Source organism: Rhinolophus ferrumequinum, chromosome 9 (assembly GCF_004115265.2).
Source record: "Rhinolophus ferrumequinum isolate MPI-CBG mRhiFer1 chromosome 9, mRhiFer1_v1.p, whole genome shotgun sequence".
NCBI lineage: Eukaryota > Metazoa > Chordata > Mammalia > Chiroptera > Rhinolophidae > Rhinolophus > Rhinolophus ferrumequinum.
The window spans coordinates 14,445,900-14,579,491 of NC_046292.1; the positions used below are offsets into that span (position 1 = coordinate 14,445,900).

Below are 133,592 nucleotides of genomic sequence, written 5' to 3' on the forward strand. Positions count from 1 at the left end.
CTGTTGCCTTGGACAAATCATCTGCCTTTTCTAGGCCTTCTCTTTAAAAAGGAAGCAGACGTTCAAATCCTGACTCTACCTTTAACTAGCTGTGTGATCTTGGGCAAATCACTTAACTTCTCTGACCATCTATTTCCTCATCTGTAAAATGGGTCTATTAATGCTACCTATAGCTGATAAGAATAAATAAAAGTATATAGATTAAGCACTTAGCACATACCAGGCCCTCGATATTATTAGCTGGTATTAACATTAACATACTTTTTAGCATTTGCAAAGGGTGGGTGTGAGAAGAGCAAGCTGTACTGGAGGAATTGTGATTGTTTGGCTGAAGCAGAGAGGACAGGGTGGGGAAAGGCCAGAGAAGAGTCTGGAGAAGTGGGCAGGGACTAAATTGTGAAATACCGTAGAATTCCTATTGAGTCTGACTTGCTCCCAGGGTAATGCGGAGCCATGGAAGGGTTTTATGCAGGACAGTGACAGGGCTAGACACGTGTTTCAGGAAGATGGGTGAGGCTGCAGTGAGGAAGGGTGAGGCTGGAGACAGGAAGGGCAGGGAAGAGGCTTTGCCTTGCTCCAGGAGAGAGGGTAGCTGATAGAGGCCAGCGAGGGCGAGGGGTGGAGAGAAGTGGAAGGGAGGCAGAATATTGATAGAACTTGGTCGAGGAGGAGTCTGGGTGCTATCTTGAATTCCATTCAGGCAACTCTGCACAGGAGTGCTGCTGACAGAGGTAAGCAGGACAGGTCAAGTGCAGGTTTAGGAGGTAGGAGGGTGGCTGCAGAGCTGGCCTTCACCAGAAAAGGGCAGCAATGAGTAAAAGAGAGGACGGCTAGAGGAATAGGCGAGAGCCTTGGGGACCCCTCCAACATGCAGCTGACACAGGAAAGCTTCACAAACAGGCCTCAGGACAAACCCGAACTGAAGGTCATTCTGCAAAACCTCTGCCCTGAGAAACTGTCACAGACCGACGGAGGTCAAGGAGACACGATGCCTAAATGTAATATGGTGTCCTGGATGGGACTGTGGAAGAGAAAAAGGACATTAGTGCAGAAACTAGTGAACTCGGAATAGAGTGTGGAGTTTGCTTAACTGTAACATACCAATGTGGGCCTCTTAGTTCTGACAAATGTCCCATGGTCTTGTACTATGTCACCCTTAGGGAAACCTGGGTGAGGGGTATACAAGAACTCTGGGTCATCTATGCAACTTTTCTGTAAACCCAAAATTATTCCAAAATAAAATGCTTATTAAAAAAAAAAAAAAAAAAAGGTTGCAGGATTCCTGGTCTCAGGACTGACTTTCCTAAGAAAAAGAAATGGTGGTGGTGGTGTGTGGGGGGAGGGAAGGGGGGTTGGGAGTGGAGGTGGTCAAGAAGGGGAGTGGGCCGGGCACAGGATGAGATGTGCTTGAATCGGTACCCTGGTGGAAACGTGCATGTTTCCTGAAATCCCTGATGGGGGCTCAGGAGGGCGGGCAGGCCCTGGGGCACTTAGACTGGGGTCATTTCCAAAACCAAGGCTCCTCAAAGTTTCCCAAAGGATCCGAGAGAGTGAACCAGTACCCAGGGATGTCTGAGGACATAGCTCAAAGCCTCCACTGAAGCCTCATTTGTTTTTATCTTAAAAAGTCATGCCAATTCTGCATTCTATTCCAAAACAGTACCTTTTAAACTTTCATTTATTTAAGTGTGTTTTTCCAGGACCCATCAGCAGCAAGTGAAGTACCGTGTTTCCCCAAAAATAGCCAGACCATCAGCTCTAGTGCGTCTTTTGAAGCAAAAATTAATATAAGACCCAGTATTATGTTATGTTATGTTATATTATATTAGACTGGGTCTTATATTATAATAAAATAAGACTGGGTCTTATATTGATTTTTGCTCCAAAAAACGCTTTAGAGCTGATGGTCCAGCTAGGTCTCATTTTTCGGGAAACACAGTAGTTGTTTCACTCTAGTTGTGGGGGGCGCAGCTCACAGTGGCCCATGTGGGGATCGAACCGGCGACCTTGTTGTTAAGAGCACCATGCTCTGACCAACTGAGCTAACCAGTCGCCCCCAAAACAGTACCTTTTAATTTTGCAATAAAGTACCCCAAGACATCCCCAGGGCAAGCTCGCGCACTAGTATGAAATAGCCAAATGTAAAAATTAAGCATGAAACCTTAAGAGAAGAAGAGAGGATAAGATGACCTCAAGGGAGTGGGGAGGAGAAAGGACTGAATCCTCCAAAATCACAGCTGGAGAGGAGAGAGAACAGAACCCAAACATCCCTGGCCCCCACAATGGCCTGGGCACCGTGCCAGGAGCCCACATTCAGTCATTCATTTTTTTTCATTTAATTCATTCTTTTTACAAATGTTTACCTTCCTACTATGTGCCAGCACTGTTCTAGGTGGAAACACCAGGGAACAAGACAGGCAGAAATCTTTCTATGTGAGTGGGAGGAGACAGAGTAAATAAACAAGTGAAATGGGGAGTATGTTACATTGTGGTAAGTGCTAAGGAGAAAAATCAATCCAGGGTGCAGAGGGGTAATTTTTAATAGGATGGCCAGAAGCCTCCTGGAGAAGGTGACATCAGACTAAAGACTTAAAGGAAATGAGCCTGCTTTACAGACCTTTCCTCATTCATTTTTCACAGCTACAGGTGGTAATCATTTGCCCTGTTTTACAGGTGGGAAAAGTGAGTCTGGAAGAGGTAAACCCATTTACTTAAGATCACTTAGAAAATGACAGGGAAATTGGGGGACAGCATAAGACTGAACCCAGGCCATCAGTTCCTCTCTAGGGAAGGTGATTAGGAGTCTCTCTGCCCCCTGCACCCGTCCCCAGGCCCTCGTAGACATCACTAATTAATAGAATCCATCACACCTCTCTTCCTTGCTGAAAAGCTACGCCCAGCCCTGCTTAAAAGCTAGATTTCAGACTAGCTAATCAAGAGGGCTGGCATAAACTTCTTGGAAGTGGTTGAAAAGAAGGCCACAGGAAACTTAGGAGCATGGGTACATCTTCCAGGGAATCAGGACTTGGGGGGTGGGCACATCTTCCAGAGAATCAGGAGCACTTCGCTACTCAGCTCCCACTCCCCCCACAAGAATGCAGGACATGGTGAGGCCAAAAAGGAACACCAACGGAGCCATAGATAGAGGGGTCATACCACTATATTCTTGCTGGCGGCTGGTCAAGACACAAAGCAAACATCCAACAGTACCCCAACAGGGGGTCTTCCCGCACCCCAGTCTCGCTGGAGGCCAGGCGAGACACAGGAAGTAGGATCCGCAATCCTCCATTGACATTTGCTAACCCCACTTGCTACTGCAATCCACCGTCCACTTCTTTGCCAACCAACCAACCCCCTAGCGTAGCCACGGCAGTTATATTAATGGCTAATGGCTAACCGGTTACAGCGGATGGCCATCTACTACCCGAGCCAGCACCTCTCCACGTGAGGCCGAGAGCCTGGAAACTGCTCTCCTGGCTCAGTCCCCACGGCTACGGGACACCGTGCCCCCTATACCTTCTTACCTTGATCGAGTTTCAGAGAGGTCAAGGGATGGAATGGACCTGCACGCCCCCCTGAGGAAGAGGGGAGGGTATCCGCATTGGTTAAAGGCACGCTCCACCACTCAGGCCAGCACAGTTCTGTTCCGGGAGACCCTCACTGCTGTCAGAGCTGCGGCTAATGACGTATCCAAGTCTGGCTGCTACATCCAACAGTCGCCCTGGAATCCTCTCCATGGCCAAAGTGCTCTTCATAGCTGAGAAATAAGTCTGGAGGGGGCCAAAGGGGGCTCTCCCACCCCCACTCCTTTCTCTCTTCTTTCCACATAAAGAGAAACATTCAGGGTTGAAGAAATGACTCATTTTCCCTAGAGAGAGCCAGGGCTGGGCTGAGTCACGCTGAAGGAGCCTGTGGGTCACTACTCCGCCTGCCTGTGCTGGCTGAGATGGCTCTGGGCCCCAGGAAGGCAGGGGACAAATGGAAGTAGAGGTGGCAGAGACAAGTGGCTGGTGGAGAGTACCTGCCTCTCCTTACCCACCCTGGAGCGTGTCACTGGGTGTCACCCAGCACTGCTCAAATGGAACCCGATGGAGAAAAACCCCTCTGGACTATCCTGAATGGTCTTCGGGGCTGACTCACTGCCACGTGGGGACAGCAAGAAAACTCACATGTCACCAAAGAAGGAAAAAAATGGGGCCTATGAAGCAATCTCTTCAATGGAAGAGGGATCAGCGATTGCCAGCAGACATGCTCACTTATATTTTGTTCTGGGTTTTATTCTTTAAAGAAACACAATGCACAATAAATAGGGGTCAGAACTGGTTGCAATGTGCAGTTTTACATATTAAATTCTACATCTCCATTAGCTGGCACTAAATGCAAAGAGATGTCCCTAGTGACAAAATGAACAATAAACCAGGACTATCCACCCGACACAGGAACGTTTGTTCTCTACCCCAAATCCTTCCTGATTTTAGCCCTGGAGGCTACGCCCTCCCTCTACTCATCTTTCACTGGGCGTCTGCTGAGCACAGGTATGCCAAGACAGCCAGGGTCTGCCCTCCAGGACTTCTCCTCCGGGAGAGAGAAGTGACAGTTACAACCAAAGGGCGTGAGCACCCAGAGGACAGAATAGTGCCAGTTCCTCATGCAGCTCAAACCTTGATTCCAGCTGCCTGACCCCTCCCCAAAGGGTACCACCTGCTCCCCTCCGGAAAGCCACCAAGAGGGGTTCCAGAACAACCTTGTTCTCATCCTCCTTTGCTGGCCTCCTCTCTCTTGGGGGTCAACAGACTGCCTTTCTGAGCCACAAACACACCCACCCTCCACCCTGAAGTCAGACACTCCCGCCACAGGACCCTGCAAAAAACAGACTCTGGAGTCAGCCAGAGTACTGGCTCGAAGCTGCGTGGTCTTGGCCAAGCCGTCTTGCCTCAGCAAGCCAAAGCTTCCTCATCTGTTAAAAGGGGACACAATAGGACCCGTCTCTTTTGAGGTGACTCTAAAGAGTCAATGCACGTGACGCTTGCCACAGGGCCTGGCTCAAAGTTAGTGTTCACTAACCTGTGGTTCCCACCTCCTGCTCCACGGAGCACGCAGGTAAGAGGATGTAAGGACGGGTGTTAAAAAGAGCTACACAAGTACAAGGGGTCCTGGGACTGTCCTCCCATCATCAGCCAGAGGCTCAAGGAGATCCAGGCTGTTCTGTGAAGCCATTAGTGGCTGTTTCACCAGCCTATCTCATTTCCAACCTAAATGCCCATTTCCCACCGGTGCAATGAGTTCCAGACACTAACACTGAGTGTTTTTCCTGCTCCTTCTCAGCCCTCATCTTTCTGCCACCCAATGTTCTCAGCCAACAATAACTGCTTCCCAGGCTTGCTTGCCACACAGCACTTGGCTCCCTAAGCAAAAATACCCATGCAGGAGATGACAGGAAGCTCAGGAGGGGCCATGAAGCGGAGGGTGTGGCAAGAGGAAGAGAACACATTTCCTGAGTGCCTACTGTGTGTCTGGGTGAGAAGGGCTCCGTCTGGGGCGGGGGGGATACAGAACCCCAGGAGAATGTTGTGTTGGTGGGGGAGGAGGTGCCTGGTCTCCAGGAGAGCAGGGGACCACATCCCCAGAGAGAGGTCAGGCCAAGGTCCAAGGTCCCGGGGCAATTTCCAGGGAGAAGGGTCCTGAGGGGAGAGCAGGCTCTGGAACCTGGTGAGAAAAGGGGGGGAGGGTGGCGTGAACCCGAAAAAGGACAATGTGGGGTCAGAAACAGAGGGAATGAGGTTCACGACAGGGAGCACTGGCTACCTTGGATCCCAGGAGGGGATGGCTTAGACCAGGGTGGGAAGTGGGGAGAGGCCTACCCAGCAAGAAATTCATTTAATTAAACATCTATCTCACAGGTCTTATTTGCCAGGCAGGGTTAACTGGGGGAAGAAAAAGACAACCTTAAGTGGTAGCCCCCAGTTTCCGGTTCAAGAGGTTTGGAGGAGCGGGGAGTCTCCCTACTTCTGGGGAGTGCCCCATGGCAGAGGCCCAGGCTTTGGCCCTGTGCGTCCCTGTTTTCCGCAGCAGGACATCTCCTCAGATCCTTGGGCCTCTCTACACCCCTGCCCAGTCAGAGGCTGTTTGTGCACACTGGCTCCAGCCCCCCACGCCCCAGCCCCACTTCTGTGGACTCCTTCAAAGCCTGGGGAGGCCCTGGAGGCCCAGAGGTCACAGGGAAAGAATCTGGAGGTCACGGCGCAGCCCCTCCCTCGGTGGATGCTTCAAAGACAGAATGTGTGCCTGTAAAGCCTCTCCTCCCCTGAAGTCACCAGACTCTGCTGAGAGCTGGGGGACTGGAGGTGGGGGAGCGAGGTGGGGAGGCGCAGGGAGGGGGTGCAGCCACCAGAAGGCCTGGAAGAAGGACTTTACAAAAGCAGTTAGCAGGAATCTGGGGCCCTGAGTCAGAGCTTTGCTTGAGGGTCCCGGGGCATCAGGGTCCCTGTGCCAGCTGCTAACCAGCGGTGTGGGCGGGACCCACAGCAGCTCGCACACCTTTCCAGGCTCTGTTCTCACCGTTCAGAGCCGTAGACTGGATCCCCTGCCCCACCCCAATCAATCACCAAGCCCTGTCAATTCTACCCTTCAAGACCTCCATCTCCCTGGTCACTGCCACTGGCCTGGGCTGAACAACCATCTGGCACCTCTACTGCCGCCCCCTCCCCATGTCCATCTCTACTCAGCAGCCAGAGTGAGTTCAATAAACCACAGGTCAGAGCACGTCATCTCCCTGCTGGCATCCCTTCTAGGGCCAGGTGAACCCTCCACCCTGCCAGTCATAAATATTTGCCTTTTCTTTCTTTGCGGGCTTAAATGGGGCCTTCTGGTGCAGAAGAAAATGAAGCCTAAAGTTAATTGCGCGCACACACACACAGCTTTCCACTGCTCTTGGGATGAAGTCCAAATATCTCACCTGGTCTATATGGCCCCCTGGGGCCCAGCCCCTAGTGACCCCTCAGCTTCACCTTGGGTCGCTCTTGCCCTTGCTTTCTATTCCAGCTGCACTGTACTAGTAAAATCTAGTACTATATAGGTTACCCACCTCAAGGCCTTTGCACATGCTATTCCCTTCGCCTACAATCTTTTTCTCTTTGTCCTTTTACCTGGTTAACACTTAACCCAGCCTCAGTGCTAATCCCTAGAGACCCCAGATCCCTTTCAATTCCATCCTTGCTGGGCACTGGGAATGTAGAGGTGAAAAGGCAGGGGCTCTGCTCCAGCAGAACTCCACCTAGTACCGTGTTTCCCCGAAAATAAGACCTAGCCGGACAATCAGCTCCAATGCGTCTTTTGGAGCAAAAATTAATATAAGACCTGGTCTTATTTTACAACAATATAAGACTGGGTCTTATCTAACACAATATAACATAAGACCAGGTGTTATATTAATTTTTGCTCCAAAAGACGCACTGGAGCAGATTGTCCGGCTAGGTCTTATTTTCGGGGAAACACAGTAGTAAAATCTAGTACTAGGCAGTTACTGCATGATAGGCACAAATCCCAGCACTTGACACGAATCACATTGCTTGTTTAACCCACTCTATGAGTTTGGTACTATTATTCTTCCTATTTTACTTACGCAGAATCAGAGGCTAAGAATTTAGGAATTTGCCTAAAGCTGCTCAAGTAAACAGCAGAGCTGGGATTCAAACCCAGGCAGGCTGGCCCCAGAGCTCAAGCTCTTGGTCTATGTCACTGCAGGGAGACACAAGAGGGAAAGTTTGTCCAGGGTGACTAGTGCCTGACAGAAGGCAATCTGGGGTGGGGACGCACAATGGATGGGCTAGGGTGGTCACAAAAGTTTCTGACAACAGCTATGGAAAGAGGAACAGGCCTAACGGGTTTGGGACATACGTCAGTGTTGTTATTAGTAACACCTACGTCTTTGAGTGGGGCACTGAATATGCACCACGTGTGCTCTGAACGGATCTGCTCTCATTTAATGTTTGCAACCACCCCAGGGAAGGGGTTGTTATCCCCACTTCACAGATGGGCAACCAAAGGCTCAGAGAGGAAAGTTTACTGGCTAAAAAGGCCTTTACAACAAATAAGTGGTGGGTCCAGGGTTCAAGTTTAAGTCGATCCCACAGATCCTGCACTTAACCCCGAAGCCATACCGCACAAAGAAGGATCGGTGTGTGTGGTAGGCATCTGATAAAAGGTGGGGGAGCAACCCAGTTCTCCATTCTCGGCCTGTGTGCATTTAGTGCCTGTGTGCCTCCATTCAGGCTGGAGGCAGGCAGGGTATCTCCAGCTCATCTAAGCTTTGCATGAGTGTGTGTGTGTGTGTGTGTGTGTGTGTGTGTGTGTGTGTGTGTGTGTGTGTGTGTGTGTTGCGGTGGTGGTGCTAATTAAGGGCCTTGTTAAAGGGTCTGCCAACTATAATGAGGAAGTAAAATAAACAAGCAGCAGTGGGACAGGCCTAACTGCATTCACCGGAACTAGAAAACAGTGTTTGTTAAGTGAAAGCTGACACACAGCCATTCTTTCCAGGTCTTCGCAAGGACAGAACTGCATTAGTAATAACGTTAATAACAGTTCCCATTTGCGGAGGACCTACCATGTGCACCAGCCTATGAGCTTTACAGGTATATGTGAATCATTTCAACCACTCTTCATAACCCCATGAGAAAGGTGTTGCTATCATCCCATTTCTCGGAGAGAAAACCGAGGCTCAGAGATGGTCATTAGCCCAAGGTGACCCATCTGGGACTAAGTGGCAGAGCTGGGACCAGAACCCAGGTCTGTCTGGCTCCAAACCCCATATTTTAATCACAAGGAGCACTGGATTAGGAGTCCTGGAGATCAGGGTCTCAGTGCTGCTGCTAACTCCCTGTGTGGCCGTAGGCAAGTCTCCTTCCCTTTCTGAACCTTTGTCTCCCCATGGGGAAGTTTGTCTCGATGATAATCTAAGACCCACTTCCACTCAGACCTTCTGTGGCCCTGTGAACTCCCATGCCCTCCCCTTCACCCCAGCCACCATGCCCGGAGGCCCAGCAGGATGCTGAGTAACCACCCACTCAACATGACACTCGGGCACAGAAAGATGAAAACCCTCCTTATCGTGGTGGCCGCCTCCTGCCCCAGATCAGCCGGGGACACCCAGAAACCACAAAACCACAGGTTTCACTTGAACAGGGTGGTGGGAGCAGCAGCCCAGAGTCCAGAGGCGCTGAGCATCCCCTTTCCGCCATCACTTCCTCTGCCCTCACTTCTCACAGGGTATGCGGAAGTAGGGGAGGCAGGCTCTGGCTCTGTGCCCTTCTGGCCCCATTTCTCTGGGTTGCAGGGCTTGGGGTGGTGGGAACATAACTTAGAGCAATTCATGAGCTCACCCTGGGAGGCTGAGTTCAAGCGGAAGTTTTGAGACAAGTCTGATTGGCTCCAAAGGCAACTTGTGCCCCATACTCCGCTGCCAAACGTCTTGCAGCATCTGGGGTCTCCTGTCCCCCTCTCTTCCATCCTCTGAAGTAGCTGCTAAAATCCCAGACCCTGGAGTAATATAAGCCTCCTTGCGCTGATATATGTGGAGCCCACTCTCACCTCTCACCCGACACGGGCCTCCCTGCCTCACTCCTGCACACAGCAGCCAGGGCCTTTGTAAAACAAACCAATCCCAGGCATGCCCCTACTTAGAGCCCTGAGGCGGCTTCCCATCACAAGGGAACAGCATGAAATGCCAACTTCCCCCATGCTTCACAAGGCCCTGAATGACCTGGCCCCTCCACGCCCACTTCTTCCAGCCCCTTGTCCCCTTGCTCCCTCTACCCGGCCACACTGGCCTTCTTGCCAAATCCCTCACCCCGGCCTCAGGCCCTTTGCACTTGCGGGTCCTCTGCTCAGAACTCTCCTCTCCCACATCTTTGCCTAACTGCCACCTCCTCAGCCTTCAGGTCCAGCTCAGATGTCACCTCCTTCCTGGCCCGCCCATCTTGTAGCTCCCTCCCCACCTTGCAGCCACTCTCCACCACATCGCGCTTTTATTTTCTTTCCTTTCTCTGAAGTGATACATATTTCTGGTTGGTTGATTTCGCCTGCATTCTAGGGGAGGCTTCCTCCCCTAGAATGCATTTCCTCAAGGGCAGGGATTTTGCTGCCCCATCCACGTCCGTCCCCACAATGAGGCAGGACCTCATTTCATCCTTACAACCCTGCAGATGAGGAGAGGTGGAGTAACTTGCACAAGGTCACAGAGCCAGGATGTGGAAGAATGTGTGATGTCAAGGCCAGCTCTGTGAGGCCTCCTCCTTGGGTGGACGCCCACAGCCAGGGGCCCAGGCTGGAGGGTTCTCACCAGGGAGGACTGACGCACAATGAGGCTCTTGGGGAAGGTACCAAGACTGAAGAGCCTCTCCTAACTTTCCCACATGGTCCTTCCTCGGAGATATGGGACAGCTGGGGCTCACCTGTGAGGCAGGCATCACCCTGGAGATGGAAAAGCACAGAGCAAATGGCTCCCAAATGAGGGCAGACTACCAGAAACTAGGGAAACCATCACCCCACCCAATGTTCTGCAGGAGGGGAAACAGGATTAGGGAGGGGAAGGCCTCACAGCCTTGTAACCTGGGGTCTCCACGGCCAGGACCTCCTCCCTGCCTTGGCAAATGCCAGGGGAGACCCAAAGCCCAGGGTCTAGGTAGAGGACCTGCCCAGAGCTGTCAGGCCCTGAGGGCAGGGCCAGGGCCTAACAGAATGGATTTGAAGCATTAAAGCAACGACAGGACTCACATTCCTTCTTCTTTCAAAAAATATTCAAGAGCCTCTTCTAGGCATGGGCCAGTGGGCAAAGAGGTGAACAGTACACTCTGAAAATGGAGCACCGTCTGTGTAGAACCTTGTGGCAGTTTCTGTGAAGGTTAAAACACACATTGACCCTCTGACCCAGCAGCTCCACTCCTAGGTACCTGCTTGAGAGAAATGGGAGCTCAAGTCAACAAACAGACACGTGAGTGTCACAGCAGCCCAGACTGGAATCCACTCAAATGTCATCCATGGACACTGACACATACCTCAGCCCGGTGGGAGACAGAGCAGCTTAAGAAAGGAGCAGATAGATACTGGTCCAGGCAGCAACCTGGATGAACTAAAAAATATCAGTGTTGACTGAAGCTAAAGGAAACCAGGCCAAAAGTACAAGAATCCATGCAGATCAAGTTCAAAACCAGGCAAAACTAGAGGGACCGAAAAAAGGCCAGCGGCCGCCTGGGAGGGGGGTTACTGGAAGGGGCACGTAGAACTCCGGGGAGGTGGAAATGTTCTCTGTTTTTTGATCTAGGTGGTGGTTACACAGGTGTGTAAAAACCGAGCTGTACAAGATACGTGTGTCTTACATAAGTAAACCACACCACAATTTGAAAAAAACATACAGTCTTACTCTCAAAAAGCTCAGAGAGTAGCAGAACCAGAATGCTGTCATGCTGATAAGAGAGGCTGATATTCATGGAACCCCCTGGGTGTGCCAGGATGGAGTGGGTTTCTTCTGAAACTGCCCCTGGTTAAATTCTTCCAACTACTGTACAAAATAGGTCTCAATAGCTTCAGATTAGAGATGCAAAAAACAAAGCTCAGAGAGGTGGCGATATACTGTCCAAAGTGACACAGCAGAACATGATGGAGCCAGGTTTGAACCTGGGCCCACTGGTCTCCCAGGACCATTTGTGCTGCATGGGCTGCCCCACCTCCCTGGCCTGCCCACACCTGGAGGTTGCCAGTCCCCGCCCCACACCCACTCCTCTGCCAGTGACAGGGAAGAGCTCATGACCTGGAGTCTGGTGCTTCTGTGAAAGAGCTGCTTAGGAAATGCGTCCTTCCTTTCCTGTCCTCCTCCTCCCCGCTCCCTCACCCCTCTCATTGCCACACATCTGTGAGGTCATTTCAGCCCTGGACCTCTGCCCAGTAAGAAGGAACACCAGAGGCCGGGCAGCTGTGTGTGGGTCTGCGTGTGTGTACGGTATTGACCAAGGGGTTTTCTCAAACCCCGGACTCCCCCAGCCCAGTCTGTGACCCTCAAGTACCAGGAGGGTGATGTTACAGTCCCCACCCTTGGCTCCAGTTCCCAAGTGACGCAACCCAGGGTCTGGATTCAGGGAATCATAAAATGTTTATTTGGAATAACCCCCACGGCCATTTATTCCGTTCTTATCTTGTGCCAAGAGCTTTGTCAAGAGTTATCTCATTAATCCTTACCAAAGACCCTCCAAAACAGGTACCATTAGGATCTCACGTTATAAACGAGAAAAACAGAGCTCAAAAGGGTCAAGGGACTTGCCCACAGTCCTACAGTGAGGAAGTGGTAGCGCTGGGATTCAAACACAGGTCTGCCCAATTTCCAGTCTGAGCTCTGAGCCAGAGAATTATGTTTGTCCTCCTACATGTCATTGCAGGAAAAGGTCCCTTGAATCAGTCTGTTCCAGCCATGTCATTTTACAGATGGGACAACTGAGGTCCAGGAAGGAAGAATGCCTTACTCAGGCCCACATGAAACGTTAACGGCAGGGCTTGGGCTGAAAGCTAGATCCCCACCGGCGGCCTTGCGTTCAATGACCACCAGATCAGAGCGCCGGAGCAGGCCACGTGCGCCTGGATGGGGAACGTGTGGGAGGCAGGCGGGCAGGCAGGGAGGCGGGAGGCTCTGGTTCCAGGCAGAGGTAAATATTGACATGTCGGTGTTTACACTGTAACTCTACTCCTTCTGGCTGTGGCCCCAGGCCTGCCCTCCTGCCTTCCCCTCCCAGGAGGAGAGGAGTGCCTGGGAGGAGGATGGGGAGAGGAGGCTTCTGGGCCAGGGGCTGCTCCTCCTGCTCACGGGGCCATGCGGTCAGGAAGCCTGCGACATATCCAGTCAGAGGGCCCCTGGAGACTTGGGCCAGGGCCTGCATGCAGCGCCAGGAGCTGGGGAGCTGGGAATTTGGGTTGAGAGTCACAGGCCTGGGTTTAAATCCTAGCTCTGCCACTAACTGGCATGGGGACCTAAGAACAGTTGGTGAAAGGAAAGAAAAGGGCTTTACTAACTGTCAAGTGCTATGCAAAGATGAAAGACAGAAAAAAATCAGTATTTCAGTCTGGCCAACCTCCAGCCCCAAACAGCAACCCAGGCCTCTAGCCACTGCCTAATAGTTTCATTCCCGTTCCCCGGGGGCCTTTCCCAGGAAGGCAGGTCCTGCTAAACTGAGTGGCAGCTTGGGACTGAAGCCAGCATATTAAAGAATCAGGAGGCCACTGCCTAGTTCTAGTCCCTAATTCTCTGATTTTTGAGCCTCAGCTTTCACAACTCTATAATGGGGATAAACCTACTTCTTGGGGTTGGTGTGAAGATCAAAGGGATTATATTTAAGTGCCGGGCAATTGCTACATGCTCATTTCGTCCCTTAGTCTTCCCATCTGTTTAAAATGGGGGATTTGAATTAGATGGTTATGAATCCCCTTTTAATATAAGCACGCTATGGTTTTAAGATCTAGCAGCCAGGCCCACCTCCCTGTCTCTGGACCCTGAAGTTAGATCCTCTGTCAGCTAATTTCCTGAATGTTCTCCAGAAACTTGTTCCCTTGTTTATATCTCCCCTTTAGAAAACCCAAAAGCCCTGTGGGGAAGGAGCCACTTCAAGGCTTGTCAGTGAGCCAAGACAGGCCTGTGGATATCCCAGCCACCCCTGCCCTCAGGGCAACCCCCAAAGGGCAGAAGCCCCAGTGCCACTCCCTGACAATCAGCATTGGTTGTGCATTAAACTTTGCCCCCCAGACTATAAGTCTTTAAAGAACAAAAGAGTATCTCCTTATTTCAATCTCTCCAAAGCTTGGCTCCTAGAAAGCATTTCATTCCACTAACTGTTGCCTTAGGAAGCTCAAATACCACCTCTTCTGGGAAGCCTTCCCTGATACACACCCATGTCCGTGGTGACTCTGCAGCTGCCTCCCCAGGTTGGTACTTATAATTTTCTACCCTGTTTCAGAGGCAGTTGGGAACTTGGCCTTTCTCCTTTACTAGATACAAGTTCCTTGAGGCCCAGAGCCCTGCTGGTTATTTGCATAAAAGGATGATGAAAGGATGTGGGAAGGAAAGTCAGTGTCCACAGGGAAAAAGGCTTTGTGGGACCTCTGGGGCCACAGTGTCCTCTTCTCTTCATGCCCATTCTGGGCAGCATGATGGAGGTGTGGTGTGGGGAGGAGGGGGCGGTGACTAGTGTCCCGACCATCCTCGTCTCTCACAGGCCCACTCGAGCAGCCTAACTGTTTTCCCAGCCTCCAGCCTCACCGCCCCCACCATTCTCCACAAAGCAGCCAGTGTGATCACCTCAAAATGCAGATCTGCCATGTCACTCCCCTCACTCTGAACCCCACTGCCCTGAGGACGGAGCCCCAAATCTCTAACACAACCTTCCTCGCACGCGCCTGCCCCTGTCCACCTCCTAAGCATTGTCTTCCGAGCCTCCAGATGAATTAATTCCCGAACGCACCATGTTTTGTCCCATCTTACACAGAAGTGATCCCTATGCCTGCAATGTTCTTCCTGGTCCCTTCATTCTTTAGGCCACAGCTTTAATGTCATGTCCTCAGAGAGCCTTTTCTGATCCTCAGGCCAGGTTCCCCTATCCGCTCCATAGCACCCTGCACGTCTCCTTGGTAACAGCAATTGCGCTCGTAATTTCCTGCTCCATATCTGCCTGTCCACCAGACTGGAAGAGAGACATATCAGTCTCGTTCATACTGATAGCAGCCCTAAAGCCTTATATTGGTGAACGAAGGGATGAATGAATGAAGCACTCTGACTATGGCAGGGGTGCTTACCTAGTTAACTAAAAAGAAAAAATTGAGAGAAAACACAAAAAGTCATAAACGGTTCTCTCCTCACCGGAGGCATCAAAGTGTGGACTTTAGCCAAGCTGGTTATATTGGGTAATGCCTGAAACTCTCTGCTGAACCCACCTTACCCCCTTCTTGCCCCTCAAATCCTATGCCTCCCCTGACAGGACCTGGTCTCTCCATTTTTTTCTGGGAAACAATGTATTTATTCTTTAACAAACGTGAACAATATGCCTGTTTACCAAACATCGTGTCAATGCAAGGGAACACGAGTAACCCAGTTACTAGGACAGACACTGGCTCCGCTGGCTCAGCCGGCTCAGGAAGAAAAGGCACTCTGGGAAGCCCATACAGACCGGTTCAGGGGGCATGTGGCTGGCCTCACATCTTCAAATCACACTTCCCCTCCAGTTCTTAACAGTCTGCATGTCTGCACTGCATCCTAGATTGCATGCTCACGATACCCTGAGAAAGGAGCAAATCTGCCTCACTTAGTAGGAAAGCAAGTGCCAAGGGGAGAAATGGCTCACCCAAGGCCACACAGATGTAGGTGGTACATCCAGTATTCAAGTCTAGGCACTGGATTCTGTCCTCAACTCAGCTACTTACAGTAAAGATGATCCCACCCCTCAGCCGTGGCTCTAAGCTCCGTCCCTAGCTTGGAATGTGAAGGAACACCCTCCAGGTGCCCCAACAGCAGACTGGGAACACTGGGTGCTCCTCCTTCTCCTCAACCTGTCTGCCTGGTAACCCTCCAAACATCCACGAGGTTTGTGGCTGCTCTGGCACCATCTTGTTGTGTGGCCCTGGGAAATCTCCTTTACCGCTCTGTGCCTTCTGCTGGGTGGCATGAGGACAACTGGAGACAGAAGAAATTAAAAAAAGCCTCCTCAGAACCCTCACCCCAAGCTTGCACTGGAGGGTCCATTTGAGGTCTTTAAGAACAGCGCTGACTCCCTGCCAAGGGGTTAGAGACCTGGGTGGGGAGCTGGGGACCGTCAGGGAGATTCAGCCAGGACAACAGGAAACAGCGCACACACTCTCCAACCGAGCCCCTGTTAGGAACCCAGGGGCCAGGGGAAACTTGGCCACGCCAGAGAGGAGGGAATGCTGGATTTGTTTAAAACCCATGGAGCAGGAGATCCAAGGCATAAACACTTTAGCAGCCCTGAATCACCCCCACCTCAGGAATGAGCACAGGCACTAGTGTTTCGGGGAAACCAAAATGGGGGGGGTGGGTGGGGGGAGGCCTGACGTCAGCCCGTACCCCACCCACACGTGGTGGGCCAACAATCCACAGCGCAGCTCCTACTACACAGCCAGACTAAGTCTTTGACTATTTGGCCCCAGCAACGTGCCTTGCCCACTTCCCCTCCTCTTTCCTGGCTCTCTCATGCCCAGGTGCCAGGCAAGCCCCATTCTGGCCTTTCGGAGAGCATTTCCTGAGCTCTCACACCTCTGGCCCTCTGCTCTCACAGGTCTCCCCACCTCCATGTTCGTTCCAATTCCGATGCCATCTGCTTAGTGACGCTTTCTCCCATATCTCCAGCCAGGAGGGAGCCCTGGCCTGGCAATGACACTTCTGCTTTCCCAAAGATATGCCACCTGGCCTGAGGGTCCATGCAGACATCTATGGACTGGCAGAAGCTTCCTTCACATGTTTATGACAGGTTTTTTCTCCCTAGTAGAGGGCTTGGCATATTGTAAGGGGTCCATAAACCTTTGTTGAATGATGAACACAGGAATGATTCTGTAAGTCTCTTTCCTCTCCCCACAACATGATAGATGTTGATTCTTCTTCCAGACTAACAAATAGGTGAGATGTCAGGCAGAACTTCTCAACTTGAGCTTAAGGCTGTACAGAAAAGACAACTGAGCTGTATTTGGACAAAGCACTCTCACTGGGTTATCTCGCCCAATCCCACATCATCCCTGCAAGATAACCCTTATCTCATTTCACAGATGAGGAAACTAATACTCAGAGGTGAGGATGCAACTTGACCAAAGTCCCTGTGGGGAAATAAACTGGAATTCGAACCTGAATCTGTTTGATGTCGAACCTGAATCTGTTTTGATGTCTTCCTGACAGGCTGGATAGCTTCTCAGATTGTAAGGCTCTGAAAAGTGTCACCAAGGCAAGGCGACCTCTCTTTGGTGGTTTTTAAGGAGGAAAAAGTTCTTTTTTTCAAGGTGGGCTTGGGGGCAGAGTGGATAATATGACCTCACGGTCATCCCCTTTTATTGTCCATATTCTGAGAACTTAAATCAAGTGCGGGTTCACAGGAAGGGAGGTTCCTGCCACCGAAACTGTCCAAGCAGAGCATTCCAGGGGAGAGGTTCCTGACCAAGAAGGTAGGTTCGATCCAAGATGGTTTCTAAGCACCTTTGGGTATGTAGTCAAGCCATAATTTTGTTATTACTGACTCTGGAGAGGCAAGTGGTGGTGGAGGGGAAAGCAGATACTAGTGGGACGAGGAGAGAGGAAAGGGATGTTGTAAGAGGATCCTAGCTCTGGGCAGAGCAGGAGTGGGTCCTGTGGAGTCACTGGGGGACTCTTCATGTCTACAGGGGGATCCCATCCTGCTCCCACCTGGGCTCCCTCAGGCTTGGCAGCATTGTCACAGAGAAGAAGTGGTGGCTGTATCCCTGGGACTGGCAGCCACCGTCACTGGCACATACATGCCCTCCTCTGGCCCTGCATGGTGACTGGCAACCACGTAAGAGGGCACAGAGCAGGACTAGGAGAGAATTAGAGGGGCCAGTCCATGGGAAGAGAAACAATAGAGAAGCAAGTGGCTTTGGCCTCCATGATGGAGAAGCGTTCATCCTAGTGAGGTGATTGAAAAGTCTGGCTTCGCTTCCAGGGATACGACCCCTCCCTAAAACAGTTCCCAGCCTGGACCAAATGGGTTTCTCTCCTGGGGCTTCAGAAACCCCCATGAAATCTCCCTCCCCAGCTCCCTTCTCCTTGATGTCATTGCCTACCACCTCCTTTAAGGACCCATTACTGGGTGATGCTGAGGAGACCAGATCGCTGGGCACAGGGTCCCCAAGTGTCCCTTGGTCTCTGACAGCAACCAACCTGGCTGCCCATCCCCTCCACTCTCCACCCCCTTAAGCCATAGCGGGATCGATAGTCCCATACAAAGTGTCCCGACCTAGCCCTCGGCTAAGCACGGCCACCCACGATGCCCCAGGCAGAGCCTCAGTCCCGAACCGACCTGGCATCCCGGATACTCAGGTCCAACAGGATCCCGCTGTGGAACTGTCCCCGACGGCCGCCCCAGACCCAGCCCTGATAACCAGGGTCTCCAAGCCCAGTCGGGTCCAGGGACTTCCGGACGCCCCAGACCAGAACCGCACCAATTGCCCCCAACCCGATTCGGCCACCCCGAACTCTGCACACCACACCCAGTTTTGGGTCCAGCTGCCCAAAACCAAGTTCGGCGCCGCCACCCTCGACGGAGCAGAGTGTGGCGCTGCCGGGCGAGTCAAGCCCTGCCTCCGCGCCCCCCGACTCCACGCCTTCCGAGAACTGCAGCCGGCGCCCAGCCCCCCGCGAGCCAGCCAGCCCCGGGTCCCACGCCGGCGTTGCTGCCGGGGACCGTCACGGCCGGCCCGGCGCAGCACTCACCATAGCTCCCGCGCACCGCTCTGTCCGGCTCTCAGCTCCCGGCCGCGCTCCTCGGACTACGCGGCTGTCTAGCCCCGGCGGCGCGCTCGGTCCCCCGCGGGCGAGCGCGGCTTCGGCGCCGAGTCCCGGGGGGGCGGGCCCGCCGCGGGGCCAATCGCGGGGCGCGGGGCCGGGGCTGCGCAGCCAATCACACCCGGAGGCCTGCCTCCTCCCCACCGCGGACCCCCTCCCGCCCGCCGGCTCCTTAACCCTTGGCGCGTCCGCGCCGGAGCCTCGGCGGCGTGCGGACCCTGCCGCGCGGGCACTGGCGTGGTCTCCGGCTTCGGGGTGTGGGGTCCAGACCTCGTCCAGACTGGCTTTGGGGATAGGCGGGGCCCGGGGAGAGGCTCGGCTGCGTCTGGTGCGCAGCTCCGGGAGCCTCGGCGACCTTTGTCTCTTGCCCGACGCCTGCACGGGAGTGTGGCCCAAGGCGCTGCAACTGCGTGTGCGTTTGTGGGGTGTGTGTGTGTGTAAGAGAGAAGGGAGGAGAGGAGGAGACAGAAAAAGCGGGGGAGGGATGGAACCCGCGTGCCTGTGTGTTTATGTGTGACGGACAGACAGAGACTGACTATATTTGGGGTTTGTTACTGGGTGCTTCCGTGTGTGTGTGTGTGTGTGTGTGTGTGTGTGTGTGTGTGTGAGAGAGAGAGAGAGAGAGAGAGAGAGAGAGAGAGAGAGAGACACGAAGAAGGGGTGGGGTGGAAGCAGAGAAGGACCGATGGCTCTCCTGCCTGTGCGTTTGTATGTCCAGCGGAGAAACTGTCTCTACCCGTATGTCGGTGATGTAAGATGGTGAGTGAAGGGGGAGGGCACAGAAAAGGTGTATGTCGATGTATTTGTGTGATGTGTGAGCTGTACATTTGGGGCCTGTTGAATATTCATGTTGATGTGGTAGAGGGAGACTTTCTGTCCCTGTTGTAAACACATAGAGACCAAATCCCTGTGGTTGCAAGTTGCAGCGTGTGCGTATGTAGGTGTGCGCATAGGAGGGGGCATGGCTGTGACTCCATGCACTGTGTATACCGTCAAGAAAGAGCGAGTAAAACATGGTGTGTGTGTTTTGTTTGTGTGACTTTGTGGGCCTCTATATTCACGTTATGTTGAGAAAGATAAACTAAAGTGTAGGGGATGTCATGAGTGTATGTTCAGGAAAGACAGAGACATCTTGGAGGAGGTGGGTTTGGGCCTTGAAGGATGTATAAGAAAGAGTTCATGAGGCCCAGAGGAAAGAGTTGGGAATCTTGCCTACCAGTCAAGGGGTTGGGGGTAAGAGGGAGTTGAATTGGTGGGTTCTAGGAGAGAGGGTTCCTGCTGCCAGGAGGGGAGTAGGAGAAGCTGGCAGCAACCCTTGCTCAGGAGCTGGTGCAGGATGACTGGTCATGCAGAGAGAAGATCTAGGCACCCAGCACCAGGTCCCACAAGGGGCCATCTGCTCCTGGGCAGTGTGTGTGGCAACCTGGAGGGCAGGGCAGGGGCTCTGTGGAAACAACTCTTACCCTTCCATCCAATAGCACTCCGAATTCTTCAATGTGGAGGGAAAGACACAGGGAGGAGGTCGCCTGCTGAAATTCACAAAGCATGTTGAGGGCAGCACACAGGAAGCATGGTGGAGAGGGCAAGGTGGGGCCATGCCCTGAAGGTGCCCAGGTCTTCTCTGGCCCAGACACTCTCTCCATCCTGGAGGATGGGTGACTTATGCCATCAGTTGCCCAGGCCTGGTGTGGTTTCAGATTCCTGACCATGCTTCAAATGTCTTCCTGGGAATCACAGCCTGATGCCTGGAGGGACATTCTGAGATCCAGGGAGACATGAAAATGAAACGCAGTCACCCTAGCTCTCCACTTGCCAGCAATGTCATTGTGGGGGATTCCCTTCTCCTCTCTGGGACTTGGTTTTCTCCTCTGTAAAATGGGATTTGTAATTCCTACTCACCTCCCTGTACCGATGTGAAGATTTAATGAGTTATAAGGTACGTGTGGGCCCTGGGTAAGCTGCAAAACACTGGAAAATGTTAAGCATGGATCCATTTATGTAGTTCAAAAATAAGCAAAACTAATCTATGCTGTTAGAAGTCAGGCTATTAACTTTGAGGCGGGAATGACTGGAAAGGGGGCAGCAGGGGGACTTCTGGGTGCTGGTAAGATTGTTTCAGGATGGAGGTGCTGGATACAGGACTGTGCTTAGTGTGTGAAGCCTCCTTAGGACCTCGTGAGTGTTTTTATGTTACACTCCAACGTGTTCCAAAAAGGAAAAAGAATGGTCACGTATCCTGACATTTTATTCACTCAAGGGGCATTATGAAACGCTCTATCAGCGAGGCAGGAACTGGACTGAGTATTGGGGACACAGCAGGGAACAAGATGTGATTCTGGCTCTGAAGGAAATGGAGGAGAGACATGTGGCTTTCCCACTTCTGAAAGGGTCCTGTTGGTGGGGGGTGGGCCTTGCCCAAAGCTGCTCCCCTGGATGGGCAACAGCACCAGGACTAGAGCTGAAGCCTCCCGATGTTGTGGCTGAGTCTTTTCCATTCCACCAGGCTGCCCCAGGAGAGGCAATGCCTGGTCTTACACTATCCAGGGGGGGAAAGTGAGGTTTGCTGCCAACTTTGACTCCAACCCCCAATGCTTTGGGGATCCTCAGAGCTTACCTCCTCCAAACAGCCTTCTGGGAACAATTCTATGCAGTAGATACTATGATTCTCACCCCCCCCCCCATTGCAAGTGAGAAAAAATAATATTCAGAGAGGGAAAGTGACTTTCCTAAGGAGGCACAGTTCATCTAAAGGGATTCACTCCTATGCTGGCCTCATGCTGCTTCTGATGGCATTTGTGGGCTCACTGTGCTCTCTGACAGAGGCATGGTGGTGGTGAGGCAAGAGAACATGTTTCCCTTGTCAGAGCCCCATAGTTGGGGTGGTGAGGGGTGGCTTCCTCAAAATACTCAGGTCTCTGGGCACAGTGATCGCTCCATTGGAGCATCAGCGCTCAAACTGGCAGAAAATGCAACTTATAATGGGAACGTCCAGGGCTAGAGCTAGCTTTAGGCATGGCTGCCTTGAGGAGCTCAGCTGATGTCGCCAGGATTCAATGTCATGCTCTTTGTTTCCCTCTCTGCTGGCCTCTTTTCTCTGCCCGGCTCTCTCCTCATGATCACAAGATAGCTGCCAGCAGCACCAGGCATGCATCCTTGTCTCTCGGCAACTCCTGACGGAAATAGAGACTCATTTTTCTCAGCAGTTCCAACAACTTTCCTTTTCCAAATTGAGTCTCATTGGCTCTTATAGAGACACGCAGCTGTTCTTCAGCCAATTACTCTGGCCAAGGATTCTGATTGGCCAAGCTACAGAGAGTGCCGTCCTCAGAGATAGCTGACATTTGAGTTAAGGTTTGGTTTCTAGCTGATCCAGCCTCAGAATTCACCAGGGTCCAAGAAGAATCCCCTAGATTTGTGGAGTGGCTTACATTTCACAGGCCTTCAGTAAATGGCAAGGGTTATTATTGGTAGTTTTCCACTGCTTTGCCTGCATCATCTTGTACAGAAGAGATGTTCAGTAATGTCTAGTATACAGTAGGTGCCCAAAGAACCTTCATGGCTTAGTGGTTGACTGATACATTTTTTTTTAGACTGGTGCCACATACCAAGTCAAGTAGAGCCTGGACAAATTGGGCAGCCCACAGACATGCAGACAGAATGAGAGGCGTTTTAAGAGCTTTTTAATTGTTTAATTTTGTTTCCTCTTCCATAACTGAACTGAAACTATAGAGCTCCGGGATGGAGGGGGGCAGGGGGATCTCCAAACTCTCTAGGAACAGACCACACACACACACACACACACACACACACACACACACACACACACACCCCAACCTGTCTAAAAGGATACGGTCAGGAAGACATCAGAAGGAGCCCATTAGGAGACTGGTGGAGGAGGGGGCAGGCAGAGCTTGTCACACCCAATTAGACTAACCCTGCAGAGAGGTAGCCTGGGGTGGGGCTGGGGACCAGCATGTCCTAGCCTGACTTGCTTCCCCTTGGGATACCAGCTACTCTGGTTCAATTGGACAGTTTTGAGTTTCTGTGAGGGATGGAAGTTCATTAAGTCCTGACCAACTATGGTTGGTATTTATCAAGTGTGTGCTGGGCCCCACACTGGGCACTTTACATGATTTAAATATAGGATGAAGGGGATACATTTTGGATACTCACATAATTCCTGCTTTTGCTTTACTTTTTCTATTGTTTTCTCCCTTTGCTCTGATTTCCATACTTAAAATAAATCTATTTTCTGATTTCAAATGTAATTAATACATGCTCACTGTACAACACTAAACAATACAAAAAATGAATACAACAGAAAAAAGTCCCCATAATCCACTCCTCAGATATTACCAAAGCTAACTTCTTGATGTATTCTGCATTAAGCTGTATTAACAGGTGTGTATCTGTTTTGTGAGAGGAAAAACATTCACCTGTTCATAGCCTCCCTTCCTTCCTTGAGAAGGAAACTGCAGTTCACGCAGCTTCAGCTTGGCTTTTTCCTGTGGATCTGGGTAATGGGGGGGGGGGGGAGAGGGGAGGGGGCCGGGGAAGCGAGGAGAGAAAGGGCAGAGGTTGCTGGGCAGAAAAAAATGGGAGTGGCTAGGGAAGAGGGCCAAGGAGGTAAGAGCCAGGGCAGGCTGAGCTTTGAGGAAGAATTTGAGGGACTCAGAACCCAGATTGGGGGCTGCTGTGCTGTGTGCAGAGGATGGGTGAGAAGGAAGAAAAAGAAACAGGAAAAGGAAAATTAGGACGTTTTGTTGAGATTATAAATGAAATCTGCTTTAACATTTTCAAAGGAATTGAATAAATATTTAAATTTCTTTTTAATGTGTTTTGGAGGGGAGAAGGAACTCGTGTTTCTTTCTAATTCAATAGGGATCTGAGACTGGCCTCTAGGTGGCTCAGTATGGAAAGATTACTTTTCCATAAACAAAAAATGAGATTACATTATAATAATAACTACTAAAATATATTGCCTACTTTATGCCAGGCATTGTGCTAAATACCCTTTCCTATTAATTTATTTACTTCTGCAGTAGCCCAATAGTGGTAGGTACTATTATCCCATTTTACAAATGAGGTAATTGAGGCTCAGAGAAGTGAAGCAACTTGCCCAAGATCACACAGCCAGCAAGTGGGGAAGCTGGGATAACATCTATTATTTTAATCTGGTAAAGGTGGTGGTTTAGTTTTATTTGTTTTTGTTTGTTTGTTTTTGTAAGCAGCTTCAAATCCCTTCCTGCTTATGATCAGGTAGGGATATACATAAATAAAAGGCATACACTGTCATTGAACCCACCCCACAATTCCTTGTAAGGATTGCCACCATTTTCTATATTAAGAACTTGAAGGTGAGTGGGATATGGTCACTAATCCAGGGTAATGCCTGGATTTTAAGTTGTGCCGTGGGATTCGAACACAGCTGTGTTTTTTCTGGAGGACCATATAAGAGCTGGAGTTGTGGTGGGGATCCAGATAGCATCTCCGTTACCCAGACGCAAATTGACAGACCCTGAAAGCTGGACCTTAGCGAGATATGAAAAATTATCTTTGGGTTTATGAATCTCCTCTGCAGTTTCCCCCGCAGGAGTCACCTGGCCCAAGTTTGAACACCTCTGCTGATGGGGGACCCGCTACTTTTCCAGAGCCCAGAGCCAGGAAAACAAACATAGCTGAGAAAGTAGGCCAGGCTGGAGCAGTGAAGCAGAAAATTGCCTGAGAATTAGCTGGGATGAGCACAGAGAGACAGCCAGAGGGGACAGGAGAGAGTGGAAAGGGCCTTCCCTGCCAATAGTGGCTCTTTTATATACAGCTCCTCTTAACCGAAGCAATAAGGATGGGTTTTTTTCCAAGGGACGAAGTCACCCTAAAACCAAATCACTCTAACCCAGTATATTTCCCCTTTTGTCTTGGCTGCCGGGAAGCTCTTTGATAAGTTACACATTAAACCTAAGTAACTAATTCAATCCAGATGCCTGACAGAGTTCATCCCATCTATTTTTAATGGCTTTAAATCTCTCTTTTCCAACTGATGTCTTATGTTTGTTTTCACACTGAGCAGCTACTTCGCTGCCTTTTTGTAAATGGAGGAGATGTTGATTATAAACAAAAATGTTTTGTAATGTGAAATTTGTCAGTTGACAGCTAGAAAGAATCAGGTGGTAGAGGAATGGTATAGGGTGTAGGACCAGGCCATGGTAGGGAAGGTGGGTCAGGTAGGAGAGGATGTTAAGACCTACTTGGCAACGGTGATAAGTCACATGAGGAAGAAGTGCTTGGTGCTGGAGATATTCGACTTGGTAGGGAAGTCAGGGGTGCTCAAGAGAGAAGGGAAGAGTGTTCGAGGTACCGGCAAAGACCCAGACATGGGAAAGGAGCAGGAGGACAAGAAGACAGTTCCAGAGGCTTCAATATCTAGGGCAGTGAGAACAGTGGGTGAGCTGGGCTGGAAGGTGGTAGAGCCATGCCTGGCCTTGCCACTCAGGGAAGTGGCTTTCATCCTGTGGCTTGAATATTCGCGCTCTCAGGAGCTTTCCTGGGAAGCTGGCCTCAGGGAGAAGGCTGGGCCTAGCAGTCCCACGCCAGTGGCTGTTCCCCACTCCTGGGCACCCTGGAATGATGCAGCTACACCCTTGGGGCTGTGGGTGCAGGTGAGGGCAGGAGAAAGGCATTGTGCCAGCTGCAGAACCAGATTGCTCAGCTCCACTGACTCAAATGGGAACTCGCCAGGGGCTGCCCAGTCAGGCAGAGCCAAGGATGAAAACTCAGGGCTTCAACCAGGCCAGTGGATGAGCCGGGACCCCCAAAAGACCTCATCTGACTAAGGCTGGGACCATGGGCTGAGCTTCCACTCTGGAGTCAGACTCCTTGAGTGGATTCTGGCCTCAGCAGAGTGAGCCTGGGCAAGGCTCCTTTTCTGAACTTCATTTCTAAAATGGGAGTGATATCAACCCCCCTGAATGGGGTGTTTTGACGAGTGGGTGAGTTTACAAATGCAAAAGATTTAGCATAAAGTAGTTCTTCAGTAAATGTTCATTCCCCAAACCCAGGTAGTAGGAAATGGGCCCACGATGCAGCCACCCCCACACCCCACATCCCGCCACATCTTAAGTCTGACTAGGACTTCCGCATCTGTGCTTCCACAGCCCAGCCCCTTGAACTACTGCTAACGCAGCACCTGCCACTCTGTCTAGTCCAGCTCGGACCCCAGCTCTGCCGCCCCAGAAACAGGGACCAGCCTGCACGTGGTGCTCCACAAATGGCTATCAAACTGCACTGGTCTCTTCCCGGGGATGCGGCAACCTGTTGAATGAGCACTTCTTCTCTGCACTGTCTCATTTAGCCTTCACATAACTCCTGTTTTCATAGATGAAGAGCCTGAGGGTCATAGAGGTGAAGTGACTTGTCCCACATCACACAGCCTGTGAGGGGCAATCCAGGCTTGAACACACCTCTACGTGATTTCAAAGCTCCCGCTGTTAAGTGTGGCCTTAAATGCCCTCACTACAGCTCTTTCACTCGGAGGGAGAATTTAGAGACTCCAGCTGCAGCTGCAAATGGCTAGGGGACCTTGAGGTTGGGGACAGTCACTCAGAATCTCTGGGCCTCAGTCTCCTCATCTATAAAATGAAGAGGTTGAATCAGTGACTCTCCACCCTGGCAGCCTATTCGAATCATCTGGAGAGTTTCTAAAATTCCCTGGTGCCTGGGCCCCACCTGAGTTCAATTAAACCTAAATCGCTAAGGGTGGGTTCCAAAATATATAAAGCTCCCAGGTCATTTGGATGAACAGACAGGACTGAGAATACTAAACTAGCACCTCAGTGAGGCCCATTACGAGAAGCCGCTCAACCTGGCACGGTGGAAAGACGAGGGCTTCAGAGCCAAGTGGATGTGGGTTCTAACCCCAGAGCTGCTCTTTCCAGCAGAGCTATTCCAGGGTCCTCATCCAGCAGATGAACAGAAGGCCCAGTGAAGTCCAAGGTCACACAGCTAGGAAGTAGCATTGTGGTCTGGGGCAGGGAGAGGGAAGGCATGGTCAGGCAGGTCCCCTTGGAACTTCTGGCTCCTCTGGCTCCCTGGGCCACCTGAGCCTGGGTGGGGCGCCTATTGGGGCAGCATGAGGTCACCCACACCTCAGCCTCCTTCTTGCCTAGCACGTGCCCAAGCACCTCCACTACCTGCTGTGCCTCAAACCCTGGGCAGGGGCAGGCCAGTGTGGACACGCCAGGCAGCTTGTGTGTGACTGGCGTTTGCATCGGCTGCAAGAACACATTTGCAGGGAGGCTGACGCCAGCTTAGGGCACAAGCAGACCTGGTTTTAAATACCCGTCCCATCACTCGTGGGCTGTGGGGCCCTGGCAGGTCACCGCACCTCTTTGAAACCCTACAAAACGTGTGCAAAAGTACAGCTCTCGCCTGGCCTGCCCTCCCCATCTCTCTTCCGTGTTGATCTCAGTCCAAATGTCACTTCTTCAGATAGGTGGTCCCCAGCCACCATCTCTAAGAAGATTCCCCTTTCTATTTATCTCCCATCACCGTGCTCACTGTATTTCCTTCATTTTATTGGTCAGAATTTATAATTCTATATTTCGTTTCCGTTTCTTGGTTACTTATCTATTGTCTCTCTCCCCAGTTAGATAATAAAGCCCACACATGTAGGGACCCGGTCTTTTTGCTTTTGTCATGTCTCTTAATTGAAGTATAACTTACATGCCACAAAAATCACTCATTTGAAGTGTAAAATCAGAGTTGCACAATCATCACCGCCATCCAGTTGTAGGGCTTTCCTCACTCCCAAAAGATCCCTCATCCCCATTTGCTTTCACCGTCATCCCCGGGCAATCACTGATCTGCTTTCTGTCTCTAATTTTGCCTTTGCTGGAAATGTCACATGAATGGAATCACACAGGACGTGGTCTTCTCTTCCTTCACTTAGCATAAGGTCTTGGAGCTTCATCCATGTTGCATGTTATCAATAGTTTGTTCCTTTTTATTGCTGGCTACTGTTCAATGGTGTGGATGGCCTATGTTTTCTTTGTCCATTCATCATTTCGATGTTTTGATTGCTTGCAGTTTTTGTCTCTAGAAGAAGGCTGCTATGGACATTTGCCTACAAATTTTTGTGTGGACATACCTGTTTGTTTTGCTAAGGTAAGATACCCAGAGACCTAGGAGTGGAATTCCTGGGTTGGATGCTAAGTATACGTTCAGTTTCTTAAGAAACTGACAAACTGTTTTCCAAAGTGGCTGCATCATTGTACATTTCCACCACCAATGTATGAGGTGGCACCGCGTCTTTTAAAATTTACCCACCTAGCACCAGGATTTAGCCTGAATTCCCAGCACATAGTAAGTACTCAATAAAATGAATGAGTAAATGAGTGCTGGCTGAATTAGCCTGTGTTTAAGCCCCAGTGGGAGACTCATATTGTGCTAACCACAGTGCTTGGGAGCCTGTGTGAGGCCTCCCGTGGCTGTCCTCCCCTGGGGTTGACATAAAACCAGCAGAACACTTTCTCTTCGGCTACCTTGGCAGCATCCTCCCCAGAAGGACCCTTACTGAATGATGGCTTAATCACACTCTCTCAATAGTATGCTGCCCTGGAAGGTTATGAAGGGATTAACTCCACGCGTAGTGGGGCATTTCTGCACTGTTCCTAAAAGGCTGCTAAAGAGATTGTCTAAAACATAGGTTCAATGGCAGCAGCACCTACATGACAAATCTTTTTTGTACTTATCACCAGGGTAAAAAGTCTTTCCCAGCTGAAATGGCTTTTATTCTTTAATCATGGATCAGAAACAATGCATCATGTGTCCCTTTTTGCATTGGCTAAGAGGAGCATAGGAGCATTTGGTTGCCCGTAAATTCCTGGAGAACAGGGACTGGGGCCTGTGACGTCTGGTTCCCCAGGGCCCAGCACAGATGCTGTCCCAGGGAGCTTTCTCAGCAAATGTCGGATGGGTGGAATGAAATGGAAATGCGGTAACTTCATGGACTCAGAATATTTTCATAAAATATTTCCAGGGTTCCATATATTTTTTAAACAGTCTGTATGTGCAGTTTACTGTGGGTGTTACAACTATGACTTGGTGGTGTAAAAATTATGACAGAATAACAACGAAGAAAATAGAGTTTCTGAATTTAAAACATTTACGTCTGGAGCGAAAGATAAATCACCCACAAAAATAGCTGTGGAGGAAATGAGAAAGTGATGAATGCCGTGGGAGAGTTGTTAAGGGCGGTAGGAGTCCAAAGCCCAGAGTTTGGCTGAAGGAGCAGAAGAGTCAGGAGAGGTGAAGGTGGAAGGACAGGTAAGATTTCTAGAGACAAGTGCTTGTAGGAGGCAGATGGGCCAGAGTGGGGGAAATTTCCATTCTTGTAGGAGGTAGAAGCCGGTGGAAGGAGCAGTTGGTTCAAGAATTCTCGGGGAAGTTGGAATTAAAAACATATATCTCTTTTGATCCAGAAATTCTACCTTTAGGAATTTCTCTTACCGACATAATTAAAGATATGCACAAAAATAAAGCTACACTGATATTCCCTCACAGAGTAGATTTTAATAAAAACTAATTATGCCTATCATAATTATGTTGAGAAACTTTTGGCAGAATCTTCATAGCCCTTAAAAACATATGGATGTAGGGTGTTTATTGACATGGGAAAATGCTTGTGGCTTGTGATTGAATTAAGCAAAAGGAAGATATGGGCCCAACAACTCAACAGTTCTATCTTGAGTATTTATCCCAGAGAAATTCATGTTCCCATTCACAAGAAGACTTGTACCAGGATGTTCTGTGGCACAGTTTGCAAAAGCAATCATCAGTTACCCATCAGAAATGGGTAAATGAACTATGGCCTGTCCGTTCCATGGAGTTGTGAATGGCAATATGGACAAGCAAACCCGGGTGGCGTGAATCCACGTGAACACACCTTTGGAATACAATGTCAAACTCAAAAGCAAGTTACAGAAGGACATATGCAGAACTCTGCCATTCATTTGAAATTGAACAATATCCAAAACACAAAGGGGAATGATAAACCCCAAACTGACGCTGGTGGTGGTGGGGATACAGGGAAGGGATTGCAAAGGAGCATCTGGGGGGTTCCAACCGTATCTTTTAGGGTTTTTGTTTTGTTTTGTTTTGTTTTGTGTTTAAGAGCTGAAGTAAACATGCTAAAAATGTTAAGGTCTGTCAAAACTCGGTTGTGTATATGAGTGTATGTTACAGTAGTATTCTCTATATTTTGTTGCTTACAACACTTCATTTGAAAACAACACTCATTACATTTTGTTAATATAAACATATGCATGGGGAAAACTGAAATTTAAATATGTAGGTATATATATGTATGTATCAAATATTAGTCATGATTATTTCTGTGGGACAAGTTTACTGATTTTTTTTTGTTTTTCTGTATCTGTATTTTCTGATTCTCCTATCATGAACATATATTACTTGTGCAATGGTTTAAAACAGTTAAAAACAATGAAAGAGTCTTTAAAAAACCTGTAGGGAAGGCATTTTGGGTAGGATCAAAGGCTGGCTGTGGAGAAGGTCCTAGCACATTTCAGTACTGGCGAGGGCAGTGGTGGGAAGAAAAACCTCTGGAAAAGGTTGCTGGTCACACACTGTGCCCGATTTGTGCACCAGACCAAGTTGCTGCAACTTGACCTGGAAGGTCATGGGGCCAGAGACTGGGTCTCTGGCCTGTCGGGAGCCTCAGGTGTGTCCCCAGTAATCTGGCTTCCCTATGATTTTCATAATTTGGGACTTTCATTTCAGTGATTATCTGGAACAATGGGTGTGAGTGTATTCTGACTCCTGTGAATGGCCCAGACCTCATAACCCGAGCCGCCAACCCTATTTTCGTACCCATGTTGGTCTGTGCTTGGGGTCAGGTTGGCGCCTTCTGCCCCACTTTAATTGTCTCGGGTTGATGAGGAAAGAAAGAAGCAGGCCTCCGCTTGGCTGATTTCTTTTCTGGTGCCATGAGCTCAGCCCGTGGGTCTGGGAGAGTTCCAAGGGCCTAGGAGATACTTCAGATCTGAAAAAAGAATTTTTCTGACTCGAAAGGAATAACAACAACAACCAAAACCACACACACAAACCCTGTTCATTGAAATCATTTCAATGGCAGAATTATAAAAATAAATCCCTTTTTATTGCAAAAATATATATATTTGATGTGGAGTGTGTGTACATTTTAGTATGCGTGGCAAGGGCTGAGGTGGAGCCTCCCAAGGTAAGAATGCTGGGGCCCATGAACGTCCTTCAGACAGAGGATGGACGTGCCCCCATAAGGGAGGCCAAGTGACGAGCCTCTGTGCCCACCTCATGAGAGGTCTATCCTGGCCCAAGTGGGAAAATAAGTGAACAAATTGCGTCAGCCCTCACATCAATGTAGGAGCTCCAAGTAAAAACAAAACGCAAACAAAAACAACAGACTGACCCAGCCAGTAAAACCCTCCTAATTGCAAGGGGTGATTTTTCATTCCTCAAAATGACATCATCGGCACATTCAATGAATGGCGTCTCATCTGAATGCTATCTGGGTTGTAGTTGTGTTTGTATTTCATCTGGAACTTGGTTTTATGGTTGTACAGGAGCCCAAGGACTCTGTCCCTAGCTTTACGTTTTAAGGAAGAACGTAATAAAAACAAGTCAAATAAACACTGTCTGTCTGGGAGGATCTCCTTCCTTTTGGGGGAGCTGTTTATGTATTACTCAAGTTTGGGGAACACTGTTAGGGACACAGGGACCTACGGAAGGGCTCAGAGAGGGGGTGAGCCAGTGGGAGCATGGTTTCGGGGAGGTGAATTGGGCACCATGTTCTGGGCGACCAGTAGTCGGTAGAACAGGGCTGGCATGAGGCTTGAGCTGAGAGGGCAGGAGTGAGGGTCTTCTTTTGAACCCCCACAGTGCCAAGGGTAGGACCTGTGGGAGCCTGGCCCCTGCCCTGGCATTTCCTGCGTGGGAGTGTCCTGAGTCTCCAGGCTGAAGGCAGAAGACACATCTGTCCTGGTCCCAGTGGGTCTGCTGGGTCGAATCAGTGCATTCAGGCCTCACTGCATGTTTGCTGAATAAGAGGAGCCAGAAAGAAGACGATGCCTCTCCTTTCTCCATCCTTCATCCAACCCACCAGTAAATCGTTTTGTTCTACCTCCAAAGCATGTCCAGCCCAACCCCTCCACTCCCAGCCTCCGCCATCCTTCTCCTGGACTGTATCAGTGGTGTTCTCACCAGTCTCCCAATATTTAGAGTGTAAATACTCTGCTCTCACAACTTTAGTGGCTTCTCGCCAAGCCCAGGATTAAATCCAGACCCTTCACAGTAGCCTTCAAAGGCCTGCGTGGTCTCCCACCTCTGCCACTTCCTCTCCCCGCCTCCCGCTTGGCTCACGTAGCTCCAGCCACGCTCCCTCTACTTGAGATGCTTGTCCTCCAAGGTTGAGAAGGGAGGCTCCTTCTTACCTGCGAAGTCTCATCACAAAATGTCACCTTCTCAGAGGGGCCTTTTCCCCTGAGCCCCTGGATGAGGCAGCAACCCCACCATGGCCCCTCCCCCACCCGTTACTCTGCTCCAAGTCTTCACAACACTTACCACTGCCTGAACTGGTCTTGTCAGTATATTCACTGTGGTCTTGAACCTCCCCTCCCTCCATGAGAGCAGGGCCATCTCTGTTCTGTTCACTGCTGAATCTCCAGCACTTAGGACAGGGCTGGGCTCGTAGCAGGTCCTCAGTAAAAGTTTATCAAGTGAACAGTGCGATAACATTCACACCCACTAGAATGGTTCTAATTACAAAGGTGAGGATATGGAGAAATTAGAACCCTTTCCATTGCTAGTGGGAGTATAAAATGGTGCAGCCGCTTTGTGTTTGTCAGTTTCTCAAAAGATTAAACATCTGACCCAGCCACTCCACTCCTAGGTCTAAACACAAGAGAAATGAACACATGCGCACACAAAAGCTTGCGCATGAATGCTCATAGCAGCACTATTCATAATTGCCAAACAGTGGAACTAACCCAAATGTCTACCAGCTGACAAATATGTAAGTAAAATGTGGTATATCATTGCAATGCAATATTATTCAGCCAAAAAAAAAAAAAAAAAGAAAGAAATGAAGTGAATGAAATAGTGATACATATTATAACATGGACAAACCTTAAAAACATATATTAAGTAAAAGAAGCCAGATACAGAAGGACACATAGTGTATGATTTTATTTATATGAAATGCCCAGGACAGACAAACACATAGAGACAGAGTAGATTAGTGGTTTCCAGGGGCAAGAGGGAGGGGGGAATGGGGAGTGACCACTAATGAGTACCAGGACTTTTGGGGTTGATGCAATGTTCTAGAACAGGGGTGTCCACACTGCGGCCCGCGGGCCAACTGCGGTCTGCAATCCACTGTTAATTGGCCCGCAGCAAATTCCAAAAATATATTTAGTTGACTTAATAAACCAGGTGAGGCAATACGTACTTCACCTCGAGTGAGTGGCCTGGCTTTTTGTGTATTTTACCGCATACAAAAAACGCATATGGCCCTTGGTTGAAAAAAGTTTGGACACCTCTGTTCTAGAATTAGTGCTGATGGTTGCACAAGTTTGTGAACATACTAAGAATCACTGAATTGTATTCTTTAAAGGGGTGAATTTTATGATACATGAATTATATCTCAATTAAAAAAACATGTACACAAATGTTCATAGCAGCATTATTCATAGCAGCCAAAAAGTAGAAAAATAACAAATGTCCATCAATTAATTAATAAAGTGTGGTTTATCCATCGAATGAAATATTATTCAGCAAAAAAAAAGGGAGTAAGGATTGACACATGCTATAACATGGATGAGTCCTGAAAACATAACTAAATGAAAGAAGCCAGTCAGTCACAAGAAATCACATATTCTATGATTCCATTTATATTAAATGTCCAGAATAGGTAAATCTACAGAGATTATATTAGTAGTTGCCTATGGTTGGAGAGAGAAAGGAACAGTGGGTAAAGGGCTGGGGAATGATTGCTCATGGGTACAAGGCTTCTTTGGGGATGAAAATATTCTGAAAGTAAATTACAGTAATGTTTGCAAAGCTGTGTAAATATAGTAGAAATAATTGTTTTGTACATTCTAAGACAGGGGTGTCCAAACTGCGGCCCGCGGGCCAACTGCAGCCCGCGATCCACTGTTAATTGGCCCGCAGCAAATTCCAAAAATATATTTAGTTTACTTAAATAAACCAGGTGAGGCAATACGCATTTCACCTCGAGTGAGTGGCCCGGCTGTGTGTGCATTTTACCGCATATGGCCCTTGGTGAAAAACGTTGAAAAAAGTTTGGACACCCCTGTTCTAAGAGATGAACTTTATGATATATAAGTTATAACTCAATAAAACTATTTTAAAAGTTTATAGAATGGGGCAGCTGGATGGCTCAGTTGGTTAGAGTGCGGGCTCTTAACAACAAGGTTGCCGGTTCAATTCCCACATAGGATGGTGGGCTGTGCCCCCTGCAAATAAGATTGAAAACGGCGACTGAACTTGGAGCTGAGCTGCGCTGCACCCTCCACAACTAGATTGAAGGACAATGACTTGGAGCTGATGGGCCCTGGAGAAATACACTGTTCCCCAATATTCCCCAATAAAATTTTAAAAAAGAAAAAGTTTATGGAATGAATAACTGAAGGAGGAGATGATAAAGTAGGAACAAGACAAGGGAGGAAAAACAATTGAGAAAATCTTTTGAAAGTCTGAACAGAGCTGATTCCCTAAGACATCCGAGCTGGGGAGGCTAGGGTGTCTTTTAGTCCTTTTCTCTCCCTTTCACTCCACTCCCTAAGCCTGAGATTCTGGTGGAAACAGGTCGACGCTGGGATGGGGGGGGGGGGGGGGGGGGGAGGCACACGACATCTGAGATGGAGCACGACTGCCCTCTGGTGGTAATCTGAAGTGAGCACCTGTGAATGCGGTGGAGGGGACGGCCCAGGGAATGGAAAGGCATTAGCCGGCGAGCTAGGGAGGTCCTGGGAAAGGATTGAGAGCAGAAGAAACCTCCAGATGCCTGGAGACAGGGGATTGCCCGGAATGACACCTAGGACACTTTGCCAAGTTTCAGAGGCTGATATCAGAATTCATAACAATGACTGGGCTTTTCTCTGTGTCCTCCCACAGTGATGGGCAGAGTCATGTCTGCTGGTTCACTCTGCTTCTCCAGTTCTCAGCGCAGTGCCTGGCACTTAATAGATACTTCATAAAAATGTGTGCACTGTAATTTGTTGTAGAAAGAACAGAGGCAGAAAGCCATGTCTGAATCTACGGTCTGCTTTGTTAACCCGCTGACTTTGGGTAAGTCACGTGACCTCAGTGGGCCATCGGTGAAATGGGGAGAATGTAGCTTTCCTCTCCGTGTTATGGTGAGTTTAAAGGACGAGCCGCCAGGATGATACGGGAGCACTGTATCCAGGGTCTGCAGACCCGGGATCCCCAAGCTCCACTCGCTTGCTGGGAGACATCAGGCACGTCCCTTTATGTTTAAAGGTCTCCCCTTTAAAACAAAGAGGATAAATACCTTTAGTTCGGCTCCTTTGACCTCTTGAATGACTGTGTACTGAGAACCTACTGTGTGTCAGGCACTGGGCTAGTGCTGAGTTCACAGGGAACAAACAGCCACGTCTGTCTCTACTCTCAGGGAGCTTATGTTCCAGTGAGTGGAGCCAACACCAGTCAGTTATCCCACACTGAAACATGGTTTCAAAGGGTGGCTGAGGGTTATACAGAAGTAGATGCGAGAGAAGATGGAGAGGAGTCTACCGTAGATCAGGTCAAGGAAACCCCGTCTGGAAAAAGTCATTCAAGTTGAGAGCCAAGGTGTAGTAAGGATTGGTGAGAAGAATGTTCCAGAGATGGGTGAAGGCATTCAGGCCGGAAGCTCCGCTCATGGAGTCACACGGAGGCCGGGCTGTCAGAGCCCAGAGAGAGGTGAGGCGGCACAGGTGGGCGTAGCAGACAATGCGGGGCCTGGTGGGAGGGGGAGACAATGGGGCCTGGTGGGCAGGGCAGGTGGGCGGGGCAATGTGGGGCCTGGTGGGCTACCCCTAAGATTTGGATTTCATCCTAAGTAAGACAAGAAGTTATCAGTGTCCTGAGTTGGGTTGAGTGTTGCTCTAACTTAGGGGTTTTTTTGTTTAGTTTTTTATTGGGGAAAGGGAACAGGACTTTATTGGAGAACAGTGTGTACTTCCAGGACTTTTTTCCAAGTCAAGTTGTTGTCCTTTCAGTCTTACTTGTGAAGGGCGCAGCTCAGCTCCAGGTCCAGTTGCCGTTGCTAGTTGCAGGGGCCGCAGCCCACCATCCCTTGCAGGACTCGAGGAGTTGAACCAGCAACCTTGTGGTTGAGAGCCCACTGGCCCATGTGGGAATCGAACCGGCAGCCTTCGGAGTCAGGAGTTTGGCAGTTGGGCCCAGTCAGCCTCACCAATGAGCAAGGCCACCCCAGGAATTGATTCTCTGAAATAACTGAGGACATTTGCTAGGGCAGGCATGAGGATTCGCATTGCTGCACAACCAGAAGTAACGAAATGTTGGATGCTCCCTTTGTGGCCCAAAATAGAGGATTTGGTTCCATCAGTGGTTCCTGCCAGGCCCATCAGAATCTCCAGGGGAAGTTAAAAAATTGACAATACCTGGGACCCATCTAAATCTTCCCACATTAGAACCTCCTTGGTGTGGAGCTTGAAATTTGTGCTTTCAAAAGCTTCCCAGGGCGCGGCCAGTTAGCTCAGTTGGCGTAGTGCTCTTAACAATAAGGTTGCCGGTTCAATCCCTACATGGGTCACTGTGAGCTGCGCCCTCCACAGCTAGATTGAAACAACTACTTGACTTGGAGCTGATGGGTCCTGGAAAAACAAGCTTAAAATAAATAAGTTTACACACACACACACACAAAGCATCCCAGGGATTCTAATGCAGCAGGCCCATTGGGAAAGAATCTGCACTCTGTGCATTCATGATGGCATGCTGTGCAGGAAAAACAATATTATGGAAATGTTGATACTGACATGCACATAGACCTATTGTTCAGGGTAAAAAGGAGTTTGCAACATAGTAGGTGCAGTAGGATTATCTGGTCCTTTTGTTTGCGTTTCTGAGTTTTACACAGCGAGCATGGATTACTTTGCTAATAAGGAAGGAATGGAAGCAATGCCTTTCCAGGGGAGAAGAAAAGGTGATGACTCAGACGCTGCTTCTTGGTGTGGCCAGGTAGAAAGATGGCATTTCACTCACTCTCTCCTTCAAAGATTGTATTGACCTCCTCTATGTGCTAGGGGCTGGTGAATAAGCACAGACGTGGTCCCGCCCTGGAGGGCACTGAGTTGAAAGATAGACAGTGAAGTCATTGCCTGGATGAGCAAAGGAATTACAAGCTGAATTGGTTTCCCGTAGGAAAGAGACATAGCTCTTTGAGAGGGTTTATCATAGAACTTGACCTAGACTAGGGCTGTGTAGGGTTTCCCTGAGGTGAGACCTAAAGGATGAAGAGAAGTTAACTGGGTGAAGGGGGCCGAGGCGGGAAGGAGACAGAACAGCATATGCAAAGGCTCTGGAGTGGGAGGCAGCCCGATGTACTTGAAGAACTGGAAAATAGGGCCCTGGTAATTGGAGTGCGGAGAGGGGGATGATGCCAGGAGGCCAGTAGGGCGCCAGTAGGGCATTGGCAGGCTGTATAAGGTTTTGGGTCTTGATCCAAAGAGCATTGGGAAGCCACCGGTGTTTCAAATAATAAGATGTCCTAATCAGATCTGCATTTTGATGTGGACCACTCTGGCTGCTATGAGGTGAAAAGATTGGAGACGGAGTCCTAAGACAGTGCCAGGAGACCAGACAGGATGCTTTTAGGAGAAAGCCTAGACCAGAGATGGTGGCACCGGAGGAGGCTGTTAGAGAAATGTTGAGGAGAGAAAACGGACAGTGCCTGGTGATGGACTGGGTATTGAGATAAGGGAGAGGGTGGTTTCCAGGGTGCCTCTCAGGTTTGTGGCTCATGCAATAGGGTGTAACTGAGGTGGGGAAGATGGTTAGAGGATCAGGTTGACATCATGAGTTCACCTTGGACAGGTTCCGTTTGAGGTATGTTTCAGAGACCCGAGTGGAGATGCGGAACAAGCAGTTGGATGTACTGACCTGAGGTCCAGAGGAGAAGCTAGGCTAGAATGAGGTCCTTATTTATGGCATTATGACGTCTGAGGCTGGGTCGTTCTGTGTCGTGGGGGCTGTCCTGTGCATCGTAGGAAGTTTAGCAGCATCCATGGCCTCTGCCCACTAGATGTCAGTAGCATCCCTCTCTAGTTGTGACAAGCGCAAATGTCTCCAGACAAGGTTGAATGTCCCTTGGAGGGCCAAACTGCCCTCAGTTGCAATACCCTGGGCTGCAGGTACCGTGTTTCCTCCAAAAATAAGACCTAACTGGAAAATAAGCCCTAGCATGATTTTTCAGGATGACCTCCCCCTGACCATAAGCCCTAATGTGTCTTTTGGAGCAAAAATTAATGTAAGACCTGGTCTTATTTCTGGGGAAACACAGTATACATTTGGGAGTCATCAGCATCTATGTGACTACCTAGGGAGAGAGAATGGGATGGAGGGAGAAGAGGATCGGAGGCCAAGTGTTGAGGACCGCCAGCATTTAATGACAACGGGCCATCCAAAGGGGCCGAGAGGCCCAAGAAGGAGGAGGAGAACCAGAAGCTGGAGACACCACTGAGGGAGTGTTTCTAGAAGGAGAGGGTGGCCAACAGAGTCAAGTGCTGCTGAGAGGGAAACAATGTGTCCTGGGTCTGAATAATGTCCTCCAGGTTTGGTAACATCGAGCGAGAGGTGACCCTGGGATGCTTGGGTGGAGCAGTAGGCCAAAAGCAAAAAGGGCCTCAGCTGAAGGAGGAGGAAGCGAGTTGAGTGTAGACAGAACTTTTGCTGTGAGGAGACATAGGAGGGTAGCTAGAGCTGAAGGGGGGTTGTTTGCTCTTATTTTTAAGATGAGAAAGACTGAAGCATATTAATTGTCTCGGGGAAAGGTCTGGTGAAGAGGGTGGAGTGGAATGTGCTGGACAGAGAGGGATAATTAGTCAAAGACAGGAAGGAATAGGACCCAGAGGACAGGGGCAGACTGGTCTGTGCCGCGTAGTAGAGAGAAGTTGAGGAAGGCTGCAGGTGTGGGGCGTTTTGCACCATTTGTGGGAAGTTTGAGTGTCCCCAGCTGAGGGAAGGGGGCTCTGAAGGGTGCATTGGTGTGGAAGGGGTGTTGGAGGTGTGGGGCTAGTGGAGAGCTTTGATACCAGGTTTTGGAGAGTGGGAGAGAAGGTTTAAGAACATGATGCTTCAATGAGCCTAGTGCAGTTCTGCATTAAGGGAGAGCTGGGTTAATGAGCTGCTCTCGTTCTCGTTACTAATTGTATTCGGTTCAAAACTGGCTTTACCCCTTCGTTAAGTGGCTTAGCATCTCAGTGACTTAGTTTGCAACCTGTAAAATGGGCATAATAACAGAACCTACCTCCTAAGGTTGCTGTGAAGATTCAATTAGATGAGGCATGTTAAATGCTTACTACTTGTGATCAGACAACAAGGGGAGTGGTAGTTCTGTTGGCATCCTTGGGCCTGGAAAGGATTCGGGTTTTTAACAGACTGACCAGCAGGGGGCAGCATGCCCATGCAGGGAGGGACTTGGTGCAAGCCTTCAGGTTGTGGTACCCAAGGGAGTAATGAGGTGGGCTGGAGGGCAGTGGGCGGGATTCCCCAGCTCAGGTGATGCAGGGAGCAAGCTGGTGGAGTGTGTCTGGGACTAGTCAGGACAGCTTTATGGGCAGAGGGCAGAGCAGCCTGGATGAGTCAAGAGGGGACTAGATCAATACTAGCTATTGCCCTGGGCCCAAAGCAGACCTGCACTGGGTGACCAGGGAGTTCTGGGGAAAACGAGATGAAGAATTTGGTGCAGTTTAAGAGTGAACCTTGCTGAGGTAAGTCTGGGGGAAGGGAGAGGGAATCGTGCTGGGACAGAAACGGCAGAGTTTGGGCTGAGATTTGGGGTTGGGAGTTGGAGAGGGAAATGGGCTGGTAGGGCTTTGCAGACTGGCAGTTAGAAAGCAGAGTTGGCAGCTGGGAGCAGGGGCAGAGTAACCTGAAGGGGGCCTAAGGGAAGAGGGTGGGGAGAACCAGTCAGGCCCCTGGGAGAGTTAGGGCCTCAGGCACAGCCTTCGGGAGAGTCCTGGATTCAGAGGCGGGAGCCAGGCTGAGCTGGCATCACCTGGTTTCAAATCCTCCTCTGTCCAGATGAGGCCTCTGAAGGGCCAGGGCCCCACCAGGCTCGACTCTCCTGCCAGTCGGTGGTAAGTCAGCTCTTCTTCCTCCTCCTTCTCCCAGGTCCCTTCACTCCCCTGCCTGTTGTCTCAGTGGACGTATCACCCAGAGCCTATTCTCTCAGACATGGAGAGCCACACAAGGCTTCAAGCACAGCCAAGACTCGAATGACAAGCAAGGCCATGGCCGCCTGTGTGGCTGATGCGCCACTGGTATTTCCATTCTTCACCAGGTTCTATCTGTGCCCTGAAGCTTGGCCTAAAACCCCAGGAGGGTGTCTGAGAATGACAAAGGCCTCAATCATCAGGAATAGACCAGTTCTCAGGGTTGCCTGATCCCTCGCCCCCTTGTACAGTGGAAGAAACCAGTGCGGAAGGTCAGAGGCAAAACCTTGTGGCAAAGAAAGGACTTGAACCTGAGACGCCAGTACGCTTTTCCTTGATTGGCAGCATTCAAGGCAAGTGACCATGCAGTGGCTGGAGCACTTCTGCCTGACAGAGCTCAGGCTGGGGGACGTCTCCAAAAGGGATCTGTTCCAGGACAGAAAATGTCACTCACTCTCTCTGTGATCTTGGTCAGATCCATCCCTCTCTCTGGGTACCGCAATCTCAACTTTAAAGCAGGGGATCAGAAATAAAAGGGGGGTTGTTTGACACATTTTGTGAGGTGGTCTCATCTTACATTCAAAATTGGAAAAATAGACAAGAAAAAAAAATTACAAGTTCGTTTCACCTATGATTGTGAAGATGAAAATCCTAAAACACATTGGCTAACTGAATCCTATATTTGTTTGTTTGTCTTTTAATCATGGCCAAATGGGGTTTATCACAGAGAAGAAAGGAAAATTAACCATCAGAAAATTCATCCATTAAGTTTTTCATGTTAATTATAGACTGAAGGAGAAAAAAAATCATACGATTATTTTAAACACACAAAAGACTTTTCATAAATTCAGCAATAATTTATGATTTTAAAAAGTTTTAACAAATTAGGAATGGAAAATAACTTACAAAGTTTGATAAAAATTATATGCCAAAAATTTAGAGCAAATATAGTCTTAATGGACAAACTTTAGGTACTTCTAAGATCAGAAACAACTCAGATGCTTTATATCACTGCTACTATTTAACTTAGCATTGGGGTTCTAGCTGACATTACAAAGAAAAGCAAAAGTGTAAGGATTGGAAGATAAGACGTAAAACTGTCTTTACTTGCAGATTATATAGTCACCTACACAGAAAAACCTATGCAATAATTACCAGATAAAAGACCTAACCTATAAAAAATTAATTGCATTTTTCCATATTGGCAATAGCCAACTGGAAAATTCAAAATAAAATAAAATACTAAAGTATCTAGGAAATTAGTTTTCTCTTCCTTTTCCTGCTTTTCCCTTCCCCCACCCCAAATTTAGTCCTAAAGCCTTTAGATGGGGCACAAGATAACATCTGTGCAGAGGGGCAGCCTATGTGGAGTGTTGGGGTCCAAGTGGGGGTGAGGAGGGCATCCAGCATGGGGGGAGCCTGGCATGAGATGTTGGAGCCCAAGCCGGGTAAAGAGAATGACATATATTCTCTAGTTCTGTCCACTGAGAGGGCCAGGGGTGGGGCAGTGATATTCCAGCAGCAATGAGCACACCTAAATACCTGGCTTCTAAATACCATTCTCCATCAAAAGGAATCACGTCTTGTTAGATGAATGGCTGACTCCACGATTGGGGCAGAGAAAGTAGAAAATGAGCCTAGATTATGTTGTTACAAGTGCTGAAAGAATGATGGGGACATGTCGAAAAGTCATGTCCAACTTGGAAGGGCTCCTACGAGTCAAAAATGGGACAATTTGAGAGCAAGACAAATAATAGCAGTAATAGATTGAATAAAATTAAAAAAAACAACATGAGTCCATATTGCTATAAATAAATGCATGAATACTAAATAATTGAAATAAGTTGAAAGTTTGATGAAAATAGACTATTTTCATAATTTTAAAGAAACGTGCCACAAAATACTTTTAATTATAAAGGGAAAAAGAGTAACTTTACAATGGCAAAACCTGGCAGATACCACCTTAATTGAGTGATCAAAGTAAAATCTATGAGCAATGGGACATATTGAAATTGTGTTCCATCTGATAGGATGCCATGAGAAGAATGCAGAAGCACTTCTGTAATGTTCTTGCCAAAGATACATAACCTGAATCTAATTATGAGGAAATATCAGACAAACCTAAATGGAGGGACATTCTGTAAAATAACTTGCCTGTGATCTTCGAATGTGTCAAGGTCCTATAAGTCAAAGAAAGACTGAGGAAATGTTTCAAACCAAAGGAGATTAAAGAGACATGATAGCCAAATGCAAGATGTGGTCTGAACACTTGATTCCTTTTGCTTTCAAGAATGTTACTGGGACAGGCTGAAACTTGAATGAGGTCTGAATTGAGATGGTAATAATGTGTCAGTGTGTATTTCTCAACTTTGACGGTTACATTGTGGCTACATATAAGACCATCCTTGTTTGTAGTTACCCAGTAAAGTATGTGGGGGTGATCATGGCGACGGGTTAGCAACCTCCACTCAAATGGTTCAGGAAGAAAACCTCTTTGAATTATTCTTGCAACTCTCTTATATGTTTGAGATTGTTTCGAAAGGTTTAAACACCAGAAGTTTACATTAAACTATTTGGAAATCAATTTAAGGAATGCAAAAGATCCCTAAGGTGAAAATTTAAAAAATGCTATTAAAGGACATAAAAGAAGCCATAAATAGGTACCTTTTCCATACTTGGGATTGGGGTGACTTAACCTCATAAAGTGGGTGGTTCTTCTCAAATTGATCTACAAATTCAGCACGATTCCACGCAAAATTCTACATAGGTTTTGTTTGAGAGAAACTCAGCAAGCTTGTTCAAAATGAGATGTGAATGAATGAAGTCCACACAGCAAAGTCAATCTGTAAAAGAAGAACGAAATGGGAGAAGTTGTTTTATCAGATCTATAAATATAGATGGATAAATAAATATAAAGATTGATTGATTGACTGATTTGATATGTAACAAGGCCGGCACGATAAATCAAAGAAGGAAGGAGCAGACTTTTTAGTAGATGCTGTTGGGAAAATAGGATCATTATACAGGAAACAAAACAAAACAGGCTCCCTAATTTGACCGCCACAAATGTGGATTCCAGTTGTGTGAAAGAGAATAACTTTGTGATCTCTGGGAAAAGTACCCCTTAAACTAGACCCCAAAAGCACAAGCTATGAGACAAGAAATGCGAGGTTTGATTATATTAAAGATTTCTGTTCAGTAAAGGACCTTATAAACAAAATGAACAAATGGAAAGCTGAATTATAAAATATGTTTTCAATGTCTAAAGCTGACTAGGAATTAATATCTAGACTACACATGGAACTCATGAAAATCAACAAGAAAAGGAACCAACACATGAGGGGAAATGAGCAAGGGATATGAACAGGCAACTCACAGAAAACAAATCCAAATAGCTAACAAGAGGTGAAGAGATGCTGAAATGCATACATAATCAGAGAACACAAAGTAAGACATCAGAGAAATGCCGTTTCTCATCCATCAAGCTGGCAAAAATAAGAGGTGGCCACTTCTGAGCATTGGTGGGATTTAGGGAAATACCTACCCTTGTGAGTCGCTGATGGGCAGTGCAGCCGCTCTGGAGAACGATCTGGAAGTATGTAAATGCAATGAAACACGCATACGCCCTGTGACCCAGAAAGCCCAATACTGACTGAGTGAGTATCTGTGTAGACTGAGTAATAATGCCAATTTTTCCCTCTATCTTTGTCAGAATGGACAAGCTCAGAATGGGCAGAGAGAATTTCCCCATCCCTAGACTCTGGCCGTGGCCATGTGACTTGCTTTGACCAATAGTGTGTAAACAAGTGAGATATGTTAATGCCTGAAATGTGCTTGTGCTGTTCAGTGTGTCCTCCTGCCTTTCTGCCATCACCATGAAACCACCCGAAGAGCCCACTGCCCTTTCCAGCCTCGGCTGGAGGACCTGCCTGAGAATTGCATGAATACAGAAAGAAGAGGAGAAAAAAAACATGAAGAGCTATTTTTTGCAGCACCATTTGAACACCTAGGGCCACCTGTGCCTAAAGCCAGAATTCCCCCTGGACTTTTCAGTTATGCAAGCAAAGTCTTTCGTTTGCTTAAGCCAGTTGGATCTGGGCTCCTGTCACTGACAGCAGAATCCAGATTAATTCATCTCCCTTACAGCATTTTCATTCCAACCTAACTGAATTACTCACCATCCCTTCAACATTCAGTGTCTGTCTACCCTTGCTCAAATTCAATTTAATACTTTTTTGAACATATACCATATAAAAGATAGCGGGTTCCAAGAATAGGTCTCAACATCTTGCCTGTGTTAGTTATGACTTACTCAATTTTATTAATTCTTTCTTTTTTAAAAAAATCCAAATCACCAAAAACCTTTATCTTATTTCATAGCCAACTGAAAGAGCAATAAAATAAAAATATTTTCAATTCATAAAACACTTTTACATCAATCACACTAACAGAGAGAAAAGTGATATCTCTGAGGAATTGCCGACAAGAAATGAAACAGTACTTAAAAATACAATGTTCTGAGTTTGAAGGAAAATTTCCTGAGTCTGTTCAATTTGGGGAAGTCAATGGCCCTTTGTAAACTTTCTCGAAAGGATATCCAACTGATGCAAGTTTCCTGCTGTGACAAGAAGCTGCCACTTTCAGTAGTGCCTTACATTAAAAGAGGAGAAATTTTCAATTTGTCCATAGTTCTGGGAAAGCTATTGCACAGAGCAGGAGAGGAAAATATTTGCTCTTCGTGGTAGTAGAATTTTACTACATAAGTGCCAGTGCTATTTTATTTTATTTTATTTTATTTTACTTTAGTTTTGCGACAGTGCTATTTTAACTTGTCATGAACTAAAATTAACCATTTTCGCACAAATGGTTAATGTCGTACAAAAGGTACATAATCTCCCTGCTCTTTGTGGGTGACAAAAGGAAGACCCCAATTTTTGTGAAAGGGTAAGATCGACACTTTAAAGATTCCAGGATCTAGCAAAGGCAAGATTCTTTAAGACCTAGGACTAAGGACTAGCTTTGTGACTCTAAATTTCTCTTCAGGAATAGAGTCGAAATACCATATTTCATTCATCCTAGGAAGTACTTTTTTTTTTTTTTGCACACTTTAGCATTTCAAATTCAAATGGGCATAGCCATTAACAGCTGCAAGTTAATTGTCAGCTCTCCCCAACTTCCTTAGTGGTATAGAAAATAATGGCGTATTGTACAATCAAAGCTTCTTAGATTAACTTAAATATGCTGCTCTGTATTTCAGTCCACACAAGTAAGCCATATAAAAATAAATCTGACCTTTCACCCCTGGTCATTTTCCCAATTGAGTAGATGCCAGCAAAAAACATCTGACATCTTAAATTTCAACATGAGCATCACAGCCTCAGGAAAGATTAGAAGAATGGGGATGTGGGATAAACTCACATTCTAGTCATGGTTCTGTACCCATTCAGCTGGGATGACAAAGAGGAAATTGATTTCACACCTCTGGGCCTCATTTCCTCATCTGTAAAATGAGAAAGTATGATCTCAGGCCTCTAAGTCTTCTAGCCAAAAGGAAGGTAATTTTAAATCTTGCACCGCTGAGAGTGTGTGTCACTGTGGAAATGCCATAGCACGCTGCTGCAAAGCCAAAGGAGCTTCTTGTGCATCTTGATGGCTCAGACTCCTTTGTAGCCATCCTTGACCTCCACCCTCCAAGTGTCAACGCTCCAAATCCAGAGACTGTCCTGAATCAAGTAGAAAACACAATTCATTCACAATTTTAGTAACCGATTAGGAAAGGATCATTCTTCAGTCTGGGGCAATTTGTAAACTTGTTTTAGAAACCACAGAACTCCATTAGTGTAAGTTAAACTAAATGTCTACCATAAATTTAAAATATCAAAAAAATGACAGCAAGTGTTTGCTTCAAAGTCTTCACGATGACATAGTTTCTACAAATTCTGCTTCTCTGAGTACCTCCTTCCATGCCATGGAAGCACCAGCCAGAAAAAGATTTGTTTTCACTGATAGTACTGGTAGATCAAACCGTAGTTTGATCAACCAAAGAACAATCCGGGTTATCTGGTAACTTTTGGGAACTGGGAGAGGTTCCCTCCTTGCCAAGTTAGGCCCTGTAGCCTCTCCTGGTGGGGCTGCATTCTTCTGGGGGCAGTAGAAATTCTCAGACATGATGGGTGCTGGTGGAGTCTGTCCGGTTTTTTGTTGCTTCACAAAGTATTCAATATCCTTCTCAATGCTGCACATTTCTAAACTCTTACGGTCTTGTTTATACATGTCATCACTTGTGACACGTTGTTTCGGCCAGCTGATTCTCATGTAACCACAATGCGTTCCGAAAGAAGTTTCTTTGTTCGTAGTCTTCGAGCCTCAAACACAGCACAGGCCTGATGTGCTCGCTGTGCCGCTCTTCTCGGCCCTTATCCAGCATATTGACGTGCAGCATCCATGCCTCGTCTGAGCCCTCTGCTGCTGTCTTGGAAGTTGCCAATTTCACAAAAAGCTTTTCTTGTTGCTGTGGGCTTACCAGGTTGGCACTTCAGTGGACAGCCTGCTCTGCGTCATCTTTGTCTTGGCATTTCTGCTTTTAGTTCTTCTTTACATCCTTGGTTTTCTCGAATTGTAAGCTCTTTTGTGTATGGGCAGCATCCATGGTTAGCTCTGTCTTTTTCCGTTGTAGCTTTTGCTTTTCCCTGAATTCTTCTGTCTTCCTGGCCTCTTCTCTAAGCGTCTGTGCAAGCTGAATATGACGTTGTGCCACATTGTCCACGTGCTGCTTGAAGACTTCAAGGGACCACTTCAGGGTGTTGATCTCAGACTGCCCACATAGCTTCTTCCTAGAGAGGCTGAGCAGATCTTTGCCATATTTCTCTTCAATTGATGCCCTTTCTTTAAAACAGTCTTCGAATTCTTTGCAGTTCTTGCGGCCATTATTCAGATGCTGGACGATGTCGTCCTCGCCAATGATCCTGAGGATGTGGGACTCCAGAAGATCCCCCTGAACAGTGAGCCCATCAGGGCCGGTCTGTCAGCGAGTACGGTGAGTGGGCTAGCGGCGGCCTGTTCATCCTTTCAAAGAACGAACTTTTAGTGTTGTTGATTTGCATTTCTGCTCGTCTCTTTATTTTCTTCTTTCTTTTTTTTTTCTCCTTGTATTTGATTTGCTGTTCTTTCTTCAGTTTCTTCAGATGGACACTCTAATCATCCATTAGCCTTTCTCCTTTTCTAATATTTGAAGGCTTCAGATTTTCCTCTAAGAACTGCCTTAACTGCATCCCACACGTTTTGATATATCGTATCTTCATTATCATTGAGTTCAAATGTTTTCTGATTTCTATGTTGATTTCTTCTTTGACCACTGTAATGTTTAATTTCCAGGCAGCTGTGGATTTTCTTTATTTTTGATTTCGCTTTGTAGTTGAGTTCCTTTGTGGTTAGAGAATATAATCTGAATAATTTCAATCTTTTGAAATGTGTTAAATCTTTTTTTATGAGTTAGTATATGGTCAATTTTGATAAATGTTGCATGTTCACTGAAAAGCATGTGAATTTTGAGTTTTCACATCAAATTTGTTAAGAAGACATCTCCAATTGATCATAGCCCTTCTTACATTATAGATCAGAGACAACCTCAGAATACTTCTCAAACAGGACTCCAAGCAGCCACTATCAATTGACAGGAGGAGGCACGCAATATTTATTTCCTGTTTGGTGTAGGGGTTATGGGCCAGGTGTCAGATTGCCTGTATTCAGATCTCAGCTCTGCCCCCTTCCAGCTTGTATGATCTTGGACAAATGGACCTAACCTCTTTGATCATCAGGTTCCTTGTCTGAAAAATACTGCTAATAATAGCTCCCCTGCTGCCTAGAGTTGTGAGGATTAAATGGGAATAAAGTGTTTAGCTCAGTGACTGTCATCTAGTAGGCACCCTCTAGCCAGACACGTAGGCCCTTGTCTTAGGCAGAACTCCTCCACCCTTCATCTACCCAAGGAATAGAGTTGAAGAAACAAAATAGAATCACTATAGTCAAACTGCTAAATTACTAAAATCAGTATGTTGAGGTATAAGGAAACAATTCTATTTTTACTTTAACTAGCCTGGGAACTTAAACTTTTGAACTTTCTAGTCCTGCATTAATACCTGGGTATACATCAAACCTCTGACTACCCCTTGAAGAACTAAGGAAAGAATGTTCATATATCCAGACCTCGTGATACCCCTTATCCAGACCACTGGTCATCTGGAGTATTACTATTTTGGACGAATCCAGAGGCTAAGAATGCAGGACTGGTTCTTCTCAAGAATGTACTTTTTACTATAAAAACTCTTAGCTTTTCTTTCTTCTTTGGAATACTCTTTGAGTATTGCCTAGTTGTGCTTCTGGTTTGCAAACCCTAGGACCCTTGAATAAATCTTTACCACTTATTTCTAGCCAACGCCTCCAGACTCTTTTTGAGTTCACTCAACAACCCCTTCCAGCCTAAAACTGATCATCCTTTAAGGCCCAGGTAGGAGCAACCCCTCCTCTGGCACAAGTTGCTACTGAGCCTTTGCCTCTTCTTATTTGTTTTGGCTGCCTGACAACTAAACCCTTGTTTCTATTCTAGAGAAATCCCTTCCTTAGGAGTTGTGACGGAAGCAGAACTGCCTCCCACTTTAAAAGCAAAACTCTCCATATGTTTGTTTTCCTTGCAGCCTGAACGCGGTCATGTGACCATGGTTCTGCCAATCAGATGGTCCCACTCCCGACTTTCCATTTGAAGCAAGGACAGAGAGACTGTGCCCTATGGGGGCAGCAGCAGCTGGGCTGGAAGTGACCTCCCTCGTCTGGCGTCAGTTGTGGGTCAGGATTGGCACTGCAGGCTGTGGTTGTGGAGCTCAGCTATTCTTACCTGAGTGGTTCTGTGGGTGATTTTGGTGGTTTCTTAGCCCTGAGGACTTTAAGCCTGGTTCTCCTACCTCCCAATACCCTGGCATGAATCCAATACCCTTTCCACAGTTCCCTTGCTGCTTCAATCAGCCAGAGTTGGTTTCTGTTGTAACTAAGACCCACTCCACTTGGTCCTCCCTCTCTTTACCTCAAAGGCTCCTGCAGCACCAAGGGTGTCCCCAACTCCCTGTATCCAGCAAGCCCTGACTTTAACCACAGTCATATAATTTTATGCTTCTATCACATCTTCCCTACTCTACGCTCAAAGTTCTCAATCTAAAACTCTCAGGGCCAGAGGTGATTCCTAATTCAGAAATTTTCAGATTTGGTGCGTATTCTGGGGCCACGCCTAGTAATCACCTACATCCATATGTTCACAATCAGTGAGCCATCCCATGAAGACCATAAATAGCTTGGCGTCGGTTCAGATCCTGAACTCATTTTGCCATCAAATGAGTTTTAGGGGTAAACTTATAAAAACACATGGAGTTTTCAGAGCTTTATGAATTTTAGATGGCAGATAAGGGATTGTTGATTTGTAGTCATAGCTTATGGCCAATATTAGCTAGCGTTTGAGTACTTACTATGTACCAGGAACTGTGCTAAATGTTAATCCTCACCGCCATGCCATGAGTTAGGTATGGTTTTTATGCCCATGTCACAGCTGAGAAAACTGAGTCTGAAATGTGAACGTAGTTGTAAGAGCAGAAACTATCTGCCACGGGGAAGGCACATTATTTTAATAGATGAGAAAATGGAGGCTCAGAGAGGTGAAGTGACTTGCTCTGGGTCACAAAGCAAGAAGGTAGCCGGATAGGATTCTGAGCCATCCTGCAAAATCCCTTTGAAAGAAGGCAATCCAGTGCCCTTGGGCCAGCCCAGCCCAGCCTACTCTCCTTTGACCTTGCCTCTCTCCTGCTACGTGAAGCCTCACCTTACCCTTGCTCTACTCTGTCCCAAATCTGGCTTACATGGAGCAGGCAAGCACAGGAAGAAAATGCCAGTCCTAGAGAAACAATTGCTTAAGCAACTGAGCAAACGATGATGCAAATGCCTTCTCAGAAACTTGCTCCCACAGGCAAATGTCTACTGCTTCGCTGACTGGTTATAAACCGTCACATGCCCGGGGAATTCAATGTATTGATCCCTGGCCTTGGCTGTCTCTGCCCGTCACCCTGTCCTCAAGTGTCTTTTGAGTCTGTGGTTCCCAGACTTGCAGTGTCAAAAGAAGTGACACAGGGACTGATACAGAATTTAGAAAACCACAACTCCCAGCAACCTAGTTCCATCTTTCCAGAAATTAAGGGCATTTTAACGCCGGCATAGCGGCAATACTTAACTTTATTAAATAGTCACGGTACTTGTTTTTTTCTTTTTGTTTGTTTGTTTGTTTGTTTGTTTGCAGTTGGCAAAATTAAGCCCTCCATCGCCAACACAGGGGTCCTGGTCCCCAAGCAGTTGGCTGACCTCCGTTTTAGACCGGAAACTCCTCAAGGTGAGAAGCCATACAGGCTTCACCTGCAGCCTCAGCCAACTCATCTTTCCCTCACCCTAGAACAATCTTAGCTGCCTATAATAAACACTTTGCTGCTAGGATCAAAGCTAAGTGCCTTCTGTAATGCAAGAGGCCATCACTGTTCACAACCTCATTTTACAGATGCGGGACCTATGGCTCAGAGGTTAAGTAACATGTCCAAGGTCATGTTACATCTAATTAAGTGACCGAGTAGGAACCTGAGTCTATCTAGCTCCAAACCACGACCCTGTAATACCTTTCCAAGAAATGTGAAAGAACAGAGGTACAAAGGGCATTGCATACTATGCGAGTACCTTCCTTTAGGGAAAGGATCCTGGAAACAATGTGTTAACAAGCAGAACAGATTGTTGAGACAAGGATCTGGAAGTTTCCAGAGAACCTGGATTCACATGGTACTCGGGCCCCTGGAATGCACATTGGGAATTCTTTACCATGTTACTATCCCTCTGTTGAAAGAATAATACAAGAAACATATATGCTTCACCAAGATTTACCATTTGCTAACATTGTACCACATTTGCTTTCTCGCTCTGTATATATCAGCACCGGCCAATAGACGCTTGTGCGATGAAGGAAATGTTTTAGACTTGCACTGTCCAATACTGTAGCCACTAACCACATGTGGTTACTGCGCACTTAAAATGTGGCTGGCGTAACTGAGCAATTGAGTTTTTAATTTATTTACTTTTAATTAATTGAAATGTAAGCATAAAGAGCTACCTGAGGTTAGCGGTCACTGTACTGGGCAGCACCTCTGCATGTAAATATATTCTTTGATTTTTGCCGAACCACTTGAAAGTAAGTTGCAGACATCATGACACTTTACCCCTAAATACTTCCATTTACATTTCTTCAGAACAAGGACGTTTTCCTACGTGAGCAGGGTACCAATATCACACCCAAGAATTTTTTTATAACACATTTATGGAGCTATAGTTCACCTACCATGTAGTTCACCCATTTAAAGTGCATGATTAAATGTTATTTAATGTATTCACGGAGTTGTGGAAGCATCATCACAATCAGTTTTCGAATATTTTTGTCACCCTGAAAAGAAACCCGTACTCATAAAGTAGTAGCTCCCCATTTCCCCCCACCTCCAACCCAGCTCTAGGCAATTACCAATCTAATTTCTGTCTCTGTGTTGCTATGGATTTGCCTATGTAATATGTAGTGCTTTGTGACTGGCTTCTTTCACTTAACAAAATGTTTTTAAGGTCCATCTCTGTAGCCATTACGCAATTACTCCCATTCCCCATGCCCCCAGCCCCTGGCAAACACTAATGTGCTGTGTGTTCCTCTAGATTTGTTGACCTGGGCATTCCATGTACATGGAATCATATAATACGTGGCTTTTTATGTCTGGCTCCTTTCCCTTAGTATAATGGTTTCACGGTTCACCCATGTTGTCACATGTATCAGTACTTCATTCTTTATGGTTGAATAATGTCCGGTTGTATGGATGCACCACATTTGTTTATCCACGCATGAGCTGATGTACATGTGGGTTCTTTTCACTTCGTGGTTATTGTGAATAATGCTATAAGCACTGATGGACAATTTTTGTTTGAACACTTATTTTTCAGTTCTCTTGGTTATATACCTAGGAGTGGAATTGCTGGTCATCCTATGTGTAACTTTTTGAGGAACTTGCCAAAGTGTTTTACACAGCAACTGCACTATTTTACATGTCCACGAGCCATGTGTGAGGGTTATTTTCTTTTTCATTAGAGCCATCCTGGTGGTTATAAAGTAATATGTCACTGTGGTTTTCATTTGCACTTTCGTAATGACTAATGGTGTCAGATATCATTTCATATGCTTATTGGCCATTTGCGTGTGTGTATGTGTGTGTGTGTGTGTGTGTGTGTGTGTATCTTTTTTTGGAGAAATACCTATTCGAGTCCTTCACCCATTTTAATATTGGGTTGTTTGTCTTTTTGTTGTGGTAAGAGTTCTTTCTACATTCTAGATACAAGACTTTCATGAGATATATGATTGGCAAATATTTTCTCCCGTTCTGTGGGCTATCTTTTCACTTTCTAGATTGTGTCCTTTGATGCATATAAGTGTTTAATGTTAATAAAGCCCAACTTATCTATCTTTTCTTCTGTTGCTTGTGCTTTTGGGGTCATACCTAAGAATCCATGGCCAAATCCAAGGTCATGAAGATTTACCCCTATGTTTTCTTCCGGGAATTTTATAGTTTTAGCTCTTCCATTTAGGTCTTCGATCTATTTTCACTTAATTTTATATATGTTGTGTGGTAAGTGTCATTCTTTTGCCTATGCATATTCAGGTTTCCCAGCACCATTTGTGGAAAAGACTATACTTTCCCTATTGAATGGGATTGGCACTCTTGTAGAAAATCAATTGACCATAGATTTACGGGTTTATTTCTGGACTCTCAATTCTATTCCATTAATCTTTCTGTCTATCCCTATGCCAGTACTACATTGTCTTGAGTTTTGTAAGTTTTGAAATCATGAATTGTGAATCCTCAAATTTTGTTCTTCTTTTTCAAGATGGTTTTGGCTATTTGTGGTCTCCTTAGTTTTCATATGAATATTAGGATCAGCTTGTCCATTTCTGCAGAATAGCAGTTGGAATTTTGATAGGGGATCCGTTGAATCTGTAGATCAATCTGAGGAGTTTTGCCATCTTATAAATATTAAGTCTTTCAATCCATGAACATGGGACATGAAAATGGAATTTCTTTCTATTTATTTAGGTGGTCTTTAATTTCTTTCAACAATGTTTTATAATTTTTAGTGTATAAGTTTTGTATCTTCTTGGTTAAATTTATTCCCAAGTATTTTGGTGTCTTGGGTGATAATGTAAATGGAATTATTTTATTCACTTCAGTTTTAAATTGTTTATTGCTTTCTGAAGAGAAATACAATATATTACTGATTTTGTATTCTTCAACCTTGCTGAATTTATTAGTTTTAATAGTTTCCTAGTGGATTCCTTAGGAATTTCTATATGCAAGATCATATTATTTGAGAATAGAGATAGTTTTACTGCTTCCTTTCCAATATGGATGTCTTTTATTTCTTTTTCTTGCCAAACTGCTATGACTAGAACCCCCAGTAAAATGTGGAGTAGTGAGAGAAGACATCTTTGTCTTGTTCCTGATTTTAGGCGGAAAGTATCACCAGTATGATGTTAGCTGTGGGTTTCTCATAGATGCCCTTTGTCAGCTTGAGGAAAATCTCCTCGTTTTCCTAGTTTGTTGAGTGTTTTTATCATGAAAAGATGTTGGGTCTTTTCAATATTTTTTTTTCAGTTTAGATGATCATGTGGTTTTGTTCCTTTATTGTATTAATATGGTGTGTTACAGGATGTGTGTGTTAAACAAATCCTGTATTCCTAGTATAAATCCTACTTGGTCATGGTGTATTTGGTTTGAATTTGGTTTGTCTGTATTTTGTTGAAGGTTTTTGCATGTATATTCATAAGGGATATTGGTCTGTAGTTTTCTTATAATGTCTTTGTCTGGTTTGGATATCAGGATTATGATGGACTCATAGAATGAGTTGGGAAGTGTTCTCTCCGCCTCTAGTTTTTGGAAGAGTTTTGGAAAGGATTGGTGTTAGGTCTTCCTTAAACTGTTGATATAATTCACCAGTAAGGCCATCTAGCTCTAGGCTTTTCTTTGCTGGAAATATTTTGCTTACTGATTCGATCTCTTTACTAGTTACATGTCTATTCAGATTTTCTCTTTCTTTTTGATTCAGTTATGGCAGTTTGTGTCTTTCTCGGTATTTGTCCATTTTATCTATGTTCTCTAATTTGTGGACATACAATTGTTAAGAGTATTCTCCTATAATCCTTTTTACTTCTAAAAGGATGGTAGTAATGTCCCTACTTTTATTTCTGATATTAGTAATCTGAGTCTTCTCTCTTTTTTTCTTGGTCAGTATAGCTAAAGTTTTATCAGCCTTTTGACAAAAATGTTGATTTTTCCAAAGGACCAACTTTTGGTTTCATGGACTCTCTCATGTTGTTATATTCTCTCTTTCATTTATCTCCACTTTAGTCTTTATTCTTTCCTTCCTTCTGATCACTTTGGGGTTAGTTTGCTCCTGTTTCTAGTTCTTTAAGGTGGAAGTTTAGATTATTGAGTTGAGATCTTTCTTATTTTTTAATGTAGGGATTTGCATCTCTTTATATCTTTTTATTATATTATTATATCTTTTTTTATAGGACTAGCCATCTAAGGCCCAGTTCGCCATGGTTAGAAATCAGGTCTTCAGCACAAGAGCAAGGAAGACCCATGGTTGGCTCTTCAGCACGGGCGGGGGCAGGAGCATGATGTGATCAGATTTGCCCTTAGAAGAGAGAGCAGTGTTACATCCTGAGACCACAGGGAGGCCCTTTTTGTCATTGTGGTCAGGAACTGGATGGTGCAGGATGGTGGTGGTGGCAATGGAGGGGAGTGATCAGAATTGAGAAATATTTAGGGATTTCCTGGGTAAAACACGCAGGATGTGAAGGTGGTCTAGACATGGGGAGGAAGGGATACGGAGGAGTCCCAGATTCCTGGTGTGAGCCGTGGATGAAAGGCAGTGCCAGTGAGACAGGAACTCCAGAGGGAACCGGGGCTACAGTGGGGGAGGAGTTGGGTCCTGTCATCTCCATTTTGAGTTGAAAGAGCCAAGGTTCTGTGAGGTAAAAGGACTGGTTATGGTCAGACAGCTGGATGAGGTGGGAAGGGCTGAACACCTACTATTCCTGAGGAAACTTCCAGCTGGTGTGTGTGTGGTGGGGTTTGGGGGTGGTGGTTAGAAATACTCCATTGCTTAAGATCTGGGAGCACTGATGTCTGGGCATTCTGGAAGCAATTTCACGCCTCATATGGAAGATAGAGCCAGCGAGAATGAAGCCAAGTAACAGTTTCCTGAGAGTACAAAAATATCCTGGGTGGCGGCCACCCTTCTGATAGTGGGTGGTGCCTGGCACACAGTAGGTGCTCAGTAACCAGTGACCCTCTGCCGAGGCTGGCCCAGGGCCTGCAGGTTGGGGGCCATGGAGGGGATACTTTACCCACTTATGCTTGGCTACCTCAGATTCAGGGGTCAAATTAGGAATAGTGGTCTCTTCCTCCACTGGGAAAATCCAGGTGCTGGGACGAAAAGGAAAGGGAAGGTGAACTTTTATTAGTATCTACTATGTGCCAGGGACTGTGTTAGGCCTTTATGCCTATTGTGAGGATTTAATTACTAGATTAATTTGAAGAGTCAATGAATTCCCATTTGAGGAACAGGGAGGGGAGTACTTTTGCTCAAAGGCACCCAGCCAGTAAGTGGCAGGGGCAAGGTTCCAATGTGGCTATCCAACCCCTCAGCCTGAGCCCTTTCCACTACGGGTAAGACAGGAACTAGGTAGCGGAACAAAGAGGTCAAGCTTTGTTCTGAAGCTCCCAGGTGTCAGGAATTTGAAAAAGTGAAATTGAGGCTGACAGAATTGCCAAAGTTGAATTTCCATTTCCAAAGCACCTCCCCCTCCTGGGTAGGGAGGGGATAAAATTCTCAAGCTGGGAAAATAATGACATCCTATTTGAACTTGTGGCAATTGGCTCCAAAAGGTAATTAGCACTGAATGCTGAAAATAGGGAGAAAGGAAACCATGGCTGAGGGCCATGGGGAAGTGGCAACAAATTACTGTTCTTTTAGAATTACAAATATCAATGGGCCAACTCATAGACTGCGTTGGGCAGTTGTTCTCCCAGAGACAAGAACGGCCTCATCCCTGCTCTCCAGAGCCCTCTGTGTCAGACTGAGGGGAGGCAAGTGGCGCAATTTCACCCTAGTCGCACCTTGCTTGTTAAGACCCCAGGACCCGCAGCAGTTCAAGACAGTGAAGCTCTGCTCCCACCCTCATCCACAGGCTCTCCCTCCATCCCTCACCAACTCAGAGGTCTGTGGGAGAAGCTGGCCCCTGGCTGGGTCTGTCTGAGCCCTGGCAGGCTGCTGTGGCACACAGGGCACCCGACATAAAGGAAGTATTTACTGAGCACTCAATATATGTAAGACATTCGGCTAGGTGCTCAGTGGGTAACAGAGGACATCCACCCATCTCTCTTCCCCAGGGAGAGAGCCTCACAGAACCCAGAGTAGGAAACTATCTGGGGTGGTACCAGATGGGGTCTTAACCTTGAATCACATATCGAGAAGGCTTTCTTTTTTCAAATTTATTTCAATCGATCTGGGCTAATATATCTTCAACACCTCCCTACCACGTGCTAAAAGCCTTTGGCAGGGAACAGATTCCAGCTTGAATTCATTGACTCTATAGTCATGGTTACCTTCTATTTATGGCAAATGAGATTGGTTTTCCATTTACAACAGAGATTTCATTCTAAAATAAATCCATTGGAGTTTTTTAAAAAAGAGAAAAAGTGCCTCCACTTGAGGAAGGATATCAACCAAGTACAGGTGGTGACACGCGGACATGCCAACAACTATGTAGAGTTAAGAGGAAACACACTACACCCCACCAGGTGCCACAGACTTGCAACTGTCTGTGGAATCCCCATCCCGTCTATTTCCAAAACGCCCTAGAGATGAGAAGATTTTCCTTTTGGCCTGGGGTCAGCTGGGATCAAAGAGCAATTAACAACCTTGATATTGTTTTCTGCGGAAACTGTTTTCTTCCCTCCCATCCCATCCCCTGGGAAAAAAATCAACATAAACAAAACCAGTTGGATTCAGTTGACATTGGATGAGTTGAGTGTTGTTTTGCAGCTAAGGTCTTAAGATATTTTAAAGGACAGTGATAAAACAGCACGGCCTCCCACCGAGACAGAGAGAAAGAGAGAGAGGTGATGACTTGGGGCCACCAATTCTAAGGTTGGGGACCTGCCTCCCAGAACCAGGTCCCACTGTAGACCTTCAGAGGTGCCTGGGCACTTTCGTGCCCCTTACCACCCTCTTTCCATGTACTCTGAAATACAAATAACATCAAACCCCAAATACATACCTAACAGGTCTGCCAAAATTAAAACTAGTTTATGCTTCTGGATTTAAAATTTACTGATTGCAAAGTAAGATGGTCAAAATGAACTTTAAAAAAATTTCTTTTTATTGGGGTGTATTGGGGAACAATGTGTTTCTCCGAGGCCCATCAGCTCCAAGTTGCTGTCCTTCAATCTAGTTGTGGAGGGTGCAGCTCAGCTCCAAGTCCAGTCGCCGTTTTCAATCTTTAGTTGCAGGAGGTGCAGTCCACCATCCCATGTGGGAATTGAACCAGCAACCTTATTGTTGAGAGCTCGTGATGTAACCAACTGAGCCATCTGGCTGCCCCTCAAAATGAACTTTTGTTTGAATTTTGGGAGTTCTTCTACTTTCGTGGTGCCCTGGACACACTTTTTAGCCTAACTAATGGTTGCTGAGGGAAGGTGGAGGTAAGGAGGATGGATGACCAAGCCCAGCCCAGGGACTGCCATTAAGCCCAGGCCCAGAATGTTGACATGTCACCTGTCAGGTGTGCTGTCAGTCTGACATCAGCCTTTCAGCCAGCGGTCAGGAACCTGTTCCCATCTCCCTGGCATCAGCTGGATTCTCAGCAAACAATTGTCAGAGTTTACTCCACACAGACCCTCTGTGTTGAGCATATGGAGAGATCAGAAAACCCAGGTGTATAAACAGTGCAAGAATAAGGAATAAAATAGTCTACTGTCCATTATCATAACACACAGTAGCTATAAGACACCCCGTTTTTAGTCCATCAGAGCAGAATGAGGCCCAAGACCATACCTTGTCCAACCTTGTCATTTTATAAATAAGGAAATAAAATTTCAGTGTTACTAGTGGTTCCTGCAAAGGGGGGACTAGTGCATACGTAATTTAAGTATGTAATTTAATTTAATTTGTTGAAGATTTATGGGAGGAGAAAAGAGGGTGGAGCCAGGTCTTGGTTGACCGTAGGCCTGGTGGGGAGATAGTGTGGGAAAGACAGCTTGGCAGGTGGCATCCATGGCAGATTCTAACCTAACCCTCCTCCCTCCCAGTGAATGGTTGCCTGGTCTTTGAACAGCTTCTGTATCTAAGTAATTTGGAGCAAATATTTTCTTGCAAGTCCTACTCTAGCCCTGCTTTGACGTGCCACGACCAGCCCAGCTCTGAGGCCTGGAGAAGCCCCCCCACCCCACTCTGGGGACCCTCCCCTACTGCCCTCAGGCATGCAGTGCCCACACTATGGGGCTGGTGGCCATGGTGCTTCCACAAGACATGTCGAACAAGTTGCTTTCTGTCCCCTCCATCCTGAGGGAAGTCAGATGATATCGAGACAAGGGAGGTATTGTGTTGCCAACCAGCTTCGAAAGTGTCCTTAAATGGATGTGATTCTGGTGATTGCTCGAGGCACACACATGTGCACGTGCCCACGACCTTTCAGTAGCAGAAATGAGAGGGTGGGTTGGTTATGCCTTCTCTTCCTAAAGAAGTAAGGAAGTCGGATTATTTGTGGCTCATTTTAGAGAGAAATAAGGAAGCAAATTTTCCTGGGTAGGGTATTTTGGTAACACAAAACAAAAACTTGTGTGGAGATGGACTGTGAGGCTGTAACTAGGAATTCCAGGTGTCTATCTCCCCAGGTACAGGAATGGGCCAGCGCCCTCTAGTGCTGGATGTGGGAACTGGGGAGTCGGAGACTGGAGCTACTTGCTCAGTATCTTTGGGCTGCAGGTCACTCTCACCTCAGTTTCTCTGAGCAACTGCTATCTTCTCCTCTTTCTCAGGTGGCATGCTTATTTTCCTCAGATTCCACATGGCTCCACATGGCCCCAGGAGAATCTGAACTTTAATCTCTCTTGGTCAACAACTGCCCTCCCCTCAGAGTTTGTGGAGTTTGCGGATTCTGATTGTGTCAGCAGGAGACAAGTTTAGGGGTTGGCTGAACCGGATCCAATGAGCTGTGTCAAGAGGGGTGCGTGTGAAGGGGTATCCTGTGATGGCTGCCTAGAGTGTTGGGTACAACAGCAGGAGGCCCTTCAAGTAAGTGTGGGTGGTAAAGATGAGAGTGAATCCTCTCAGGTTGAGAATCAAGGCATGAACCTGGTTTGCGGCAACAGGAAATGGAATGATGGAATCTCATCATCTGGGCTTCCAGCCTACATAGGCCAATCTCTTCTTTAGAAGCTGCCATGTTAGCACTGCATGACCCCATCCCCATGCATAGTTGATTGGTCAAGGAGTGGACATGTAACCCAGCTAGGCCAATCCAATTCTCTCTCCTGACCACTGGAACTGCCATGCCTTGATGCACTGACTAGGCAGCTCTGGGGAGGCCAGGGCCTGCTGCAAAGATTGGGAGGAGGAGAAGGTGGGTCTGCAGGGAGAGGAGAATAAAGCAGGAGCAGAGAATAGAAACTTAGAGATAGAAAATGGTCTGGATTGGTGACTGATCAAATCTCTGCTTCCAGTCTCTCTGGAGCCTGGCTGCCTCCCTGCCCTGGGCTGTCATGGACGAACCTCCTTTTAATAAATTCCTTTTTGCTGTTAGTTCAGCAGGAGTGTTTCCTATTACCTGAAACTAGAATTTTTATTAATCCAGATATATAATGAAATAATAATAGCAATAGCTGATGTTTATTGAATGTTTATTCTGTGCCATACACTCTTCTAAGGGGTTTATATGGATTATTTTATTAAACCTCTGAACAACTCTAGGGGGTAGGTATTATGATTCTCATTTCACAGCTGAAGAAATCAAAGCACAGATAGGCTCACTTGCTCAAGTTTACACAGCTAGTGGAGCCAGATTTGAACCCAGGCGGTCTGACTTCAGAGTCTAGTCCACTGTCCATTACTACAACTTTTTTGGTTTAGAGTGCTGCGAGGTGGGGGCTCAGGCCTTCTGAGCCCACCCGTCACATGCGCACTTGAGTCCTGCACCCACACAGAAAACTAGAGGAGCTGGCAGTTGAGGTAGAGTGTTTGCCCTCTGCCCACCCTGCCCTGAGCACCCCCAGAGGTAGAGGGAGAGTCCTGAGTCCCTGGGTTTCCATGACACTGCACTTTGGGATGGTAAATATTAAACCCACGGGTCTTCCTTCCTCTGAGTGCTCAGAGACCTCTGGAACCATCTAGGAGGAGGCTGGAAAGGGGACTGGACTGTTCTGGAAGTGCCACTCTCACCTTCCAGAAGCGCTTGCTGGGCACATTATGAACGAGCAACAACACATCCTCTGTCCCACACAGAGACTGCAGGGCCTGGGGTGGGGGTCACATGATGGCTGCCTGCTCTTCACTTGATCTCCAAGCCTCTGTTTTCATTATCTGTAGAATGGAGATCATAATAACCCCTACCCAGAGGGGAAAACGAGATAATGCATCCAGAGGGTTTAAACACCTGGACGTGATTGAGGAAAATGTGTATGTGTTGAGAAAAGCAGAGACCCTCAATATGTATGCTACCATCTCATTCTTTTAGTGCTTTTGTTTTGTTTTGAAATCTGGAAAGATAAATATAACACCAAGGGTGTTCAATGGGATATCTCTGTGTGATGAGATTTTAATTTACTCTGTATTTATGCATTTAAACTTTCTAGCATGAACATAGATTATATGTTTAAAAACATATTGTACTTTACACATATAAAATATTTTTATTATAATTTATTTCAAAGTGCTTTGGCCAGCATAAAGCTTGGAAATACAAGAGTGCAGGTACTTGCCCAAATCCTAACGCCACTTGGGAGGGGGATATTTGTGAGTTGACTCCACAGCATCCACTCCTCTCTTCTTCTTCTGGAACAGACTGGGTGGTTGGATTCTATCTGGTCTCCATTGGTGGGCCTAGGTTGGCTTACGTCAATCATGGTGGTGGCTGAATTAGGGAGCCCACGATGGAGGTTTAGTCCATGACACTCCATTCTAATACTTGTGCTTAATTTGAGGAAATAGACTTCCACATGTTACCTGGGAACCTCTACCTGGGTCAAGAGGGAGGAAGAGGAGCTGAGAAACGGAAAGAGAGAGAAACCAGGTCCTGATTACATCACGGAGCCACTGGGAAAAGCCTCTTCTGAAGGTAGATTTTTCCAATTGATGAGCCATTTAAATTTCCATTATTTTTAAAAACAGTTTGCGAAGTTGGACTTTCTGTTATTTACAAGTTGCTAACTAATAACGAAACTGGGACCAGAAGTGGGATGTTGCAAGTAATAGATCCTACGATGCAGAACTGGTGAGGCTGAGGAGAAAGGTGGAACATGGGTGGACTCCGGGCTTCTGGCTGGGAAGGTGGCCATTCTGAAACAGCCACGGGTGAAGAAGTCAGTTATGACGTAGTCTGTTGAATCTTGGAATTCAAACCAGGTGCCTTGCAAGGCTGCCTTTTAGGAGACCTGTAGGAAATTTTCAGGATTTTGGAAAACTTGGCCATTTCTTTTAGTTATCAGTAAATTCCTACAAGAAAGAGAGATGATTCCTTTAAAATGGGCCTCTTTGAAAGGAGAGAGGGAAGAACTGGGGCTTTGCTAAGAGAGGCCCTTTATACCTGAGGCCTGCAATCCAAGTCGATGGTGAATCTTATGCCAAGTTATATTTAGTGTAAGCAGAGGCCAGGAGGTGGGCAACTAAGCAGGATATAAAACTGAAGACCCCTCGGGTCCCTTCCAAGCATATCTCATTAAGCATTCTTTGTCTGACAAGCAGAACCATCTCCTACTCTCATGCTTCTGCTGAGAGGCAGGACTGTGGACAAGAGGCCAATGAACAATATCTTTCCACCCCTGCCATGGCTTTGACATGCCACGGTCAAGTGCATCCGTGAAACCAGGACAAGGGGAGGCACTGAGCCCAAGGCCAGTTGTCAGGAGATAGATATCCCCAAGTCATGTTCTGAACACAACTATGTGGCAAAATCTCTGTGTATTTGATTGGAAGCAAGTCGATTAGACACCACTAAGCCTTTAAGAATATTGCTGAAGTGATCAACCTAGCATGCCCGAGCCCTAAAGCCTCCTCAGGTCCCCAAATTTACATCTAATAGGAAGTGGGAGGCTAACGTGGTGCAGCCCCCCGGGGGAGCATCTCCAAGGCCCATCTCAGATGTATCCACGGAAGACAGGGAGATGGATGGACAGGCCGACGCACAGGCAGGAGGGTGGATGAATCCTCGGGAAGACTTTATCAGAGATAATGAAAGCCCTGTGTGTGTGTGTGTGTGTGTGTGTGTGTGTGTGTGTGTGTGTGTTGGATGAGGGGGTGTGGGGGAGATCTTCTTTCTGCCAGCCTAGGTACAGCTAAGCTCTTTTACTACTTATTAGGGATTGCTTCTTTCCTGACTCCATTCTGCAAATGCCACCGGACTGCTAAGGCCGGGCCTGCCTGAATCTGCTCTGGCCTCTGGAATCCAGCCCCCAGCAGAAGGCCTTGACCCTTCCACTTAGCTTGCAGGCTTCTCCAGGGCTGAGAATAAGAAGTAACATGCTCCCTCTCTGAGCTTGGAGACTGCCCACAAATCGCTTTAGAAATAAAGGACAAAATGGGGACATTGTTCCCTGGACAATGGGGTTTTCTCATAGGGCGGGGTCCCTGGCCTTTGTCGGGAGGGCTTCCTTTAATGGCAGCTGGCGCTGGAGGGCACCCCCTGGGCCAGGGGCTGGCCAGTTCTTAGGGCACTGAGCACAGGACTGACAGGTGGGCAGGGGCTGGGACTGAGGATGGAGCCGTTGGTCAGCTTCTCTATCAAGCGAGAGGACGAATATAAAGAAGATGAGGGCGGCAGCGAAGGCTGGGCTCCAGATGGCATTAGGACAGGGGCTGGGGCAGGATTAGAGGGGTGAACCCAGGACTGGGGCTGAAGCCAGAGCTGGGATGAGGCTTAGGGTTAGAGCTGCTCCTGGGAGGGCACCGCTCAAAAGCCCAGGGTTCTTCCCTGACTCTCTGGGTGGTCTCAGGCAGGCTCTCTCTCGCCCTCGATCTTCACTCCAATCTCATCTTCTCACCTGAATACCCGAGTTAATGTCACAACTGCCCCCCCCCCCGGCACTCCTGTTCCCCCTTCTATCTGCTCTGGCTCTTTATCCTTTCCCTTCTAACTTACTATGTAATTTACGTATTTATAATGTTTATCGTTTGTTATCTGTCTGCCCTAACTAGTATGTCGGCTCCACGAGGACAGATAATCTTTGTTGTTTTACTTGTGTCCTCAGTTCCTAGAACAGTTCCTGGCACAGGGCAGGCATCCAGTAAATGCTGTTGAATGAATACAGCTGTTAAGCCTCTCTGAGCTGAGAGAGTCCTCGTTTGAAGAGTGAGGATGCTGTGAATCCTCGGTGTTGCAGAGAGGAGCGAATGCAGTCTCACCTTAAAGAGCTTTGCACCAGGCTGGTGGGCATTTCTGCAAATCATAGCTCATATATGCTTCGGTTACCTCATCTGTAACGTGGAATTGAAAGTCCTTACTCAGTAGGGCTGTTGTGAGGATTAGATGGGTCAATATGTACAAAACAGTTAGACCAGGGCCTCACACGATGTCGGTGTTCGATAACGTTGGGCCGTGTCATTGTTGGTTTAAGGATACTGCCTCCGTTTTCTTAGTCCTTTCCATTGTTTCGTTGAATTGAAGGTGGGGCTGAAAGTGGCTCTGGGAGTCAAACAGCTGAACCTTTGGTTCTGCCTGGGCTTGAGATAAAATGATCCTTCCAATCCAGGGGTCGAAACAGACAAAGGGTTTCCAGACTCCTCTTGAAGTATCCACCTAGATTTCAGGCTGTTATTTCCCTCACCTGTCAGAGCTGGCTCCGTGCTGCCCCCTGTCTACAGGCATTGGAGTTTTGTCCTTTCTTGGTCCTTTCTCCTCCATCCCTCACCACTGAGGGCCTGACACCCCTATGCTTGCCATTTCAGCATTTCTCACTGCAACAGACTCCCCAGGGGTCATGGAAGTTACAATTAAAACTTCAGGGCTCCTGGCCTTCTCACCTCTAACTTAGCCCAGTGAACTTCAGGTCTTGTTCAAGGCAGGGGGTACTTCATAAACATGGAAGAAATGAATGAGTAGAAAAAGCCTCAGCTCTGACCCTGACGTTTAGGTAATTAATGTCTCTGGGCCTCTGTTCCCTCATCTCCAGTGGGGATTATAAATGCCTGCTCTGTCCACCTTCCAAAACTGTTATGAGAATCAAATAAGATCATCAGCTCTTAGAGCAAAGGGAGCATGGAGTCAAGCAGTCCAATTTGCTTATTTTTTAAAATAAACAGAAACAAAGTATGTACAGTAAGTTAGACACAGAGAAACCCACTGCAATGAACTGCTTTCTACCAGCTGAGTGGTCCTGGAATCCTGGAATCTGAGCTGGATTTACAGATTGTCCAGTCCAACCAGCCAGAAAGAATCTGAGCCTAAACAGGGAAAGTGACTTGCTCATTTCACCTAGGACGCTAGGGCAGAGCTGGAAGGTAGGGCTTCTTGGTTTCTGATCCAGGCTTCCTTCCTGTTGTGTTGACATCAGTAGGAGGGGTGGCACCCTGGGAGCTGGGGTGGCAATGGCTGCTGGGTGCCCCTGCCTCAACTGAATTCTCCTTGAAGGCAGAGCCCAGGAGCAGGGTATGAGAGGTGAGGGAGGAAGGTGGCAGGGCTGGCTAGGCAGCAGTCCCTCTCGCTGATAACGAATCCCTGGAATCCCAAGGTGGGTTGGGGCATTACCTAGAGGAAAATCACCCAGACACAGGGGGCTCATGCTGGCCATATGGCACAACCTGAAATGCCCATCCCTCATAGCTATGGGGAGATCAGAAATGAGGGGCATGTATTGGGGGCCTGTAATTGGTGGAATGGGGTCCCACTGACTCCCTGCTGGCTCAGCTTCCGGGCCTCTGCCCAGTCTGAGACAGCCAGGCTTTCTATGCCAGGGGATTTGCTCCTGGCTCACTGAGGATGATATCATCTCAAGCCTCCTGTATCCCTAAACCCTTCCTTGGAATTTGTGAACAATTATAGAGCCCCTCCCAGGTTTGGGGCTCAGTTCTGGATGCTTTCACCCACAATTTTATATGCAAAAGTGTTGTATTTCCTACACTTCATTCATTTACCACCTCCTTGATTTTTGCCATAATAACCGAACCCATTAAACACATAAATATTTATTCAATGTTTTGATTTGCTTTTTAAAAATATAAACTTATGCCAAAAAGGAAACTTTAGATCATTCCTGTAAATAAAGAAATAGTATCAATTGCTAAAAATACAAAAAGGAAGAAAAATAAATACAAAGACATTCTTGGTTTTTGGTGCCAGTCCTCAATTCTGGTTCCAATGGTACGGAAAAGTCACCTGCGTGCTTTCTATGGGCCTCTGTTTTCTCCTCCGTAAAATGGAGTTGTTGGGAGATAATGGATGCAAGATGCGTGGCCCTGAGCTGGCGTGGAAAAGGTGAAAGAAAGAATTCTAGGTTGGTACTGGTTCTGCTGGCACTGACACCTTCACCCCTCTCTTCTGGCCTCAGTCCCCTCCTGTCCTTCCTTCCGCCCCCATTTATCTAAAATGTGAGTTTCCTGTGCAGTGTTCAACCACCGTCTCATATGACTCTCTTACCACGTGGTGAGGCAGCCAGGGGATGTCTGCCTGTCAAGGCGCAGGCAAGTCCACAGGGGTCAAGTGACTTGCCCGAGGACACCAGGGTGGAGTCCTGAACCTGGGCTGACTCCACTGCCCCGGAAGTGTGATTTCCCTCCCCAGCTCACCCGGGAATCGTGTCCTGATGCTCCAGCTGGGACACCCCTTCCTCTCTAAGGGGAACAGAGGGAACAGCTCCTGTCCAGCGGAGGTGCCCCTCCAGAAGCCACCCCTCCTAGGTCTCCCTTGGCTTCCTCCAGCCCTAGCCAGGGAGACAATGCAGGGGCAGGGAAGAGAGGAAGAAGCTAGTGGTCTTTGGTCTGGAGTGGGAAGGAGAGAGGCCAAGAAAGAGCGTCAGAGACAGGTGGACAGTGATGGATAGAGACAGAAATCAAAAACAAAACAAAACGAAAAAAACCACAGGTAGACAGACACAGAGACAGAGACACAGAAAGGAGCAAATAGATCAGGGGTGCCAGAAAGACAGACACAGAACGAAGTTGGAGCCAAAGATAAAGGCAACACCCGCAGAGACCGGAATCAGAGCCCGAGCTCCCGGCGAGAGCGGTGGCGGGATGCACCGGGGAAGCCGGGAGGTGGAGGGGGCCGGAGCGCTCCAGGAGTGACCGATCGCAAAAGCAGAGACAGCTGATCCCACCCCCAACCCCACGCAGGGCCGGTGCGGAGCCGGAGCTGAGGGGGTGCGCCCCGATGCCCGGCAGGGGGCGCCCTGGCCGCATGGCCAGACCCGCTGGCCCGGCCAGGGCCGGGGGCGGAGCGGGGGCGGGGAGGGCCGGGGCCCGGGCCGGGGGCGGGGTGGGGGAGGGCTGCCCGGCGGCGCTCCGGCCCCGCGGCCGCCTTTATAAGCCCGCGTGGGAGGTGGCCCTGGCAGCGTCGCGCTCCCGCCACTCTGTGCCCTCGGTCTCAGCGTACCGACCCCACGTCACTTGTGCCAGGACAGACCCTCACCCACGAACTCTGCGCAGGTAAGGATTCGACGCCTCCCCCGGCTCCTGGGGACCCTCAGGAACGTGGTTGATCCTCAGTCTCTCCCACATCCTCCACTCGCCTGGGATTGGCGGCGAGGTGGGCTATAAATGGCAGGGCAGCGACCTCTGCGCCCCTACACCGCCCGTAGTCGCCCATCCCGAACCTCCAGCCACTTGTCCGGCTCTGGTACTCGCGCGCATCCGAGGCTCCCAGCTGGAGGTTGGACGTGACTCCTGCGGAGCCCGCGAGCTAAGGAACCGCCGAGGCAGTACTGGGGTCTCCTGCCTCCTGGACCACGGCCTGGATCCCCCACCCTCGGTCCAGGCACCTCCTCCCACCCCCGCCGGTGCCCGATAACTTAACAGCCCGTATGGTGCCAACCCCAGCCCCCTGCCTGCCGCCCATCCAAGCCTCCCGCGACAGCCGCCAGGGGAGGACGCAGGTCTGTTTCTGTGGAGGTCTAAAGTAGTTTGGGCCAGAGCTGGGAGCAGGAGAGGGAGGGAAACTCTCGGGTCCTGGAATCCATGGGGGAGGGGAAAGGGAACATCTGGCTTGTCGGTGTCTGTTTGGGAGTCGGGGTGGGTACAGCAACCATGGGGCAAATCTCTGGAGCCCTCGAAGCCCAGGGAGTGTGCAAGCCATCTCGGCATGTGCAGGGATGGCCAGGGTTGGTTCCTGTGCCCAGTCTTGATAAGAAAGGGTTAAATGCATGGTCAACAATTGGGGGGCGGGGTGGAAAGCTAAGGAAAGAACCATCCTTCCCCAACATTGTCTCTTTCTGATCCTTTTTTCCACATATAATGGAGCTGCGGGGAGGAGGGAAATCCTGGAGATCCAAAGACAGAGCGATTCCCAGGCCGGGGAAGGGTCTTTGGGTCCTAAGAAGAGCTCAGACTCTGCAGGTGGATGGGTCTTCCCAGGGAGGCAGGGCTTGGCTGCCACCCCAGTGAAGATGACAGCAACTGTTTATTGAGTGCCAACTGTTTGCCAGACCTTCTCCATAACTTCACGTGCATCATATTGTTTACGAATGCGGAAAGTGAGGCTTAGAGAAGTTAAGCAAGTATTTAAGAAGTTAAGGGGTGGCTGGTTAGCTCAGTTGGTTAGAGTATGGTGCTAATAACACCAAGGTTGCCGGTTCGATCCCTGCATGGGCCACTGTGAATGTGAGCTGTGCCCTCCTTAAAAAAAAAAAAAAAAAAAGAGAGAGAGAGAGAGAGAAGAAGAAGCTAAGCAAAGTAGGGACCAGGATTTGAACCCAGACTCTGAACCCTACCATCTTAGCCTCCCACTTCCACGCTACTGCCCAAGAGATGAGGAGCTGAGGCTTGGTTCCTCCTTCTCACACTTCCAGGGCTCAGTCCTGACTCCCCCGACCCTCCAGATTTGCCCTCTTCAAATCTCCCTTTAGCCCTTTCCACCTGTGTTGCCCCCACCCTACCCACTCCACTCCTTGCCGCTGGCCCTGCCCTTCTGCCTCCACTTTTCTTCCTGAATTTTATGCCTCTATATTCCCTAAGCAGAAGAGACCCTTGGACACAGCTTCCCCGTTTCCCAGCTCCTGGGGTGATACAGGCTTGGGTCTGTGTCTGTGGCCCCACATGTAAAATGGGGACTATGCCTCTCCCATAAGACTGCTGTGAGGGATAAAACTGAACTGAGGCCAGAAGCCAAATGTTATCTTCATTTAACAGCACCAACAGTGTTCCTGTTCTTGGTGCTAGGAATACAGCAGTAAATTAAGCAGACAAAAGCCCTCTTCACCGCGGAGTGGGCATTCGGACATTTGCATAATAAACTTTTTTCAGCTCGCAAATTTACATTTTAGAATCGGAATCAAGCAATTCACAAGGAAGGAGATTAAAATGCAACAACACATGTAAAATTGATCGGCCAACATTTGGTCCACACTAATAGAGAAGGCCACATAGTTGTCTACCCGGGGATGAGTTGTGTCCCCTGTTGTGCTTTTAGGCTGAGGAGATCAATAAATGGTACCTGTGTGGTGAGGTCTAGATTAACGCGTGCAAAGTATTCAGGCAGTGCCTGTGCCTAAGAAAATATTGGCTATCATCAGCTCTAATCTCAGCAGAAAATGTAGCGCTGAGGCTGTGTCGGGTCAGATCACTGCTCCTAAACCCTGGAAACCCATAACCCACCTTCGTCTAGGCTCCTCTCATTCCCTGATGGGCTGTGCTGTAGGGTGGCCTGGTGCCTGCCCCCTTTGCCCACATTCAGATGCCAACTGTCCTAGCCACAGCCTTGGCCTGAAGCCTACAGCTCCATGCTGGGTATAGGCCTGGGGCTCTTATCTCCTCAGTGCCTCTGCTGTCTGCCTGTTCTTGTGCCTTGATGTGTCCCAGCTGGGACATAGGGCAAACCCAAACTCAAGCCCTTGCCTGTCCTATGGCTTACACACGTGACATCCCCTAGAAGCTAGATGTAGTCCTAACTTTACAAGTGAAGAAATAGGTCTTGGAGAGGAGAAGCAACTTGTCCAAGAACACACATGGTACCTGGGAGCTGGGGCTGGATGGAACCTGAGTGTCTAGAATTCCAAGTCTAGTGATCTCCGTGTTGTACCCATCTCTGGGAATGAGGCCTCTTAATCCAGGGGTAGGATGCAACGGCATTACCGCAAGTTCTCACCTTGAAATAGAAACTGGAATTATGAATACAAACCCCAGAGCTCAAAGAGAACATTGCAGGGAGAATGAGCAAGCTGGGCTGGGAACCAGTGCTCAGAAATCTCTGCGTGGCCGCAGGAATGCTGACTCAGCTCCCTAGCACAGGCTGGAGCTACGCTGTGTGGTATTTTTTTGTTTTGTTTTTTTTCCTTCGAGAGATGTCCTCACTTTTAGAGGGCAGCTCGGGGCAGTAGATTGGAGGTTTATACCCAGCACTGCTGTGTGACCCTGGACAAGTCATTTCCCTTTTCTGAGCGTCAGGTGAGGAAATCGTCTGTGGTATGGGTTAATATGTACTTTCCAGCGTTGCTATGAGGGGCCAGCAAGATCATAAATACTCATTGTTTTTCAACTCTGGGTTGAACCAGTGTTGGTAATTGTTACTGAGAAGTTAGTAAAAGTCCTGCTTTCATCAGAATTTTCCTTCCCTACGACCAGGTGATCCGTAAGGGGGGAAGGCCCTGTTTAGGTCACAAAGGCCTAGAGACAGCAAGGAAAATGCTGGCTCTGGGGGTCAGCATCTTGGGTTCCACTCCTAGCTATGTGACCTGAGGCAGGTCACTTCACCTCTCTGTTGGGTTCCTAGCAGGCCCTCAGCAAGTTGAATATGATGATCAACGTCTAAAGAACGTTCAAGAGTAGTCTCCATATTTTTCCACCTCCACATACCACCCCCCAGCGTTTCATAATTGCTCCCAGGAAAATTTCATGCTTAAAGTTTTCCATGCTGAAACTCTCAACCTCACTGTGGCATGAAATCAATTGTTTGCATTTAATTTGACTTCTCAAATTAAGGGGTAAAATTTGAGATGAGGGTAGGGGGTGAGGGGAGGAGAGGAGGAAAGCGAAGTTAAACCAGATGTGTTTTTGTTTAACTGCAGGATGGTGGTTAAACTGCCCCAGTCTTACCATCGTTCCTTCTGAATTCCAGTAAGCAGGAGTCAGGTTTCATGAAAAATTGTAGTGTTCCTTCCTGGCTAGTGTGGACTCGCCCTCCCCGTTATTATTATTACTATTTTATGTTCATCTGAGGCCACAGAGGACTGGCCAGAGAGGCGACCTCACAGATGCCTAGAATTTCAGAGCTGGAAGGTATTTAGAAGCTGGCTCTGTCAACTGGCTGCCTTGCAGACCCGGGAGACTGAGGGTCCCAGAGGGGAAGGGACTTGCCCAGGGTCACCCAACTGCTTAGGGCAGAGTTGGACTGGGAATTCAGTCTTCCGGCTCTGAACTCCAGCACCTTCCCAAAAGTAACCACTGTCTTGAATTGGGTGAGTAGCCTTTCCATGGTGCATCCTTAGTATACCTATTTTTGAAAATGCAGAATCATTCAAAGGAGGATGCAGATAGTTTGGGTTGATGGAAAAAAAATCTTCAACTCAGGAAAGCAGAGGTGAAGTCCTTGACTTGATGAGACACTAGCGGTGTGATCTTGGGCAAGTCACTTCCCCTCTCTGAATCTCAGCTTCCTCATCTGTAAGCCAAGAGGCCTGAGGAGCAGGAATGGGGGGTGACACTTCCCTGCGACTTGGAATGTATCTAATTCAATCAGCTATTTATGGCTTAGGTTATGGCAGGTCAGTGACAAACTGCCTTCTTATGGCAGCAGGGGGCTGGTGTGACAGCTTATTGACTCCTGCAGTGATTTAAAAACTTTGATTTAGTTGTTGGTGTTGTTAAACTAGGGCATTTCATTTTAGTTCTTTTGAAAGAATCAGAAGGCATGGCCACAGGGGGCCACCTGCCAGCCTGGCCACCAAGGCTGGAGCGAAATAGCCCCTCACTCCGTCCACTTTGCCAGAGTCCCCACCACTCCCTATCCTCTCACACGCAGCCCACTTGCCTCATTGACATTACCTGCCTACTTTCTGAGTTTGCAATTTCTGGGCTAGGTCCTGTGAGGCCATGGAAGGGGGCCTCAGACCTCATCCGAATGACTGCAGGAGGCGTGGGCCAGCCTTCAGGGGGCTCAGGGCAGGAATATCACACACACGGACATCCGTCTCTCTTCTGTGGCCCGGCAGTGTCTCTGCAACATGTCAGCAAGGTGGAGGGAGCTTCCTTCCTGCTTTGTGGTCCCCAGGAAAGTCTATGGGCTCTAGAGGTTTTGGGGTGACATCAGCCTGTCAGGGCTCAGAGAGCTGGGCCTACCCCCTTGAGGACAGGCAGCCCTGGGTGCTTCAGTCTAGAGATTATGCAGCTCCCTCAGGGAAAAAACTCCCTTGACACCTGCCGCCTTCCCCACTGCTCCCCAAAGCCCTGTGTTCTGGTGTTCACCCACTTCACAGGCAAGGAACACCACCTTGCCCTCTAAACCCACAACTCTGTTCCACCCCCTTTGCCAGGAGCCCACCCTGGTGAGGACAGCAGGTACCACAGCTGTAGCACAGATCTCTGAATTGCCATGACCAAGATCAAGTGCAGCATGGGAGGCCAGGACCCCTCCTGGTTAAATGCTGGGGCTCGGGAGGCAGCTGCCTAGACGGGAGATTCTAGGTCTTCACAAAGTGCTCTGGGGGTCCAAAATGAATAAGGGGAGCTCTGATTCCTGATAGTAACCACAGGTCCCTTGTCCTGGTGCTGGCAGAGGAGCTCAGAAATGTACCTGTGGGAAGTAGCATTTTGTGAGCACCCGACGGGCACCGAGGCACCTTCAGCCTGTCTTTCATCCTCACCGACTTCACCCCCTGCCTTTTGCAGGTGAGGAGACTGAGGCTCAGAGGGCCGACTCCTTGAGTTCCAATCCCTCTCCTAGGAGCCTCTGTCATCCTGTGTTGACCCACAGAAGCGAGGAGAGGGGAGGGGAGGCTGGGAGATTATTTCTGGGAGTAGACCTTGGCAGCCCTGCAGTGAGGTTCTCATCCCAGCTGGATGCATAGAAGCGTCTTCCTCCTTCCAGATCTCAGTTCATGATTCAGGTGGGTGAACTTCACCTGGCCAGGTCTGCAAGCAGCCGGAAAAAGCTCAGCAAACATTGCATGTTTTTTGAAAAAGTGTTTAGGTGGATTTTATTTGAAAAAACCATCAATTCAACCTTTAAAAGGATCTACCATGTGACTTTTGGTTAAGCCAAGCTCACGCTTTGTCTGATCTACCTTTTACTTCGTCTGCAAAACAACAGGGTGGGTACTCGCTTAGATCTCAGGTTGAGGTTCCCAGGTCTCTGTCCACTCATCCCCCAGGCCTCTTTGTTGGCTGTCACTGGACTGTATCAGGCTTGGCCTTTCTCAATGTCATTTGTGTCTTTTTCCTTCCACCTGTCCCCACTTTGATTTACCGGCTTCTTACAGTATAAGTTAATTACTTATTCATCTGCCACCCTTCTGGGTAGAAAGTGTCTCAGCTGATTCTGAGCCCTGCTCCCCTCCTTCACTCCTACTAGGCACTTGTGCAGCTGCTCTGTTTTCTCTGCTTACTCCTCCCACCTACACACACCACTGCTGGCATTGCCATGCCAGGTGTGGCGTTCAGTGACTCACCTGGAATTGCTTAGTTTTACAGCAGCTCTATGTGGCATGTGCTGTTATCCCCGCACTACAGGAAACGGTCACAAAGTGACCCAGCTGGGAAGTGGGAAACATACCCATTTGTCGCCTCCCATTGCCAATTCCCTCACTCAAGTCTGCTTCCTTCTCTGTGACATGAGTGACACATTCTTAGAAGAATCCAGTTCCTTATTTATTTTGAAGTCATCAAGTATAGTAATTCATATTTCAGCTTCAGTCTATCAAGATATCAAAGATAAACAGGGTTCTCAACACCTCGTTCAAGCCCTTGCATGAATCACCTCACCTGAGTATTTTTTGTGAAAAGGCTGTGTTTTAATTTTTCCTCTTGACCTAATCCTTATCATGAACATTTAAGGGCTTACTCTGTGTCAGGAACTGAGCTAATCACTTTGAATGGCCTTTTTGTATTTAACTTGTTATCCTCTCCATTTTACAGAAGAGGAAACGGAAACTCAGAGAAGCTGAGTAACTTAAGGTCACACAGCTGGAAAGTGGAGATGAGACCCAAATCTAGGTCTCATGCTCTCTTGCCCGATCAGATTAGCATCTGGATTCACATTTTTATGCTTGGATACAAGCCCTCAGAGGACCTCGCTGTATACGTTTGTTTTCAGTGGAAATGTCTGTTTCTGGGGTTTGCAAAGTGAGGTGTGGTAGGAGGTCTCAGAGGGAGGGGACCAAGCACAGGCACTCCTGGTTGGGCAGCAGCGTCTGTTCGCCCAGACAATGGGTCTTAGCCTAGTTACCTCCTCTTCTAGTCAAGAAAAAAGAGAATAATCCTAGCAGGAAGCATCCTCAGAAACCCAGAGGGGCCTGGGTTTAAATCCCAGCCTGCCATTTCAAGCTGTGTGACCCTGGGCAAGTCCCTCTTTTGGCTTTCAATTACCCTGCCTGACAACCATGGCTTACAATGGATGGCGCTAGGCCTTAGGACTTTTCTAGTTCACGTAGGGCAAATACTTGGCACGCATGCTGCCTCTTTCCTGTCCTATACTCACGTCAGACATCACTAATCAACCACTGCCCTGTTTCTTTCTCAACCTCAAATTCCTTCTAAATGCAGTCCTCCAGGCAGCCATTATCAACTACTTAGAGTTGGCACACAGATTGAAGGACATCCCAGAACCAAATTAGATTTAATTACTGTGTGGACAGGGGTGGAGAAGGGTTAGCCCCAGGGTGGCACCAAGGTCAGTGTCACCGTGCTTCTCAGTCTTCTTTTCCTTGTCTGGGAAAGTAGGAGGAACCCAGAACTAGTCTGTGTCAGATCTCACCCCTGCTGTGCCCATGTTCTGTCCTCAAGGGAGGCTCTGCTTTCTGGGGCTGGTCACAACCCAGGCTTAAGGTAACAGTGAAAAGGAAGAGGCTGGTTTCAGATCCTCCTGGAGAGTTCTGCTCACCCCTTCCCCCACCCTCTGTAATAGTATCAATAGTAGCAATACTAATAAAAGTTATTAACATATACTGAATATTTATGATGCCTCAAGCCACTCTGCTAAATATTTTATATACATTCATATTTTCAATCCCTATAACAGCCCATTTTTCAGGTGAGGAAAATGACTGAGAGGTGAAGTCATTTGCCTCACTTGCCCCAGCTGGTGAACCGGTGGAGCCACTGAGATTTGAATTCATGTCTGTCCAACCTTGAACCTACTTCCCCTCCCCTGCTCAGTGCGGGGACTGCCACACTCTGGCCTTCCTCTTCCTCAGCTCACCATCATTATTTCTCATTCGTGGCCGTCATACTCCTTTGCCTGTAGAAAGTGCTCTTCCACGTAGAGCCTGCCACGTATGCGTGGAGTAGCACAGCCAACGGCTTCTCCATCTTTGCAGGTTAGAAAATTGGGCCTGAGATCACACAACGAAGAAATGGCGATCCCCGCCCCAGAGAATTCAATGTCCTACCTGTTCCCTGGGCCTTGCGGAGCAGATGGCCTCGGCGAACTCGCGAGTATTGCAGCGGAGGTGGGGTTGGGTTTGCGCCTCCATCCCCGATGGACCGATCCTAGTTCCTGTTTTAATCAGCCATGCGACCCTGGACGAGTCACTTTAATACTCCCCACCTCAGTTTCCAGGCTGCTATCATACTTTTCAGTTTTTAAAGCCCTTTCTTTTTCATGAACTCAGAGATTTCTTAAAACAGCCTGAGAAAGTATTATCTTCATTTTGCAACAGGGCGTGCTTGAGACTCAGGTCAAATCGATAGCAAAACCAGCCCTCAAACGCAGGTCAGGAGCCCAGGCTAAAGTCTTCCCTCAGTGTGTCCCCAGTCTCTTGCATCTTTGCCTTTACACCTGCTGATCCCTCCCTTGCAGGGTTCTCCCTGCCTGTGATGCCAGCTGGCATCATGGCTGCTTTTGTAGATCTTGCTCAGAAATCTTGAGTCCTTTGTAACCTGATTATCCACATACATGCCTGGCCCTGAGCGTGAGCTCCTGAAGGGCAAGAAGCCTGTGGGAATCGTTCGTGAATTCCGGTGTCTAACCGGGTGCCTGTATTCAGCAGGTGTTTAATGTCCTTGAGGGAGTGAAAGGCTGCCATATCTGGCAGGGGTTCCCACAGCCCATTCGGTCTTGGTTACCATGGAGAAACCTGTGAAGGCTCTCTGTCCTGCTGGCTTTGCTACCTGAGCCTCCCCAAACTGAGCCCAACTGCCGTTCCCAGATCTCCACGGGTGTCTTCATTCCCCACGGATGACACCATCTCCTCGGAGGTTTGTTAGCAATTGGCAGCAGGACAAGCCCGTTTCCCTATTGACAGCTCAGGCCCTTAGTCAGGTGTGAGTTCCCCCAACATCATACCTTGGACCAGTCTCTTTGTCTGTTTTATTCACAGGTGTACCCTCAGTGCCAAACCTTAATTTCTTTGATAACAATAATGACTTATAATAATAAGCAATGACTGCACATAGAGTAACACATCTGTATGTATCATGCTTCCTGGTGCATAGTCTGCACTTAGTACACGTTTGGTAAACTTGCACATTGCACCTTGAGGCTGGACCCAGTCAGAGGTTTCTAGGAAGGGAAACTCACCTGTCACCTTGTCCCTGTCTGGGGAAGCCTCGACATGTGTTAGCTCTCTAATTCTCTGGCACTGCCCACGGGTAACAGCAACAGGAACTAGCACCCCTCCAGATGGGAAGGTCCATGACAGCTCTGAGGGAGGTACGGCTGAGAGCTATAGAAGACAGAAGGCAGAAGTGGGGCTCAGTGTGGTTAAGTAACTTGTCTGGGGTCACAGAGCTGGTGGGGGTGGTAGAGTTGGGATTTGAATCCAGAGCCTGGAGTCTTTCCCGTCTGCCTCCCAATCTGCTAAGCAGACTGGTTTGGGCTCTGGTGAGGGAGGATGTGTCTGTCTTGGGGACAGCTGATCCAGAGATCCAGGCCTACTTCCAAACAACCTTAATTTGTTTAATAATAATAGTAAGAGTTGTCATTTCTGAATCCCTATCTATGGCCTGCTAAGTGAGTTTTTTCTATACCCTTTTTCATTTGGTCTTCTTAACCTCCCACAGGGTAGGTACTGAATCCTTGTTTTTACAAGTGAGTAAAAGCACGAAGGGAAGGGACTTGCCCAAGGTCATGCAGCTCATAAGTGTTAAGCTGGAATTTGAATCTGGGCAGCCTGGCTCCAAAGTATGGACCCATAACCATTTAATATTAGATGAAATCTCTGCAGGTCAGATGTGTACACTTTCTTGAACCTGATGGTTTTCCGAAGCCCAACTCAGGGAGGGGATGTGAAGCAGGAATTCACGTGACATTCCCTGGCACCATGAGCTATGGAGTGCAGAGTTTATCTGTCCCCTGTGCGATTCCTGAGGTAAGGGAGAGATGGAGATGGGGGGCACAGCAAGGCAGTCCTGGTATTTCCAGGACCAGGGGCAGGGGGAAGCCAGAGCAATTACCCTGTTTCCCCGAAAATAAGACCTAGCCGGACAATCAGCTCTAATGCGTCGTTTGGAGCAAAAATTAATATAAGACCCGGTCTTATATTATATTATACCCAGTCTTATATTATAGTAACATAAGACCGGGTCTTATATTAATTTTTGCTCCAAACGATGCATTAGAGTTGATTGTCTGGCTAGGTCTTATTTTCAGGGAAATACGGTAGCCTGGCCGGAGCCGCTGCTAACTCAGAAACCTCAGTTCAGGGCTCTGGCCTCGGGCCTGACCCTCCAGGGTTCCTATCTCAGGCTTCCAGTGTCTTCCTGGGGTGACTTGTGTGCCAACTTTGCTTTGAAATTTCCTCCTGCAACACTCAAGTACCTGGGTTGGCCTGCCTGCCTCGCTTCCCCTTTTCGTGGGAGTGGATCCTTTCCTTTGTAGCTACATGATCTGAATAATCGAGTGTTTCTTGAGTGGCCCCTGGCCAGGCAGAGCTCAGCTGCACAAGGCCTCTGGCTGGGGTTCCGAGGCAGGCCTGCCAACCTCCTCGTCCAATCAGCGAGGGCAAAAGATGGGGAAGCCGCCTGTCCTGTTGGCTTTGCCAGGCCAGGACGCGGATGATTCCTGTAACAGAGGCAACCCTGGTCTTGGGGCTTCGTCCCCTCACTGCCAGGAAGTTACTCCTGCTGGGAGAAGAAAGGGGCTGCCCCTGTTCTAGGGAGTTCCTGCTGGAGCGGCTTTTCTGGTCAGCTCACTTGGGTTCTTGTTTCTTAGCACCTGTCAGGGTGGAGAAAGGAGGAAATCAGGAAGGGGAGAGAGAAGGGTGCAGGAATGAATTCACTCCTGCATTCATTCCTCCAACAAGCACTTCCTTAGCCCAACTGCCTACTGGCCCAAGGCTAGTGCTGGAATTCACAGATGGACTCTGGTCTAGTTTTTGCTTTCAAAGAGCATCCGGTGTGTGGGGAGATGGTTGTGTAAACAGACCCATACAGAGTCCCAGGTGACACAGGGCAAAGGAAAGTGCAAGAGCTGTGGGGGCAGAGGAGGCCCCTTAACCATACCTTGGGCAGAATGACCGCAAAGCATTTCTAGAGGAGGCGGTATCTGATCTTTGTTTTTTCTCTCACAAATGTTTTCTGAGCATCTTCTATAGCAGAGTGTGGTTCCAGATGCTGGGGTTCCAGCAGGGAAGGACACACACAGTCTCTCCTCCTGGAGCTCCATTGTACTGGAAGAGACAGACCATAAAGACAGTAAATTGCAGACAGTGATGAGCACTGTGATGAAAATAAACAGCACTGTGGTGAAATAGTGAGGGAACAGGGTGTTGTGGGGGTGGGGAGTGGGCTGCTTCTGGCCTGGGCAGGGAAGGCCTCCGAGAACGTGGTCTTTGAGCTGAAAAACGAGCAGTGAGCCAAGCAAGTGTTCCTGGCAAGAGAACAGCCAGTGCACAAACCCTGAGGGAAGAGAGCACCCGGAAGGTCTGCGTGATGAGGGGCAGGGCCAAGGGATGATGTCAGAAAGGTGGGCAGGACCCTGGGTTTGTCGACATCTGATTGGCTCTGGAAGGAAGAGCAGGGACCTGCCAGGAGAAGTAAGGGTAGGGTGACCTCCTGTTTGTTGGATGGCCCCTTAAGAACAGTTTGAGCTGGAATGGCCTTTGGGGCTTGCCACTCCAGCCCTCTCCAGGTATAGATGGGTTGGCTGAGGCCCAGAGAGGGAAAGTGATCCTCCCAAGGTCACAAAGGGAGGTAGTGGGACTGGATCTAGAAAACAACCAGTTTCTCTCCAATATGTTTACGTAGATAGTTCTTCTGAATTAAGGTGGATGTTAATTAATCACTTACTGATTGCCAAGAAAGTTACATACCTTGCCCAATTTGACAGGAGGAGATAAGGCTTGGAGTGATACAGGGACCTGGCTAAGGGTCATTCAGATCTGGGTTCCTTATGACTGACCCTGGCTGGCCACGTGACTGAACCTCAGTTTACTCATAAAATGAGGCTAGTACTATAGCAGTGCCCCCTACCCATGGGGGAGACATTCCAAGACCCCCAGTGGAAGTCTGAAACTGTGGATAGTACCAAAAACCTACGATGAAGTTTAATTTATAAATTAGGCACAGTAAGAGATTAACAACAATAGCTAATAATCAAATAGAACCATTATAACAATGTACTGTGATAAAAGGTAAGTGGAGGTAGATTCTCTCTCAGAGTGTCTTATGGTACTGTATTCACCTTTTTACTTAAAGGAAGGACTTTCTGGCTTCCCTTTGGCATATCCTAATTGCTAGCGTCCCCAATCTTGCACTTTGGGGCCATTATTAAGTAAAATAAGGGTTGTTTGAACACAAGCACTGTGATGCCTCCACAGTTGATGTGATAACCGGTTGGCTACTAATGACCACTGGGCGAGTAGTGTCTACAGCGTGGATACGCTGGACAAAGGGGTGATTCACTTCCTGGATGGACGGAGTGGCACAGCACTCGATTTCCTCACACTCCTCAGGACCGTGCACGATTTAAAACTTATGAAGTGTTTATTTCTGGAATTTTTCATTTAATATTTTCTGATCGGGGATGACCCGGTCAGATGACAGGTCACTGAAACCTTGGGAAATGAGACCACAGATAAAGGGGGACTACTCTAATGCTTTCTAGCTGAGGATTCAATGAGATGGAATGCATATGGAGCACACTCTGCCAAGCAAAATCTGAATATTGACTGAGCATTTTTGTTTTCATTTATTTTATGGACCCTGCGATCTATAAATGGATTAATCATGATCCTTGTTTCAAGCCATTTCATCATTGGTCCATAGTGGCCCTCTTGTCTTTTATTACAAATTTAAAATATCTATGAACTGTCATCCAGTAGAAGACTAGAATATTGACAGTAATTGACATTTTCCTCTGGACTCTTCCATTCCTCTCCTACCCACCTCCCTTCACATGGGGTAAAACCCCTCCTGACTTTGAGGGTTCTCATTCACTTGCCTTTTTTATTATTATTTTTGAATTTTGATTTTGATTAATATTTTTATTAACATTAGTATCACATATAAATGTACCGTATATGTGTATCTGGAGTTTTTCATTCCCTGTGCCTATTTTAATTAGAATTTAAAGTCATATAAGTGGATCATATATATGAAAAGATATATTTATATCTATACAAAAGGGTATCTGCACAATCTCCTGGGACTTGTTTTAGTCTTTTTTCACTCATTCCTTTTTTCTTTTTTATTCAAGTTGTGCAATTTTTTCTTTTTAACTTTTATTTATTTAAGTGTGTTTTTTCAGGACCCATTAACTCCAAGTCAAGTAGTTGTCTCAATCTAGTTGTGAAAGGCACAGCTCATAGTGGCCCATGTGGGGATCAAACCAGCAACCTTGTTGTTAAGAGCACTGCACTCGAACCAACTGAGCTTCCCAGCTGCCCCTTGACTCACTCTTAATATTGCTGAGATTCATCCATATTGTTGCACGTAGCTGTAGTTCTTTTTTTTACTGCTGTATAATATTCCACTGTGTAACTGTTCCACAATTTTTACTAATTCCATTTCTTGTTGATGGCATTTGAGTTATTCTCAGGTTTTTGCTAGTGTGGAATATTCATGTACATGCATCCTAACGTACGCATTTAGGGATTTTTCTCTTGACATATTCCTAGAAGTGGAATTGTTGGGTCATAGGGTCTATGAAAATTTTTTCAGTCGATAACAAGATAAGAACAAACTGTTTTCCACAGTGATTGTATCAGTTTACACTCCCACCAGTAATAGATAAGAAGTCCTGATATTCTGCATCCTCTACAATACACAATATTGTTGGACTTCTTAATTTTTTCCAACCATGTAAGTGTACGATTTCTCATTGTAGACTTGATTTACTGTTCTCTGATTACCAATAAGATTGAATAAGTGTATGAGTATGTGTGTGAGTCCTCTTCTTCTGGGAATGTCTTTTGCCCATTTTTCTACTTGTCCTTTTCTTATTAATTCGTAACAGTTCTTTATATTCCTGAGTTTTGAAAGCGGAAATTCTAAAATTTAATATAGTCTAATTTAACAACCTTTTATTTAATAGTTAGTGTTTTGGGGTCTTGTTTAAAAGACAGTGTGCCTTACTCCAAGGTCAGAAAGCTATTTACCTACAGTTTCTACTGAACGTTTTAAAGTTCTAGTTTCACATTAAACCTTGGTCCATGTGCAGTTGATTTTGTGTATGGTGTAAGGTAGGGATCCAATTCAATTTTTTTTCCTCATCTAGATACCCATTTTTTCTTATGTTTTCCAGTTCTCTTTGTTGCTGATGTATAGAAATGCAATAGTCTTTTTTCATTTTGATCTTATCAAGCTAACTTGCTAAACTCTTTCCAATTATTTGTCTGTAAATTCTATGTAGACAATCAGTTACAAATAACGATAGTTTTCTTTGTGTTTTTTAAACTTTACGATTTTAACCTTTTTTCTTATCTTATTGCACTGTCCAGGATTGCCAGTACAATATTAAATAAAAATAGTGATACTAAGTATCTTTGCCTTGCTTTTTATTGCAGAGAGACTGTTCTAAAGTTTTCCCATTTAGAATACATATGTTTCAGATTTTTAATAAGTTGCTTATTTGGGTTAAGGAAGCTCTCTTCTATTTATAACTTATTGAGAGTTTTTTTTTTAAGTAATAACTTGTGTGGAATTGTACTAAATGCTTTCAAAAGGTATCTTAAAATGATTATATGATTTTTCTCTTTTAATCTGTTAATTTAGTAATTACATATATAGATTTTCTAATATTAAACCATCCCTGTATTCCTAGGATAAACCTTACTTGTTCATTATGTATGTATTTGGTCATGGTCTGATAATACCTTGTTTGGAATTATTATATCAATTTTCATGAATAAAATATGCCTCTAATTTTCACTTTTTTAATTGTACTTTTCTGCTTTGGTATTGCAATTATAATGTCCTTATGGAATTAGATGGTAATATTTTCTCTTACTGTTCTCTTTAAAAATTTAGGTAAACTTGAGACAGTTTGTTTCTTGACGTCTGATACAATTCACCTGTAACATCACTCAGCGGTTGTTTTCTTTGTGGATTTTAATTACTGTTTAAATTTTTTTTATTCAGGTTTTTTATTTCTTCTTGGGTCAGCTTTGGTAAGTCATGTTAACTAATTAATTAATTGGATTAATCTTGCCTCAAGTTTATTGACTTTTTTAAAGGACCAACTCATGGCTTTGATCTTCTCAATTGAATCTTTGTTTTCTGTTTGGTTGATTTCTCTATAGAATCTTCTATTTGGGGGAGGTTTCTGTTTTTTTCTAACTTCCTAAGTTGGACACTAAGCTCATTTATTTTTAGGTTTTCTTTGCAAACTTCCACAATTTTTGATATGTAATGTTTTTATTATCATTCAATTCTAAGTAATTTTCAATTTCTACTATGACTTTTCTTTGATCTCTGAGTTATTGAGAGATATTTTAAATCTCTAAGTATATGGGGAATTGTCCTTTTAAAAATGTAACTTCTAACTTAATTGTACCATGGTCAGAGATTGTGGACTATGTGAAAGAAAACCTTTTGTTTAAAATGCGAGACTTGCTTTATGCTCTGGTATGTGACCGATTTTTAAAATGTTTGTATGTTCCTGAAAAGAATGTGCATGAATTTGTTTCTATCATCCTACATTTTCATTTTAATTTATCTTGATTTTTCTGTTTTATTTTTAATGTTTATGACTTTAAAAAAAGTGGTTAGCTATAGCTTTTCCCTACAAAGATAAGATTAGCATTTTCTCAGATCCCTTGATCTCCCTCTTCCCCTTCAGCCCTTATTCTTCAACATGCCCTTCAGCCCCTTTGACATCACATTGAAATTGTCTGGATTTTTTAGTTCAGAGTTATTTTTTATATATATTCTCCTTATTCTTTTCTTTGATCTTGTAATTTTTTTTTAACTCTAAAAGTTATTTGCTCAGCCTTCACATATCTTTAATATCATCTGTGGAATTTGTTTCTATTATGTAAGTAGTTACTTCAAAATTGTTTTTTGGGGGGAGAGGGTAGAGAGAGATCTTTTTTTGTACAAACCTGAGCCTTTGAATGTTGTGATTTTTATTAGCCTTTAACATTTGAATGACAGTTTGGCTGATATAAATTCTTGGTTCAATTTCTTTTCCTTTGGTACTTTCTTTGGTCAATTCAATTTGATACTTATTCCTTTGTAAATGATCTGTTTTTTTCTAGACTTTTAGAATGTGTCTGTTGTCTTTTGCTATTCACTATAATACTTTTAAATGCGCATTTTTCCTTATCTGTCCTGTTTGATGTATTTGGGCCCCTTTCAAATTGAGATTTTTAATTTTTCTTTAGTCCCAAGGTTATCTTCATTATTTCTTCAAATATGTCCTCCTTTGATTTATTTTCCTCTGCTGGGACTCCTTTTATCTAGATGTTGGCACTTATACTTCCATCTCTTTCTTTTTTGGTTGATGTAGAATTTCAGACAATAAAATGCACAGATCTTAAGTGTTCAGTTCATGTATGTTACCTTGTAACTATGACCCCAAAACAAGATTTAAAAAAACATTTATATCACTCCAGCAAGTTCCCGCACACCCCTTCCTGGCCCACTTTGCCTCTCAAATGCAATCATTATTCTGATTTCTTTCACCATTTGGTCTTCTCTAATTTCATATAAATGGAATCATATAGCATGTACTCTTTCATGTCTAGTTCCTGTCATTTAACATCATGTTTTCGAGATTCACCTATATTTGTTATGTCAGTAGTTCACTTTTTTTTTTTGCTAAGTAGTTTTCCACTTTATCGACATACCACCATTGTGTTTTCATTCATCTGTTAATGAACATTTCAACTGTTTCCACTTTGAGAGTATTATAAGTAAAGCTCTATAAACACTTATGTGTGAATCTTTGTGTAGCAATATTTTCATTTCTTTCCAGCAAATACTTAGGAATAGAATTGCTGGATCATGTAATAAGTGTGTGTTTAACTTTATAAAACACTGCCAAACTCTTTTCCAAAGTTACTGTACTGTATATTACACTCCCCTGAGCAATATATGTGACTAATAGATTTTTCTATATTCTTGACAATGTTTGATTTTGCAGGTAATTTTGATTTGGTTTTAGTCATTCCGGTGGGTGTGAAATTTGTTTAATTTTCATTTACCTGATGATGTGGAGCTCCTTTCCATGAACTATTTGTCATTTGTATGTTTTTTTTTTTGAAGTGGCTAAGTCTTTTGTCCATTGTGTGTGGGGGGGGAGGGCGGGGGAGGCAGTGTTAATCATTTTATTGTCAACTTGGTAGTTCTTTATTTACTGGATACAAGTCCTTTGTCAGGTATATGTGCTGTGCATGCTCTTTTCCATTCAATTTTTTAATGGTATCATTCGATGAGCAGAAATTTTAAATTTTGATGAAGTCTAATTTATCACTTTTTTCTTTTATGAAGTTAGGACTCCTTGCCCACCCCAAAGTCATGAAAATATCCTCTTCTGTTTTCTTCTAGAAGCTGTATGATTCTGGTTTTATAATTAGGTTTATAATCCAGTTCAAATTAATGGCATAAATTGGAGTTGATGTTTTAACTTTTAACTCTTTTACCATTTCTTTCATCTCATCTGTTTCTTCACCCTTCCTGACCACCCTCCCTTCCTCCAGAAGTGTTCCTCTAGCTGATATACCTGTTTCCTATTTCATTTCTCAGCTGCCTTGTCCATGCTACCCATTATGTTTGTTATTTCATATATATATATAGTAGTTCCACTTCGGTCCTTTAATGCTTTCTTGTTCTGTTTTGTATCGCTTATATCTTTTGTATCGCTTATTTTGTATCGCTTATATTCTGTCTGAATCGAAGCCTCACCCCAGTCTCTGTCAGCACCAGTGAGCCCAAGGGGATGACAGTTCCAGAAGGGAGACCCATAGGCACCAGAAACATACAGCTCCTCACTGGGTTTGGCATCGCCACCCTCGTACCCTAAAGTAACGAACTGCACCGGATTGGGCCTCACTTTCAGCACCCCAGGAAGAAGCAGCCAGGGGAGGGGCTGTCTGCCAGGTCAGAATCCACCAGCCTGGAGATCTGGAAGGGAAGCGTTCCGTTCCCTTTTGATTCATGCAATTCCACGTTGCCTGCTGCACTGCCCTGAATTTATTCCAGCACACACCTGTGCCACCTGCCTGGGCTGCCGATGTCCAAGTGAGAGCGGTTGTTCCAGGGCAGCGGGCATGTGTGTGTGTTTGTGTGTGTGTGTGTGTGTGTGGGAGGGGGTTGCTGGGCAAGGCTTGATGCAAAGAGGCAGCAAGAGCAGAAATCAACCTTGATACTCTTTCCTCCAGTATTCTCCACCACCTTGAAGACAGTGCCCTGCCCCTTCTCCTGGCTGCAGCACCCCTCCCACCCTACACATACCAATTGAAAACCTCCTTCTATCTCCCCAGGAGATTCTGTTTTCTCCATAATTTCCTAGGTGTAGTGATACTTTGCTCTATGATTACTCGGGGGTTGATTTGAGGAAGAGGGTCCAGGAGCCATCTAACTTCATCTCACTGTTAGTTTTAGGGCAGAGTGTGTGTGCCCCCTTCCCCACCTGCTCGGCATCATGAGCCAGAGCACAATGACAGCAAACTGATTCAAGACACCCCTGGAGTCAGGGATATTAGAAGAGATGGACCGAGAATTTTAAATAAGCGTCAGAAACATGCAAAAGAAATAAGGAAAGATAGTAGCAACATAAGACAATAAGAACGTGTTAAAAAAAAAACAACAAGTGGAAATATTCAATATGAAACGCCAGCCTTATCATCCGTCCCTGCCCCAACCTTTGCACACACCTTACAGCTCATTATTCTCTAAAAAGAGACCTTCATGGCCTCCAGGCCTTGGCATGGGCTGCTCCTTCTACTCAGACTGTCTTCCCCCCACTTCTGCTGGAAAAATTCTTGTGCATTCTCAAGACTCCTTCCCTGATGGCCCCTCATGGTCAGTGTGATACTCAGCGATGGCATGAGGTTCTAGAGTTAGGAAACCAGGGTGCTTGTCCTGAGTCTTCCAAATAACTGGCTGTGTGACTTTGGGCAGGTCACACTACCTCTCTGGACCTCAGGCTCCTGCTCGGAAAAAAAATGAGACTGTTGGGTAGTGCTAGATTATTCTGAGAGTACCTACCTGTTAGCTCTGACAGCTGGTGGGGTAGTTAAAAACAAAGATTCTGGAATGGGGCTGGCAATGATCCTCTCCTGGGTCTGCATTTAATCACTGTGTTCCACTGAGCAGTTATTTCAACTCGCAAAGCCTCAATTTACTAACCTAAGAGCTTGTACTTTGGAGTTGGACAATTTGAGTTCATAATCCCAGCTCTGCCACTTGCCTGCTGTGTGACTGTAGGCAAGTGACTTAACCTCCCTGTGCTTTTCTCCCTCCTCTGTCAAATGCGATTGACACTAAGAGTGCCTACCTCAGAGTGTAGGAGCACAATGAATGCAGCTATTCTGCTGGTGGTGGTTGTTCACCATTATACAGATTTCTCCACTCAGTTCAACAAATTCTTGATGTTTGTCTTTCAAGCTCTGCTAAGTGTTTTCTCGGTATACGGTCTATTAAATTTTATCTCTTAACAGATACATTCTTCTTTGCCTTTTATCTTGATAACAACCTTGCAAGATAAGGATGACTAGTCTTGTTTTACAAATAAGGAACCTGCAGCCCCAGGCGTAAGGTCACTCTCAAAGCTGCATGGTCAGGACTTAACCTGTGACCACCTCCTCCACGGCCAAGGTGTTTCCACTACACTGCAGTGTCCAGAAAGATTAGACTGGGGTTTGAGGAGTGCTGAACAAATTCTGATGGGAAAGCTCAGTGAGAAGCTCCCTCACCCCCTTACGCTTACTCCAGTGGTCTCTCTGCCCTTGGCCATACACAAGATGTCTTTTGTACGTTTCCTGCAGATGAGGGTTTAGTGATGGGCCAGAAGTTAATTGAAGAGGCAGAGCAAGGGTGGGTTGGACAATTAGGGGCTCACGTGACCTGGGAGTGAGAGCCAAAGGGACTCTGGGAAAGGGAGGAGGATTTTTGGAGCTTGCAGAGTCAGCAAAGGGGAGGATCGAGTTTCAACAAGCTCAGAGCTGAAGCTGGACAGCGATGAGGGCCTTGCCAAGAGGCTGAACCCCGGCCCCACCATGTATTCCTGTGGGTCTGGGCATGTGACACCGCCTTGCAGAGCCTCAGCTTCCTCATCTGCCAAAGGGCTCCTCGTACCACTTGTTACAGTTAGGGGAGAGAAGACCTAGGAGACGGGCAGTCCTGTGCCAGAATCTCAGTTCCACCGCTGGTTAGATTGACATGCACGGACTTGAGATTTAATCCTGAAACTTTAGTTTCCTTATCTGCAGTTTAGGAATTACATTTCCGGCTGCGTGGGATTATTGCAAGGCTGCAGGGATGACGTTTTGGTGAGATCTTCTCTGACCTATTTAAATCTGTATAAAGTACCTCACCTCCCCATCCTCCTCCTCCTTGCCTTCTTTCTCCCCATTACACTTACCCTTCCTGACACCCTATTGGTTTTACTTCTTGTTGTCTCCCCACCAGCAGGAACGGGGCTATTTTGTTCGGCACTGAGAACGGCCCCTGGTATATAGTAGATGCTCAATAAACAGTGGTCGAACAAGTGTTGCTTGCATAACATATAGGGAAGGCTCTAGTGCGTGGGGGATGTTGAATCAGTGTCAGCTGGATCCTAGAGATGGAGGGCAGAGGCACGAGAGAGACCAGCACAGCTCGTTTGGGGTGCCAAGGGCTTTCCATGAAAGCATTTGGGGCCTGAATTTCAGAGTCTTACCTGATCCCACAGCCTGTAAAAGGTGAGCCCTGTAGGAGAGTAAAGTTGGATGGGCCTGAAAACGGGGGCTTCTCAAGGAGCCAAGACCTACGGGCAAACAGGAAGACACTGATACTTGGCTTTCCTCTTTTCTTTAGCTTATAAGCCACTCTCACTGCTCCTAAGCACAAGAGGCCATCTCAGAGAAATGGCCAGGGCCACCCCAAAGGCTAGGAGAAGAAGCACTGGGTTTGAAACCAGATAGATCCGTGGGCATCTTTAGCAGAGGGACCTGCCCCTCTTTAGCAGAGGGACCTTGGGCAAGTCACTTCACCTCTCTGAGCTCTGTTTCCTCCTCTGAAATGGGTGCAGAAGTAGTATCCCTGTACACTCACCTCCTTGGGCTTTTGTGTAAAACCCAGTTAAAATGTGTCTCATGACCAATCGTCTCTAGACTGAAGGACCTAGAAGGCAGAGCTTGTACCTATAGCCCCCAGTGCAGGGCCAGGCATACAGTAGGCAGTTAGAACCTCGTGGTCAAACAGTTGTTAAACTCAACTGACAACAGCCTGATGGAAGGGGAGGGTCCAAATCCCACACGGAGTCGGGCTGTTAGGCAAATCCCAGCCAAGGACCTCCTACAGTTCTACAAGATTCCGAGAAGAAAATCTAACTTGTGTTCAGCTGGACTCTTACTGTACCATGCACTTGAAACTGATCAACCCATCTGTAGCTTGTTTGCAAGATTTGTTCTTTGGTAGCAAGAGCTGGCTGTGTTTGCTTACAATGTGAGGGGCTGAGAAAAACTAGCTGAATTGAAGTCCTGAGGTGAGACTCTGTGTTCCACGTAACAAAGTCCAAGGCAAACAATAAGGGAACTTAATTGGCCCATGTAACTGTGATGTTCAGAGACAGGCTTTCGGACATGGCTGCATCAAGGGGCTCAAACAATGTCACCAAAGACTCAGATTCTCTGCATCTGTCTAGTCCACCTTTTGAGGGTTTGCTTCATCTTCAGGCTCCACGTGACAGCCTCCCCACCACCCTCACAACACACCATCCAGGTGGAGAGAGACTTCCAGCTTAAGCCAATCAGGACCCACCTGGAGCTGCTGTGGTGGGATCAATCCCACCCAAACCACATGGCTGAAGGCAGCGGGGGCAGTCGCTTTCCAAAGGAAACTTGGTAGTATTATGAGCAAGGGGGAATGGATTCTGAGTGGCCAAAAATGACCACAAATATCCACTCCAGTCATCAGAGGGGGAGCAGTGGAAAGCCATAGAAACATCTGCGTAGCACATTACAGTGTGCAAAATTCCTCCCCGACCCTCCCCGCAAGAAGCCGATATTGGAGGCAGAATGGTGTTAATTATCTCTGAATTACAGATGAGGACTCAGCCCTTGAGTATTCAGCCTCTCTGTGCAGAATTAGAAACCCAAAGGGGCTGACCTGGGAGGGTAGGAACCAAGGTGACTGAAGCCCCTCCCTTTATGGAGGAAGTGCTCTGTCCAGATACAAGACGTCCTGAGGAGGCTACAATCACGTGAAAGCCCAGGAGGAGCTGGTCTGGGGGTGGAGGGAACAGCCTGACGTGAAGACTGGGCAGGAGGCCGCAGCCGGGCACACCACAATGAGAGTCCAGTAGCACTCACGGCCGGGACCTGGCATGCTGACCCAGGGCTCCCTGTACCTGAGGCAGCTGAGACATCAGGTCTGCCATCTGTGACGGAAGTTGATGTATGACTGCAATGGAGGTAGCAAGCACACTGGATGTGGAGCCAGACAGGCGTGGCCTAGATGCCAGCTCTCCCATGCGGTTGCTGGGTGACCCTGTACCTCCGTTTTCTGAGCTTCAGGTTTCTCTTCTGACCCGAGGCTGATAATTCCCACCTCACGGGGTTCTTGGAAAGCTGAACAAAAAGCTCCCAGCACATAGTAGGTGCTCCATTCAGAGTTTCTCCTCTTCCCCCTTCATGGTGTCCTGTTAATAGCTGTGTCTCCTTGGCCAAGTTACTTAACTGTAAAGTGGGAGTAATGCTAGCACCTACCACATAGTGTTGTGAGGATTAGACCAGGGGTGTCCAAACTTTTTTCAACGGTTTTCACCAAGGGCCATATGCGGTAAAATGCACAAACAGCCGGGCCACTCACTCGAGGTGAAGTACGTATTGCCTCACCTGGTTTATTTAAGTAAACTAAATATATTTTTGGAATTTGCTGTGGGCCAATCAACAATGGATTGCGGGCCGCAGTTGGCCCGGGGCCGCAGTTTGGACACCCCTGGGATTAGACTAATGCATGTGAACCATTTAAAACAGCGCTGGGCACACTCATTATCACTATTAACAAACATTTATTGAGTGTTTAATACGTGCCAAACCCTGAGCCTTTATCTCATTGTTTGTTGAACTCTCATTCTTACAATAGCACAGTGACAGGCACCCACTGTGATTATCCCCACTGGGCATGTTAGGAAACTGAGACCCAGAAAGGGGAAGTGACTTGCCCAAGGTGAAGAAGCCAGTAAGCCATGGGGGCTCTGCCAAGCTATGCACCCTTGGTTTCTCGTCTGGGGGTTGGGGCGTAGCTCCTGCCCTGCTGCCTTCCAGGGTCATTGAGAACATCAAATACAACAGCGGCCAGGAGCCTCTGCCGGCTGGAAAGTTCTGTGGGAATGTGAGGAACGCCTTTATCCGTGGACCCAGCTGCGAGGAGCGCTATCTCTGGGAACATCAGTATACTCCCTGTTCTGACTTCTGACGTGAGCAGGGCATTTACAAGATCCCTGCGTACGCCACCCAGGGATGCTACTTGTGCTGGCCAACCACCCAATAGGTTACAAGTTCATGGCCCATTTCCCCACAATCCAGAGCCCATGTGGGGCTATCTGTGCAAAGGAGGCTTCTTCTCCTGGGGGAGGGCAGCCAGGGCGTGTGGGGCATTGGGGGCGGAAAGTAGGGAGAGCCGTGGCGGTCCCGTGTCCTGTGTGAGGACCAGCTGAAGTAGGGGACTGTAGGGGAGGAGGGGTTGTGCCCGGGTCACTGCTCTGGCCAGGGGTGGAGCCAGGTCTTGAGTCGAAGGTCCTCCCCTCTTCCCACTTCAAGTCCCAGGTGGTTCTGGTGCAGCTCAGGGATTTGAACTCAGTCATTCTTAGATGTGACTCTTGGCCACTCGCACACTGTGGAACCTTGGCAGGTCACCTCACCTCTCTTCTATAAAGTAGGGAAAAGGGGAAGCTCTCCCTCAGGGGGCTGTGATGCACATACAGTGAAATGACATTTGAGAAGAGTGTGTAGTAAGTATGAGTCAAATAATTCATTTGACTCATCCATTATGTAATCCGTTAATCTACAAATACATAATATACACATTGCATAGAGAACAAATGTGGTTCATTTCCAGGGTGGCCTGCTGCTTTAGGAGTTTATACTTGGCTCTGGGAGACAGAAACATCCACAAGTAATGTTGAATTCTGGCTCATTTACTTACTGGCTGTGTGACCTTGGGCAAGCTACTAACCTCTCTGTGCTTCTGTTTTTGTAAAATGGGAATAATAGTACCTACCTCATAAATTGTTGTGGGGATTAAATGAGTTAATATAGGTAAAATGTTTAGAGCAATGCCTGGCACATAGTAAGGGGTATGAAAAGTTTTGCTATTATTAAAAATACAATGACAAAATGTGCAAATAAGGATTTTTCTAGAATAGTTTGTTTGAAATATTCTCTTCAATTGACCCAAATCATTAATGTCTAGAATTCCAAGACACTAGCATCCAGACTATGCCTCACAGACAGCCTTGTGCTTCCAGTAAAAGCTCCCCAAATCCTGGTTAGTGGGGAGGCCTATCCTTGCCACTGATGTGCTGTGTGCCCCTGGGGAGGTTATGTACCCTCTCTGTGCCTTCCTTATTGTGGATTGTGAGAGCAAGGATGGGACAGCTGCATCTCCTGGTACTAGACGGGGTCCTGCTGCAGGGGTGCTGAGTGAAGTACCAGAGTATAGGGGGAGAGGGAGGTGGCCGACTTCTCAGAGAAACACAGTGCATGCCCCGCCCCCCACCTCATTTTCCTTCCAGGCTTGACCCAGAGTGAGGTAGCCTGGGACAGAACATGTCCTCTCCGTGGGATGGTGGAAGCCTGTGTGCCCAAAGAACAACCATCCCTAACCCTCCTCTGCCTGGGTGCTCCCGGCACACCAGGCCTCAGCCGGTGCCTCTGGGGCCATCTGCCTCCCCCACCTCTCTGTTGCCAGCTCTCCTCCCACCAGCTGAATCTTGACTGGCTTTAGTCCTCTGGCCTCAAAGCTAGTTTGTGGCATCAAGACTGTCCAGGCACCCCAGGGAGCCCGGGAAAATCTTTCGCTCCAGAGCCCAGCCCCTTGGGACTTCCATCTCTGCTGTGTGGCCTTGGACAAGTGGCAGACCATCTGAGCTTCAACATCCTCACCTGTAAAATGGGCTGCTGATGAGGCCTGTAAGTGAGACAGGGCATGCATGCATGCCTCTCTGTCTTCCGTCACCAGCTGTCAGCTGCTGCCTTTCTTCCTGATCTCGAAATCCTGTATTCCTGCCTCCTGGCCTTTGCACATTCGGGTCCTCCTGTCAGCAGCAGCCTTCCTCTCTCTTCATCTCAACGCTTCCATCTGGGCTGTCCTCCCACCCTCTCCATGGAGCCTTCCGGGCTGACCCTGGATGTTCCTCTCTCTCTCCTTCAAGAGGAAAAGAAAACGTCAGAATGCCTGCTGGGTTGTTTTGTCCCACGCAAGTGTGTGTGTGTGTGTGTGTGTGTGTGTGTGTGTGTGTGTGTGTGTGACAGAGAAAGAGACAGACATACACATCTGGTCCTCTCAGGAAACAGACCTCCTTGACTGTAAGAGCTGGGACCTCTACCCCTTAATTAAATAACCCCCACCAAGTGGAGGCGCACAGCAGGCAGGTGAGCCTTTGGTTTCTAGAGTCTTAGAGCTAGAAAGACCCCGTGGGGTCCAGGTGAGCAGGTCTGTTGGGGAGTCCAGGGGGGATGGGCTGCCTGATGAGTGGGCAGAGAAGGGTCTGTCCATTCTCAGTTCCAGCCCCTCATCTGCCACATTTACTCATCAGCCCATCCTCCCCTGCCCCGTAATCATCACTGCTGGCTGACATTCACTGAACACTGACCATGTCCTGTGCTCTGTTTTAAGCCTTTCTATGTATTGACACATATAATCCCTACAACACCCTATGGCTTCTATTAGTCTCTCACTTTGCAGGTGAGAAGCCTGAGGCACAGAGGTGTGGGGTCACTGGCCCTGAGCTGCTCCCCTCGAAAGGGCAGAGGCAGGATTTGAACCTGGACACCTGGCTCCAGAGTTCGGCCTTACTGCTGCTGAACAGCCTCTGCAGCCGCTCACCACTGACCCCGCCACCCTTTGGCCCACCTATGGTCATTCCCCACCCAACCAGCTCTGCGCCACGCTCTGCCAGCCGAGGGGCTGCCGCCATCAGCAGAGCAATGTAGGAGCTCACACCATGGTGAGGAGGGAACCCTGAGCGCCTGCCTGGGGGTGTTCTGGGAGCTCGGGAGGAGCTGTAACTGCTGCCTAGGCTGGGGTGCAGGGCAGTCCAGCAGAACTGAGGGCAATGTAGGATGACGGGAGGACTTCATCAAGTGGACAGCAGGGAACATTCCACACCAGAGAACGCAGTGTGCAGAGGTCTTGAGGCTGAAGGTGCTCAGGGGACAGCTGGCGTGTCATCAGAGCCCCAAAGACGCAATGGCTTGGCAGCAAGCAGGTTGACACCAAGACTCCTTAGACACCCCCCACGTCTGTTTTCTGCCAGGATGGGGTGCTGTGCTGTCAGCAGCTAGAGGTCTGAGCTGTGCTCTGTCACCAGCACTGGCCCACTGCCCCCTGGGGAAGTCCCTCCTTGGGTCTGACCTGCAGCCCACTCTGACCACCACACATTCCTTCCTGAGACTTTCACCCAGAGGCTGCTTCATGGCAGCCATAAATAACTTCCCACAGTAAATGAATAAAGTCCCGGCCAGCAAGGCTTGCCAGAGACACTGGGCTTGGCTGAGAAAGGGATTCCATGTCCCCTGTCTCTGACCCTGTAGCTGAGACGTTCTTGGGCTGGTCTTTGGTAGTGCTCCCTCCCTGGACAGCTGCTGCAGCCCATTTGGTCTTGCAGGAGCCCCCCAACCCCCATCCCATTTCCCCTCAGAGAGTACAGGGAGCACTCCATGCTTCTCTACAGCTTCAGCTCCTTGGAAGAGCCAAAAAGGCCCAGCTGAAAGCCCAAAGAACTGGTTCCCAGCCGGCTCCTGGCTCTGGGCCCATTCTGACTGTTCCCTGGGTGTGTCTATGGGAAGTAGGAGCTGGGAGACCCAGGGTAAGTCTTTCCTCTTCTTGGGGCCTCAGTCTTCTCATCTGGGCAATGGGATAACCTCTAAGGTGAACTTTCCCAGGTGAATTTACTCACAGTATGACTCGCCAGTCTGCTTGGGAGATTCTGACTGAGTAGATCTGGGATAGGGGGGAAAACGAATTTCTTTGGGGGGCTGTTATGTCTCTTTAATTTCTTTTTTAAAATTTGAACACAGTCACTTCCTTAAACTAAAAATTCTCCCACCCCAATGCTCCCTTAATTCTTATCAGATCTTCACAACACCTAAAGATATAGGCAGGGTGGGGTTATTGGCCCCCCCGGGATGAATTTTACATATGGTATATGTGCTTTTTAACTAACTCCCAAGTCATTGTAAAGAATGCTTTTATTTCCCCAGAAAGTTCCCTCAGGCACTTCCCAGTCTATACCCCTCCCCAGGTAACCACTTGGGAATAGGACTTTGTCCACAATCACCCCAAGTGATTTCTGTGGTCTGGTATATTGGGCGAAAACTGCTCCAAGGACCTTCCCCAGCCCAGATATTCTAGGATTGTGACCTCTAGACTGGGGGTTCCCTAATGACAAATAACTCCCCTCTGACCCCGCCAGGGACGGCTGTGACGCACAAAGTGACACTCCTTGGGTCTCATTGAGTTTCTAGGTTGGGTGGGGGTGGAGCTTTAGAGAGTGTCCAGGTTTGGGGGCTGGGTGGTGCAGGAACACACCTGTGGCAGAGAAGCCTGGAGCAGGGGTGACCCCTGGGTGGGGCCCTGTGCAGGGCTTGGCTCAGCACCTTCCATCTATCTGTGTGACCCTGGGTCATCTCCATCACAGCCCCCTGGGGCCTCCATTCCCTCTCCATTCCCTTATTTTAATCCTCATTAACCACCTGAGAGCTAGATAAGGGAAGAGGGACTACCCTATCTAGCTCTCAGGTGGTTAGTGAGGATTAAAACAAGGTCAGCTATGTTATAGCACACCGTAGGTGCTCTCCTGAATGGGGGATGGGTGCTGGATGGATAAGACAGTAGGCTCAGAGGTTCAGGAGCTGACCCAACGTCACACAGCTGGGAAGTGCTGGAGCTGGGGCTTGGACCAGGCTTGCTGTTCTGTGACAGCTAACCGAATGACTTCACTGATAAGCCCCAATTTCCCCATAAGTCAATGGGGCTAATAAGCCCTACCCTGCCTTGGATCCCTAGGACGTTGTGAGGATCTGATGCAATTCAAGTGAAGGGATTATTGAGAAAGAAAAAGGTTTAATGGAGTAAAGTGGCTGGTTTTCCTGTTGTCATGGTGACCTATGTGGCCTTTCTGGGGACGTCCCTTGGCACCCAGAGGGTAAAAGCAGCTCCTCCAATCTTGGTACTTTGTACCATGGGATCTGAGGTGTCCCAGGAGGCAGGAAGTGTGATCGGGAAAGGTCTGGCCTCCCAGGCACACAGCTGCGGTTGCTTCCAGGATTTGTGTGTGCTAAGCGGCTTCACCTCTTTGAGCCTCAGTTTCTGAGTTTTCTGTAAGATGGGAATCATAATCACCATCCTGACTTTATGAGGTGTTGTCGGAACCCAAGAGAGAATGGAAAAGGAGGGGGGGGCACTTCCGAAGCAGAAAGGGCCCCTCCAGGTAGGCGGCAGCTCAGCTACCTCCAGCCTGTTTCTGACTCTCAGGTGACCACTGGCTTTGGGCCAACGCCAGGCGGAGACTTGACTGAAGCCTCCTTGCTCCTCTGCAGGGCTGCTGCCATCCCAGTTCACAGGTGATGCAGGGTGGAGCTGGGGTTACAGCTGTGGAGGCCGGCGGAGCTAGGTTCAAACTCCAACGTCACCATTGCACCTCTGAGCTTCTGTTTCCTACATCTGTGAATGGGGATCCTGGTACCTAGTTTATGTGGGGCCTGGCATACAGCTGATACTCAGGAAAGACAGTTCCTTGTATTCGAGGACATGTGTTCACCCGTCTGGCTGGTTCAGTGCAGACTCAGACTCCTCGGCTTGTAAATGGGGTGGAGCAGCCGCTGCTGCTGCTGGGGAAAAACTGACTGTGGCCCAGGCCAGAGGTTCCTTTCCTGCTGTTCTTTTATCCCACAAGGTGCCAGCACAACGCTGGTACACAGTAGGTGCTTTTTCTACCCTGGCCGGTCAGGAACTTCCAAGAGGACAGAGACTGTATCTGTCCTGTTTCCTCTGAATCCTTAGTACCTGGAACAGAACCAGGTACACAACAGGCGCTCAGTAAATGTTTGGGAATGAAGAATGAATAAACAAAGGTGAGTGAACAAACATCAGGTGGGGAAGGACTGGGCTGGGGGAGGGGAGCTTATTGGGCTAATCCCCAAAGATTAACCTGGGAACAGAGCCAGGTCACTGGCCACTGACCCAGGGCTTTGGAGCAAGCGTGCAAGGCTAGTGTGGCTGGGCGTGCGCAGGGTCTGGAGGCCGTTCCTAACAGCCCGGTTTGCCCCAAGATGGCCCTCCTGTCTCCCACCCTGGACGTGGCCCTCACGGCAGCCCTCAGCCTCCTCTTCCTGTTACTGGTCTTGAGCCTGCTGTGTTTCTTCACCTGCCGCCTGGCCAGGCCGCTCAGGTAGGAGAGCTCGCCCTGGCCTGACTCCCTCCTCTGCCAGCTCTCCTGCACTGAACTCCTTTGGCTTCTGTTTGCTCTTGTGGGATAGTGAAAGGGTGGGGACTAGCCTCTCCTCTCTCCCTCTCTGTGGTGGGGAAACTGAGGCCCAGAGCGGCTGAGTCCGCCTGGGATTGAATTGCCCTTGGCTGGGGGCAAGCTGAGAGGCTTTGCTCAGTTTCTAAACTGTAAAACAGGGCTAACAACATTTGTGAGGATTAAGAGAGCTCACGCGTGTAAACAGCGCAGGGCTGGTACAAGAGTACCCAAGAAATGGTAGTGATTTTATTCGTTCTGTTATTCTGTCGTTTGTCCTGAACCCTTTTGAGACCCAGCCCAGGGCTGGCTTTTTGCCAAACTCCCTGGGCTCCCGTGCCCTCTGCCCCTGAATGCTGACTCAGTTCTCAGGGCCAAGGCCCAGCCCCTCAGCTCCCTCCCCTGACCTGCCAATAGCTGCTCCTTCTCCCGGGGCTAGAGCCAGCCAGGGCTTCTGCACACTTGTCATGAGTAACCAGGGCACGTAACCGGGAGACTGGCAGAGACGGTCTGGCTGGGAGGTGGGGGTGATGGGATTGGCACGCACCCGGATGCTCCATTCTGAGCTGGTAGAGCGTTGGCAGAGGGTAGTGGGCAGCTGGGGCCCCCGCAGCCCCAGAGTGGGCCCCACAGAGCCCATCACCCAGGGCTGCCAGCGAACAGCCTTTGAATGGGGGGTGGGGGCTGAGGAGGGAGACTATGGCTTCTGAAGGGTTTCTTGGATCCCCACCCCCTCTCCTTTTCCAAGTAGAGGCAATGGGAGAAAGTACCTGTCAGTCTCCAGAACAAGCCCATCTCAATGCCACATCCCTGGGGCCAGAATTCAGAACATTCCAGCCATTACCGTGGGATCTTTCATTAAGTCAGTATTTACAGAGCTGCTTCCGTGTGCACTGGGCTAGAGATTCAAAGATGGATAAGATGGTCTTCACTCTCACAAAGCATCAGTCTAACAGAGAATAGAGATAAACAAATTAGCATAAACACGTAGGGCTGGATGAGTCCTTTAGATCTCCTGGGGCACCCTTCACTTTTATTTTTCCTTATTACTTATTTGTTTTGGACCCTAAGTGCAAAGAGTCATATTTCTCAGTGCATGGTGTAATATCATGAGCTCAGTTCTTGTTCTATTTATTCATTTTCCCCTTCATCCCTGCTCTCTGTTCCCCATGACCAATCCCACCACTCCCCAAAGGGCTTCATGCTAATGTGTTTAATATGTCCTTGAATTTGTTTGTGTCCTTGTAAATTACGCTGTGTTCTGTATGTGGGTCTGGCTTACATTTACATACAGAGAACTGCATTTTATTCTTTGCATGCTTCACTCAATCGTGTGTTTAAGCTCCATCCCTGCTACTGTTTTGACTTCTGATTTTAACACCACAGCCACGTAGATACTGCCACCACCACGCTTTATTAATTCATTCCCATAGTTATGTACAAAGAGGTTGCCCCAAATTCTTATAAGCCAGTGTTAAGAAAAATATGCCAAAAGTTTCTCCAGTAAGTATGATGGTTTCTGTATGTTTTTGGTACAAAGTCTTCATTAAGTTAAAGAAATTCTTTTCAATTCCTGGTTTTCTGAGGGCTTTTATCATATAGTTGTCTTTGTTCCCATTCTCTCTTTCTAGAAGATCTTGTCAAGTTTCATCAAGGCTTTAAATGCCACTTATGTGCCCAGGGTTCTCAAGCATATACCTCTAGCCAAGACCCCTCTCCCAAATGCCAGATGGCGTATATCCAACTGTCCACTTGACCTCTCCGTTTCTAAAAGACACCTCAAACTCAACATGTGCAAAACCACGTTTCTTATTTTCCCCACCAAATCTTCTCTACCTCACACCTGAAAATACCACTCCAAATGCTGAATGACTGAATATTTTACTCTAAGATCAGGAACAAGACCAGGATGTTCACTTTTGCCTCTCCAATTCATCATGGGGCTATAAGTCCTCACCAGTGCAATAAGGCAAGAAAAAGAAATAAAAGGCATACTGATTAATTAGGAAGAATTTAAATTGTCCCTATTTGTCAATGACATGATTGCCTACATAGAAAACGGCAAGGAATCCACATACATAAACACAAAACTAGAACTAATAAGTGAGTTTAGCGAGGTCACAGGATACAAGGTCAAAACGTACAAATCAATTGTATTTCTATATACTAGCAATGAACAATTTATAATAATGATATTATAATAGTGGCCCCCCCAAAGTGAAATACAGCCATATAAATCTAACAAAACACAGAATCTGTATGTTGAAGACTACGACGAACTAAATGCATGGAGAGATATACTGTGGTCATGATTGGAACACTGAACATTGCAAATATGTAAACACAATACCAATCAAACTATAGTAATAGGGAACAGAGCTGGGCTTGCCAGGATTCTGGATGCAGGCTTCTGTGACTACAAAGACACAGCACAAGAGACTCTTATGGAGTGGTAGAACCATCTGTATCCTGATGTGGTGGAGGTGACACAAATCTATACACATGTTCAACTTCAGAATGTTCAATTTGCAATTAGGGAATCAGAAGGCTCGTCGTCGGGGGGGGGGGTCACCAGTGGTAACCCCCTTGCTAATTCTGGAAGCAGCAGTCCTTCGTCAGAGTTCTGTTTTGCTACTTTCTTGCTTGTAATTTTGGGCAAGTCACATCTCCTTTCAATGTCTTGATTTTCTCATCTACAAAGGACATCATAAGTGCCTGTCTGTCAACGTCATAGGTTATTAGTGAGAAATCATGTTGAAAATCTTTTAAAACTGGAATGTGTGGTACACAGGCATTTTTCATTTTGTGTGCTTTGCAGATTGTCAGAATCTCCCAGAAAGTCGTGTTTGTATTTTATTGAAGTATAACATACGTACCAAAAAGTGTCCAACAGTTTGTTGGGTTTTCAGACTGAACCCACCCAATTAACCAGCACCCAGACCAATCAACAGAACTTTACCATCCTCACAAGTCCCCTGTGCCCCTTTAGTCTCCACACTCCTCAGTGTAGACTTTATCTTATCTTCTACCACCCTTGGCCAGTTTTTATACTAAGTATCATTGGAATCACACTACATGCATTCTTGGGTCTGCTTCCTTCACTTCCACCTCACCTTCGCAAGATTCATCCGTGTTGTTGTGTGGAGCTCTCGATCATTCGTTCTCATTGTTGTGTGGATTTCCATCCTGTGAACCCACACAATGTATTCGTCCATCCTGCTGAAGACAGCCATCATGAAGCCATCATGAGTGGCTGACATGCATGTACTGGTACATGTCTGTTGGTGAACACGTGCACATTTCTCTTGGAGATAAATGGGTTGGACGGCATGTGGATGGTGTCAACCCTGGTAGATGCTGCCAGTTTTCCAAAGTGGTTGTACCAATCGACACTCCACCAGCAGTGACCGGATCCTGCCAACACTGGACTTTTCTGCACACGCAGAGGAAGGATTTGGGGTGATTCTTCCCTTTTCCCACCTCCCCCCTTAGAGCCCAAGGTTTCAGCTGATGTAAATATTTATTGTGCCAAGCACTGGAGTACAGACAAACAAGGCAAAGTCCCTGCTCTCAGAGGCTGTCAGTGGGGTGAGTGAGACAGATCAGGAAAGAATTATTACTTTCAAAATAGGGAGGTTTGTGCAGTGATTGAAATGGTATGAAGTCCAGAGGTAGTAGATGGTCACGAGGGATCATCCTGGAGGCTTCCTGAAAGAAGTGACTTCAGTTTTTAAACTATTTTGAATAATATTTTAATGTATTGATATTACGTATCAATTTAGTAACATTTTTAGGATGTTAGGATTTACTCTAGAAACGTTTGGAAAGTACAGTAGAATTAAAAAAAAAAATCATCTGAAATCCCACCAGAGTGAAGCGCTACAGACATTAGGTGTAGGGTATTTCCTTTCGAGTCCCACTCTCCCCTCCCCCACTGCCAAGCTGGGTTTGTAAGGAGCCAGGTGGATGAAGAAGGCGGTGGAAAAGCACAGAGCTGTGCAATTGGATGGCATGTCCGTTGAACGCCAGGTGTTTTGTGGGATGTGGTACAGGCGAACCCTCACCTCTAGGCACTGGAGTGCAGCATATATGTTTTTAAGATTGAATCAAGATCACGACTTCCAGTGGTAGAGTGGTTTCTTATCTAGCATGAGACTCTAACAGTAGAATGTTGTCCATCACTGCTGTTTCTCATGTGAAAAATAATATAAACGGAACCACTTCACAGTGGAGTCAGAGCTGTCATCCCAGAGGAACTGCTTTGCATGTCTTCATTCTCAAACCTTTGGAATGTTAAAACTGGGCAACATAGCCTTTGGACTGGACCTAAAGCAGCCTTGTATCCAAACAACTGTTTGCAAAGCTAACAGGAAAGCAAATGTTATGACTGTGATACCGTGGCTGAACCTTAATGATATTCTTTAGGTTTCACATCACTATGTTAGTTTATCTGCACCTACAGAGAAATTCCTTCCTTAGTTTATCTGCACTCATAAGAACTCCTTCCTTCTATTCATGTAATTGTTTCCCTTCCCTTTCTCATAAACACCCCTTGCCTTCACCTCCTTTACATTATTGGGGTTTCTGCCTGAATCAGTGCTTCCCAGAATTGCAGTTCTTTTTGGATCCCAAATAAATGCTTGTTGCCTCTCACCTTTAATTTTTAGGTTAACACTCACAACAAATGGAATAATCCTTTTTATCTCCGTTTTGGTGGAAATAATAACATTATTTCACAGTGAAACTCTTGCCATTTAAAACTCCTCATCTTCCGGTAGCATTTATACACAGCAGGGACAGTACATTTCCCAGTTGCCAATGGGATTATTACCCCTTGTGAACCAAACAGGATGACCACATTTTAAAAACATGCTCATTTTAGTCAATTTGGAAAATTCAAAAAAATAAAAATGAAAAAGAAGAAATCATCATTCACCGTCCTGCTGCCCAGAGAAAGCCACAGTTAACATTTTGGTGTATTTCCTTCCAGTCTATTTTTTTTTAATAGCATTTTCCAAAAATTATAAAGGTAACATCTCTACACAGAAGAAAATCTGGGAAATGCAGAAAAAACAATCGGAGTCATCTATAATGTTGTTGTCCAGAAATGGCCACCCGTGCCAGCCAATCTTTTCCTATTTGTCATGCTTATAGTTTTTACATTTCTCACCATAAATCACAAGCTCTAGAAGAGAATGTAGCAAATGTAGGTATCCCCCTAAGAAAGGGGGGACGCTTTTTTTGTCTCTGATGTGCTTGGGACACGGGATTAAAAGGCTGAAGACGGATGTTGTAAATGAGTGCTTTTCACGGTGGGGTCCACCAGGTATTAGGGGGCATTGCTGGGGTGCTTGTTGGAAGTGAAATCAGAGCCTCTGGGCAAGAGTGGGGATGGGAGTAGACTCTGTTTTAATAAGCTCTCTTATTAAAAAGATTCTGATGAGAAGCACTTCGCGGGAAGACCAAAATCTGGTGGGTTCTGGGTTTCAGAGGGTTGAAAGTGGGAGTTCACTTGGAAAATGGGAAGGAACACCTTTGGAGCGTGGTGCTCGTTTATACTTCTACAACTGTTTGTGTGATGAAGCTTCCAGAGGGAGGGCCACCTCGGTTTGCATCCCGGTGGCTAACCTCAGACTTGGTCTATAATACTCGTAGGTGCTCAACAAATAATGAATGAACAAATGAACAGACACATAAGGGAATGAACAAATGAGCTCTGGAGCTGTGCCCTCCATGTCTTTTTCCTTTTCCTTTTCTTGTTTTCATTTCTAGGATTGGAACATCAGCTAACATCAGCTAACGCTTGACCACAGCCAGCCCACAAACGTCGATTGCACCTCTGGGCTCCAGCGAGAGAGCAGGTCTTGGAGTGGACCATGATTTCACCACTCTTAGTGCTGGCCATTGGCACCTGCCTTACCACCTCCTTAGTGCCAGGTAGGATTGGGGGCACAGGAGGAGGGGTGGCGAGACCTGGTGCAGGTGGGATAGAATGAGGGTAGTGTCTGTGTTCAGCGTCATAGAACCATCTCAAGTTTTTAAGAGCTGGAAACAAAATGTTCAAGGTGGGAAATCCCAGCTCTACTACTGCATGTGCTAGTGTTGTAGGTCACTCTTTCCCCGTTTATATTTCCCTGTTCTTTAATTAGGGGTTCTCTTCTCTCTAATAATCTGAAATACAACTTATTCTAGAAACTCTTCCAAGTCTTGGTACGCTAAGCCTTCTGTTGGTTTTGTCTGCCTCACTCATGCAGTAGTACATTTCCTTGCGGTTTGTAATTTTTGCTTGCGAACTCATCTTCGATAGGAATTTGTTTTGTTTTTTGTTTTCTATATTGGGGACTCATATGGAAGTGTTTCTACAGTGCAGAATTGTATTCGATTTTTCAACTAAATCTAGATGATACATTTTTATGTTACTTTCTCAGTTTGAGGTTCTTATGTTATAAATTCAGACCCCACTTAGACCTGGCTCAAATTTGGAGTTGAGCTCACATTCTCATGACTGCCTTTCTTTCCCCATCCCTTCCATAGCTCCAAGGTCAAACGTGTACATTAAATCAGCTTCAACCTAGACCTGTATCCAGTCTGACAACCCAAGGGTCCCTCAGCATTAGCTCCTGTTTATCTCTGGTTTTGAATTCCCTCTTAATCTCTGCCTCTTGGGCATATCCCTTCCACCTTTTCTTCCTTTTTCAAGCTATGGACTGTTTTTTATGTGTTTTGCTTGTTTGTTTTTAGTATTTTGGTATCTATAGTTGGAGAGGGGAGCCCTCCTTGGCTTAGCCCATTATGTGGCTGGACACCCCCACTTGCCTTCCCTGAGTCTTCGTGTCTCCATCTGTTCAGTGGAGATAATAATTAAGGCTGTCGTGGGGGTGACACAGGGCAGTCATAGTGTCTGGCAGGGAGTGGGGGCTCTTAGAAAATTGGGGTACAGAGAAGGACTGGCCCTCTCAAGTCACACAGTAAGTCAGTAGCAGTGCTGGGAATAGAACCTGAGCTACTGGATTCCCAGGTCATTCCTTCTTTTGAGATGCCATGGTGCCTTTTGGTGTGTATCCTTGGAGACCCAAGGTCACTCTAGCACTGAGTCCCTGGAAAGAATGAAAAAGGGACAAAATGAAAAATCTCAAATATTCAGCAACTCAGTGTTTTTGTATCTGTTTCATTTGAACCATTCTATGGGTGGTAGTACATTGTGTTTTCTTTCTTTCTTTTTAAGAAAAATTAGGTATAACTTACACTAAAGTACACAAATCTTATACATATAGCTTGATGAGTTTTTACGTATTTTTATATCCATGTACCCACCACGCAGATCAAGAAAGAACATTTCCAGTGATGGGACACCAAAAGCTTCCTGTATCCCTCCCAACCAACCCCACCCCCTACCCCCAAGCCAAAGGAAGTGACTAGGCCTACTCCTGCCACCATAGATGAGTTTTGTCTTTTTGAACTTCGTATAAATGGAATCCTATAGTACATACTGACAAAGTACTCTTTACATAGCATTATATCGTGAGCATTTGTGAGTGTCATTTAATGGTCTCTGACAACAATGGCCTCCAGATACTCAGTTGTGCAAACTCATCATTGCTTAAATCAGTTCTCTGACCATAAAGTCAGTTTGATATCCTCTGAGCCATTCTGGGGGACAGGCCCTGGGATGACTCTGGTGGAAAAGACAGGGCTCTGCAGGGAGCAAACACAGCAGGGAACTCGGCAAACTGGTAATAGAGCTTTTGTGGAGAAGGAATAACAGATACAGGGCTGGCTGATGTGTGGGGAAGGGCGTCTTCCCAGGGCTGGGGGGAGGGCAGGGTGTAGGTGGTCAGGATGGGTGGAAGTTCACCACCATCCGGATGGCACCCAAATGGCCAAAGCCTCGGCACTGTGGTGTGTGTCAAGGAAGGAGATGGGAACCAGCCCTGAGCCAGTGGGACCCCTGATCAAAACCACTGGCCCGGGCACTTTCCCAGGCTTTATCTCATTTAATCCTAAAACTGCCCGTAGGTAGCTATATTCTCCCATTTTCCCAGGCATGGAACTTGCCTGTAGACACACAGCTGGCTGGAAGGGCCGAGGCTGTCCAGACTCCAGCTGGGGACTCTGCCAGTGGGGTCTGAAATTAGACAGCTTCAGAAGAGAAAGGTGCTGCTGGGGGCTGCCAGGGTGAAGGGGGGGGTTAAAGAATTGAGGGTGGGATAACACACCCCTTTGGGAGAGGGGTGTGGAGTGTGGGTGGGTCCAAGGCTTGAGATTGAGAACTGCTTCCTTCTTCTCTTTGCCCGTCTGAGACAGGGGCACAGCCCCACAGATGTGCCGGTTTCCTGTTTTTCTTCTGTGGCTCTGATCTCGGGGCCCGCAGTTTCATTTTATAATGTGGAGGAAATAATGGTAGCCACCCACAGGACTGTGGGAAGTGAAGGAGCTGCCGCTCCATGTGAAGCACCTGGCACTTATCTGGAAACCGTGCTTGTGAGACAGGAGAGCTGTGCTCTGCACCCACAGCTGTCCTGAAAGGCAGCGGGGCCTGAGTTGGGCCAAAGAATGCGGATCGTGTCCTTAGCTCATGGGCATGCAATGCGGCCTTGGGTAAGACCCTCCCACCCCTCCTGGCCTCAGCCTTTCCTTCCATGCAATGGGAGGCCATAGAAAGAGAGTCCCCAGGGAATTTCCATCTCCAGGTTCTGTACTCTGATTTGAGGGGACTAAGTACAGAGGATTTGAGGGGCCCATGTACAGCAGACAGTGGGAAGGACCCTGATCCCCTGGACATGGATCCTGGGCCTTTGCTTAGAAGAACAAGGGGGTCCAGGCCTAGCGATGGAATTACTAGGGGGAGAAAGGGGGAGATTTCGATCCTCTGCTGTGGGCTAGGTGTGTCACTTGCCTTATCTAATCCAGTCCTCATAAGACCCTGAGAGGAAGGTACAAACAACCGTATTTGAAGGGGAGGCAACTGAGGCTCAGGGAGGTGACTTGTCCACACTCGGCACAGTAGGGGCTTTAACTGAGGTCTGTCAGGCACTACAGCTGTGTTCTTTCCTTTGGAGGACTGACTACTGGATACGTAGGGCGAGAAAGAGGGAAAGGAAAAGGAGAGGGAGAGAGAAAAAGAGAGAAGAGAGCATTGCTGGTTCCCATTTTATCTCAAGATTAGAAATACAGAACGTGCTAATTTATCCTAACGGGATTCTCTGTGGCTACTTTAAATTTGGTACGTTAAACAAAAGGCAAGTCTTTAAACAAAAGACAAGTCTTGCTTTCCATCACTGCTGTTTACATTGTCACGAAGTCAGGTTCCTGCTGAACCTGCTTTAATGAGTAAGCTCAGCAGAGTTTATAATTGATGGTTTATTACGTCTGGGGACCCCTGCAGTTGGAAATAGTTTGTTCCCTTGAACGGCTTAAACATTACCCTCCTAATGGCTAGCACAATTCATTTGCTGCCTTAGCAGAATGTCTCTCTACTGAGTGGAAGGAAAGAGCCTGGGCTTTGGCGTGAAGCCCAGCCGTTCCAGTGTCTGCCATTCCTGTTGTCCTTGGGCGAGTTGCTCGGTGTCTCTGAGCCTTGGTTTCTTCATTCTGAAATATGGAGAGAAGACCCACGGTCCACAGGCTTGTTTGGAAGATCAGATTGGTGTATGTTTAGAAACCACACGACGGCTATCAGATAGGCAACTACTGTTTTCTCCCCAAGTCCTGGTGCCCTGCCCTTGGGCATGAGAAGCGGGGGTATCTGTATGTCTGGGGATGAGAAGCTATCCCTACCACTTGCCAAACAACTTTCCCTCACTGTCTGTACAGAGAAAGAGAAAGACCCCAAGTACTGGAGAGACCAAGCTCAGCAGACCCTGAAATATGCCCTGAGGCTTCAGAATCTCAACACCAACGTGGCTAAGAATGTCATCATGTTCCTGGGAGATGGTGAGGCCTGAGGGCTGGGCAGGACGGGGCACCTGGAAAGGGGCCCATGGAGCGAGGCGGAGGTGAAGGGGGGCTGTGTTGAAGAGCCCGGGACCCTGGAGAGCATGTTTAAGAGGATGGGGGGCGGGCAGGCTGTGGACCCAGGAGGTCTGCTGTGCCAGGCAAAGGTATGGGGAGGGCAGAGAGAGAAGCTGCACCATCACATTTACAGAGACATCTTATAGTGCCCACTGCTCGGCCTGCCTTGGCACCAAACTAGACAGGTATGGGTGCCCGAGAAGGCTGATTGGAGCGGCAGGGAGCCCAAGAGACTGAGGCCTCCCTCTCCCCGCCACAGGGATGGGCGTCTCCACCGTGACGGCCGCCCGCATCCTGAAGGGTCAGCTGCACCACAGCCCCGGGGAGGAGACGAGGCTAGAGATGGACAAGTTCCCCTATGTGGCCCTTTCCAAGGTGAGCTCCAGCCCTTATCCCACCGAGCCCAAGACGCCCACTTCTCAGGTAGACAGCATGCAGGAAAGGGTAGGTGTGTGGGGGCTACTAGACCTCTCAAACTACCACAGGCCCAGGTAAGGTGGTCAGCCCTCCAGGGTCTCTGTGGCCCCACTGTGAGATGAGGACAACTGCAGCTACTTCTCAAGACTCGGAGAGTTTTAGCTCATTGATTTTTTAAAAAATCTTTTGAAGAATAACATACACAGAGAAAAGTGCACAAGGGCATAGCTTGAATTTTCACACACTGCCCATGTTGGTATAATCAGCATCCAGGTGGAGAAATTGAACATGACAGAAGCCAGAGGTCGTCCCAAGCGCCCTTCTGCTCCCCAGCCCCCTGCCTATCCACCCTGACTTGTAATACCATAGATCAGATATCTGTTCCTCCTTTCGTACTTGATATAAATCACGGAATCATCAGTATATATGCTTCCCCTAGAGGTTCTGTTGTATTCACTCTCTCCCGAGGTGGTTCGGGAAAGTTAATTAGATTACTAATGTAAAGTGGTAACTATTGTTACCGGTGGTGTTGGTGGTGGTATTCTGTAATAAAGATCCTCTAGACACTCTGGGGGAACAGAAGAGACTCCAGTGTTTTCTGTGCCTCAGGCTGGGGGGAAGGGAGACAGTTTCAGGGTCTCTACAAGAGGTCCAAAGGGTGTGGTGGCGGTGGGGAGGGCCTCGTCCCCATTTCCCCATTCTAGATCCTGCCTCCCCATTACTTTCCCGCTTCCCCTAGCCCACTTGTCCCACTCCTTCAAGAATCCCCTCTCTCCCTTCTCCAGGACTCACCTGCCTCCCCCTCCCCTTAGCTGGCTCCTGCAGCCCTCAGACCCAGAGAAAGGCCTGAGCTGACCCAGCCCCCACTTTTCTGCCAATGTTTCCATGTGTTGGAGAGTTGCCTTTCTGGCCCTTCTTGCTGCCCTGGCTGCCAGGGCAAGGGGAATGAGAGCAGAAAGCAGGCGGCTAGGTGATCCGGCGGCTAGGTGATCCTGCGGCTTGGGGGAATGTGGGGCATGTGGGTAGCAGGGCTCGGACAAGGCTGTGGGAGGCCTCTCTCTCTCTCCCTCATACCCCAGGCCCCATGGTGTGAGTGGGGGTGGGCTGGGCAGCAGGGTAGGCCAAGGCCTGGCCATCGCCTGACCCTCCTTCCCCACCTGCAGACATACAATACCAATGCTCAGGTCCCTGACAGTGCAGGCACGGCCACTGCCTACTTGTGTGGGGTGAAGGCCAACGAAGGCACCGTGGGAGTGAGCGCAGCCACCCAGCGCTCCTACTGCAACACCACTCAGGGGAACGAGGTCACCTCCATCCTCCGCTGGGCCAAGGACGCTGGTGAGTGGGGTTAGCAGGGTGGAAGGGGGCCTAGCGCTGTGACCTGTCTGGGCCTCAGTCTTTCCAACTGTATAATGGGTAGAAAAAGATGCTCTCTGGGGCTCTTCCAGCTCCAGTGTTCTGGGAGTCTGAAATATTCATGGGATCCCGTGTAAGACAGGGCAAGCTAGTGGTTTGGGAACCCGCTCCGATGTGGGTTTGCATCCTGGTGCAGTTCCTTAAGCCTATTCATTTGTCTATAAAATGGGCATGAGAACATAGCCCCCTCATAGGTTTGGTGTGAGCAAGGCAAGGGGCCTAGCCCGGCACCAGTCTCATGGGGATTCAGTAAATGTCTTCTCCTCCCTTTCTCCTGAACTTGGGAGGGCCTGGCCCATGCCCCCAGAAACTTCAGAGTCAGGGTATGAGACCGGCTGACACAGATGACAGAACCACACCACCTGAGAGCCCTTAGGAGGGACCCCTGCAGGGCACCTGGTGGGGCGGGGAGGGGGGGAGTGCTTCCTGTAGGAGTGGTGTTCTTGGGGTCATACATGGAGGAGAGGACCCCAGCCCACAGCTCAAGGGCCCGCTGGAGGGGGCGGGTCACAGAGGAAAGTGTCTGAGCTGCCCGGGTGTTCGGAAGCCACCGTCACCACTTTAGGACTGAGGTGGAGACTGAGGCCCAGGCAGCCAGTGGAACTGACGGGAAGCCAGGCTTTAGCTAGGAGGAGGGAGAAGGCAGCTTGAACACCCCACCTTCAGACAAAGCCAACCCCTCGTTTCCCACACCTCAGGGAAATCTGTGGGTATCGTGACCACCACGCGAGTGAACCACGCCACCCCCAGTGCCGCCTACGCCCACTCTGCTGACCGGGACTGGTACTCGGACAATGAGATGCCCCCGGAGGCCCTGAACCAGGGCTGCAAGGACATTGCCTACCAGCTCATGCACAACATCAGGGACATCGAGGCAAGTGGGGGATGTGGCCAGAACAGGGACTGGCAGGCTGAGGATGCAGGGCCTCTGGTGGGCCCGAGGCCTGAGGTGCAGGAGGCATGGGAGACGCAGCTTGGCCTGGCTACCCACACACCTGGGAGGGCGCCCAGCCCATTAGGGGATTTGCGGTTGGGCCAGGGAGGCTCTGTAGGATTTCTCTGTGGTGTCGCTGAGGGATAAACCCTTAAGCCTCCTCCACACCTCAAGAGCCAGGCGCCGGGGGATCATTCCGTAATTGGAACCTAGTGCTACACCCTCACAACACAGGGAGGAGGGGGTGGCAGAGTGGCCACCTGAGGGGAGTACCTGCCCTGTACATGCCCACATGCACGGACAGGTACCTGTCTCATGTACTCAACCAGCAAACCCAGAGGAAAGGCGGTGTGGACGGTGATTCACACACACTCTCAACTTGAAACTTCCTGGGTCCAAATCTTTGCCCTACGGTGTGCTAGCTGCGTTACCTAGCAGGCCCTTTATGAAGTGTTGTAAAGATCTGTAAGATCTGAATAAAATAATCCCTGTAGAGTTTAGCCTAGGGCCTGACACCGAGCAAGTGCTCACCTAGTGAGTAGTATGGAGGCATGAGCCACGTGTCCTCGCCCCAAAACACGAGCTTTGAACACTGAGCAGGTTCATGTATACAGTTGAGTACACACAGCCCAGGGACCGTCCACCAGATGTTCAGATGGATCCCCACTCTCCTTTCTTAAAAGAGAACCTCTGGCTTGTTCTTTTCCAGGCTTTTGTTACCTACTGCAGGGTCTGGTAAGGGAGCAAGGAGACTTGAGCCCCCTGAGCCTAGAATGGGGGTTCATTGAGGCTCAGAGGAAGCCCCCAGGTCTTGCCTGCTCCTTGCCTCTCTTTCTAACCCCACCAGACAAACTCCCTGGCTCCCAGACCCACCCTCTGCCCCCGTGCATTCCGCCCAATTTCTAAGTGCCACCCGGCCCCTCTACCAATCCTGACTTCCCTTTTCCAAGCAATGGACTGGACACCCCTTTCAGGACAAACAGCCCTGTTGACCACTCCTAGTCAGCGTGTATTGGAGGCAAAGCCACCGTCCTGACTTTGCTTCCACTTGACTCGTGTCCTGCAGCAAGTCGCTTTGCCTCCTTGAGCCTCAGTTTCCCCACCTGTACAAGAACAGAGTGCCCCGCCTGCCCCCTCGCAGGGCCACTGGAGGCCGAGATGAGGTCATGGATGTGAGAACATTTGTTGTACAAGCACAGGGTATAATTATGGGACTGCTCTTCAGAGAGATTTGGCAGGAACAGCCTGAGAGAAGGACAGGAGCTTAAGGGAAGATTTCTCTAGTGGGAGTGAGGGGTGGACTGGGACCACTGGGGGATGAGTGAGGGTGAAAACGAGGAGGTGGGGCCCTGGTGAGCACTGCCTCTGCTCCCTTGACTCTCTCCTCATCCTTTTCTCTCCCATCTGTCCTGCACCACCACCGTCCTAAAGCCCCCAGCCCCCAGACTGTACATGAAACAAAAATCCTGGTGTCCGCCCTGAAAATAAATATCTTTTGCTAAAAAAACAAAAAAAATAAATAAATAAAAGAAAGAAAGAAAGAAAGACACAAACCCAAACCCCAAAGCCAAACAGCAAGTCTGTTATTTGGGAGTTTAATGAGCCCGTGTGAAGTCTCTGCCGGGGCTGGAAATGAGGAGGCTCCAGGCAAGAAGATTGGGGGCTTCATTTCCACTCTGAAAATGCCAAGGGGTCAGGTTCTGTGGGAACAATGTAGGGGGGCGAGGGGCCCGTGACCCGGGGCCCCTTCTCCTCCTCCCTCTCACGGCCTGCCCCACCCCCAGAGCTCCTGGCTGGAGCTGGCAGTGAGGAACTTGCCCCCATGGAAATACTTTGATTTCCAGCTCCTCGTGCCAGTGAGAGGACCCTCCATGGAGGGTGCCAGCACCGCACTGCACAACTACATTTCTTCTTGTGCCAGTCCAGTGGCTGGGTGTTCTTTCCATTTTATAGGTAAGGAAACTGAGGCTCAGAGAGGATAAGTGACAGGCCCTTGGTCAAGAAGGCTTAGAGTCAGGATTCAAAGCCATGTCCTCTCCAGTTCCCCACAATCCAGGCTGGTCCTGGGGCACCTTCCCCACCTCGACTACCAGCCTGGACTCTCCACAGAACCTGGCTTCCCAGGAGGAAAATGGAGTGGAAGGTAGAGAAGGGGGTCTTGAAATGCCAGGCCTGGGGACAGTGGACCCGGGTCCCACCACAGCTGGGCTCTGCTCTCCCAAGGTGTCAGCCAGGGGCGGTGGCCTGGGCTGACGCCTGTGGTGACAGGAGGACACCGGTGTGGTGGTAACTGTGGGCGGCAGCTGTTATGCTCTTGGCCGCGTTTTAAAAATAGTCAGGACTTCAAACATGGACTCCCAAGGAAAACAAACAGTCCCGCGTCCCTCCGCCCGCGCAGGCAGCGTGGTGGGTAAAATTAGCCTGGCGGTGATACACAGACGTGAGCCCTGGCCTGCTGTCTGCCCAGGCTCCCAGCTGGGATGCCCCAAGACCTCCCTGGCGGAGGCCTCTGGCCTGCAGTCTCTCTGCCTCTCGTTGTGGGCAGAGGAGGCTCTTAGAGGCTTCATCCTTGGCTTTGCAGACACAGCAGGGCCAGAGTTCGAATCCTGGCTCTGCCCCTTACTGGTTGTGGGACCTTGGGGGAAAGAAATCACATTTCTGCATCCATTTCTTTGTTTGGAAGCCAGGGACATAGGTTCCCTGTGGCCTTGGTGTGAAGTTAAGATAAGGTGTCTGAAATGCTTGGTGCCTGGCGCACAGCGCTCTATAGAAGGTATTGTTTTTCCACAAGGGGGAGTTATGTGTCAGGCTTCTAGAAAGCCAGGTAAGGGAGGTTATCAGTAGCTCCAGTATTTCACCCAGAAGCCCAACCACACTCCCAGGAGACTCATGATGTCATCTCTCTAAGCTGGAAAAATGGAAGTTCTGGGAGGGCAGGGTGGACCAAACTCAGGACTCGTCAGGGTAGAGAAGCATCCACACCTTCCCCAGGTGGGTACCATGGGGCCTCAGGATGTCTTGGAACCACAGGGTACTTACTGATGGCTCTTGTCCCCTTTAAAAGGTGATCATGGGGGGCGGCCGGAAGTACATGTTCCCCAAGAATAGAACCGACGTGGAGTATGACATAGACGAGAAGGCCAGGGGCACAAGGCTGGATGGCCTAAACCTCATCGACATCTGGAAGAGCTTCAAACCGAGACACAAGGTAGCCCGTTCAGGGGCCAGATGGCTGCAGGGTGGCCTGTGGGGGGGGTGGCGCTGGTGAGCCCTCTCTGAATCTGTTTTCTCCTCTAAAATGGGGTCATAATTCTTACCTTAAAGGGCTCAAATGGTCTAGCAGATACATGAATAGCACATAGTAGGTGATCAGTCAATTCCTTCTTTTAGGGGAGGGCAACGGAAAGAGCTAGGCAGTAAGGAGGAGCGTGGGCCAAGGAACAGCCTGCATGACATTCAGTCCACCTGAGCCCCTACTGTGTGCAGGGTCCCTGGATGGTCATGAGGTCCAAAGGATGAATTGAGTGGTCAAAGAAACATGCAACACTGTGTGTTTGGATGGCGGGATGCCCAGGACCTGTGGGAACCCAGAGAGGACAGACCACAGGGAAGGGCTAAGAAGGCCTGACGGGGGGCGGGGGGACAGTAGAGGAGACAGTATTGGGGGGATCTTGCAGGCAGAGGTGGCAAAGCATGAGGTAGAACCCCGCCACAATGAGTTGGTTTTGGCCACGGTGGGGACACGTGCTGGGGAGGGGAGGCTGGAGCGTGGGAAGAACCCAAACTCTGGCTCCCGGGGCATCTCGGGCCTTTTAAATCTGTGCTGCTGGCCGCTGGGCCTGGGGCAGCTGGGGTCTGGAAATGACTGTGGTTGGGGCTGAAGACAGTGGGGAGCAGCCTGGCAGCCACTTTGATGTCACTCTGGGGTTGGGTTTCTGAGGGTTCCAGGACTGGCCCTGGGGGAGGGCTTGTGGGATGGGGCTGGGCCAAGAGTGAGGTGGGGGCAGGGGCCGGGGAATGGCCCCCACGGGGTTGGTGGGGGGAGACTGAAATGCTTGGAACCTTTTCTATTCCTTCTGAGTCAGCTCAGGCTGGGCCAGAGCCCCTCCCCACCCAAGCCAGAGAGACAGCACCCCTCCCAGTCTCAGTTTCTCTACCTGGGACATGGGACCAGAACTTAATCTTTTGTGCCCATCAGGGTGCTTACTCTGGAGCTCAGTCTAGATGCCAAGAGGGAGGGAGAGGGCCCGTAGCAGTGAACTGGACAAGGTATCCCTGTGAGGTCCCGGATAGGCTATCCATTCCTTGAAAATCATGCCTTAAGAGTAGGTTCGAGAGTGTCTTACCTTTACCACTGAAGAGCTATATCATCTGTGTGTGTAGGTGTCCTCATCTATCAAATGCGAATAATAATACCTACTTTGTAGGGTTGATGTGAGGATTAAATGAGATAACGCACCTCAGGGAAGCAAAGGAGGGGGTGGGAGTGGGGGAATAGAGCCCCATTTTCTTAGCCTTCCCAACCCTCCTTCCTACAACAGCCCCTAAGGTTTGAAAACCACTGATCCTAGTGCCATTGCCCAGAGAAGGCAAGGGACCCCTGAGGACATGCAGCTGATTCCTGGCTGTGCCAGGGCTCCCAGTCCAGGCCCTGAATGGTGCCATCTCCAAGCATGCCAACCAGCCTCTATGCCCTGGGAGGGCAGCCCTTCCTTTATTGCCCCAATATATGGGGTCTCCAGGACAGAGCTAGGGCTTCTCTTCCTCCCTGGCTCTCCACGGCCCCCAGAACACACAGCCCATACCTCGCAGCGAGCACTCAAGGCCGCTTGTGACCTGCGCCTGCCCCTTTTTTGCCCCTAGCACTCTCACTACGTCTGGAACCGCACCGAACTCCTGGCCCTCGACCCCAACACCGTGGACTACCTCTTAGGTAAGGGGGTCCGGACCTTGGAGTGGAGGATGCCTGGCTGGGTGCCCTGGGGCCAGGGCTGTGTGATCCAGCACCTGGGGGCTAGCCCCCAGCCTGTCCCCCTCCTTAGGGACCTTTGCCCTCAGGACCTGGGAGGGGGGAAGAAGGGGTTCTGGTTCATAGGGTTTCAGCCTGAAACTTGCTGGCTGTGCAGGGTGAATAGCCCCATTGAGCACACAGGGAAACTGAAGCTCAGAGAAGGGAAGCACCCTGCGGCATACCCAGGTGAGTCTGATCCCTGGCTGGAACTGGACTGACACAGAGCTCAGGCCGCAGAGCAGGGGGACCTAGAGCCCACCCTGCTGTGTGGCCAGGGAAGAAGCCAGCCAGGTTGTCTCTGCTGGCCTTGACTGGGGGTTGCCCCTCCTCCCCAGGGAGTGGGGAACAGGCAGGGGGCAGGGGACCCAAGGGCAACTCTAGGCTGGGTGGAATGAGACCTGAGCACCACCATGCAGACATCTGGGTCCTCTTTCCCATTGGCTGTTGTGCCCAGCAAGTGGTGGCAAAAATCTCTTGCAAACATTTCCCAAGAAGCTCAGCTCCCAAGTGCTAGGTGTGTCATTAGAGACTATGGGCTCAGAGCTGGGCGTCTGAAGGATCCCCCAGACATACACACAGCCCTTTGCTCACCTGAGTCACATGGCACAGACCTTATACCACACACGGGCTGTATAGAGCTGTGCACCCAGGGAGCATGACAGTTCCACACATGCATCTTAGAGCCAGAGTGCTGGGTTCAAATCCAGCTCGTGACACCTGTGAGCTGTGCAACCTTGGGCAAGTGATTTCTCCTCTCTGTGCCTCACTTTCCTCTTTTATAAAGTAGGAGTAATGACTCTTCTATAAAATGGACACGATGATAGGGTCTACCTAAGGATTGTCCTGAGGATTAAATGAGCTAATACATTGTGTGGCTTAGCTGTTGCTGCGTCACAAATTATCCAAAACTTAAAAATTTAAAAGAAGAGTAAACCTTTCTTACTTCCCACACTTTCTTTGGGTCAGCAATTTGGGAGCAGCTTAGCTCGGTCTCTCATGAGGTCGTAGTTACGTGAAGGCTTGACGAGGGCTGGCGTTTCCAAGATGGCTCACTTAGATGGCTAATAAGTGTGTGCAGGCTGCTGCCAGGAGGCCTCAGTTCTTGCCACATGGATCTCTCCATAGAGCTGCTTGAGTGTCCTCACAACATGGTGGCTGGCTTCCCCCAGAAATCCATGAGTGTACAAGGCAGAAACTGCAGTGTCTTATGCCCTGGCCTGGATTCCTGCAGTATCCTATTGGATACACAGGCCGGCGTGGGAGGAGACACACACAATGGCGTGAATTCCAAGAAGCATGGCTTATGGGGCGCCATCTGGGAGGCACCTACATGTTTCCACAGGACTTAGAGTGGCACGCGGCACAGCATGAGCACTCTGTTCATTGGAGTTCTTGTTTGGCTGCACACACACTCAGGGAAGGCCCAGTGATCTGGAAGGATGGCCGTGACCAAAAATACCCATGTGGTATACGTGGAATCTTAAGGCATGGGCAAGGAATGGATCCCTCTCCTTATTTCCTAAGTGAGAAAACTGAGCTTGGTGAATAGAAGGGACAGTGACCCTAAATCTTCTGCTCTTTCACTGCACAGGTCATTTCCTGACCTGGAAATGACATGTAAACACACTCCCAAGCTACCTTCTCGAGTCCAAGACACTCCTCTGCCTGTGGGCCATGGTGCTATGTCCCGGGCCCTTCAAGCTTAGGGGAGGCTGATGAACTCGTATCCCAGATCTCCCACTTAGCAGCAAAGAGCAAGTGCTGGCCCCTGAGCCTCAGTCTCCTCTGTGACCCCTCTCCATGGTGTGGCTGTAAGGATGAAAGGAGGCAGCACTCCCAAAGCACCTGGCACACTTGGCGCCCCAAGAGCCATCCAGAGGAGCTTCCTTCCCCCTACTGTGCCCCCAAGTTGTGGGGGGGGGCACCTGAGACACTGCAGGTTCCTTGGGGTCCTTCTCACAGGGTCGTGAGCGCTCCCCGTCCTCGTCTTCCCCAGGTCTCTTTGAGCCGGGGGACATGCAGTACGAGCTGAACAGGAACAACATGACTGACCCTTCCCTCTCCGAAATGGTGGACGTGGCCATCAAGATCCTGAGCAAAAACCCCAAAGGCTTCTTCTTGCTGGTGGAAGGTAAGACCCCAGGACTGGTTATGGGGGCACTTCCCTGGGAGCTTCTGGGTAACAGCCCTGAGGTCAGGAGATGGGGAGACCCAGCTCTCCGAGAGAACTGTCCAGCTTGGGGATGCCAGGGGAAATTCCTTTGGGGCGGATTGGGGGAGAAGTGGATGGTGCTAAGATCCCAGCCCAACAAGATGTTCTCCTTTGAGCATGGAGATGGCACACCGGGCTTACTGACCCAGGAAGGCTTCCTGAAAGAGGAGGCAGGCTTCTTCCTTCTGGGAGTTTCTCCCTGAGGGCATGAAGCCCCCTCAGCTTCACTCCTCCCGAAAAACAAGGCAGCAGTCCCCTGTAGACATCTGCACTCTAAACAGCTGCCTGGTGGGTCCTAGGACCCTCCTCCACATGCCCATCGGGCTGCGGGAGCCCTTGCAGCTGGATGGCGGACACCTGTTGTTACTAGGGCTGTGTGGGGCCAAGGTCAGATTCATGAATCCTATCTCTGAGAGAAGGTCCGCGGGAGGGCCTGGGATATCCTGGAGTCCCCCAGATTGGGAGAGCCAGACCCTTCGGGAAACAGCAGTGCTGTATGCCGACATTCATGGGGTTTCCCAGGACCGTTGTGAGGCCCTGGAATCTGATTCTTGGGCTCTTGTCCTCAAGCTGCCGTCCACTGGCTGTGCACCCTCTACCGGTACGTTTCTGTCAAATGAGGCCCCAAATAGTCCCGCTCTCATAGAAGGGTTATTAGCATCCATTGTGTTCAGAGACATAAAGTACTCGGAACAGGACCTGGCAGACAATACATCCTCAGTGTTTCTATTATTATCATTAGGATGATTGTACAACAGCTAAGTTAATAACAATAGGAAGTTTGAGGCGTGATAAAGCTCCCAGAACCACCCAAAGTTCTAACAGCCGTTGTCTTCCATGTTCTACATGTACACACACACACACACACACACACACACACACACACACACACATCTGTACACATACTCTCACCACACGTACATACACGCTCAGGCCCCTCAGCCCTCCAGAGGCCAGTGGCCGCCAGCCCGGCTTGACTGCTTTCTTGCCAAACCCCGGGGTTCCCATTCAAGCACGGCGGTCTCGGTCTCGGCCTGGCCCCGAACAGGCCTCTGACGCCGAGGAACCAGCCAGGAACCAGCGGTGGTGAGCACCGACTCCCCTGGGAGCCGTTCTCTTTGTGAGCAGGGCCAGGACTGGCCCGCCAGGCCAGCTGCTCCCAGAGCCACAACAAAGGAAGGACCCACCCTGCCAGCTTGCCAGGCCAGAGTGGTGAGGCTCAGGCCCGTGGGAAGGGGGGGCGGCCAGGCGCCCAGGCTTGGGACCCTCAGAGTTGGGAGTGTCCACTGAGGCAGCATCTTTTTGTCAGAGACGGGAGGCTTTCCCTCAGGTCACACAGCCTGTAACTGTAACCTTTAAGCCAGGTTCCAAGCCAAGCCCCTTGTGCTCACCTGCAGGAGGTGGCATGGGATGCAGGCTTCCACAGGCCTTTCTGGAAGCCTGCCGTGGGCCCTGCCCAGGCACTGGGGACTTTCACCACCCTTTCGGACTGTGCTTTACACCCAGAGTGGACTATTCAAAGTGGAGATGTAAAAAGAGGGCTTTAGAGTGAGTCACACCTGAATTCAAATCCCAGCAAGTCCCACCTTGGGCACGTTACTTCCCCAGTCTCGGTTTTGCTTGCTCCACCTGGACGTGGGGCTGATTGTATCCGTCTCTGCCCAGGACTGTTGTGAAGGGAAAACAAGACATCAGCTTGTCATGGCTAGCACTAGTGGGCACTCAGGCATGTTGGTTGCCTCCCTGCCTCTCCAAGGACTCCTATGAGCAGCTTGGGGTGGTGGAAGCAGCACAAGCTTTTCAGTCAGGCGGATCTGCTTTAAATCCTGGCTTTGAACTCTCCATGCACCATGGAGCCTTAGGTCCAGCAACTCGCCCTCTCTGAGCTGCTGTAAAGGCTGAACGGTTGTATAAAAGCCTGGTGTGGTACCTGGCACGTGGTAGCCCCTCATCAAAGAAAGGTGAACCCAGCAGTAGTGCGGCGGGCTCGGGGGTGCCAAACTCCTTCCCTTCCCCCTCACCTGAGGCCTTTGCCTTGGTGTCCCAAGGAGGCAGGATTGACCACGGACACCATGAGGGCAAGGCCAAGCAGGCGCTGCATGAGGCAGTGGAGATGGACCAGGCCATCGGGCACGCAGGCAGCATGACCTCCCTGGAAGACACGATGACCGTGGTCACTGCTGACCACTCCCATGTCTTCACTTTTGGCGGGTACACGCCCCGTGGCAACTCCATCTTTGGTAGGTGGGCCTCCATTGGGGTGGGCACGGGGCACCCCAAGGGTCTGCCCATCTGGGAGCAGGAATGGGGTGGGAGAGCCAGCAAGGTCAGTGCCTAGCACAGATGGGACTCTGTGAGAAGTGGGGAGGAAAATGTACTGACTGGTGGGGGAATGCAGGATGAAGGGACAAAATGAGGTGAGTGCAGGAGTGGATGGCTGGCTCCCTGGACAATGGATGGATAGAAGAATGAGAGAGGATGAATGGATGGATGGATGGATGGACGGACTGACAAATGGAAGGGATGTGGGCACAGGGAAAACTGAGGAGGATGGTTGGTTGGTTGGAAGTAAATTGGCTTTGGAAGGTGGGTTCATAGAGGTGGCTTGGGGCCCTTCAAAGGGACTGTATACTCTGATGCTCCAATGGGACCCCTGGATCAATGCCTTCCTGTGCAGGTCTCGCCCCCATGGTAAGCGACACAGACAAGAAGCCCTTCACTTCCATCCTGTATGGCAACGGACCTGGCTACAAGGTGGTGGGCGGTGAGCGAGAGAATGTCTCCATGGTGGACTACGGTAAGACCGCTAAGCCCCAGGGCTGGGAGGGGACAGGGCACCCCTCGGGGATGGGCCTGAGAACACAATGTAGGCTTGTGGTCAAGGTCCAGGGATCTCAGAATAGCCAGGACTGAGTCAGAACAATCCCAATTTGAATCTCCTCCTACAGTTTCGTAGCTCTGGGACTTGGGGCACATAACTTCACCTTTCTCAGCTTCAGTTTCCTCCACAAAAGGGTTCTACCTCCCAAGGTTGTCTGAAAGACTAAATAGGTCTGATGAGCTTAGCATGGAGCCTGGCACATGTAGGTACTTGCTATATTACACTGTCGTTTTTACTGGCTGTATAATATTCCAATGTATAAGCCCTCCCAATGTGTTCATCCAATTCCATATTGTTCAATGTTCATTGGTTCTCGATGTCCACGGAGGCCCCTAGGGGGTCTATTGGTGCAGCCAATGGGAAGAGGTTCTCCACGGTTGACTCTTTCTAATCCAAATAGCCTGGATGAGGCTGATTTTCTCTTCTGGGGGTTGAGAGTGCAGGCTTCCGTGTCAGAACAGATTCAGGCCCGAATCCTGTGGCTTTATGCAAAATGACTTCCCTGCATTGAGCCTCAGTTTCCTCTTCTATAAAATGGGGCATTTGAGCCAGCCTGGAAGGGGCATGGCAAAGCTTCTGTAGAGCGCCAGGCCCCTGGTAGGCTCTCAACAAATGTTTCTTCTGGCCCACAGCTCATAACAACTACCAGGCACAGTCTGCCGTGCCCCTGCGCCACGAGACCCACGGCGGGGAGGATGTGGCTGTGTTTGCCAAGGGCCCCATGGCACACCTGCTGCATGGCGTCCACGAGCAGAACTACATCCCTCACGTGATGGCTTATGCGGCCTGCATCGGTGCCAACCGCGACCACTGTGCCTCAGCCAGCTCATCGGGCAGCCCCTCCCCGGGCCCCCTGCTGCTCCTGCTGGCCCTGCTTCCCCTGGGCATCCTGTTCTGAGGGCCCAGGGCCCGAGCACCCACCAACCCATGACAGATGGCCAGCCTCCCTCTCCCAACGCTGCACATCGCCTGGCAGCCCACACCTCAAGGGGCAAGGAGGCGGGGGCCTCCACAGCCTCTGCAGCTGCCAGAAAGGGGACCCAGGACACCAAAGTCTGCTGCCCACCTCGCTTCCCTCTGGAATTCTCTACTTGGGCCGGACCAGTTCCTGGCTTACTGCCTCTGCCCCCACCCCTACGCCCCTTTGGCCAATAGGGTAGATTTCTCTTGGGCAGGCAGAGAGCACAGACTGCAGAAATTCTCAAAGCATCTTATTTTTCTAGCAAACATATTTCTCCACACCTGGAGGCTCTGGGGCTTCTATGGAACATTCCAGGTCTGACCTTCCCACTCCCCTCTCCTTCCATCTGGAACCCACCAGCTCCCACCGTGCTCATGTCCCAACCTGCAGGGGAGACCAAGTCCTCCTCAAGACAGGGGTTTGCTCACTCACTCATTCCCAGGCCGCTCAGGGCTCCCAGGAAGTCAGCTCCTGGGACTGCCTGTCCAACCCCAGGGTCGCCTGGGCTGGGAAGAGCAGCCTGGCAGGGCAGATGCTTCCCAGCTCCGAACACACATGCCAGCTCCTCTCTGAAACGACTCTCCTGTTTGGAACGGCAAAAAAAGAAAAAAAAAATTCTCTTTTTGGTGTTGGTTAAAAGGAAACACAAAACATTTAAATAAAACTTTCCAAATATTTCTGAGGACAGAGCTGAGTCTTTGTGGTCACTGGGGAAAAGACTGAAATAAGCTCATTTCTCTGGGAAGAATTGGACTCAGGACTCAGGAGTAGAGGTGGGGTTGGGGTAAGGAAGGGGTCTCCTCCTAGCCTGGGGGCTTGAACACTCTTTACCTAGGTGACTTTGGACGAATTGCTTTGTGTCTCTGCGTCTCCATTTTCTCATCTGTCAAATGGTAGGCAGCCCACTTCTAGGGTGCTGAGAGAATTAAAAAAGAATGCCTCTGTGCCCTGAAACGCACAGCAGGAAGGCCTCAAGAGCCCCATGACACCCTCGCTGCAGGGAGCCCACAAACAGAGCTACATACCATGGCCCACTGTAGCTGCTCATTCGTTCATTCATTCATTCACTCACAAATATTATGTGACAGGCCCTGTACTAGGTCTGAAGAACTTAATGGCGAATGACACTGACAGGCTGCCTGCCATCACAGAGCTTCAGCCTAGCTCAGCGATTGTGACCTCTTTCTATTCCTGACTGTTAAGCCTAGGTGCTGGGTACCTGGGTACCTGACAGTGGGGGCGGGGGATACAGATTTCTCCGACTGTGTTCCTCTTGCCTCAGTGAAATGCAAGTCCCTATTATAATAACAATGTTGATCATTTGTCATCTGCCGAGCTCTGTGCTTGGTGCTTTCCATGGATTCAGCTCATTTAATCCCCACCAGGAAGTAAGCCTCTGCCATCCACATTTGTAGATGAGGAAACGAAGGGTGCTGGAGGTGATATCATGCCCAAGATCCTCCAAGTTGTGGCGCTGGGGTTTGAATCCAGAGTCATCCAATTCCAAAGCTCCTACACTTAATAACACTCTTTATTTATAATGTGTTTCCAACCTCCTGCCAACCAGATACGGAGGCAGCCAATACTAATGACCCATAGCACACTACCAGTTAAATATGAACTCCGAAAGATGAGAAACCACATGTCAAAAGTGGGGCATCCTTCGGGAATGAAAATGCGACTGAGCAGGTTTCTGTGCGAGCTTCCTAGCAGTCCTGGCAAAAAAGGTAAGTACAGCCAAGCTGATGCTGGAACGAAAAGTGAAACTTCATGCCTACCTTCCTGCCAGAACAAAGTGCTATGTCATCTTGAACTGTGTTTTCAGGTGTCATTCTCATACCATCTTCACAGTTTTTTGTCATATCTCTGTACTCTTATCTTCTAACCCTTTCTTCTTTCAATTCACATTTGAGCAGTCCATTTTTAAAAGTTCACCAGTACCACCTGGAATCAACATGTCTCTGGGGTGTGCAAACCATACCTTGTATCTTAGGTTGGGTTTCCCAGAGGCAGACCTGAGAAAGGATTTGTTTACAAGTGGTTTGTAAAAGAAACCCAGAAAGTAGGAGGCAAAGAATTGGGAAGTGAGACAGGAAAGGGAAGGAGGCTGATAAAGGGGGTGTTATCAAACAGGTTGCCATTGTGGGCAACAACGTAGGGCTCAGTCCCACCACGGGCCTCCCGGAGACAGGGTGGAAGATTCACCTCAGAGCTATCCCACCACGGAGTGAGGGAGCTGGATTTATTTTCCAACTCTCATCCCTCCTTGGTTAAGGGATGCTCCCAGGAAGGTTAATACCCTGGCCCTCCCAACCTGCCCCTGGAAGGGCTGAGAGAAAGCCCTCAGGCATGTGCTGGAACATCAAATGCTCGAAGGATAAAAACAGGGCACCCACAGCATCTTCAACTTTGGATACACTGATGGGGTTAAAAAGCATGGGCAGTGAGTCAGAGAGATGAGGGTTCATGTCTCGGCTCCATCGCTTTCTTGTTTCTATGAGTTCAGGCAAGTTCTCTGACTTCACTGATGTTCCATTCCTACACCTGAATGTAGAGAGAGCACTTAGGATCCTACTAGGAACAAAGAGCTCCTCCCGCCCTGAGTCCAGGCTGTGGGCTGATGGGTCCTTCAAGAAGAGCCGGTGATGCTCAGGCACCCACTGTTCCAGAGTCTTCCCCAGGCCTTCCTCACCCAGGCTGGGGTCTTGTACCCTCGGGTCACTCATCACCCTTTATTATAACTGTTGGTGGGCTCTGAGTCCTGATCGAAGCCACGGGTCGAGGCAGAGGTCCCAGCTCCAGGCATCAGCAGCCATGGAACTAGAAACTAAGGAGGACAGAACCCACAGCACAAGGGATTCCACAGCCCTCAGATGCTTTCTCAGGGAGGAAGCACAAGGATGAGCTGATACATGCTCTTCAGTTTATTCAAGTAAGCCTGTCTTGTGTTAAAGATAAATCCAGAACTTAACACAATGAAAGTTTATTTCTATTTCAAACCTCCGGTGGTGCCTTTGGCCAGGTGACTGAGATCCAGGCTCTTTCCATCTTGTGGTTCTTCCCGCCTCTAAGTTCCAGGTGTTCTGTCGAACTAGACCTTCCATCTCCTAAGTTCTACATGACCAAACATTGATGAAGGGATGCAAAGGAAAGAGACATTTTTAAACCAGTTCTTTCTAGAAGTAATGCACATCATTTCCACTCACAGTCCATTGGTGAGAACTAATCAGATGATTCCACTTGGATGCAAAGGAGACTGGGAAATGTAGTTTTTGATTAAGCAGTTCCTTGTCACCAGGGACTTTGTAGCAGGCTCTCAGCCTGGACACTGTTAATACTCGGGGCTGGATACTTGTCTGTTGTGAAGACCGTCCTGTGTATTGTAGGATGTTTGGGAGCACTAGATTTCTAGGGGCAAAATCCCGCTGCCCAACCAGCTGAGAACCTCTGCTCTATAATAAGAAACAGGCATGGGAAGCTTGAGTGGTCAACAGGCTGTCCTCATACTCTTCAACAGCTTCGCTCATACTCAGGGCACCTTCCGACTCACGTACTCCCAGTCTGTGAGGATGGAGCACCCTCACGGTCTTTTAAAATATTGGGAACTTTTGCATATGATTTGGATCTCTGCATTTTTTGAAAAATTGGAAGGTGTGGCTGGCATTGCCCCGTATTTCTGCAAGACAGTGGTCAGCCGTAGCTAGAGTTGGCTGCCCATCTGGCGTATAGCTCTCCTGTTTGCCACAGTCCCCAGCATTCCCTGGACTCTTACACTAAGCCCCTTGGAACAGATGTCACTTGCCTGGTCCTGGTGGAGATGGAGCTTGTGGCCCCTGCTTTATGCTGTGCCATATGTGGGAGACAACAGTGAACAGGCCTGAGGCTGAGTCCTCAGGAAGCCCACATCTCGTGGCAGAGCCTGCCAGAGGCTATCCCAGTGGGTGGGGAAACAAGGAGCCAGGGGAGCAAGGGCAGGGCATCTAGCTGGGGGCACAATGGAGTGGGCACAGAGGCAGAGACGGCAATGAGTGAGCGGGGGCTTGACAAGGCAAGGAGGACTGGGCCGGGTGTGAGGATACAGAAAGGAATTCGGAGGAAACACTGTGGGGAGAGATGGGCAGAAGGGCCTCCAGTGCCATTTCAAGAAGCTGGGGGTTGACCATGAAGACCCTGGGGAGCCATGGAATGTTCTGGAGCTGGGGCATGAGCATCAATTTCGAAAGATCATCTTGGCAGCCAGTTTCAGGACAACTTCAAGAGAGGAACTAGAGGCTGGGAGATTAGGAAGGAGGTTGCTCCAATAGACAAGGCAGGAGAAGCTGGGTCCACGGAGACTAGGATGGGGAACAAGCCCCAAATAGGTGCCTGAGAGTCCTGGCTCCTGTTTGGCAAGAAGGAAATTGGACCGGCACATGACTGGATAAATCGTCAGCTAACTGACTGCTCTGAGTTTGAGGGTAGTACCCCTACTATGCACCACTCACCCTGCTAAGCACCTGAGACAAGTCAGGATGTTGCCACCGAGAGGGTACGTTTTCCACACACACTCCTACACCATCCTGCGAGGTGGGCAGTATCATCCCCATTTTACAGATGAGAAAGTTGAGGCTTGGCAGGGCACAGTGACCTGTCCCAGGGTCTATGGTTTGTAAATAACCCCGGCAAGTTGAACCCAGGTCTGCCTGACTCCCAGTCCATGCCCCTCCCTGCCCCCACCAGCCTTACCTCTGGGGTGCTAATCTTTCCAAGGAAAACAACCCAGATCCATCAGCCACAGAAGCCCTTGATGGAGTGGTGAGAGCCCCAAGCTGCGTTTATAATTAGTCATAGTGGCTAACCCAGGACCTCCCACTGAGATCTAGCACCAGACATGGGGGGTGGGGATTAAGTTCTCAGAAGAGGATTTGGGCTCCCAAGTTCCTGTGTGGCTTCCTGCGGCCTCCTCGGATGCTGCCTTGATCACAGTGCCAGCAGCAGGCCCTTTTCTTGTTCCTCAGCCATCCTTACTGGAACCTCAGAACCTCAGGATGGGGCGCACACACGTGCTCCCCCCACAACCAAGTAGAGGGCAGGCTGGGTGAGGTTTGTCGTCAGCCAGTGCCACTTCTCTGTCCTGCCCACTGGCATGAGGCTTACAATCATTCGGGCAGTGGGAACACTGGCTGCGGGTACGATGGGCATTTCTCAGGGTCCCCCAAGGGCCAGGCACTGTTCCCAGTGACTCACAACACACTGAACTCATTTAGCCTCCCAACCCTCGCAGGGGGCAGGGGCTGTTACTGTCCCCGTTTCACAGGTGAAGAAATGGAAGTGGAGAGAAACGTGGTAATCTATGGGGTGTCACATGACGAACAGGAGAGGGAGGCAGGAGCTGAAGCAAAGCAGTGCAGCTTCCGAGAGCAGGATTTAATCCTGCCTTTGTAGCCTTTGGCATAGAGCAAGTAAGGAGCAAAATGGAGTCAGGAATGTAACTCTGCAAAGGTTCAGGTGGCTGGGGTGGGGCTTCAGTGGCAGAGATCCTTTAGTCTTGGGCTTGTGCCCTTGTCTTGGTGGGAACGCCCAGTGGCCTCCACCTGCCCAAACCAGGGCAGGCTGGTTCCCAGGTCTCCGGGGTCAGCCTGGGCTTCCACACTCTGGCTGAGGACCCAGTCTCCTGCCCACTCAGGTCACCTGGTTGGGGAACAATGGCAGCTGCGGACAGTTAGCTGGGTCAGGGCAAATGGAGCGCCCGGGGGCAGGTTAAGGAGTTTGAGATGTAATCATTCACCTCTCACCTCCCAGAATCCTGGGCCAAGACATGAACAGCTGCTGCCTGTTCTCAGGGCATGAGAAGCTGCTGTCCTGACACGCTCGCACCCGTGCGGCCAGATTCGGTGCTGGCTGGGCCTTTTGTCTACACCGAGCCCTCCTCTCCTGACGGCTCTCCTGGGCCACAACCCTCTTTCACAGGTCCCCAGGCAAGCTCAGTCTGGACTGGGCTTCTGTAGGCCAGAGGAAGAAGGTAACCCAGAGAGGGTCAGTGTAGTGCCGGGGATCCTGCCGACTTCGCCAAGTGTCATGCGGGGTGTCAGGCGGGGTCTCCGCTCCCGCTCCCCACATAAAAACGCAGGATATGGTGAGGCCAAAAAGGAACACCCACGGAGCCATAGGTAGGGGAGTCACACCACTATACTCTCGCTGGCATCTGGTTTGGAGACACAGGAACCAGGAGCAACACAATTCTCAACCCTCACTGCGCCGCTTGCAGACTCAGCCACCATCTTCTTGCTAGCTCCCCCCCTTCTCTTTTTTTTTGCTAGCGTAGCCACAGCAGTTATATTAGTGGCCAATTGCTCACTGGTTACAGCTGACGGCCAACTAGCCACAGCTGATGGCCATTTGATCACAGTCGACGGCCATTTACTACCTGAGCCAGCACCTTTCTATGTGAGGCCGAGAGCCTGGAAACTGCTTTTTGGGGCTCTGTCCCCACAGTCAGACACCAAATTGAAGTCATACAGTAAAATGGGCAGAGGAGCCCAGCTTCTCCCTCCAGCAAAAAAATCTCACAGCCTCCTGACCCCGGGTCCAGCCAACTTCAGGCCAGCCATGTCTTGGGACTGTGGGTGCCAATGAGAAAGGAGGACTCACAGGGACCCAGTGTCTGCCTCGTGCTGGCACTTCAGCTCCCACTCCCCAACTGTCTTTCCACCCTCTTAACAACACTGGAGGTAGGGCACTGGTGCTGGCCCCATTTTACAGATAAGAAAACCAAGAACATGACTAAGGGCTCTGCTGTAGCTGGTGGTTGGGAAAGACCTGTCTGAGGAGGCGATAGTTGCATTGAGACCAGTTAGTAAGATGATGGCCTTGCAAAGAGCTGGAGGAAAGATTTTCCCAAGCAGGAATAAAGCAAGTGCACACTGAGGTGGAAATGAGCTTAACAGGCTTGAGGGACAGAAATAAGGTGATGTGTCTGAAGCCCAGAGGAGCTGGGGCCTGTGGGTGGGTCGGGGGTGAACAGGAGCTGTGTCGTGTGGAGCACAACAGCGGCCCGCATCTTCTGTCAGGGGAAGCCACTGGAAGATTAGATGCAGGGAGAGACGGGATCAGGGTTATGCTTTGGAAATACCACTCTGACGGAGGGCAGTCTGGAGGCCTTCCTGTTGCTTGGGGTGGAGGTGGCGGTGGCTAAGAACCGCTCGGTGCACTGGTGGCGGGAAAGAGCTGGATCCCAGACACGTTTGGGAGTTGAAGCCAGCGGGCCTTTTCTGATGGACTGAATGTGGGAGCCGAGAACAGAGCAGAATCAGGGATGTCCCCGAGTGTTTGGCCTGAGCTCCTGGGTGGATGGAAGTGCTGTTCATGGACGTGGGGGAGCAGATTCGGGGAGAAAATCGAGTGGGTTTGGATCACGTCAGCGTGGAGATGCCCACTGACTTCAAGGTGGACATGCTGGTGGGGAATCAGGAAGAAAAGGCGTCTGCAGTTCAGGGGAGAAGCCCAAGCTGGAGATAGAAAGATGACGGTCATGATGGTATCTGCAGCTATGGGGCAGAAAGACGTGACATGCTCAACAGAGCCAGTGGCCTGGTTTTGAACTGGAACCTGTCAGACTCCCAAACCCATAGGAGCTTTTTCCACTCCAGCAGGTGTTCACCTCTGGGAGCTGGGAACAAAGGGGCTTTTTCTGAGGTATAGGGGGGCTACAAGACTGGGGGGCAAGCAGAAGCCCCTGAAAATGAATTTGGGAACAACTAAGATCCTTCCAGCACGGGCTGCCACCTCCCAACTATAGCCTGTCCAGCTGAAAGAGTCCTTGTCGAGCATGGATTCCTGTCCGCTGTCCATTGTACAGATTGGGAAACTGAGGTCCAGAGAAGGGCAGGGCTGGGATCTAGGTACTCTGCCTGATCTCTCCACCAGCATCTAAGGTGGGCTCCTATCTGAACCAACTCAGCGGTTGAGTTGAAACCATCCAACAGTGACATTCCTGAAGGCGGGGTTGTTTCTCTTGAGGCCCTCAGATGGAACTGGGGGCTAAGGTCTTTCCTCCAGGAATCCCCCCAAGGCAGCGGTTACCTCAGGCCTGCCTCCACCCGCATCCAGCCGATCCTCGGCCTTCAGGACCCCTCTACGTCCCTGGCTAGGCAGCCTTGAGTCTGGTTACAGTCATGGCTCTTACCCTGTAGCCAGGATCAAGCCCCCCCCCACCCCTGGCCTCTGCCCAGACCACCCAGCGCCAGGGCCTGGTGGAGCCTGGCGGGGCCGGCGGGCAGTGCTCCCAGGCTGGCCAGCCGTGGTCTGGCTCCGCCCGAGGGGCTGTGGCCTGGGAACCACTAGCTGTCTCCTCAGGGAAGCGGCTGGGATCTCCAGAACAAACAGAATAAACCGCAGCCTCCCCCAACACCCTCCCCCCGGCCACACCCCAGGAGGGGCGCTGCCTCTGACCTCCACCGACATCACCCCCCGTTCTCCAGACTTGACCAGTGGAGAAGGAGCAGAATGGCTGTGGTCACATGTAGATGAAGACGCTGTGAAGTCCCATGTGATCCCAGGTACCCCCTCAGAGCCCCTCAAGGGGGAGTCTGACTGAGCTGGAGTGGGGTACCGCTTTCAGCCTCAGGCTGAACAAAGCCCTGGAATCAAACAGATTTGGATTCGGCCATATGCTAGCTGAGGGGCCTTGGGCAAGTGACTTCACTTTTCTGTGCCTCAGTTTCCCCTTCTGAAAAATGGCCCCAGTAGTCCCTGCCTCCCAGTGCTGTGGTGAGATGATCTGGAGTCCCCTGGAAAGTGCCTGGCTCAGGGCATGGCACACAGTAGGTCCTCAAGGGACATCAGTCCCCGACTCACCATTGTCTTCATGGGAGCCAATACAATCCCAGGGGATTCCTGGGCCTGGCAGGGCAGGCCGGGACAACCTCGCTGATTCAGACCAGCTGGGAGATGGGGGAGCATCTGACTCCACTAAAAGCCGCAATTAGAGCCCAATTTAAAGAAACGCTGTGTTAGTTCTTCCCAGGGCCCATGTGATTATAGGCTCAGAGCTAAACCGTTACTAACAGGATGACAGAGAGAGGCCCCTTCCAGGGCACGGCAGGATGTCCAGCCTTGCTCCCTTGCTGTACAACTGGGGAAACTGAGGCCTCGAGCAGGAGGGGACAAGCTGCAAGTTAAAGCGGAGGCAGGCCCAAGCCGGGCCTCCTGCGGGCCACTCCAAGTTCTGGCCCACATCTTGCTTTTCTCTGAAGGATCTGCATCTAGAAACTAGAGGCACCTTCAAGGAGCCGACATCCCTTGAAATGGAAGGATGGAGGCTGACATGGCTGAAGCCCCAAGAGGAAGTGGTACCTGCCAGAATGGCCGCAGTGTGACACTGGCCATGGAGCCAGGGCCTTGGGGCCAGTTGGCCATTCCCTGCCCAACCCACGGGGGCCTTGAAATATACTGATAGCACTAATAATCTTAGGATGGCCCCCTCTTCTGAAGCATGCACGGTGGGCAGGCATACTCTCATTCTCACCGGAGCCTGCGAGGGAGCTGCCTTTGTACAGCCCCACACACTGTACGGCTGGACTGGTTCCGTGTGTTTCTACTTGCTGAATCTGGCAACCCGACCCCACAGAGAAGGGGAAACTGAGATTCTAAGTGGTCAGTGACTTACCCAAGGTCACACAGGGAGCCAGCGGCAGTGCTGGCCCTGGACCAGGTGTGTTCCTCTTAGGACCGGACGAGGTCTGGAGCGGGGTCACCTCAGTGAGTGGTGACACTTTAGTGAGGGAGTCAGCAAGTAAGAGAGTGAATGAATGAATGTAAAGGCTGTTAGAGGGACTCTGCCCTTGGGGAGAGGTGGGAGGGCCACAGGGCTTTCCACAGTTGCCCCCTTCAGGCAGACTCCTGAGATTAACAGCCTGCAGGGAAAAGCCCAACTTACCTGCCCCAAAGTAAGGATCCCCAACTTTCTGGGTCCCAGGAATCCCACTGGCTGTCCAAATGCCCTCCTCCCCCTCCCCCACAAGGACCACTGAGAACACCTCTTTGGCCTGCCCCCGCCCCCTTAGTCCTGACCAGAAGCCAGAGGTCACCCTGGCCCAGACCTCACCCCTACCTGCAACCTTGCCCAGGCAGAACTCCAAGCTGGGATTGGGGTCGGGGTGGGGGTGGGATAGGGAAGAAGCTGGTCGGTCTCCCCTCTTCATCCCCTCTGCCCCTCTCCTCCCCCTCTGCATCTCACTTTGGGGGGCTCCTGGGGTGGGGCAGTGCACTCTCCTATGGCTCCAAGGAGCCTGGGAGGTAGGGTGCTGGAGCCCCCTGCTGGCCAGGTGGCCCCCATCCCATGGGGGGGGTAGGGAAGGTTCTTCATTCATTCGACAAATATTGATGAAGCCCCTACAATGTGCCAGGCCCTGGGGTGGCACTAGGGCTCAGCAGAGAACACCTTCCTTCCTGATGTCTATGGTTCCACTGAGGAGGTGACTGGTGTCTGTGTGTCACGTGCCCCTCCATGCCCCCGAGGACTGTCCCCACCCTTGGAAAACAAAGCTCCCTGTAGGCAGAAGCTGTGCCTCCCCCATCAGACTTGGGTTTCCCCAGGGCATGGTTGTGACATCCCCACTAGGCTTGGGCTCCCACGTCTCGAAAACCTGACGTTCCCGAGAAACCTCTCCTCGCACTCCAGAGCCTCCCTAGACAGGGTTGCCAGATAAAATATAGGATGCCCAGTTAAATTTGAATTTCAGATAAACAAGGAATAATTTTTAGTTTAAGTGTGTCCCAAATATTGCATGAGGTATACTTAAACTAAAAATTATTCCTTGTTTATCTGAAATTCAAGTTTAACTGGGCTCCATGTGTTTTCTACTTACTAAATCTGGCAACTCTACCCCAGAGCTCATTCCTTCTGTCACCTGGCCTGGCCAGATGGCCCAGGTCGTGCCTGGACATGGCCCCTGCCTGCCCAGTCGCAGCTCCTGTCGGCCCCCAGGACTTCTGTCCTCCTCCACCGTGCCCGACCTGCAATCCTAGCTCCCAGGTGGACACCTTCCCCCATCTGGCATACACAGTCCAGCCTATAGGACTGTCAAGAATGCCACTGGGCCTCCTGCATGATGGGCCGAGGGGGAGAACAGAGCCACAGCTGTAGAGAAGGACTGTGTGTATCAGAGACTGAGAGAGAGAGAGACAGAGATAAAAGGCCTTGGAGAATGAGCAGATAGAGATAGTAGGAGAGAGCCGAGACAGAGAGCTTAGGGACCCCTGCCCAGAACTGCTTCAGGGAGACCTGAAATCCCAAGTGCCCACCAGGGCTTGCCATGAGTGGATCAGGGCAGAGGCTGGGCCCCAGGGCTCAGGGCTCTGGACAGACAGGCCCTGGGAGTCAGCTCGGGGTCTCCTGCACTGGTGGTCAGGGGTGGGCGTCCTCCCCAACCCCTGCTGCTCTCCCCTCGCCCTGCCTCCCAGGGGCAAACACAGGGACATTCATGGCTTCCCAGAAGGGCCCATGGGGAAGCCAGAGTGGCTTTTAAAATTAGCTTCGCTAACCAGATCTGGTTATTTCAGGAGGCTCCGTCCCTGGCTGTCCCCTTGGCAGGGCGGGTGCAGGGAGGGACCTCCACATTCCAGGGTCCCTGGTTAAGCACCCCTGTGGCCTGAGCAGCAGAGAACGTCCAGGTCTCAGTCCCCTGGCACTGGGTGGGCCTGCGCCTGTGGCTGTCTCTTTGGCCAAGTGGCCCCAGGGTAAGCCATGGATGTCCAGGGACAAGCCAGCTGGTGGTGGTGGTGGGGAGACAGGGGACGACCCCTCCTATTGGGCATGGGTTCTATGCCAGGTGCTTTAGAGACCACGACAGCCTCCTCATAGCAATGGGTAGGCCTCTGCCCCCATTTTACCAGGGAGGAACAGGTCTCAGCTCTGAGGCCGGGAGATGGAGATGCCGGGTCAGCCTGGCACCCAAGTCCCTTCACGGGAGGCCTCTTGCCTCCTGCGTCGGGAGAAACCTCTGGCTGCTGTTTCCACCACCAGAGTTATTTCTAAGCAGAGTCCAGCACTTTCCGGAACCTGGTGCCCCCCACCCAAGCCCTAATTCCAGCCTTGGGGCAGTGTCCTGGCTCGCCTCCCCACCTCAGAACCCAGGGCGAGCATGGAGCTGGCGCGGGCACAAGAGAAACAGCACCGGACACTTTGATCCCAGAGGCCAGACTCGTCCTCAGCCTCCCCCAGCCCCACCTTGGAGCCTCGAGAAGGGCTAGGAAGGGGGGGGGGCCCGGGCTGAACCCAGCCAGAGGCTTGCCCTTCCCATGATGGGACTGGCACAACCTGGGGCAAAGGCAGGTACTGCTCACCAAGCTGCCACAACCAACCCCGGAGCGCTGGCTCCGCTGCAGGTCAGAGCCGGGGGATGGGGCATATCATAAAGTAAAGGAATACAAGTGGGGGTGCCCGAGCTCTTTCATAAAAGGATCATAACCCCAGTAAAACCAGGAAGCTGAAGCTCAGGGAAGCAACTGATGATCATCCATCCCAAAGCCTACATCAGACGTCTGGGTCGGGCCGGCACCAGTTACTCCTTCCTCCCCCCCGAGCGCTGACCCCACACCTTTTGATGTGGGTTATGGATGTGGTCCTTATTCATGGCTCATCACCACCCGCCCCCCTACACACTATTTTTGGTGCTCACCATGGGCCAGGGCTTCACCAAGAACTTTATGAAGTATCACCTCACTGAATCCTCCCGTCAGAATAC

The 133,592-nt window shown here is 48.9% G+C and overlaps 2 protein-coding genes and 1 pseudogene across 4 annotated transcripts in view; 1 reads left to right on the forward strand and 2 right to left on the reverse strand.

The window, feature by feature from the left end:
- The window catches only part of ECE1 (endothelin converting enzyme 1), a 98,016-nt gene extending 79,400 nt beyond the window's left edge, over positions 1-18,616 (reverse strand). Inside the window, exon 1 of the mRNA XM_033113970.1 lies at positions 18,476-18,616. Coding sequence (XP_032969861.1) covers positions 18,476-18,478 — 3 coding nt within the window. The 5' untranslated portion in view covers positions 18,479-18,616. The remainder of the gene's footprint in view (positions 1-18,475) is intronic.
- Positions 18,617-46,013: 27,397 nt separating this feature from the next.
- On the reverse strand, positions 46,014-47,025 carry LOC117026762 (proline-serine-threonine phosphatase-interacting protein 2-like; annotated as a pseudogene).
- A 19,869-nt stretch (positions 47,026-66,894) lies between these two features.
- Positions 66,895-121,541, forward strand: ALPL (alkaline phosphatase, biomineralization associated). 3 transcript variants are annotated; one of them, XM_033115442.1, is made up of 13 exons: positions 66,909-67,035; positions 82,273-82,301; positions 102,797-102,961; positions 106,838-106,957; positions 107,295-107,410; positions 108,616-108,790; positions 109,567-109,742; positions 112,867-113,010; positions 114,666-114,735; positions 116,810-116,944; positions 119,074-119,265; positions 119,703-119,822; positions 120,539-121,541. In XM_033115442.1, the coding sequence occupies exons 3-13, from the start codon at positions 102,901-102,903 to the stop codon at positions 120,802-120,804; spliced, it is 1,575 nt and encodes a 524-aa protein (XP_032971333.1). In that variant the 5' UTR covers positions 66,909-67,035; positions 82,273-82,301; positions 102,797-102,900; the 3' UTR covers positions 120,805-121,541. The 3 variants fall into 3 exon arrangements, with proteins under 3 accessions (XP_032971332.1, XP_032971333.1, XP_032971334.1); XM_033115441.1 differs by lacking the exon at positions 82,273-82,301 and having other exon boundaries at positions 66,895-67,035; XM_033115443.1 differs by lacking the exons at positions 66,909-67,035; positions 82,273-82,301 and adding an exon at positions 96,780-96,952.
- Positions 121,542-133,592: the final 12,051 nt, after the last annotated feature.

Coding starts and splice junctions, on each gene's coding strand:
- ALPL (XM_033115441.1), top strand. CDS start 102,901: ATGATTTCACCACTCTTAGTGCTGGCCATTGGCACCTGCCTTACCACC. Junction 108,791..109,566: donor CCGCTGGGCCAAGGACGCTG/GTGAGTGGGGTT, acceptor CCCACACCTCAG/GGAAATCTGTGGGTATCGTG. Junction 119,823..120,538: donor TGTCTCCATGGTGGACTACG/GTAAGACCGCTA, acceptor TCTGGCCCACAG/CTCATAACAACTACCAGGCA.